Source organism: Sylvia atricapilla, chromosome 3, assembly GCF_009819655.1.
Source record: "Sylvia atricapilla isolate bSylAtr1 chromosome 3, bSylAtr1.pri, whole genome shotgun sequence".
Lineage (NCBI taxonomy): Eukaryota > Metazoa > Chordata > Aves > Passeriformes > Sylviidae > Sylvia > Sylvia atricapilla.
The window spans coordinates 109,448-221,711 of record NC_089142.1 but is presented as its reverse complement, the minus strand read 5'-3'; the positions used below and the strand labels follow the sequence as shown (position 1 = coordinate 221,711).

General features: G+C 52.1%; 5 protein-coding genes and 1 pseudogene across 17 annotated transcripts; 3 read left to right on the top strand and 3 right to left on the bottom strand.

Annotated features, from left to right (window-relative positions):
- Positions 1-739: 739 nt before the first annotated feature.
- On the bottom strand, positions 740-15,951 carry PPM1G (protein phosphatase, Mg2+/Mn2+ dependent 1G). Of its 5 annotated transcripts, none has more exons than XM_066314484.1 (10): positions 15,470-15,951; positions 11,346-11,415; positions 6,831-6,916; positions 6,380-6,512; positions 4,602-5,071; positions 4,051-4,188; positions 3,087-3,321; positions 1,950-2,079; positions 1,734-1,836; positions 740-1,412 (listed from the first exon to the last, which is right to left on the bottom strand). In XM_066314484.1, the coding sequence occupies exons 1-10, from the start codon at positions 15,587-15,589 to the stop codon at positions 1,221-1,223; spliced, it is 1,677 nt and encodes a 558-aa protein (XP_066170581.1). In that variant the 5' UTR covers positions 15,590-15,951; the 3' UTR covers positions 740-1,220. The 5 variants fall into 5 exon arrangements, with proteins under 5 accessions (XP_066170581.1, XP_066170583.1, XP_066170584.1 ...); XM_066314486.1 differs by having other exon boundaries at positions 15,785-15,948; XM_066314487.1 differs by lacking the exon at positions 15,470-15,951 and adding an exon at positions 14,969-15,447.
- A 210-nt stretch (positions 15,952-16,161) lies between these two features.
- Positions 16,162-48,485, top strand: NRBP1 (nuclear receptor binding protein 1). 2 transcript variants are annotated; one of them, XM_066314492.1, is made up of 18 exons: positions 16,162-16,271; positions 16,466-16,685; positions 28,953-29,075; positions 29,467-29,568; positions 29,658-29,747; positions 30,213-30,253; positions 31,278-31,372; positions 42,745-42,828; positions 43,072-43,130; positions 44,220-44,318; positions 44,392-44,524; positions 44,811-44,913; positions 46,513-46,563; positions 46,658-46,793; positions 46,875-46,928; positions 47,220-47,283; positions 47,390-47,445; positions 47,645-48,485. In XM_066314492.1, exons 2-18 carry the CDS (start codon positions 16,482-16,484, stop codon positions 47,741-47,743), a joined length of 1,593 nt encoding a protein of 530 aa, XP_066170589.1. In that variant the 5' UTR covers positions 16,162-16,271; positions 16,466-16,481; the 3' UTR covers positions 47,744-48,485. The 2 variants fall into 2 exon arrangements, with proteins under 2 accessions (XP_066170589.1, XP_066170590.1); XM_066314493.1 differs by lacking the exon at positions 46,875-46,928.
- Positions 48,486-48,521: 36 nt separating this feature from the next.
- On the top strand, positions 48,522-50,907 carry KRTCAP3 (keratinocyte associated protein 3). 5 transcript variants are annotated; one of them, XR_010743146.1, is made up of 6 exons: positions 48,522-48,788; positions 48,873-48,932; positions 49,419-49,623; positions 49,757-49,954; positions 50,234-50,325; positions 50,502-50,907. XR_010743146.1 is itself a non-coding variant. In XM_066314504.1 (6 exons), the coding sequence occupies exons 1-5, from the start codon at positions 48,579-48,581 to the stop codon at positions 50,315-50,317; spliced, it is 690 nt and encodes a 229-aa protein (XP_066170601.1). In that variant the 5' UTR covers positions 48,522-48,578; the 3' UTR covers positions 50,318-50,325; positions 50,502-50,907. The 5 variants fall into 5 exon arrangements, 4 of the variants coding, with proteins under 4 accessions (XP_066170601.1, XP_066170600.1, XP_066170599.1 ...); XM_066314504.1 differs by having other exon boundaries at positions 49,419-49,619; positions 49,820-49,954; XM_066314503.1 differs by having other exon boundaries at positions 49,419-49,619; positions 49,820-49,954; positions 50,234-50,907.
- Positions 50,908-51,187: 280 nt separating this feature from the next.
- Positions 51,188-87,109, bottom strand: IFT172 (intraflagellar transport 172). Of its 2 annotated transcripts, XM_066314481.1 has the most exons (47): positions 86,972-87,109; positions 86,783-86,895; positions 86,259-86,298; positions 83,644-83,709; positions 83,194-83,273; positions 81,940-82,027; positions 80,903-81,117; positions 80,684-80,807; positions 78,805-78,900; positions 78,040-78,201; positions 76,298-76,351; positions 75,678-75,781; positions 74,962-75,047; positions 74,354-74,466; positions 72,381-72,548; positions 71,922-72,058; positions 71,018-71,125; positions 70,412-70,496; positions 69,996-70,088; positions 69,588-69,665; positions 68,957-69,205; positions 67,354-67,432; positions 66,862-66,982; positions 66,347-66,491; positions 66,183-66,272; positions 65,691-65,788; positions 65,428-65,563; positions 63,980-64,096; positions 63,279-63,421; positions 62,840-62,933; positions 62,527-62,591; positions 62,228-62,408; positions 61,615-61,724; positions 61,042-61,171; positions 60,024-60,122; positions 59,563-59,672; positions 59,011-59,074; positions 58,316-58,402; positions 56,395-56,511; positions 55,868-55,978; positions 54,995-55,114; positions 54,637-54,732; positions 53,897-53,956; positions 53,056-53,154; positions 52,329-52,482; positions 51,538-51,626; positions 51,188-51,328 (listed from the first exon to the last, which is right to left on the bottom strand). In XM_066314481.1, exons 1-47 carry the CDS (start codon positions 87,089-87,091, stop codon positions 51,239-51,241), a joined length of 5,184 nt encoding a protein of 1,727 aa, XP_066170578.1. In that variant the 5' UTR covers positions 87,092-87,109; the 3' UTR covers positions 51,188-51,238. The 2 variants fall into 2 exon arrangements, with proteins under 2 accessions (XP_066170578.1, XP_066170579.1); XM_066314482.1 differs by lacking the exons at positions 83,644-83,709; positions 86,259-86,298; positions 86,783-86,895; positions 86,972-87,109 and having other exon boundaries at positions 80,903-81,061; positions 83,194-83,323.
- A 366-nt stretch (positions 87,110-87,475) lies between these two features.
- LOC136358605 (protein numb homolog) lies at positions 87,476-94,634 on the top strand (annotated as a pseudogene).
- A 2,634-nt stretch (positions 94,635-97,268) lies between these two features.
- Positions 97,269-107,318, bottom strand: FNDC4 (fibronectin type III domain containing 4). 3 transcript variants are annotated; one of them, XM_066314479.1, is made up of 6 exons: positions 107,150-107,295; positions 101,353-101,468; positions 100,650-100,854; positions 99,837-99,926; positions 98,449-98,582; positions 97,269-97,488 (listed from the first exon to the last, which is right to left on the bottom strand). In XM_066314479.1, the coding sequence occupies exons 1-6, from the start codon at positions 107,220-107,222 to the stop codon at positions 97,456-97,458; spliced, it is 651 nt and encodes a 216-aa protein (XP_066170576.1). In that variant the 5' UTR covers positions 107,223-107,295; the 3' UTR covers positions 97,269-97,455. The 3 variants fall into 3 exon arrangements, with proteins under 3 accessions (XP_066170576.1, XP_066170575.1, XP_066170577.1); XM_066314478.1 differs by having other exon boundaries at positions 97,269-97,491; positions 107,150-107,294; XM_066314480.1 differs by lacking the exon at positions 97,269-97,488 and adding an exon at positions 97,596-97,734 and having other exon boundaries at positions 107,150-107,318.
- Positions 107,319-112,264: the final 4,946 nt, after the last annotated feature.

Sequence of the window (112,264 nt, the reverse complement as noted above, 5' to 3'; positions counted from 1 at the left end):
AGGAACATAAAGGAGCACAGGATTCCAGAGGCCTTGCAGGGAAAGATCCTGGTCACCTCTGCAGAGCCAGTGGCAGCTCTGGCCTGGCTGTCACAGGGACCCGAGGATGTGAGGAGGGGTGCCAGAGGTCCAGGGGGAGACCCCCCAGCAGCAATGGGGTCTGCTGCTCCCAGAGCTTGAGGGTCCCAGGGAATCCTGGGGCAGGGGGGACAGCTCCAGGCTGTGGGGGAAGGAGGGACTGGGGGAAAGAACAAACGTGGGAAATGGACATAAAAGGGGCCACTTGTGTGTAAAAAGAAATAATGGATCACCAGAGTGCTCTTCTTTTCCAGTGGTTTGCTGGGTGCATAGGGAGAGCTCACCTGTATAGCCCATCCTTCCATCAGTGTTTTACAGCCCATGGGCTTGGCTCCTGCTGGAGCAGCCACAGGCACTGACAGCCCTTCTCCCAGCAGTGCATCAGGAAGGACACCCCCTGAGAGAAGGTGCAGCTCTGTGGGTGCTATAGGCAGGTGAGCTCAGGGACATGACTGCTACCCCTATCCCTTGAGCAGTCACAGGTCACAGACTTTCTCCAGAGATCATTTTTAGTCTATGAGACTCCCCAGAAAAGGCATCCTGGGGAAACTGGGAGCCACAGGCCAAAACCCTGCAGTGAACCAAGACCACAGGAACAAATGTTCTCCTCCCCACCCCACCTTCCTCTCCAGGAAAGAACCAAGGACCAAGACCACACCTGTATTTTCCAGTCTTTTAGTTTGAAAAAAGTATTGATTGAAAGTGTACAACCGAACACGGCGTGGCTGCAGCACCACCGCCAGATTGTTTCACAAATAAAAACAGAAAGGGCCTTAAATAATCGGGTGCAGATTAAAAAAACCTCAACAGTGAAAAAGTTCTTCCCTCCGAACAGAAATTCACAGGCACAGAAATGGCAACAACCACATGGAGACAATGGGGGGACATCCTCCTCCTCCTCAGCACGGCCTGTGCGGCGCAGCGCCCCCGGGCGCGGCTCCGGCCCGGCTCCCTCTGGAATGGTTACGGATGAACAGTGCGACATGCCCTTGCTAACCACACCCGCCCCACCCCCCGACCAGGACACGGACAGACAAGGCCTCTGCTAAGGCTAAAAAAAGGACAAGACTTGGAGTCTTGAGTTCAGCATGGGTAAGAAACGAGAGTCTGCTGAGCACGGCCCAGTCCCCAGGTGGGCCCTGCTACTCGAGTTTGGCCTTCTTGGTGTTGTCCCCACCGTTCTCCTCCGCTGGTGCTGCCTCCCCCAGTTTCCTCTTCCCGCTCTCAGCAGGTGGGTGTGTGTTCCGGGGTTTGAAGCTGATGATGATGCAGGTCATGTTATCGCAGCCCGTGCCGTCCCCTGAGGTGTCCGGAGCCAAGCACTGGTCCAGCAGCTTGGGAGAGACAGGGTGAGTCAGCAGAGAGCAAAGATACACACCGGGACCACCCCGGGGCGCTGGGGCCATTCCAGCACCTGACAATGGCCCAGTGGCTGCCAGGCAGACCTGTCCAGGAGGAGTCAAATCTGTTCCCAGTAGACACGGGGCAGAAATGGCCTCAGCAGCCCCAGGTTTCTGAATGAGCAGAAACTCCTCTGGCTGGACAGCACCCCAGAGCTCAGACACTGGCTGGAGTGCCCAGGGAACCCATCTGAGGGAGGGCAGAGGCAGGCACGCAGCTGGGACATGGGGGAACAGCAGAGCTCCTGATCTTACCTCTTCTACAATGGAGGAGAGTGGCCGCAGGACTCCGTTCTCATCCTTTTGGGTGATCTTCGACTGGATGAAATCCACCACTTCCTGGCTGCTCATCACATTCCTGTGCAGCAGACAGGTCAGAAAGGCAGGCAAAGGGAACACACATCATAGTGTCCAACAGGCCTTCCTCAGGCCCAGCCTCTGAGGGAGCAGAACAGCTCCCACCCTACTCACCAGATTCCATCACAGGCAATGACCATGAAGTCGTGGTCATCGTTTATTGTCAGCACTTTGATGTCAGGCAAGGCAGAGATCATCTGCTCTTCTGGAGGGAGGTTCTTGTTCCGCTTGTAGAAGTGATCCCCTGCGGTGGGGAGGAAGATGTGTGGGCACAGGCAGTGCTGCCTGCCGTGGACAGGGAGCAGCACTGGCCTGCCACAGGGCATTCCCAGTGGGGTCAGGCTGTGGGCCACGAAGCAGAGGAACCATTGCAGGTTCCACGTGTAAGCTCTGGCAAGCCCAGGGAAGAGGGATCTTGGCCAGCTCAGCCTCTTTCTACTCCCAAGTGCACCTTCCCCACCTCCTGGGGCAACCAACACCAGGCCAATAGCACACAGCACCTGTCACCTCTGAAGAGGGCTGTGGCTACCCCAGCCCTGGAAGTGTTCAAGGCCAGGCTGGATGGGCCCTGGAACAACCTGGTCTAATGAAGGTGTCCCTGCCCATGGCTGGGGATGGAATTGTTTGAGCTTTAAAGTGCCTTCCCACCCAAACCACTCCAGGGTTCATTTTATGATTCAAAGTTCACTTGAGAAAATGCCCTCAGCTGTGGCTAGCAGTTTATCAGGAATCATCCTATGAATGGACTTCCAGGGCCACCACAAAATAGCAGGTGGGAATGCCAGTGTCTCCCTAGACAAACTCCTTATTTCCATCCTAGAGATGTTTTTATATCTTTACACTAAGATAATGATTTCAGTGGTTTGGGTTCTTCTGTACACACTCAGATAAAGAAATGGGCCCAAACTGCCATGAGACCAGGTCTCCAGGAAGCAACATACCAAGATTCATCAATAACTCAGTAAGCAGGGAAAGTCCTGTTCCAAAGGCAGCACTCTGGTTTTGCGGACATTTATATGAGGTGGTTTCTGAGAACCCAGCTGCTGGCACAACAGCCAGGGCTGTGTCAGGTGCTGCTTTCCACTGCTGTCCACCTGTTTCACAGCCGTTTTCTCCAATTAGCCCAAAATCTCCCATCAAACACTGAAGAGGTTTCACTCCTCCCGTTCAGAACTGCTCCATCACCTCAGTAGCTGTCAGCAGCACTCTCTCCTGAGGCACCAGGCCTCCAGCATCCCCCCTCCTGCTCACCGATGGCCCTGGAGAGGTTGAGGCCGCCGTTCACCCTCCCGTCCATGGTGACCTTGCCCCCAGCGTTCTTTATCCTGGCCAGCTCCACCTCGTCCTCCGGCTTGTGGTCGTAGGACATGTCCACGGCCTTGCCGCCCTCGGACACAACGCAGCGCGAGTCGCCGGCGTTGGCCACGATCAGCTGCTTGCCGCGGATGAGCGCCACCACCGCCGTGGTCCCGCTGTCCGAGCCGGGCTGAGGAGACACTTCTGGTCAGAGTTCTGCCTCCCTGTCCCGTCAGTAAGGGAACCAGCACCAGCTGCACGGCCCCAGCAGTGTCCCAGATCCCAAAGCACCCCATAAGCACCCGTGGAACAACGGAGAAAGGCTGAGGGAAGTGGGAAACACCAGGAGTGTGTTCACTGAGGGGCAGCGTTAGGCTACACCTCCATCCCAGTGTGGTAGATCAGGATTCTCTAGTGTGCCGTAGGTCTGTACCTCTGCTCTAATGTGCTAATTCCAACCCCAGCCCGGCTTGAGCACATCCTCACTTCAGGTCAGGACACTTCCCCAAAGGGAGGAATTTGCACCTTGGAAGCCACCTCCCTTCACCTGACCTCCTGGTGCCTGGCCTGCCTCACTACGTTCTCACGGGCTGAAGAGCCACAGCCCCGGCCCAGGGAGGAGTCATGCTGTGCTCTGGAGCACTGGTGCCCTCCTGTTCTTGCCCCATGCTCTCCCTCCACACTGCTTTGAGCACCTGCTGTCCAGCAACAGGATCAGCCTCTTTGATCCCAACCTGCCATCCAGACCTAGGCCCATCCCTCAGCTTTTGCACAAACCCAGCCTGTCAGCAGCTCCCTCAGCCCCAGGAGAGTGCACAGGGTGTTCTATCCCCAACTGAACAGGAACAACCCCCAGGTGAGTCTCCCAAGCGCCCCTGGCTCCACACTAAGCTGCCGAACACAAAACCAGGGTGTGCACCTCTTCTTTCCCCTCCATGCCCGGTAACAACATTTCCTCCTCTTCATCCTCATCCTCCTCCGCTTCTTCAGTGTCATCTTCATCATCTTCATTCTCTGCCTCTTCACTGCTGTAACCGTCCTCATCCTCACTACATTCCTACAAGAAAGGAGAGAGCACAGGAGTGACACAGGGCACTTGGTGCAGTCCCCCCGCTGGCCCCTCCATCCTGGGGACCAATGGTCAGTTCCCCCAGAGGTGTGAGGTGACCTGCCACGTGTCCCCCACACGTGAGGGCTACAGCCAGAGCAGCTGGTGTCATTGAGGCAGTGGATGAAGGGATGGTGCATGCAGCAGGACCAAGGGCTATCAGCTATGGCCGCTGCAGGATGAGGGTGTGTCCTTAGCTCAACAATCCCAAACATTCCCATGGGATGGCCTCAAAGGATCAGCCTGAAACACCTGCTCCTAGGAACACACCCAGGATGAGCCAGAGGCTTGTCTCAAGTACCACCATAAACAATGCATTCTGCCCAGCCAGAAGGCCACTCTGTTCCAGTGCTGTTTCCTACCTCACTGTCTTCCTCCTCTTCCTCAACCTCATCTGACTCATCCTCACTGTCCTCAAAAAATTTGGATTTGGTTGTGCGCTGGGGCTTTCCCGTGGAGGAGCAGGAGGGCCCGGCCTCCCCAGTAGAAGAGGTGACGGCCTCGTCACCTTTGCCTAGTTCAGGCTTCTGCAGAGCAGGGCTGTTGCCTCCAGCGCTGGCTTTGTCTGAGGTGGAGGAAATACCCGTGATTTCTTCGTCTGGCTTCCCGTTCTTCCTCTCCTTGTGGTCGGGAAGCTCCCCTGGGTCAGCCTCTCCATTCATATTTGACTCCCCATCATGCTGCTTGCCTGTCCCCTCCACAGCGCTATCCCCAGCTGCAGCTACAGACTTGGCTTTGAGGTTCTTGGTGCAGTTCTGTCCGTAACGTGTGAGAAGCTCCTCGATGGTCATTGTGGCTTCTTCGTGCAGAAGAGCAGCTTCCTCATTATCCACTGCAGACGGAAGAGGGAGGGGACAAGGACAGAGAGGGTGAGAGGGCAGGATACCCACCACGCTGGGTGCTGTGGTCAGCTGCCCCAGCTGAGGCTGCTGCTGGCAGAGTGAACTGAGTGACTCTGAGCACACAGCCAGGCCTGTGCCCTCCCACAGCTCCCAGATGCTGCAGGTGAGCAGGATGGGGACAGCAAGGCCACAGTTCTGGCCACAGCACAGCCTGCCCCAGACCCAGTGCTCCCTGGCCGACTGACAGCACCACAGTGTTTACATCAGGCCTAAGGGCTGCTGGTAACACAGTGTTCACATTAGGTGTGCTTCCCAAGGCCAAGCTCCTTGGGAGCTGCAGGGAAGCAGAGGCACCATTTCCCTGTGCAGGTTTGGTCATTCATGCTGGGGCTGGGAACAAGAGAACAGCTGCTCCACCTGGGCTTGAAACACCCCAGGGATCCCCACCAGCTGTCATCTGGACAGGTACAACAGGTGAGAGGACAGCTTTGGCCTTCTCCCACGTGGGACTAGACAGAAAGTGGGATGACTTTCCCCAGTGACCATGGGCCAAAGACCACTGCTACTGACATCCTGACATCCCTACTGACATCCCTTTGCATATAGGTTGCTTTGCTATTTAATCCCATAAGGAATACAAACACAGAGAGCCCAAATGCTCCTGAAAATACGGAACAAAAAGAAAGAAAACCCAACCAACTACCCACACACTTCATCCCTGTCCGTCAGGGAAAAAGAAGCAACAAATTCAGCGTTTCCAGACTGACATATTGTTCAAGGTGACAGGATCACCTTGCATCTCCCTCAAGGCTGGTCACAAGGCACTCAGCCAGAGCAGCACAGGATTCCACCCCAGGAAACACCTCCTGGGCTGGCAAACACTTGCTTCTTTGTGGGAAGAACTGCTGAAGAGACCAGGATCTGCTTCAATCCTATCTGCAGCTGGTGGCTGCTACCAGCCAGGGAGAGCTAAGCACTGCACACCACATCATTCCCCTTCCACAACTGAGCCCAGAGCTCCTGACATACCCTGGAACCCTGCAACCCAAGGAGGAAGCTCTGTACAAAATGGTGACAAGGCTGTTTTGTTATCCACAGCATTAAGCTCACAAATGAATAAGGTTCCCCTAGCACCAACCCAAAGCATGGACAATGCTAAGGGGCAGGAGCTCAACTCAGCCAAAATTAAACTGAGAAACTGGGACAGATTTTGTGCCCAAGGAGACTTGACCCTGCTGCTCTACATCCCTGTCCTGGAGCTGCAGCCTTGTCTGCATGTTTGGTGGCATCTGACTTACCATCATCTTCATCAGCAACTTTCTCTTTCTCATCTTCATCGTCCTGTGGCCGCCCAGCCATTTGAGAGAGCTCCTTAATCACCTCCTCTGTGGTGAGCTTGGCATCAATGGCCAAGAATGCATCTTCCAGGGCCTGTGTGTGAACACAGACATGAGTGGACAGCTGCCCTTTCCCCAGAGGATGTCCTCCTGCCATTCTGGGCAATCCAGTCTCCTCCAGCCTGCTCACTGTAACTGCTCACAGCATGGCTGCAGTTGGCAGGGATGTACAGGGGTCTCCTGCTCCAGCAGGGAAACCCAGAGTCAGGATTATGCCCAGACAGGTTCTGGACAGCTCCAAGGATGGAGACTCCATCACCTCTCTGGACAACTAACACCCACCTGGGTGCTGACACAAGGGCTTTCATCTGTGTTGTCACTCACTCAATCCAGGGCAGAGTTGGCTCCTCACCTTTTGCAATTTGCCTTCCTTGTAGGCCTTCTGGTCTTTGATGATCTCAGGGAGGTACTTGGCACAGTACAGGGCAACTTCTTCCCCTGGAAAAGAGCAGAAACTATTTAAAGGGGCTGATCCTTCCAGACAGAACCTGCTCTTGAGCAGCTGAATTCCTGAGGTAAATCCTGGGACACAAGCCAGGGCTGCTCCAGACACAGAACAGTGACACAGCAGCTAAATGAGGGGATCCTGCTCACACCTTCCCAGTAGGATGTGGAGACAGCCCTGGCAAACCTCAGAGCTCCAAGCCACCAGGTCTAGCCAATGCTGTGAACTTCCTGAGAGGGAGCTGAGGCCCACAGGGACATTTAGGCCGAGTCTTTAGGTCCAGCCCACCTGGAAATCTTTAATTTCACATGTCAGTGAAAGCAGAAGGGAAGCTTTTGCTCACTGCAGGTTCTATTGGAGCATTACCAACAGTGCAGTGAGCACACAGAAAGTGTTCTGCCCTCTAGTGTGTGCTCCAGACCAATGGCAATGAGATCTGAGATGAACCTCTCAGGAGACAGGGCAGTCACTTGGTACAGGAAAGAGCACAGCAAGATAAAGAGCAGCCAGAACATGGTGCTGAGAGCACAGGGAATGAGCAGTACTGAGAGACAGCTCAAGTCAAGTGCTTGTCCTAGAGCAGCTGAGATATTTTTAAAAGCCAGAAACTCTCACAGCTTGGTAGGTAATGGTATCAGGTATGGGATAGGGCATGGGAGGCATTGGTTTGGATCCTGAAGGTGTTATTGAGAGAGAAGGAAGAGTAAACATTGAGGGATGATGAATTTCTGTAGTTTATCTTGAACAGAGCAAGAAAGTAGTGTGAGTTGTAACAGATCAGTCTAGTCACTGAGGTTTTTATATGAACAAAGAACAGTGTAGGACATGGGATCGTGGCTCACATCTCACAAAGAAGAAAAAATTATGAGAAACAAGTGAAATGACTGCACAGAAAGGGGGAGAGGAGCAGGGCAAGCTGCAGGCAGGTCCTACTGCAGGGTCCAGGAACATCTTGAGGCTGTGCTGGACCAGTCATTCCCTGTCACAGGACAAAGAAGTAGCAGTGTGGGTGGGTTGGGCACAGCATGACAGACTCCCTGCACCAGGGGCTGTAGGTACAGCCAGAGCCACGGGGCTCCTTTGCTTTGGGCTACAGGACCATTTTCACACAGGAGGGACCAGCCACACAACTCCTGATCTTCCTGCTGCACATCCCAACTCCCCTGCCCTTCTCTGAGCCCAGCAGAGACTGTGCAGCAGCAGCAAAGCTCTGTGAGGGAATGGGGAGGAAATGGAAAAAGGGAAGAAAAGAGGAGAGCAGCAGCCAGCTGTGAGTCCAGCAAAGGGAACACAGTGGGAAGCAGAGAAGTGGGGAGATCTGGGAGGACAGACAAAGGCTTTTTCCAGTGCACCTGCAGAGAAGGGATCTGGCCATTGACAGAGAACAGAAACAGCTGCTGCTACACAGTGCTGCAAAGCATTCCATGGTACAGATCCAGGGAAAAGGCTGGGTCTGACCTGGGAACACTGGACAGGACCTCTGACAAGGGCCTAGAGTGACAGGACAAGGAGGAATGGCTCCACACTGACAGAGGGCAGTGTCAGACGGGATATTAGGAAGAATGTCTTGCCTGTGAGGGTTGTGAGGCCATGGCCATTCTGTGTTTTCTTAAAAAAAAAAAACAACTCTTGGAGGAAGGTGAAAAATTGTTAGTTGTCTCCATGAGATGGAACCTGAAGGACAGGGATGGTCTCAGAGCAGAGCACAAATGCCAGATGAGGCTCAAGGTCAGTGTTTGAATAACAGATCTCTCAGCCAAACACCACTAATCACTGCAGAAGCTGCAAACAGCAGCCTCTAACAGGGACAGCACAGAAAAGAGGATGGTGTGGGTCAGGTAAAGTGATCTTGAACACCTGAACCAGCACTGTGACCTGCTAACACAAATCCCCTCTGACCTGCTCTGGTCTATCCATTACCAGCCCCATCGTGGGGGCCAAGAAAGGGCCGTTGTGGTTTAACTCCAACTAAGCACCACCCAGCCACTTGCCCACCTCTTGTGGAACTGGGGAATGGACTGGAAAAGTAAAAGGCAGGAAACCCTTGAGTCGACAGAAGTCTAAAACAGTAACAGCAGTAATAACTTTTTCACAATAGTGAAAAGGCAAATAGCAAAGAGAGATAAATAAACCTCAAGACAGATGAGCAATGCAAGATACATGTCAATGAAGACATATTATTAAAAGAAAAGCTATAGCACAAGTAGACAGAAATAGAGATTGATCAAACACTCCCTGACCCCACTCAAGGGGCAGAATGCCCAGATATCATCCTCCAGAATCTGGAGGGGCAGAGAGGCCAGAGCACATGAAAAAGAAGCTGGGGAAGGCAAAAAACTGGCCCAGGAGCATCTTTCGAACACTGGAAGGCTTGTCCACAAGAGGGAAACAAGAGAAAATCTGATTAATGGAATGGTAAATGCAAATATTTAAAAAACTCCCCAAACTCACCCTTTTCAAAATAAGACAGTTATGAAAACTTTTCCCAACCTATCTGGAGGAGGAAGCTTACTGGAGAGTTTCAGGCTGAGAGATGAGCAAGGTATGTAAGAGAAGCTAAACTCAGTTTTTGCACTGCCAGCTAATAAAGCTTAGCAAAGTTCCCACCCAAAAACTTGCTCTTATATGGGAGAGACCTGAGAAAATGCTTCAAACTGAAGAACTAATGCATCAATAAAATCACACAATAGTAGGGGATGGGCAAAAGCTGTTCTTATAAGTCAGACTCAACCCTATTCATATCCTTCCTGATAAGGTTTGTCTGGGAAGAGCTGTAGAGATTCAGTCACTAGAAATCTGAAAGAGGAGTTAGAAACTCATACAGTGGAATAGCCATGGCTTTGCCATTATTCCATGCCTTTCCCTAATGCCTATCTTGAATCCTCCCTACTGTATTTAATAACCCCAAACACAATATTTAATGGCCTGTACTAAAAGGAATGTCATGAGTGCCCAAAGTCTCTCTAAAACTCAGCACATGGAATAAGACCTTGGCAGCTGAGAAACCAACACACTGAGCTCAGAGGAGAACAGATGGTTTGATACTATTCATTCTTGACCCATTTTTGGTAGATATTCCTTATCTTTATTTTTTGCCTGACACACAAACAGTTTCTGAGGTGAGTCACTCCTGATCCCTACATCCCATTTCCTTGTTGTTCTCTGCTCTCAGCACCAACCCATCACCCCCAGGTTTTCAGAGATGCCCTCAGGAAATCAGTGACTGCTCCACGTGGGTCTCTGCACACTCTAAGATGAAGTTTAGGGAAAAAGGAATTTCAGGACATGAAACACATTCCTCAGACTGAGATGACACCTCTGGAAGAGCTGCTTGCTCTGTGTGCAGCAGTGACGGTCACAAACTGGACACTGTTACAGAGACAATGAACAGGAAGAAACAGGCAGCTTAGTTCATCTACTGCACACAGATTTTCAAAAGTTTTCAAATAAATCATCAAATGTTTTCTGTACTAAGCTGCCACAAGAGAAGCAGGGAGGTTTAAATAGGAGCAGTTTTCAGAATGGAGGATGGCCACTGGGAGAGCTTAAAATGTAGGTTGTTCAACATCTACATAAATTAGCAGGAAAAGAGATCAGTAAAACATGATGGATCACTCAGGATGATCAAAATTAAAATAATTTGCAAGATTTAACAGCAGAATCTTGGGCTCTTAAATTATATTGGGAGAAGAAATTCTACAATAATATTAGCAATAATATTTAATAGCAATATCCAGTCATACAAGCAGAGACAAGCCTAGGACTCCTCTGACTGGAATAAGAGACATGGACTCCAAAACAGTAAAAGTGAAAGGTACTACCAGAGTGACTCTCCACTCATTCCTTGTGTTGGGGATACTGCAGTGAAATTATCAGGAAGCACATTTAACCATATCTTTTTCAAATAACGATTCTATGCAAAATGCACAGTGCAAACAATCCCCAAACATAGAAGCCTTCTTAAAATGCAGTTAGACAAATTTGTGAAGAGTTAGTTCATCCAGAAGACTCCAGCACGTCTCCAGGATGGAATGGCTGCATTCTCCAGTTTAAGGAACCCTTAGAGGGAGTGGATCTGCCTGTTCTGATTTTCACTCTTTCCTTAGGTAACCACTAGAACACACTGCCTACAGTCCACCTCAGGTGACTTTTCTTACCACTTTTTCTTCTGTGACTCTCCTGCCCAGCTTATCCACCACAAAAAGGGCCATTCTCAAAGGTATAAAAGATGGAATACAAACCTGATTTCAATTCCAGATCAAACCCTGACCTTCCCTCTAGAACCCCACAGAGGTTCAGAACCTCCATTGATGGTATCTATCAAAGAAAACGCCTCCCATCCAGGAGCAGAATTGCTAACAACAGCAGGATGCCCCAGCAGCCACACTGAAGGGCAGCCCAGAGCAAGGCAGGGGCAGTTACCTCCGTGTCCATCGTAGACAGAGAACATGGCTGTCTCACTGTCCAGCTCGGGAATGCAGTTGTGGGCATCCTGAAAGAGAGAGCAAAGGTCTGGAATGACAGGCATTGCATTAGACACACAGAAAATCAGAGAAACACAAATCTGTTTGGGTTGGAAAAGCCCTCTGAGACCACTGAGCCCAACCATTGCCCCAGCACTCCCAGTGCAAAGTGCTGTCCCATGCCCCCAAGTGCCACATCCACAGGGCTTTTAAACCCCTCTAGGGCTGAGGACTCCACCTCTGCCCTGGCCAGCCTGTGCCAGGGCTGGACAAACCTTTCCATCAAGGAATTGCTCACAACAGTCAACCTGAACCTGCCCTGGCACACCTTGAGACTGTTTCCTCTTCTCCTGTCCATTGTTCCCTGGGAGACAACTGTGACCTCCACGCAGCTGCACCCTCCTGTCAAGGAGCTGTAGAGACTGAGAAGGTCCCTCTGATCCTCCTTTCCTCCAGGCTGAACCCTCCCCAACTCCCTCAGCCACTCCTCATTAGACTTTTGCTCCAGACCCTTCCCCAGCTCCACTCCCATCTCTGGACAAAGCACAGGGGTGAGCAGCACAAGCCTTGCGCAGTGCACAGACCTTCCCTCCATGAGCTCTCCAGCTCTGAGGAAGGCAGCCCTGTCATTTTACAGCCAAGTGCCTGAAATCCTTCCCCTGTGGGCAAAAAACCCACCTTGGCTATGTCAAGGCAGAGCCTGGAGCTGAGGCTGAACCTTCTCCTCAGCCCTTCCCTGCCCAGCTAACCTGACACTCCTCCAGGCCCAGCCTTCACCCCTCACCCCCTGACACATCCCACACACTGGTGGTCATGTTCTTCCTGACCGCATCCATCCTGTGATATGTTCAACAATGGGATCTTTTCTGTGGTTCATCTTAAAGCTGCTACAATTGCCCCAAAACACTGTGCTTACTCCAAGACAGCAGTCTCAGATATCTGGATGTGTCCATGCAATATTCCAAAGTTTACACACACACACACAACTAGATCACAGCCCAGCAATCACTGAGCTCTGCTGCTGCTTTATGTATGACACCTCAGATAAGGTCTCTTCACTCTTCAGAGTTCCAGAGTCTTGTAAAAAGAGAACTTGGTTCCTTGCTCAGGAAACAGGAACAGTGAGGGTCTGGGTTTATATAGCACTCCTTGCAATGGGGCTGCTGGCACTGGGATGGAAAGAGCTTCTGAACAGGCAAGTGACCATTTGAGTTCAAAATGAGCCACGACTGAATGGTAATGCAGAAAATCTCCCCAGCCCTCACTGGAGAGAGCAAATGAAAATGGGGATAAACCAAGCAGCAGCATTTTAGCGCTCACTTTTCTGAGCATTCACAGACGCCAGTGAGACAGTGAGCCCGCAACACAACAACTGGGATAAGTCCCAGGTGACCAAACAGCAGTGAAATTAAAGAGATGCAAATGCTGCTGGGGAAGAAACCAAGCACTGGCACTAAAAATAGTCTGTGCTGCCCTTGCTGAGCCCCTGCTGCAGCCTGTCCTGATCTGTCCTGTCACTGATCCCCTAAACCAAGGGGACAGATGGGCAGGGCTGGCACATGGGCAGGAGGGCTCAGTTCCCACAGGGCACATGGGGCTTGCTCTGCCCTGCTCCAAGTGCTGCTGGCTCTGCACACAGGGCAAAGCCAGGCCCTGGCACTGCCAAGGCCACAGCACAGCAGCCAAACCTCCATGTGCTGCCAGCTGGGAGCATCCAGCCCAGCCCCCAGCCCTGCTCAGGGAGCTGAGTGACTGTCATCTTGTGTTGCTGAAAGAGTTCACAAAGCTTCCATAAGTCTGCTCCCTGCCATCCAGCCTTTGGGATCCCCCCAACTCTCCCCAGTCACCTGAGTGGTTAGTACAACAGGGCTGGAAAAACTGTGTCTGAAGCATCAAACACTCAATTCAGCTGAAACGTGTAAGCAAATGAATAAATTAACCCAAGAGTTCACTTAACAAATCTCCACATTTTGAACCAAAGCCTTGCAGTTGTTGAAGCAAGGGCTTTTGTTCTAAGCCTGGGAGAAGAATGAAGCTGCAGAGTTGGTGCCTCACTGTGGGGGTACAGTCAAAACAGCAGCAAAGAGTTTGGAGAAGCCCCATCCAACCACATCCTGTGCCTCCCACTATATCCCAGAACACTCCTCTGGACCGTAAAACTGACTGCAGCCCTTTTCTTTGTTGCTTCTAGTACCTAATTAAAAAAAAAAAAATGTATCTTTGTCCTTGGGGTTCCTAATCTGCCCCAAACATTTCCCTACTCCCAAAGTAACCTCTCTGGACTAAGTTACAGTATTTCTTCAGAGCCCTGTACACCCCACCTCACTTGAAGGCTCCTAAAACCCAAGTACAAGCTGACAAAAAGCTCTTTACACCCAAAATACCTGAGTCTCACCAGGTGCACACTCTGACTGGCTTCACCAACACACACAGAACCACAGCATTAAGCACAAACATTCGCTCAGGACTCCCCAAGTCTTGCAGAAGAGCAAAAGTGCAACTGAACATGAAGAAAATGAAGAAACAAACCAAGGTAAGGCAGAGAGCAGAAGACAGAGTGCTGGAATGCAAGAAAATAGACTGCTCAGCTCTGTGCAAAACACACATTTCTCTCCCATCAGGCTCAGAAAGCAATCTGCAGCAAGTTCAACTCCTGCCACCTATTTGTTTCTTGGGAGAACTCAACTAAATCCCATCCACACTGATGTCCTCAGTGCTGCCTCTGCCAGCACAGATAAACCAGAGGCAAGGCAGTGCAAAGCCACATCTGCAGCCTGGGGCCTCGCCCAGCCTCTGCAAACGACCAGTGACAGCCCCCAGGTGAGGGAGGCCACAGCCATGTCCCAGCTGTGGAGGGCTGAGGGGGCTCACCCTGAAATCAGCCCCATTCTGCTCTCCTCCATCCCAGCTCTGTGCAAAGAGCCATGCCTGCTTTTAGCTGCTTACACACACGTTAATCACCTCTGAGATTACAGCCAGAGCCCCAGCAATGTCCCTGTGCCAGCAGCTCCCCCTCCATGGCCAGGGCCAGCTCAGACACTCTCAGCCAGCCCCACACAGACCCTGAGTGAATCTCAGCACCAATTCTGCACCTTCTGCCCCGAGAACCAGAGGTCAGGGTTCATACACACAGGAAGGAGGAAACACCTCTGGTCACTGATTTGTCACCTGTACAGTTGCTGTCCCACTCCAAGAAGTGGTGGAGTGTCTGACAAAATGGCTTGTGAGCCTATAACAGCAAAAATTCAACGTCTGACAGCCTGAATGGGACATCCTCTCCAAACCAGCCACGGGCTACAAACCAAACATAGAGATATACCTGGGGTGGCTGCAGGGACCAGGATTCACCCTTACCGAATTCAGCTGTTTACTGGCTGCCCAGAAGGGAAAACAACCCAGCACATTACTGCTATTCACAGAGGGTCTGAGGTCCCCAGAGCTGCAGGACCAGCAGCCCCACACCGCCCTCACACCAACCAAGAGCTTTAAGAGCAGCTCCTGCAGCCTCCTGCCCTGGGGGAACTCGGGCAAACACCCGGGTCCTCAGCCACGTGTGGCTCTGCTGGGAGCTCATCTACTCACAATGAGCCCAGCAAAGCCAGGACTGGCAACGGGAGACCGAGAGTAGCCAGGAGAATCCGTCCTACAGATTCTCCTATAAATAAATAAAAAGAGGGAGGAGGCGCAGCAAGACCCCGACACTTCATTTCAGGGGAGAACACCAGGCATCTCCCCTGAGAATTTCCCACTTTCTTTCACTCAGCCCTTCACCCCAAGCACCAAACGCTCCTTCCCGTCGTTTTCTACCCCGAATTCCTCATCTCTCGCCGGGATTTATTCAGTCGCACGTGTCCCCGACAACACGGGGGGACTCTCCCCGCCGGAGCCGGAACACGCGGTTGCCGTGTGGAATTCGGGAAAGGCTGGGGCGGCACCGGGCGAGGAAAAACGCCCCTCCCGGCCTCGGGAGGGAGGGGGTAACCGGGAACTCCGGACCCCCTCGCCGTTCGGCGCCGCCGGGGCCTGTGGGCGCGGGACCCCGCGGAGTGCCGGCGGTGGATGCCGCCAGCCTCAGCCCCTCACCTCCATGGAGACGCGCCATCCCTGCATGGCGCTGAACCCGAAGTGCAGCGGGCGCGGCCCGAGCCCGGCGCCGTCCCCGGAGCTCTTCACCGTGTTGGGCTGCGACAAGTAGGCGCCCATTGCGGCCGCGGCGGCCTCGGTCGGCGACGACCGGACCGGACCGGGGGGCGCGGGCGGACTGCGGGGGCGGCGGGACCTCGCACCGGCGGGCGGCGACCGGAAGTCGCGCGGCCGGAAGCTCGGCGACCGGAAGCGCCGACCATAGAGGCGCGGCTAGAGCGGCACCGCGGCCCGCTCCGCCCCGGGACTACGTACACGGCCCGCCGGTGGCTTCGACCTGCCCCGAGGCTCCTCCTAAGGAACAGCGGATTTGGGACCGGTGATGCCGCTGCCAGCCGGTGCCGCGGGTGGCCACCCGTACAAATAAAGCCGCGCACGCTCAAAACCACCACAATTATCGCCCTGCCCCTCTACACGAGGGGCCCTGGCGCATCCAGCAGTTTATATAGGCTGAGTCACGCCCACCGACCAATCAGCGACCCTGAGGGCTCCTTCTCGCTATCTCATTGGCTAGTGCACGGAGTTGCCCCGCCCCATTCCCCATCCTTTATGGCCCTTCGCGCAGGGCGCCCCCTTGTTGTGTGACGCACCGCGGAGCCCCGCCCACCGGCCATTGGCGGGTGCTGACGCGCCGCTGGCGGCGCTGATTGGCCGCGGTAGAGGCCCCGCCCCGCACGGCGCGTGACGCAGCGCGGCGGTTGCGGCGGGTACGTGCTCGGGACCGGGAGGTGCCGCGGGACCGGTAAGTGCGTGGCTCCCATCCCTCGGCCCCCGCCTCGCCCCGGGACCGCCTAGGTGGGGAGCCGCTGGCAGGCCCGGGGCGCTGCCCCGGCTGACAGGCCCGGCGGGCGCGGCCAGGTCCGGCCCGGCCCGGCCCGGCGGGCCCGGCCTGGCCTGGCGCCCCACCGCCCCTCACGGACCGCGCCTCTCCCGCAGGGTGTGCGACCGCAGCATGTCGGAGGGCGAGTCCAAGCAGGTGCCCAGCAGCGGCTCCGACCCCAAGCCGGAGCCCGCTTCGACTGGCCCGGGGATGACCTCGGTGTCTGCGCCGGTGACTTCCGCGGCGCCCCCAGAGGAGGAAGAGGAGGAGAGCGAGGACGAGTCCGAGATCCTGGAGGAGTCGCCGTGCGGCCGCTGGCAGAAGCGGCGCGAGGAGGTCAGTGCCGGGGCTGGTTCTCGGAGCTGGACTGCGGGGGAGCCCGGGCGGGGCCGCTTGTCCCGCCTTCCCCCCGCCTTCCCCCCCTTCATCCCCGGTCTTGCTGCCACCTGTCCCCGGCACAGCTCGGCCCCGCAGTGGGGGTCCGCCGCGCTCCCGGGAGGCGGGGAGATGGGTGGCCCTTCGCCAGGCGCAGGGCTGCCGCTGCTCGGGCCCGGAGCGTTTCGGCTGGAGCGCTGCCAGTGCTGTCTTCCCCTGCCGCAGGCCGGTGTGACGGCCAGCTGTTGCTGCTGTGGAGAAGGGAGTGGCTCCGGCACTCCTGGTGTGCGTCGCATTTCACAGATCTTTCTCTCTGGGAATGGGAAGAGAGGTGGCCGGATGGTTGTTGGTGCTCACTGAGGGGAGTGGATGATACCTGCTGCCGAGGTGGCCAGTTACCTGAGCCAGTTACCCGGGCTCATCAGCTTTTGAATCCTTGCTTTGGCTTTGCTTTGTCATCTGCGATCAGGATAAAGCAGTCAGCTCACACAGGCTTGTTTCTTGGCCCGTCCTACCCGTGCCCACTGCTCGGTGCATGTGCTGGCAGTGTCCTGTGTAAAGGCACAAGGAGATTAGATCGCGTTGTTTGGGACGTATCCTTTCTTTCCGCTCATTGCTGGGCTCTGTTTTTCTTCCTGGGAGCTGTCTGCACAAACTGGTTTCTGTTGTGTGCTGGCACGCTGCCCCTGCCCGAGCTGGGCAGGCTGTGCAGCCCTGGCAGGTGCTGACAGCCAGACAACGCTGCTGCAGCACAAGTGCTGATGGGGCTTTTCTCAGCCAAGCCAGGGGCTGAGCACAGGGGTTTGTCTGCTTTGTCCACCACTGCGAAAAGAAAAGGGCAGTGGAGAGAGAGTAATTTGTTCTGATGTAAATGTGGAGGTCAAAGTAAGGTCAGGGATTCCCTGAAGTTCTTCACCTTTGCTTGCTGAGAGCTGTCATGGTTTGGTTTAATGTGAGCCAAACGCTGGCATGGTGTTATCAGAATGTGCCTTTCTGGTGGGGCTTTGCGAATTGGTTACAAATGTAGCTTTAGCATTATATTTAAAAAAAAAAGTTTCCTATTTTCCTTTTTTTAAAGAAGTGTGAAGCTCTGACTCTGTCCTTCACAATGTATTCCATACCTGAAGTGCTTTATCTCTTGCTCTGCACTGAAGGGGCACATGCCCGAGGACAAAGCTGGTTTGTTTGTGTCGTCTTTTCAATGTGTTTTATTTAGTACTGATCCTTTTGGCACAGGGAGACACAGGGTTGTCTGTGTTCTCCTACAGGACAAGAAAGATTTGGGAGGTTCTGGTGTTTTCTTTGGATTTCAGTTCCCCCTCAGCAGACAAATGAAATTAATTGAAATTTTGGCGTGGCTAAATGATAGTGCTGTGGCTTTAGGTTGCCTCTGTAGAGGTCAGAGCTCTGCTCTGCCACCACGGGTCGAGGGATGGGCCACAGAATCCATTGTTGAGTGATGTGGGTGAGCTCGGGGCTGCTGCTGCTGAGGCCTTCACTCATCGAGGCTGCTGAGACTTGTGCCTGCCTGACTGGGAGCTGCCTCAGCTGCAGCTGACCCTGAGGGAAATCCTGGTGTGTCTCTGGATTTCACCTGTGAATTTGTGGCTTAATTAGCCCCCAGCTCGTGGAGAGGCTTTTGTTCCCTGGACTGCATGACATCAGACTCCCTTTGCTGCCGTAATCATTTGGGCTGATCTGCTCTCCGGAGTGAACTCTTGCACTGCAGATGTCCTAACCTGCAATTTATTTGGGATAAAGCTCTGCTTTCTGAGCAGAGTGCCCTTTTCCCCCGGGAGGTGTGACAGCTCAGTCCACACTGGTTATTCCTGTCAGTGCAGCCTGCAAACAGGCTCTCACCTGCTACCCCTCGCGGGGAGGTGTTACTGTGTGGAAAAAACATTTGCCCACCTTTTCCCATTGATGCAGTCCCGATCTTTTATTAGCTGCTGGGTGTTGGGTGAGATGGCACCGTGGAGGCAATGAGACATGATAATCTGGAGAGGAATGGGTGCACACACATGGCTGCGGAGTGAGACAGTGTGTGCTGCCTGTGCTCTGCTACTTCCTGTGTGTGACATTCTTTCCTGCTTGCTCCGGTGCCGTGCTCCGGGGTAGGTTTTCAAATGGAACGGCATAGATTTTTTTTTAATATATTGTTTTACCATCCGTGAGTGGTGCACTCGCTGCAGCAGAGGTGGGGCTGTGCAGACGGTGCAGAGGGCCCGCGAGCAGGGAGGAGCGGGCTGGCTGTGAGCCGGGATGTCGGTGCCTGCTCACCGGAGCGAGCAGGTTTCGGCGGGACGGTGCCCGCGCCGCCGGTCCCGGGGCGGTCGTGGGGCGGCAGGACGGCCCGTGCCGGCCGTTCCGTCCCCGCACGCCCCGGCCGCCTGCTCCCGATTCGGGAAGCGGCCTGAGGCGCTCCCTAGCGCCCCGCGGCCCGTCCGGGACCGGCACCGGGACCGGGACAAGAACGGGGCCAGAACCGGGGCCGGTCCCGGGGCACCGCGGGGCGGGGCCGGGCGGCCAGGGCGGGGCCCGCGGGTCGGCCTCGCCAACCAATGGCAGGCGGTGCGGAAGCGTTACATCACCGCGAGCGGCTTCCATTGGCTGCGGCCCGCTGAGGCCACGCCCCGAGGCGGCCGCACCCGCGGGGCTGCGCCGGGCCGGGCCGAAGCGGGCCCGGTGCTTTGGCATCAGCCGCCTGCGCGGAGCCACATCCGCTGATGAAAGTACCCGGCTCACAGGGGGAAGTGATGCTGGGAGCGAGGCTGAGCCGAGAGGAGCGGGTTCAGCGCAGCAGAAAGGGACCAAAGGGACCCGGGCGCTGGTCGGCAGCGTCTCGGCTGGAGCGAGCATGTGCCCTGGCATCGAGAGGGCAAACCTCGTCCAAGTGGGAGCAGGATGGGACGGCACAGAAACCCATCCTGGGGCTATTGCACACAGCAGAATAAGATGTTTGTGAGAGGAGATGGTCCTGCTCTAGGTCTTCTCCCTGGGATCTAGGGCCAGGACACCAGGGAACAGCTCCAAGCTGCATTTGGGGGCCTCAGGCTGGGCAAGAGGGAGCATTTCCTTATCGAGAGGGTCATACCTGCCCCAGGCTTCCTGGAGAGGAGGCCAGTGCCCCAGGCTTGTATGTGTTTGAGGCATTTGGACAATGCCCAACGTGCTGTGACATGGGCCAGCCCTGACTGGGTTGAGCAGTGGAACCAGGGAATCTGTGGAGGTCCCTTCCAGCTGGCTGTTCTGTATTCTGTATTCTATTCCTGCTTAAAATTCAGATGTAAAAGAGGATTGAGTGTTGTGTTTATTGATTGTAGTTTTTTCTATAAATAGGGAGCTTCTGTAGAGCAAAGAGTGTCATTCCTGTGAAAGTTCAGAGTAGGTTTATTAAAAAAAAATGCTTCTGTGACATTTTTAACTAAGAACCCTTTTAACAAGATAGAAAATGCTTATGTTCCCCAAATTCCGCTTTTTGTGGAGTGTGGAGCAGTACCTGTGGTTCCTGCAGTGTTGTGGGCTGTGCTGCTTTCCTCCCAGAGCTGAATGTGGCTCTGGAATTGTGTCCACATCCCTGGTTGCTCTCCCGAGCAGTGCCCAGCTGAGGCTTCACAGGATATCTTGTCCCGTGGCTGAAGCACAGGGTAAGGCCCCAGAGCTGAGGGCAGGGTGGTCACTGGGCTGGTCCCAGCCTGTGCTCACCTGGCTGCTTGCTCTCCCTGAAAACCAACCCCTCTGTTTCTGCTGTCCTGCTGTAACACTCCACTTCCTTCTTGCAGGTGACATGCATGCATAACTTCATTTTCTAGGGTTGTCCAAGTATCTCGAGAATTGTCTGCTGTGCCTGCTAGGAACAGAAACTTCCTGGTGCAGCAGGATTGCAGCACCACATCAGCAGGTCAGTTTTAGCCTCCTGAGGCTGGCCACTGGTGAACTGACACTGAGAGCTTCGTGCCTGCTGTCCCTGGAAGCTGCATGGATGACACACAACTGTAGGAAAAGCTGTGCACTGCTGCAGCAGAATCTTGTATTTACAGCCCCGTGTTAGGGTGTTTGGCTTGGCAAGCTCCTCTGAGCAGGAAAGTCTCAGCCCTTCCTAGATGACTGTGTCCTTGGGTCTGCTGTGTGTGATGGCTGTCTGCTGACCAAGGTTCTCTCTGTACCTTTTCTGGGGGTGGGAAACTCTGTCACTGTGTAAGCCAAGACTTCATAAGAAGTACTTTGTATACATCTTTGTAGTATATATATCCTTCAGCAAGAGGGAATCTGTGTCCTGCCTGTGTGGGCACAAGCAAGTCCCCTTTTGGGGGGGTGTGTGAGTGTGTCTGTCAGGGTGAAGAGAGCCTCTGTCACCAGGTACAGCTGGGGTGGTGCTGCTGTCACTGGATGCTGCTGTGCCCTGCAGTGCCCCAGCCTGGGACTCAGAGCAGGACGGGGAGAAAAGGGGAGGGTGAGCACTGGTCTCTGCCTGAATACCTTTACCCTTTCCCAGAGAAAATGCCAGGCTACTCAAGAGCAGTGGGAGAACACTTCTGTTCTTGCAGCTCTGCTGGTGTCCTGTCCATCACCTGGAAACTTGTCCCAGTGCTGATCCTGCTGTCCTGCACCAACAGCAGGCACAGGCCTTGTGCATCTGTCCCACAGATTCTCAAGTGCTGAAGAGGATTTTTAGGGTGGCTGCAGGTGACATTTCAGTTCCTGGTAGCCATCAGTGACCTTGTGGTTGATTGTTGCTCTGTGGCTCATGTTTTACCAGCCCATTTGTGACTCAGCTGCTGGACTTTCCCCTGCTGCACTTTCTGTGTTCTGCCCCACTTCAGTGACTGCTGAGATCGAGATATTAATTTCTGCCTTATCTCTGGGCACCTGCCTCATCTGTCAGTGTGGCTGTGCATGCAGTGGTTGCCACGTTGAAAAATTCTTGGTTTTCGGTCTGGGATTTTTCACTGTTTGATAGCTAGATGAAAGCTGCAGCCCTTCACAGCTTCCTTTACAAGGGTGTGCAGACTATGGCAGTGTGATGGGTGGAGTTCCCCATGGTCCTGGGTGTCAGGTCAGGAGCAGAACTCAGGGAGCAGAGTTTGAGACACTGCACCTGTGTGTGAGTCCAGTCTTGCTGTTCTTCATTGGATACTGGAAGTTCAGAAAATTAAATTAGGCAGCACACTGCCGTTGGTTTGCTTCTCTTTTTTCTATGAAAGATTTGTCTGTCGTTTGCATTGGCACGTCTCAGCTGTTGATGGCTGGGCATTACAGCTGGATTTCAGTGCTCAGGCTTACAGATGCTCTCAGTCTATGCTGGAAGCACCAAATGTTAAGAAAAGAGCTGTGATTTATGAGGACCTGAACTCAGACAGACAGGAAGTGAAACACTGGGTCTGCTGCATCTTTATCTCCTTGTTGTTTTCTCACTTCTAGGGGGAGTCTCAGTTGCTTGGATAATTTTTCATTTGAAGGCAGTTGGTGACTTTTATACCAAAAGATATTTACATTTCTTCAAGGGGACGGAGCGCAGGATTCTTGGAGAAAAAATGCCAACAGACTGAGTGTTTGCGTTCTGGGATACAGGAACCTGGCTTTTCTCAGCCTCTATTGTGACTGGAAAGAAACTTGCTGAGGTAGTAAAAGATAAGCACCAGTCCTCCAAGCAGGCTGGCACTCCGAGGGCTGCCAGCCCCCTGACAGGCTTTGACAATGGATCTGGTTTTTTTCCAGGTGGTGGAGAAAACGAATGCCATGCTGCAGTTTTTATAGCATTCCTTGAACACAGAGAAGGTATTAAGAAGGGAGTGTGTGAAGTCTTAACATTTTTATTGGCTCACACAGGGCTTCCTGAAAGAAATGAGCCCTTGGCATGTGCCAGAGTGAGCTGAGGGGCACCTGAGGGTGCAGAGGGGATTGAGCTTTTGTCACAGCCCTGTTCTGTCCTTGCTCACAGGCTGTGACAGGCAGCTGGCACTCACTCCTAGAAGGGGTGGCTGGCTGCTGCTGTCACCCTCTGGCTGCCTGTGACTGAGGGATGGAGTTCTCTCTGCACTCCTTACAGAAGTGCTCTAGGCACACCATGCACCAAAGCCTTCCCTTGTCAGCCCTGGGGAGCCCAGGCAGCGATGGTGTGTCCTGGCAGCTGCCACAGGTTTGCTGGAGCCTGGGGAGAGGCTTTGTGCTGGGCCAGCAGACGGGAGAGGCTGTGTGCTGCCTCTGCCTCCAGATCCTGCCTCAGGGAGCCTGACAGAGCACAGCCAGATGTAGGTTAGCCATCTAACACCATTAGGAAGCATGGTGATTTTTCAAGCATCCCATGGTGACATGGATGACAGGAATCGCTGTGTCCTGTTTATCAGTGCTCAGGAAAAATCCCATTTCAGGTGTCTAGTGCATGTCTCCCAGGCTCTCTGTCCCTGCAAAGTCTCATCCCAAAACCTCTTGTCCTAACTCTCTGGCTAATCTGGCATGAAGTTTATTTACAGATTTGTCTGCTAGTCTGTGCACATACACAGAGATTGAGGCACAGAAAACAATTTGAAAAATAGTTTAACAAAAGACGGTACAGGTGATGGTGACAAGGCTCAGGGCCTGGCTTGAGACTTGCCTTGATCATTCTTGTTCCACACTCGTGGAGCTTCCTCAGACATTCCATGAATAGTGTACCCAAATACTCTTCTTCCATTTCAGAATTACCCATCATCCCACATAGCAGCCGTTTTTACTGCTGACATCTTGTGGCAGTCAGTCAGCTTTGCAGTTTATAGATGTGTGTCAAGATCAGATGTTCATCATCCTCTTTAAAATATGATGTTTGCTCACCTCTTTGCTTTCTCCAGTATTATCAGAAAACATGAAATAATTACTTTTCATTAGTGTTTCATGTGGCCTCAGGGATTGTTTCCAAGACTGGAACTTGCACAGTACACCAGTTTTTATGGCATTTTCTGTTAAGTGTAATGGTCCTTCAACCCTTCCTGTGCGATTGATGTTGTTCAGAGTTACCTGGAGTGATCTGAAGATCTCTCTGCCAAGTGAAAATATCACAGAAGAACAGGATGGCCTATAGCAGAGTGGGAATAGCTCACATGGGGTTTATCCTGTCTGGTTTTCCCTCTCTCCTTGGAGTTTCACACTGCTGGCACTCACCTGAACTTGCTGCCCCAGTGCTGAGCCTTCCTGATGAACTGTCTGAATGGGCTTACTTATAGATACTGGGTTTTCTTCCACACTCCCCTGCCTTCCTTATTTTGCTGTGCTGTTTCTGTTTCCCTTTGGGAGTTGGGGATGAAGAATAATTGCCTGCCTCTTCCTCCTTGCACAGAGCAGCTCAGTGTGACTGAGCTCTTGGACTCCACTGGGTTGCTTGTTTGTTCTGAAGCACCGAGTGAAACTGAGCACTCATCCCTTTGGTCTTGCGTTAGACAATTTGTATTAATTTCTGGTATCCATTAAACAGATGGAGTGATGCCTGTCTCCCTGTGGGATTCTTGGCACTGGGGGCAGCTCTGGGCCCCTCCTGACAATAGGGATATTGAGGGGCTGGAGCCCCAGGAGAGGCTGAGGAGCTGGAAAGGGGCTGAGCCTGGAGAAAAGGAGCTCAGGGGGGACCTTGTGGCTCTGCACAACTCCCTGCCAGGAGGGGACAGCCAGGGGGGCTCGGGCTCTGCTCCCAGGGCACAGGGACAGGACAAGGGGAAACGGCTTCAAGATGGGCAGTGGAGGTTCAGGTTGGGTATTAGGGAAAATTCCTTCCTTAAAGATTTGTCCAGCCTTGGCATGGGAGTGCAGTGCCATTCCTGGAGGAATTTCAAAGCTGTATGGATGTGGCACTTTGTGACATGGGTTAGTGGTGGCCTTGGTAGTGCTGGGGGAGTGGCTGGACTCGATGATCTGGGAGGGCTTTTCCAGTCTCATTGACTGTATCCAGAGGAGTGCTGCTTCTATTCAAAGTATCCTGACTCCTGTCAGACTTCTGTGTTTTTATAAACTGCTGATCTGCTGCCTGGGGAGTTCCCTGGTGGGGATTTGTAGTTAGGTGTGTCCTGCAGTGTGAATTGTCAGAGTGCCTTTGGAGGGGCTGTAGAATGGTGTGACACGGGCGGTGTGACACCGTGCAGTGGTTCAGGACTTGCTGCTTTCCTGTAGAGCTGACAGGAGGGCCCTGGGCTGCACAGGGTGTCCTGCCTCCCCGTGGGCTCAGCTGTGTGCAGGACCCACGGGAGGTGACAGGGCCACACGCTGTTGGTGCCTACAGGATGTGTCACCTCCTGCCTCGGGTCTCAGCACAGCATCTCCTGCACTGGCTCAGGGAACTCACGAGTGGGGGAGAACTTCAACACATGGAGGACTTTTAACCTGTCTTTAAATGGCCCTGATGTGTCCCTTGGGTTAACAGACTAACTTCTTGCTGATGTGTTTGGTCTTGTTTCTTGTTGTCACGTGTCTGGAAGAACCAATTATTATATTGCTGATGGTCAGATTGTGTCTTCCATACAGTTGAGTTGCTGCATGAGGTGGTCTGTACAGCCGTGGTAATAATCAATACTTTCCTTTCCTGGCCACTGTTAAATTACACTGGTTATTTCCATTTTCTTGTTGAATTAAAGCCTTTCAAGCATTTTACTACCATGACTGTAATTGCCAATGTGTCCAATGTGTCAGTTTAATTAAAACATGAAGTCGAATTGTTTCTTCACTTTGTTGGATTATTTTCCCTTTGCCTGCAGTGGACCTGGCATTCTTCTTTGTGTTACATTCTGGACTAGCCTCAGATCCCAGAGAGCACTTTTTGTTCAGTTTCTGTTGGTAAATTTGCTGGTTTTGTTTCTCCACAGCTCGAGGAAAAGTTGAGTTCCTCCTGGCCCAGCTGCTGGCTCTGGGGGTCTCTTATCTCTAGTCCCAATCATTTGCCAGGTGGCTGGGCAGAGCTTTCAGCTTTCTGTGGCTTAAACAAGTGGCCAGGGAAACTGGTTAACATGTTCATGCTGCTCTGAACCACATCTGGGGCTTCTTGTGAAGGTCTGGCCTGGTGTGCTGCCACTCCCCAGCTCTTTCTCAGTGTGCAAGTCCACTCTGTGCTATACTCTAGTTATTGTGGACTTTTTCTTGGTTTTTATACTTTCTTTCCCTAGATTGTAAATCATCACTGTCAGCTGTGATTTAGGCTGGTTTTATTATTTGTTTAATTGACAGATCATGTACACTACAGAGTGTCTCTCCAAAAGTCTGTGTTCTTCCAGCAACAGATACACAAATGTTTGAGAGCTATAGAAAAAACTATCCATTGGACAGTGGAATAACCTTCCAAAGGGAAGTTTAGCTTCCAGACTTTTTTCCTCTTAGAGCTGTTGTGCCACTCCACCCATACTCCTTTAAGTAATTCACTTGAAGTTCTGTGCGAGTTTCCTTGTCTCCTGCTTACATGGACTCAGAGCTGTGTTCTGAGTTCTGTAGCGTGGAGCTGCTTTGCTGCAGGAATTCTGCTGCTGTGCTGCAGAAATTCAGGCTAAGCTGGGCTCAGGCCACTTCCTCCCTCAGAGTGTCAAAGCTGCCTGGTCTGGGGGCTGTCTGGGACAAACACCAGAGCAACACATTATCTCAGTGCTTCCATGAGGCTTTAGGATTCTGCTTTGCTGAGCATGGAAAGGGGTGTGCAGTAGGGATTTGGCAAACAGGAGGGATCTGCTGTTGCCTTTCAGTTGTCTGTCTGCATTTTTCCTCTTTTACTCTTCTCCCCAAGCTGTCGAATCTCCTGAGAAACAGAACTGCCTTTGGTGATGTCAGCTGGGTTTGGTGTCTTGAGTCATATCTGGTGCTCTGGAATATTGCCTATGAGTCATGGAAATCATTTACGCTTGTGGAGCTTGGCCAGAAGTGGGAGATGTGAGGAGTCCACAGTCCCAGCTGCATTATTGAGGCAGGTTTTCAGTAGCTCCTAGTTCTTGAGGATTTAATCCAGTAAAGCTGGAGGCCTTTCAGCAGAGGGCCTTTAGCTGTTGGACTCCATGTCCTTTGCAACCTTGATGTTTGTGTGAACAGGCAGCAAGTGGGATGAAGAAGGAGAATCCAGAGGGATGCAGGGACACTGGGTGTCAGTGTGGTGGCTCTTACCTTGTCCTTGCACAGCCCACACACACCTGCCTTTCTGCTGCCTTGGGCTTCTTTAAACTTACCTGAAATTAGAGCCTTTTGCCATTCAGCTTTAGTAATTGTACTGGGTGACTTTATGCTGCTGTCATCCCTAAGATATTGCTTATTCTAAAATTTAGAGGAATAAATGTTCTATCTTTTATTATTTTTATCCCTTCCTTCATTTTTTAATGATGAAACATAACAGGCCCAGCCTGTTGGTATCAGTATGTTTATATATATATATAAAATCAAGTTTTTAAGAACAATGCAAATGTCTTCCTAAACCAAATCCCAATCCTTTCACCCCTCAGTTATGTAGGTGGTAAAGTGGATGGAGGTGGGGTGGTTCATACCTGGCTATCACCTCCTGAGAGGATTTTCCATGGCTGTCCTCTGTAGCTCAGGCTCTGTGTGTAATTGTGGCCTGTACCCCTTATTCCTCCTGCCCCACACCTTGCAGCCAGCTGCTTGCGTCATACTCCTTTAGTGCTGTGTTGCCAGAGAAGTCTGTGTCACTCAGGTTTTACTGTGCTTGGCATCACTTGCCACTGCAGGGTGGCACCTGCAGTGTCAGGGTATTAAATGTCATGGGACCTGTTCAGATTCCCTTGGGGGGTCATAAAGAGTCCCACCTGAACTGGTGGCCTGTCACTCTGTGTTGCCAGGCTACAGAAAGAGTAGAATGGGATACAGTAACTCGGCTGGAATGGTGAAATCTGGTAAATCTGATCATGTGGAAGTGGCTGCCAAGGGAGAAGAGATTTTTGAGGGAGCTCATATATAAGATGTTTCCAGCAATAGAATGCTGATGGGGTCCCTAGTGAGGGAAGAGAAGGTGACACAATATGAGAAGGAGGAGCTGTGAAATGGCCAGGTTTTGGAGGTGATAGAAGCAGAAGATGAGTCTGGATTTGCCAGGCAAATCTGTGTTAACAGTTACCTCAGGGCAAAAATTGGATCAGCTGAAAGCTGCCAAGCCTGGTAATCAGCACCAGCCCTGTCTGAATTCAGAGAGTGTTTGGACAGTGCTCTTAGACACAGGGTGGGATTTTGGGGTTTTCCTGTGCAGGGCCAGAAGCTGGATTCAGTGATCCTTGTGAGTCTCTTCCAACTCAGGTTATCCTGTGAATCTCTAAAGTGATTCTTGGTGTGTGCTCAGCGGATGGGAATAGTAATGATGGCTGGTTGACAATTAAAAGGGGAAGTCTACCTCCTTGTCCTCTCTAAGTGCTTTGAATCCAGTTCTATCACTGCACATTGCCTGGGGCAGTGGGATGTCCACCCTGAGTGCTGTGTGCCTGTGAAATTGCCTGGCAAAGGCATTACAGTACATGCCATGGATGTTGGATAAGAGACCCTGTTCATCTTTGAATGCTGCCACATATTTGAAGAAAAACAGTGCTATGGAATACTCTGCTGCCAGGAGTGGGGTTCACCTCTGATCTCTGTCTGTCTTTCAGCCGTTTGTCCTCCCACAGGCCTTGCCATTCTCATGCTGGGCTCTAAACTCTCAATCCCCTTCCCTTCCCTTTCTGAGTGCTCACCTGTGTCTTTAATATTCTGTGTGGATGTCCTTGTGCTGGGGCAGTGTTTACAATTATCAACTAAAGAAGTTACTGAGATGCTTTCCCTTGTGTCATTGGTTCCCACATCTGAAGCCTCAGCTTTCCCCTTATTCCTCCCTGCTTTGAGTGAGTTTCAGGTGTCATCATCTTTCAGAGGATTCCGCCACAAAGTTGGATCTGAGTTCTTGAGACATTTCTGTATCCCTTTTGTATTGTTGGAGCTTTATTTTTTTGTGGTGGAATGAACTACAGGCATCCTGCACCACGACAATCTAGTATCTCGCTGACAGAAGGCAGTTTTGCAACAGCACAGTGTTTGTGCACAGGAGATTTTCCCCCCTGTATGCTCAGGCATTGCTGCTCACATGGTCTACAGCAGCTCATGTTTTGGATGTGCACTGCTCCAAGACACATGTGCAAATCCTGTCCTGGAATTCTCATTGAATTAAAAGTTAATAAGCAGAGTTCTCCCGTGAGTGCTGCGTGGCAGTGATGTGGTCCTGCTGGCTTGGAGCTCAAGGTGTCTCTGCCCTTCCTGCAGGTGAACCAGCGCAATGTTCCAGGCATTGACAGTGCCTACCTGGCCATGGACACGGAGGAAGGTGTGGAAGTCGTTTGGAATGAAGTTCAGTTCTCTGAGCGGAAGAACTTTAAGCTTCAGGAAGTAAGTTGATGTGTTTCCCAGCAGGATGTGAGGAACATACCTTGCCCTGGGGTGGGATTATGGATGCTGGGGACTTTTTGTGTGGGTTCTTGGCTGGGTTTGGAGTGCTGTGCTGTCCGAATGTCACAAATTTGCCTTGAGCCTGGCCTGTATAGGAAATGTCCTGGGAAACTGTTGTGCTGTTTCCATGAGCCCTTGTGTTCGTTTAGACTTGGCAATCAGACCATGCTCTGCTGAGATGCAGTGCAGAAGAAAATGGGATGCTGTCTGTTATTAGCGTAGGGGCTTGACATGTATGTTGGTGTTTGAGGGGACCAAGACCCCAGAAGAAAGAAGAATATAGGTTGGTGTGGTCTCTGATGTGACATGTCTTTATCTTTCCAATGTTAAGGAAAAAGTTAAAGCAGTGTTTGACAACTTAATTCAGCTGGATCATCTCAACATTGTGAAGTTCCACAAATACTGGGCTGATGTGAAAGAGAACAAGGCCAGGGTAAGTGTAGCCATTAGGCTGTTGGGTTATCATTGTGTGTTGTTAGGTAATTAGCAGGGTGGAGGGTAATGTGTCATACTGCCCTACAGGTGATCTTCATCACTGAGTACATGTCATCAGGGAGCTTGAAACAGTTCCTGAAGAAGACTAAGAAAAACCACAAAACGATGAATGAAAAGGTAACTCTTTTTTCCTGTATGCCATAATTCTTTAGAGCCATCAGCCCCTGGAAAGCCCTTTCAGCAGAGGATCCCAGTGAGAACTGGTGAAAACACATTGCTGCAGTTCCCCTGTGTCTCTGTAACTAGTTCAGCTGCAGGTTCTCTGGGGCAGCAGTTCTGTGCTGGTTGCTTTTCTGCCAGCAGCTCTGCACACACAGGGCTGGTGTGACAGGCGTCTCCCTCTCCAGGGGCCCTCACAGGACAGGGGGAAGGTGTCTGTGCAAGGGAGACTCTGGAGGACAGCTGTGTTTCTGGAGCCATGGGAATATGTAGAAACAAGCTGTCCATAAGAGTACTGATTCTTTACACCTGCACTCAGTGAGAACTGGAGTGTGTATTGCTTCCTACAAGTGGGCTGTGCATCACAGAACTACACATTAGCTCTTTGTGGATGATTTTATCCTTTTCCTCTTGTGTTTGCAGGCATGGAAGCGATGGTGTACCCAGATCCTCTCTGCTCTCAGGTGCGTGGGGCTCTGACCTTGAGATCCCAGCAACTGGGACTGATGTGCCAGTGAGTGTGGCAGTTAAGTGTTAGGGAGCTCTCCAGAGTATCCAGCTTTATGACCAGGTTTGTCCAGAGTCTGGAGGATGTTGCCAAGATGAAATCAAGTTCCATGTGAGAGGACTGAGAAAAACTTCCACAGCATTGGCAGGCTGCAGCCCTGTCCAGGCAGTGGATTCATGGATATTGAGATGTGTTGGTAGATGTGTGTGTATATTTCTTGATGATGCAGCTCTTCTGCAGCCATCTTAGTGCAATACAGCTGAGTAGAATGTGTTTTGGGTTTTAAAAACTCTTTTCCACCTGAATTAGAGTTGGTTAGTAGCTAATTAGAACCTTAGAAAGGCAGTGGCCTGGATGACAGGGCATGGCTTGCGCTCCATAGAGAAAACTCTGGTGCCACTTGGCTGAATTACAGCTATTGGTGGATAGTTTGGGTTCAGATAAGCTTCCAGGAGCTGACTGCCCTCATTTGTGCCAGCTGCTAACATAAACCCAAGCAGAGTGAGATGCAGAAACAGAGTGTAGCTGGGACCCAGCACTGAACAGCTGTATTTGTGCCTGCTGGCAAACATGCCCAGTTGGGTGTGTATAGTATTAAGTGCCTCTTTGGTCCCCTTTGAGTAGGGACCAAGGCTCTGGTATTTTTGGTATAAAACTAACCCTTCTAGAATCCATTTAGCAGTACTGGGTGGGATGAAATTGTGTCCTTACCTCTGGTACCCTGAGTTTCCTAGGAGCTGATAGGAGAAAGCTTTCTCTTCCCCTGCCCATGTTCTGGAGACTCATTAGAGACAATTCCTATTTGTTCCTGGCTCTCAGCTAAAGGCTAATGTACAGTCACTGGATTGTCTCTCCCAGCTACTGTAAACCCCTGCATAGCCTTTGGCTCTCCTGTTCTCTTCTGACATTGCTTGACATGGGGAGGGAGGGGTAAAGGGAGGGTTCAAGGCCTTGACCAGTGCTCTGTTCTGCATCTCCAGCTACCTCCACTCGTGTGATCCCCCCATCATCCATGGCAACCTGACCTGTGACACCATCTTCATCCAGCACAACGGACTGATCAAAATCGGCTCAGGTAATGCTTGCTGGGGGTGCCCCTGCCCATCAGACAGACTGCCCAAACACAAAAAGGCACCTACTCCTTTCCAGCTTCCCTGGCATGATAGGTGTGTGTGTACATGTGCTGCTCCACCTCCACATCAGATGTGCCAGAGACTGGGAGCAGAATTCATTGGTGGTTGGACCCTTGTCAGGTGCAGGAAAGACTGATACTGAGAACTGTTTGCCTTTTAGCCTCTTCTTTAGCTTTTTTGTCTCAAGGAGATGACACAGGAAATGATGTGAAACTTGAAAGTTGTGTAGGCACATCATCTGTGAGTTCATCTGCTCTGCAGATTTTCGTGTTAATACACAGAGAATTCTCCTCCCAGCACTGTGGAGCTTTGGGAGCTGCCTGGGGAGCTGTGTCCATGCAGCCACAAGAGTGCTGCTTGTAGAACCCATGTTTATAATAAAATGGACAGGCTCTGACTGCAGCAAGTGGCTTATCCTGACATCCTTATGCAGCATCCCTCAAATGGGCCTGCCCTCAGGCTGCTGAGCTGCCCCAGGCCTGTGTGGCACAGGCATGCCCTGCTTGGGCAGGCACCCTGTGCCAAAACAGTTTATTCCATAAGTAAGCAGTGATGTTCCTGGCAGTGCAGAACATCCTTGCATGCTCTGGTTTTTCCTGCTATTCCCATGTCTCTAAAAATCTGTCTGCAGTCAGGATACATTGTGTCACGCCTTGACATGACCTTTCAAGGGACACCTTTGCTGCCTGTTGTTCAACTTCTGCAAGTATTCTCCATCTAGGAATAGGTCTTTGCTTTCCTGGAGCTATTGTCTGTGTGAGTTCTGCTTTGATGTGCAGTGTACAGGGAAGATGCTCTGCATCACCTGTCATCCAAAAATAGCCTCTCCATCAGCTGCAGGCCTGTGACTTTTCTTCCCATCAAAGAACTCCTATGTTGTTGTTTTGTTCCAGAACTGGGTAGCAGATTTGTGCTGGTACCAGGGAGACAGGGTCATGGCAGAAGGAGCACTCTGCTCCTGACCTGCCTGTAAACCTGGGGACTTGCTCTGCACACGAGCTGTCGTCATGTCATCACACAGACTTTGTTGTGCTTTCCTGGCTTTGTCCAAGTGAGAGAGATTTCCAAGAGTCAGTACATCTAGTACCTGTATGCTGGCAAACTCCCTGGCATTCAGTTCAGACTTGGGAAGACTTGAGTACTCAGGAAATTCCCTTTTTCAGTTGAGTTTCAAGGTGTCATGCAGCTGCCATCTTTCTGCAGGGCAGCCAGTGCTGTCTGTAAATCCAACCCCATGGAGCTGGCATTGCAGCCATGGCTTTCCCCAGAGGGAGATCCTGCGGGTTAGCAGGATCATGCTGGAGCATGCAGCTGCAGTGGTGCTGTTCAGGGGCTGTGTAGAAGGAAGGTGACTCTTCAGGTGGGGGTACAAATGGTGACCTCAGCAGTTGCACCTTTGTTCCCTTCAGTTTGAGGAAGCCTTGCTTCTGTCAGGTGCAGCAGGAGGGACATGGCAGTCACATACATGTGCACATGCCAGGAGAAGTGGCTGTGCTGTTACAGCTGCAGGATGTGCTGCAGTGTGACTGCAGCTGCAGTGCTCATGTGCAGTTGTTCCTGAGCAGACCCTTCTGCTCCACAGCTGTGGGCTGCCTGGCTCACCTCATGTTCAGAAATGGAATAATTGATCTAAAAGATCTTGATCCTTTCCTAAAGAAAAAAGGAAGTGAGTGCAAAGTGGGCTTGTGGTCAGAAGAAGAATGCTCCAGATGGGAAAGCTGTGGCAGCAGTGCAGGCTGGAATTAGAGTTGGCAGTGTTGCAGGATGTATTCCTATTCCTGCAGAGCCCACCCAACCAGAAAAGGTAAAGTCCTACATCCTCAGGACTGCTGGTTGTGTTGGAGCTTGGTAGCCTTTCTCCCTGGCTGCCTTTGCCTTTCTCACTGCTGCCTTTGCAGTGCCAGATGGGCTGGGTTTGAGTTTTGGGCCCTGGAACAACAGTTGTTCCAGGGTCACTGACAATGGCAGGCTCATGTTTGCTGCTTCCCATCCTTGTTCTGCACAGCTAGCTGCTATCTGAGCACTTCCCTGTGGTTACTTAAAGGCAGCAGGACAGCAATTTCCGTGGATTTATGGGGAACAAGGATTCAGTGCACTGTGAGCTGTGCTTTGGTGCTGTCTCTCCCCAGTTCTGTGCTGAGTGCTGCTCCAGAAGTTGCTCTCCCTGTGGCTTTGGCAGAGAGAATACTTGCTGAATGTGGGGCAGAAGCCTGGCTAAGGTGTGCACTGCAGGACATCCTGCTGTCTGCTGTGGGAGGGTGTGCCAGGAGAGCAGTGTCACATTGGAAATGTCTGATAGGGGTTCCTGTGACACATGTTCAGGTGTGGGAACAGCCCTTTGCTCCTTGCTGCTCCCTCAGATGCAGGAGCACTGGCTGGACTGACCACTGTTTCTCTGTTCAGTGTGTAAATCTGTGTGCTGGGGGTCAGCTGTGGAAGAAAAAGGGAGTGGGAAGGAAGAAAGATTTTGCATACTGCTTAAATGCAAAAGCCATCCATAATCTATTCATTCACTGACTTTTTTTTTCCAGTGCCATAAAGTGCAGAGTTAATAGATTTGAGGAGAATAAGTTTCAAATGAGTGGAGAGCTTTGGAGAACTTGTGATGAGGATAGGAAAGACACTTACAGCTCTTAAACTTGCCAGTGATAGTCCCAGAGACTGGAGTGTTCCAGCTGCCTTGTGGGGCTGTGGTCAGATGAAAGCATTCCTTGTGACAATCCAGGTTGTGCCCTGTGTACTCCTCCCAGGGCCCATGCACAACACAGTGGTGCCTCCGTGGGTGTCTGTGCTGTGTGACAAGGGGCTGTGCTGCCAGGTGTGTTCCTGGGACAGGCTACAGCTGCTCTGAGTGTGGCAAGAACAGTGTGTACAGACAGGCTGCCTGCTGCTGCTGCCTGCTTGTGTTGGCATTGTTGGGAGCTGTTCCTGGAATTCTCACTGGCAGTGTAAGAACCATTCACACGTGGAAAGAAGTGATGTGTTTGAATTAAAAATCCTTTTGGGCAGCTCTTGGAGTGCCCCAGCAGAAGGGAAGCCTCGAGCTGGAGGGTCTCAGTGTCCTCTGGTGCCCCTGAGACATGGCAATGTCTCTGCATATGCTGAGTGAGATGTTGATGGGGCAGAGGGGAAGCTCGGTGTAGTGCAGTGCAGATTTCCCACTTGTGCCTGCAGGCATGGCTGCTGTGTGTCTCTCCTGTCTGCATCACTCCTGGCCTTAGACTCAGTCTGTATTTAGTTGTGTCTGCTCAGAGTGTACCCTCAATTCCAGGCCGTGGGGCCAGGACTCTTATGGGTGTTAGCTCTACTGTGGCATCATGTGGCCAGTGTGAGTGTGGGCTGCCCTGCTGAGATCTGTGGCCAGAAGCTGCTGGGATGTAGAGAAAGGGAATTCTCTGCTGAGGGGATGGGGTGGGTGGGACTGCAGGGCACTCACGGAAGAACAGAATTTCCAGCTTCTTGCTCTCAGAGTCAGCCATAATCTTCTGCTTGGTCAGAGATGCCTCGTCTGCCCTGCCCTGGTTCTGAGGTAGAAACCCTGATGTTCCTTAGGCACATTTCTTTTGAAGAGGTGGCTGGAGGCAGGGCCCGGTGCTCAGTCCTGTCCCTGTGTGCCCTGACTCTGACCCAGCTGTCTCTATGGATGTAAGTGCTTTGCTGTTCACCAACTCATTGACTTTATCTCGTTTTACTTCCCGCTCACGGGCTGCTCTGTTACAACAGTCTTTCATAGGATATTTGCTAATGGTGAGCAAACTTCTCCGCTCCTGTGATGTGACTCCACTTATGTCATGTACATGATTTTATCTCTGTGTGTATCTGTATATATATATTTATATATATATGTGTGTGTATCTATATTTGTAACACACAGACATACACACTGATCAACTTACAGTGTTCCCTTGCTATAAGGCTGTGTGTAAAACTGTTTGGCTTAGGTGCATCCTGCTTGGAGAGCTGGTGTTCTGTGCTGGGATGCAAACAGTTCCTTGTGCTCTTGGCCAGAGCCTTACAGAGAGGGAGCACTGCCCTTTGTGAAGTCTCCTGGTTGTTAGTTTTCTCCCTCTCCATGTTCTTAGCGTGTGCTAGTCCCCGGGCCCTGTGCATGCCGGCTCCTGCATGTCAACGAGCCATGCCTTGTTCTGAGCTCTTCCCAGCTGAATTCCCACGTCCATTAGGCTCTTCCCTGCTGCTGCTCTGCTGCCCTTGGCTGGGACCCAGCCCTGGACTAGCCCCACTGTGTGCTTGGCTATCCAAATTGCTTGCTTGTAGTTTGAACTCCTTAGATGTGTTGGTTTTAAGATGAATGTTTCAGTGAATGTGTCTGGCTCCTGATGGCCAGATCCCTCCTGCCCCAAGTGGGTCCCTGGATTGAAGTAAGCGTGGCTATTGATGTTTCCCCAGATGAATCTCTGGTTTTGGGGAGATCTGTGCATCTGAGGAGGGCGTTGGGCTGGTGGGAGCCAGAGAAGGATTCGAGTGCTGCAGTTTGTAACCCTGTTGCACAGAACACCATGTTTACATTTAAAATAATGATTTATTTTATTTTTTGCCATCAGGATTATTCTCAATGGTTAGAGTTTGTTTCTACTGAGTTGGGAACCTACCAGCCATCTGCTGAAGTGGTGGAAAGGGCAAGGGCCTGACCAGATGGGCTCTGTGCCTCCAGGAGTTGGCAGGAGGATGTGCTGTGCCACTCTGCATCGCCAGCGGAGCAGAGGCTCCTGGAAAGCTCCAGCTGGGATCTGGTGTAGCTCAGGGGCATGGTGATGTAGTCAGGGCTGGAGTCCTGAGGAGGGCAGGTGTCCCTGGGGGTGGCTGCAGGGTGGCAGAGTGGTCCAGGAACAAACCCACAGAATGGGAACCTGACTGAGCCTGGGCTCGGCCACGCTGAGGGCTGGCCAGCCATTTCTCCAAAATCAAGTCATCCCCGTGAGCAGAACCAAAGGCCCTGGTTCTAGAAGGACGGGAGAAGCCTGAGCCAGCACTCTGCAGGCTGGAACAGCACCAGATGGCCTTGGAATACTGAGCTTTCCTGGATGTTTAGTTGTGAACTTGTCCTAATGGTCTGTTGTACCGGGAGGTACTCTTGGTATGAGAGCTGGGGATTGTTTAAGCCTTAGATCTTGAACAGGGATTTGGGTTTGAAAACACTAAATCTAGGGTGTAAGGCTCCTGTTTTGCTTGAGCATTGAGCTAATGAGGCTGTGAGTGACATGCTTTCATAACTAATCTTATTTTAGTCATCACTTCACTCCCTTGGATTTTGATGCCTGATCTTTAAGTGTCATGCTGGTTTCCACATTCTTAACAGACACCTGAGGTGATGTAGAAATAAGAAGTTAGTAGGATATCTTGGGTTTGTCTTTTTTATTTTTTTCAACTATGGCAGGTGTGGTTTTAAAGGGAAAATAATGTATAATTGAAGTCATCAGACATAGAAAAATCTGCCATAAAAATGGCATGTTGGCATTGGTTTAGGAAGATGTAACAGGAATTGATGCAGTTTAGCTTTTCTAACTGTACAGTTTTATGTGTTAAGCACATTGTCTACCAAGCCAAACATTCTTGGCTCCTTAGAAACTTGGCAAAACTAAGGCAGATATTCCTAAGGTTTGTCTGTGACTGCAGGTGCTGCTGGGAATGAGATTGGGCAAGGAAATAGTTTTGAGTGGAACTGCTGGTCTAGCAGACTTCAGAAAGTCCAGGTTTGGATCCAGGCTACTTTTTTGGGGGGACTGGCTATTTTTTTTTTAAAGCTTTCTCTGCCATGGGTCTGTGCTGGCTGTGAAACTCTGGATGTAAAGCCTGTCTCCAAGTGAAGGTGCTTCTCATTTGGGTTGTTCTTGAGAAACTGTTGAACAAATTGGGTTGAATAGCATGAAGTTGATTTTAATTGTGATGGTACAGTGCTGTAATTGTAATGCTGTCACTGCTGCTGTGATTACTAGGGTGGCAGAAACAATTCCAGAGACCTGCTCTGGGTTTTTGTCTAAGCACAGAGCTTAAAGTAGGAGGAGCAGCCATGAGAGAGCAGCAGTCTGTGGGTTTTGTCCGTGTTGGAAGTTCCAGCTGCCTTCTGCTGACCACGTTTGCTGTGTGTGTGTCTGGGGGAGAGTGATGGGATTTTTAAGGTCCAGTTTAATGGTAAGAACTGGTGACCTTGGTGGCCTTGTTGCAAAGATTTTGCTCTTCTATGCTGTCATAGTAGTAAACTCACTTTTGTTTTGCAGAAGGTTTAAAAGCCAACTCCTGCTATAGTACTTATTTCCCTAGCTCAATGTACCCTCTGTGTGCTGCTGTGATTCACCTCATTCATGAAAACACCAGATGATCATCTAAACTGGTTGTTGTTTTCAGTTAAATAAGATATTTTAAAAGGTTTAAATGTCTCTGTTTAGTGCTCCAGGTTATGGAACATCCATTTTCTGAGGTCAGTGTTGTTTCTGTGTTGCACTGAAGGCATTGCTGCTCAGTTTTGTTCAGCTCTGGTTTTTCTCTGCTTTTATGTGGCTTTCCCAAGGGATATGAGGATGTGGATTACAGTCGTCCAGGTTTTCATTCACCCATTCTATATTAGCACAGCAGTTACAGGTGTCTCCTACTTTCAAGGCCCTTTGATTGGAGGCTTTGGAAGCTCCTTTGTGCCAGTTCTGAAAAGATGACTTAAACACAAACAAGCAAGGGCAGTTAGCTGTGTGTTGCCAGTACCACTGATTGTGCTGCAGCAGTGTTTTCTCTGGAGAGATCCATGGCAGTGTTTTAGCAGGAGCTGGTTTCCTGCTGGGCAGCCATGGCAGGTGTGGCAGGAGTGCACACACGTGTGCAGGCACATGGGGAGCTCTACCTGGCACCAGGAACAGTGGGTAGTGAACTTTGCATACGCTGCATCTATTTGCCCCTTCAGCTAATGATACTCAACTGTTAAAAATAATAAAATCCTGTTCCTTCTGGTGACTCACTGTTGCAAACATTCTGCAATCCCTGATACAGATCTCAGGGCTGTAGGAAGCTTTTATTCTGTGATCAGCATAAATCTGACACTTCTTCCTGTTTGACTCCTTGTTTAATGGCTGTGTGCTTCTTTTTATGCCAGATAACTTCCTTGTTCCTTATTTTCTGGGCCTTGCTCTCCCTAACAAAAGAGCTTTTGTCATCACTGTGTGCAGAGAAAGCAAACTGTGTAACACTGTGGGTTTGTGCAGTCTTGTACCGTTTTGTAGGAGTGAAAGTGTCTGGGGCATTGGAGTGCAGGGGATAAGTGTCCTTACACCTCTCCTGGCCCTGTGGTCACCCCTCTGTAGCTGCAGAGGTGGTCCTGGGTTCAGTTGATCATTTTTGGGTCCCTGTGGTACAGCAGTTCGTTGTCCCATTGCTGGGATGCACAGGAAGCCTGGGACAGTCTTGGAGGGCAGTTTGTTGATCCTCCTCAGTGGCACCTGGTGTCCTCCTGCTGTCTGTTGGACAGGCACTGAGCCCTTTGCCGAGGAGGGGAGGCACCTTGTGCTCTGCAGGGGCCTGGGCAGAGCCACAGGGCAGGGCAGTGGGACAGGCCATCTGTCCTGCCCACAAAGGAGGAAGTTCTGAGTGCAGAATAAAGGAGGGTGTGAGATGGGCACCACACAAGAGCGAAATGTCCTCTGCAGCACAGAGTGTTCCAGAGCTGGGGGCTCCTTGTCCAGGCAACTCTGCTAAACCTGCTCTGGGGACAAGGAGGAAGGAATGCCACTGCTGCCTCCTTGGCTGGCACTGCTAGCAATCAGTGGGTGCACAGGCTGTCCACTTGCTCTGGCCCAACTCTTTCTGCTTGTTCTTGAGGGTTTGAGAAGTCTCACCAGCTACAGCATGTTCCTGTAGGAATGACAGTTATCTCTTTTTATGCTTTTGTTGTCAGATTGAGTTCAGCTTGTCAAAGACAAGGTTGCTTGTCCTACCCTCTGCTGGGCTTCACATCTCTTCCTATCACCTGCCCTGCTCAGAAACTGAACCTTTTTCTAAAATTCACCTCTGCTAATTGCCCACCTGACTCGTCAATCCCATGGGGCTGCATCTTGTAATCTGCCCCTTGTAGCCACCTTCTTGTGGCTGACAAAGACACATTGTTATTGTTGGTGATCCGACTTTCCTTTGTGGTCTTCATCATTTATCTCACTTAATAGTTGTCCTCAGCCTTCATCCATCCAAGCATGCCCAGCGTGGAGCAGTTTGAGAATACACAAATGGGTGTATAAGTGACAGATGGCAGCCATGTGTGAGTCAGGCAGGAGAGCATGTGTCAGAGATAACTTTAGGTGTGTGTTCTTACCTTGTACAGTCAGGAGGTTGGTGTAAAATGTAGGCTCAGGTGAAGCCCTCAAGCCCTTGTCAGTGCTAAGTGCCCCATGCATCAAGATGAGCTGCAACAGTGACCAGACCAAACCTAGAGTTTCTTGTCTTACCATCTAAACTCCTGTCACAACTGTAACAGCACTTGTGCCTGCTGTGTTGAGCACACGTGCAGGAAGCTTTTCAGAGCTGACCTCAGAAGCATGTTGTGCTGTCAGTGATGCACAGAGCAGCGCTGTGTCTGGCAGGGCTGTCCCTGCTTAGGTCTGAGACACACAGGAGATTCTGGGGGCCTGATGTCGTTGACCCTGTGCTGCCTCAGCTCTGCAGTAACAGAGTGAGGTGATTCCTGTCATCTCAGCTGAGCTGCACACGAGCTGGGATATAAATGGCTGGAACAGCCAGATTCCCTGCCAAGTGTGGCTGACCAGAGCCAGCTGCAGAGCCAGTCTCTGCAACAGTGATGGAAAAGGACTCCAGTGGGACTCAGCAAGTTAGGAAGCACAAGGACCAGAGTACCAGAGGGGACAGGTCCCTGGCTGACCCACAGCAGCAGATTCAGAGCTGCCTGTGTGTCAGTTCTGTGTATCTGAGTTGGAGGATCCCACAGGCAGTGTGAAGCTGGTTGTTTCCAGAAATGCTGGTGCTACTGCAGGTCTGTAGGACCTGGGTGCAGAGGAGCTGATTATCAAGGCTGGCTGGACCTCATGAAGGGACTTTAGTTGGAGGCTGGGCTAGACTTCCACTCTACCTGCCTGTCTGGTATGGAAGTGTGTCAGCCACCACTGCTGAGGTTTCTGTTGGTAATATGCTCTGTGATTGATGACTGCCTCATCCTTGTCCTTAAATGGGCACAGGAGCCAAGAACAGAGTGCCTGGAAAGCGAACTGGCCCTTGCCATCCAACCTGTGCTCATAACAGGATTTAAAGGCACTGGAAAACAAAGCTGATCACAGCATTATGTGGAGGGTGATTTCCCTTGGCTCATTCTGCTCCGTATTTGGCAGAACTTGGGTTGTTGAGCTTTTGGTCCCTGTTTCCTCTTACAATGATACTTACTGATAAGAAAAGGCAGAACAAATAGAAGAGTTAAAAAATAAGTTCTTTTCTATCCTCAGATTGTCTAGTTTGCCACAGGGAGTCCCTCTGACGTGCCTGCAGTAGCTGCAGGTTTAACAAGTATCACAAATATGTGTGTGATAGTTCCTGTACACTGCATTAGGCACAGAGACATCCAGGATCCCAGAAACAGCAATATAAATCTGATGTTGGAACAGAAGGGTTTCTGAAGCCTTAAATGCTCTCTTTAGAGAGCCTAGTGTGAGAACCCAGTGTGCTGGACAAGCCACAAGTGCTTTATGTGCCAAGTCCAGCACTGGACAGATGTGTGGTGACAGGGTTGGGGCTGAGGGGTTGGCTGCAGCAGGACAGGAACACATCCAGTCCAGTGCAGAGGACTGGGCAAACTCCAGTTGTAAGTGACTCAGGAGTACAAAATGCTGAGGTAAATAGAAGTCCAGAGCTCATCATTTGGGTGCTGATGAGGATCAGGTGTTTGCTGGCTCCTCGAGGGAGGCTTTGAGCTGCTTGTCGTGTGGAGGATGTTGGGATCCTTTGGGGCAGAGCCCCAGTAGAGAGAACTGGTGTCATGGTGCATGGCCCTGGCCAGAACTCGTCTAAAGCAGTCAGTGTCACTGGGAAAACAGAACAGGTCTTAGGAAAAAGACAAAGAATGTAGCTTATGCTGCTTGGTGATGTGAAGGTGAGAGGATCTGGTGACGTCTGGGAACAGGTGAGCACTAGGAATGAAGTCATCTTGCTGGACTCCTGGGATCAGAGCTAACACAGGGAACAGAAAGCAGTTACTTGGGAGTGGTTGGTTGGTAAAGAAGTTCCTAGCTATTGGAGCAAGCTCTGTTTCCAGTGCTCACTTTGGGTAATATGATTTGGTATGTGCTGTGCAGCAAGGCTGAGCTGAGTTACCAAGAGAGGTCCTTCTTGTGTGACTAGAGCCCGGAGAACATCTCTCTGAACTGGTAACTTGTCACTCAGCTGGGAATTCTCTTTGGTGTGGAAAAGTGCAAGTGGTTTGGCACATCCTGTGTCAGCCCACGTTGTGGCAGTACAGAATGATTGTGATTGTGATTGTGATTGTGATTGTGATTGTGATTGTGATTGTCCAAGGGGGTGACCAGGTGGGACATGAGCCTGAGACTCTGGGACTGGGCACATTCCAGTGTGACAGTAGAGCTTCAAATGGGTGGTTGCTCAGTGCTCCCTGCCCACCTCTGTGTTCATCCCTGGCAGAGACAGCTGCTTAGTTTTGGAGAGTTGTTTGCAATCTCTGCAGAGGTGGCTGTCCCAAAGGCTTATCTTCCATGGGGGTCCATACTTGTGCTCTGCTCACAGTTCTTGTGGCTACAAGTTATTTCCTCCCCATAGCTCCCCACAGTTTGGGGAGGTGCTGGCTGCTGGGAGGTTCTGTTGTCTGGGTGGTCACCTCCCTTCCTTCAGCAGCTTGGCTTGGTTCTTGTCTGGAGGTGCTTTGGCACCAGCATGGTCCTGGAACATGGAAGAGTTTTCTGATAGGTCCATCCTCCCAGAACTTGGAGGTGGTGACCAGTTGCAGTGACCTTGGCATCTCTGGCTGTTCCTCAGGCTGCTGTTCTGAACGAGTTGCTTGTGTCAAATACTGTAGATCTGACTGAAGTTGAGCATTTCAACGGGGAGTTGTTCCCACCTTGTCTTCCCAGGAGGCAGAAGTTGTGGTCTCCAGGTTTGCCCTTGGAGAGTGATGCCAAGGAAACAGTGCAGTAATGTATCAGGTCGGGGCAGGTGACAAGAGATGAAGGCTGTGAAGACTCACCTTAAGCCACCATTCTGCCCCTTTGGGCACCAAGGGCCTGGAGTTGCAGGTGTTCCTGGGATTTCATCAGGGATGGGCTGTGGTTTCCTGTATCCTAAACATTCCTGTTTTTTTTTCTAGTGGCACCAGACACAATTAACAACCATGTGAAGACCTGTCGTGAGGAGCAGAAGAACCTGCACTTCTTTGCCCCAGAATATGGAGGTATGCTGTGGCTGTGGCTGCAGGCCTGGGGGGGTTTTTTGCCTTTCTGGTACTTCCAAGCTATCCTGCACCTTGTTCTCAGTTCCAGGCACCTGAAAGATGCCACATTAACAGTTCTGAGCCATTTGCCTGCTGAAGTGCTTCAGCTCCTCTGCTCTTTGGTAGCAGAGGAGGGAGAAGCTGCAGGACTGTCCTGGCCTGGTGCAGAGTGGTGCTGATAACAATGCTGTTTTCGTGTTACAGAAGTTGCCAATGTCACCACAGCTGTGGACATCTACTCCTTTGGGATGTGTGCACTGGAGGTAAGTGTTGAACATAGACTGTGGACAGAGATGGTGAATCTGAGGACAGATAGCTCTGGAAAGGCTGTGGCTGTGGGTGGGTTTGCTCGGTGACAAGTGTGTTTTGTTCTCAGAGCCAAGTGCACTTTGCCTTGGGGAGATCCCTATGGAGGTTCCCCCAAGTGCCTCACTAAGAAGTAAATGGCTCAGCGATTTGCAGTTCTTCCCAAAATTCCTATTGGGTAATGAATTAGCAGGTCTTGGCCAGTCCTGAAGTCAGACTCGCTGGCTGGAGGGAATAGTCACTGCTGCAAACTGTTATGTGATGTCTGTGACCAGTGCCCAGGGGGTTTGGAGCAGAGGACAGCTGTAGCCTATCACTTCTTCTGGGCCAGCCTATGCCCATCTGATACAGGTTCTGGTTGGAGTTGGTGTGAGTCTGACCTGGTTGTAGCAGCTTCGTGCTCCCTCTGTCCTTGCAGTCAGTAGGTCCAAGCCCAGGTAATGGGAGTTGTTGTTAGGAGTATTTTCTGAGAAGAATTGTCAGAAAGAGCCAGTGCAAAGAACCCTCAACCTGTGCTGCATATTCCATTAGTGAAGCAGGAAGAGAACTCTGTAAAGATGCAACTTTTAGGAAACAAAACTTAAGCTGAATGCAGAGACATTCTCTGCAATTTTTTCCAGTCTTCTCTAGCTGGGAATTAGTGTCTGTGTAGTTGGCTGGAGCCCCTTCTTGATGTGTTGTGTGCTTGCTCTTGTTCTGCGATGCAGAGCTAGGAGGGACACTGTCAGATCCTGGAAAGGATCCAGTCACTGCTTCATTATGGAATTATCAAACAGAATAACAGGCCAGTGGATCATGAGGCTCAAAATGGAGACACTTGCTGTCCAGGATGTTGCTGGCAGGGCTCCCAGGGCTCCCTGGCAGTCTTGGGGTGCTAGGAGCAAGCTGTTGTAATGAGGCAGCCATTCTCTCTGTGTCTCCAAATGTGACCTTAAGTACCCCTAGCTTGGCTGTGGTGATGTCATGCTTGGCAGTGGTCTCCTTGAGCCTGTCTCCCATGCAGTCTGCCATTCCCAGTGCAGTCTGATGCTCTGCTCTGTTTGCAGATGGCAGTGCTGGAGATCCAGGGCAACGGGGAGTCATCCTATGTGCCACAGGAGGCCATCAACAGTGCCATCCAGCTGCTGGAGGACCCCCTGCAGCGGGTGAGCCGGGGGGCTGCTGCCCCGAATCCCTCTGCTGCCACTGCTTGTTGTCTCACTCAGGTGTTGTCCCCAGGAGTTCATCCAGAAGTGTCTGGAGCAGGACCCTGGCAGGCGCCCCACGGCCCGGGAGCTGCTGTTCCACCAGGCGCTGTTCGAGGTGCCGTCGCTGAAGCTCTTGGCTGCTCACTGCATTGTTGGGCACCAGCGTGAGTACAGAGCCCTGGGAGCCACGTCCCCACGTGGGGCAGTGCTCTGCAGGCCTTTGCTGAGCTGTCAGTGCTCACCCCAGTGAGCTGGCACCCTGGGAACACCCCTCCCCATCCCCTGCTGCTCTGCAGGTACCTGGCTCTCAGACACAGCCAGGAGGGCCATGGTGCCCCACCTGCCGCAAGAGCATCAGAGAGCAAAAGACCTCTGCAATTTTCATTGCTTTTCTAAGGCTGGAGAGGATCTGCAATTGCTCTAAGTTACTCCTTTTTTTTTTTTTAATAGATATGATTCCTGAAAATGCTTTAGAAGAAATGACCAAAAACCTCGACATGAACGCAGTGTTGGCAGAGATCAATCACGAGGACAGGGAAGGAGTCAAGATGATGTGAGTCCCCATGGTGTGCTCAGGGGGCTGCTCAGGGGAGCAGCGCTGGGGCACTGGTGTGAGCACTGGGACTCTGCCCATCACCTCACTGTTGGTCTTTCCCCACTGACTGGGTGCCAGTGGGAGCTGCTGGAGCTGGAGGTGTCACTGTCTGGGCAAACACACATCTGAGGAGGGTTATTCCTGGGTGGAAGGAGACCTTGCACCTGTTCCCTGGGAGCAGATTCTGTGCAGCTGAGGTGGATTGTTTCCCAGATGGACAGATGAAATGAACACCCTGTAGCTGGAGCAGTCCCCAGCAAAACCTGGCTGAAGTTTTGGGAGGTGCTCTGACCAATCACAGACTAGCCAGATGGGAGTCCAGCTCTTCAGAGAAAGGGTTCCTCAACGTTTTCCTAATGGAGCATTTTATTCCACACTATGCACAGGCAAAGGTAGTTGAGGCAGCTGTCAGTGCACTACTTACACTGTAGGAGTGGCTTCCTAAGGGAGTGACTGTAATATCTATGGAGCAAGCAGAGTGCCAAAGAAGTGATTGCATTTTGGATAACAAAGCCTTGGCTAATCAAGGGATTAGCTGAAGAAACTTAAGATGTGAATACTGTATTCCCAGGGAAGCCTAGGGTGCTTCCAGGGAAGCCCAGAGTTCTGGGATGCTCAGGCTGCTGAACAAGAGTAACCAAGATGACAAAGAAGAACAGCTCTGTCCATATAAGCAGCTCTCTGAGCCATAGAGGCCCTTCCAAAAGCTGACATTCCAGTTGTCATAGTGCTGGGAAATAGTAGTATGAAATTCCCTTTGGAATGTTTCTGATACAGTTTCAAAATGGAGGACAAGAAGTGAACAGCCAAAGCTGTGTTAGGGAGATCCTTACAGACGTGGGATGTCAGTCTCTGCAGGCTTGGCTGGCTGTGGGTGCCAGCCTGGAACTCGCTTTTTGGGAGTGCCATACCTCAGGTGTGCTGGAAAAGGAGAAGAAAGCAGCACTAACTTGAAATGTCAGCATCATTTCTGGGTGGTTCATCAGACTGCCATGCAAACCAAGCTGCTAGGAAAAAATTGTAAATTTTTCTTGATAACTACTGCTGTGTTAGAGGATGGGATGATCCCAGCTGCTGGGAGTGTGGGAGGGGCTGGAGAATGATCTTGGAGCTGAGGCAGGTGTGCAGCCCATACAGCACTTGGGGATATGCTGTCAGGCTTCCAGCAGTTTTGCAGTCCTTACCTCATCTCTGGAGTGCCTCAGAGCAGCGTTCAGACAGGTATTTGGCTGTTCCAAGTGCCTGTTGCAACCAGGGACCTGGTATGGCAGGTATTTGTGAAACAGCTCACCAGGAACATTGGGCCACCCTCCAAATAACTGTGCATTGCACAGTTCTGAGGGCTGTGAGACTTGTTCTGCCACAACTGCTGCCCCATCCTTAGCTCCAGTAGGTAATTATGTCCTTAAGGGAAATAAGGGCTTGTCACTCCTCTGTCCACACCTGTCCTGCCTGTGGGCACAGCCCAGGACATGGGGATGTGAAACTGCATCCCAAGAGAACCAAGTGGATGGTACTGTGAGACTATTTCTCATCTCAGGACATTTTGCTTTCCAGCTTCTCACAATCTCCAGCACTGGAGCTGGACAAATTCCTGGAGGATGTGAGGTAAGGGGGATTTTTTAAAAGACACCTTCCACTGCGTGTGAGACGGGAAAAATTTTGGAGAGTTACAAGCTGAGATGCTGGTCCTTCCTTGCAGGAATGGGATCTATCCCCTCACGGCCTTTGGGATGCCACGGCCCCAGCAGCCCCAGCAGGTGGTGGTGAAATCTCCCATTGCTCCCCCATCGGTGAAAACCCCAACTCCAGAGCCCGCTGAGGTGGAGACCCGCAAGGTAAATGCTGGGGGCTCTGCCTCACGCCCCCCTTGGCAGGGCCCTGGGGCAGCTGCTCACGGGTCTGTGCCTCTGCTGCAGGTGGTGCTGATGCAGTGCAACATCGAGTCCGTGGAGGAGGGCGTCAAGCACCACGTATGTTGTCTGCCTGAGCTGGGGGAGGTCGGGGTGGCTGTGCAGGGCTCTGATGTGCTGCTGCTGCCTGGGGTAACCCTGCAGGGCTGCAGCTGCCAGGACCCAGAGCCCACCCCCAGGCCCTGGCTTCCAGCTGCAGTTCAGGATGGAACTGGCTGTGGCTGTTCTTTCAGAGCCTGTGGGGCTCTGGAGGGGTGGTTCCCGTCCCAGGGGGCATTTCTAGGGCTGCTTTGGGCTTGCCATGGCAGCCTGCAGGACTGCAATCCCTCATGAGATTTCTTTGCCCTGCAGCTGACACTGCTGCTGAAACTGGAAGACAAGTTGAATCGACACTTGAGCTGTGACCTGCAGCCCAGTAAGTACCACCTTCAGAGCAGTAAGTGCCCTTCTGTCCCTGCTGAGGTGACCTGGGGCCAGCAGCATGCTTGGACCAAGAACTGACATCTTTCCTTGCTTTGCAGATGACAACATCCAGGAGCTGGCAGCTGAACTGGTCCAGCTTGGATTCATCAGCGAGGTAAGCAGGGGCTCAGGTAGGGCTCTAGGCCTGTGTTCCTTTGTCAGAGTTCAGTGGTTTATGCCACCTCAGCCCTGTTTGGGAGGAGGAGGAGGCAGGAGGAGTAAGCCAGGAGGAGTAAGCCCTGGGGAACTCCAGCCATGCTCTCAGCTTTGAGTGGATGGGGCTTATTACCCCTCACTATCCTCCTTCTCCCCAGGCTGACCAGAGCAGACTCACCTGTTTACTTGAAGAGGCATTTAGCAAGTTCTACTACACTCGGAATGGAGCCCTGACAGCCGTGACTGTGTCATCTTAGCCCCAGGGCTCCTGGGCAGCCAGCGTGGCCTCGCTGCCTGCGGCCCATCTGTGTCTGCCCACTGCTGTCGGGCATCCACAAGACCCCAGCTGCAGTGCTTGGAAGCTCATCCTGCATGTGCCGTGGCTGGGCTCATCGACAGTCCTCCCTGCCCGCCTCTAAAGGGGACTTTGCGCATCAGTATTATTTCCAGCCCTGTTTTTGTTGGGATTTGCCAGGTTGTGCTGCGGAGCTGACACCTGGCTTGGGGTCTTCTGCAGCCCCACTCATGTGCATGGAGTTTGTTCTGTTTGAATTGTTCAAAGTGTCTTTTGCACAGCACAGAAATGGGTTTTTCCTTTTTTTTTTTTTTTCCTCCCCCCCCCCCTTTTTTTTGTTTTTGGTTTTGGTTTTGTTTTGTTTTGTTTAATTTAAAGGTAAGCAGGGGTGAGCCCCTGAGCCCTGCACCCCCGGTCACTCCCCCCCTATTCCCGCGCCTCGGGCCCAGGGGTGGCGGAGCTCGTCCCCTCTCCCCGCCCGGCGCTTCGCTCCCGCCGCCGGCTGCACTTTGTTTACTGGTTCTCCGCCGCCCGGGGCCGCGGCGTGTGCTGGCTCCGGGCTGCGGCCCCGCGGCCCCGCGGCAGCCCCCGTCCCTCCCGCGGACTCCCGGGGCCCGGTGTCGTCCCGGCGCGCGGCGGGGCCGAGCCGCGGCTCCCGCATCTCATTTCTATCATTTCCTATTTTTAATAAACTGTTTTGTAAATCCGCGAGTGCGGCCTGTGGCGGGGCGGGGCGGAGGGGCCGGGCCGGGGCTGTCCTGCCCTTGCCCGGGGCGGGGCGCGGCGGCGGCGCAGCCATGGCCGGGGGCCGGCGGGGGCCCGGGGCGCTGGCGGAGCCGCGGCGGCTGATGCGCTCCGGCCTGGGGCTGATCGTGCTGGGCCACGGCAGCCTGGTGCTGGGCGCCATCGTGCACGGCTCGGTGCTGCGGCACGTGGCCGGCGCCCGCCGCGCCGTCACCCCGGAGTACGCGGTGGCCAACGTGGTGTCGGTGTGCTCGGGGCTGCTGGTGAGCGCGGCCGGGGGCCGGGCGGGGGGCGGCGGGCCCTGCCCTGCCCTGCCCGGGCCCTGCTGAGCGCGGCTCTCCCCGCAGAGCATCGCCGCGGGCATCGTCGCCATCCTGGTGTCGCACAACCTGTCGCGGGCGGTCCTGGTGAGTGGGGGGCACGGCGGGCAGGGGGGAGCTCTGCGCGGGCCTCGCCCCGCCGGCAGCCGCTCCCCTGGACCTTGGCCCCGCGGGCTCTTTCCGCCTCGGCGGCGGCTGCGGGAGCCGCCTGTGCCCGGCCCGGCCCCGCCGCCTGCTCCGGGAGGGTGGGAGCGCCGTCCTCGGGCAGAGGCGCTGCGGTGTGGGTCGGGGGTCCCGCGGGGGCTCGCGGGTGGGCAGACACGGGGCGGGGGCTGCGCTGCGGCCAAGCCTCCGTGCGACCTGCGAGGACGGGTCGTTTTCCGCGGAGCCCGAGACAAGGGGCGTCCAGCGGGGCCGAGCTCACGGGGGCGAAGGATGCGAAAGGTGCGAGAGCCTCATCCGAGGGCAAGGCTGAGCCGTCCTGGAAGAGGCGAGAGGTGGTGTGTGCTCCCTCGGGTGCCCCGCCCGAGCGTTCCCCCGTGCTCGTGTCAGCCCCGCTCTTGCCGCCCGCAGCACTGGACCATGCTGGGCGTCTCTCTGCTGAACTGCCTCCTGTCCACCGCCTGCAGCGTGGGGCTGGCGCTGGCCTTCGCCCTCACGGTGCACAGCCGCGGCACGCACCTGGTCAGGGGCTGCAACAGCTCCGCGCTGCCGCTGGACGCCCGCGCGGCCATTGCCACCAACGACTGTCCCTTCAACACCACCCGCATCTACGTGAGTCTGCGGGGTCACTGCACGCCCCACTCCGCCCAGCAGCCTCTTCCTCTCTCTGCTTCCTCTTGTCTTTCTTTTCACTCTCCTTCCTGCTTCCCTTCTCTCTCTCCCCCTTCTTTGCCCTGCTGTCCACGCAGTCTCTGGTGTTTCCAGACGGCTCTGGTGCAGTGCCCACGTTCCTCTGACCCCGTGCTCCATAGGACACAGCCCTGGCGCTCTGGTTCCCCTCCCTGCTGCTGGCAGCCGCCGAAGCCGTGCTCTCGGGCAGGTGCTGTTTGGTGGCTCTCGTCTTCCAGGGCATCGGGCCTTGTGCACGCAGCTATGGCAAAGAGCAGGTAGGGCCCTGGAGCTGGACACATCTCCCTGGGTCTCCCCCAGACTGCTGCCTTTGCTGCATTTGGGAGGTGCTGGGTTCTGCTGGGAACGAGGAGGCTGTGCAGTAGTAGTGGGGATGTTGAGTTGGAACCCCTTCTAGCCAGCCTAAGTGCCAGAGCAGCACCCCTTCATGGGGATTTGCAGAGGATCCCCCTGGTGGCCAGGCCTGTTCTTTTCCTGTGAGAACACTGCCCCATCCCTTGTCCTTGCCCTTCTTGTCTTTTTTTTTTTTCCTCTAGCTGGCCAGGCCAAGTTCAGCAATGGAGAAGCCCCTCCGTGAGAGGCAGCAGCTCCTGGCAGGACTTGCAGAGTCTCCTGCGTAGCTGGAGGGGTGAGTGCCCCATGTGGGCCATGCTTGGGATGGGGCTGGAGGCTCTGCCATCAGGAGGGAGCATCCCCACACCAGCCCCCCAAAACACCTCTTCCTAAGAACATGGCCAGAGCAGTCAGTGTGATGCTGGGCCCTGCAGCACAGCGTGGCACTGGCTCGTGCTCCTTTGCTCCCAGGTGGTGCTGCAGGAGCGCTGTGATCCAACAAGGTCGGGGGCAAGGTGCTGTCACACCTTTGCAGGGTCGGTGTGTGTCAGGTGGGCTGCAGGGGTGAGGGGTGTGCCTTGCCCCCGCCCCCAGCTCCCCCAGCCCACCCGGGACAGACCCTGCAGGCAGCAGGGACTCTGGGCCCCAGGGGCTCTCCCATCCTCTCCTCAAGCTGCCAGGCCCTTCCTGGTGTGCCGAAGGCTCCTGGCTCTGTCAGCAGTGATGGTTTGGGCAGAGGTGCTGGGGCCCAAGTCCTGGTGCCACTGCAGGCAGCTGGCTGTGCCTGTGCCCAGACATGGCAGGGAACAGAAGGGGAAGAATCCCTGGCGTGTGGATCTCTAGTTTTCTTGAATAAATAAACTTTTCCTTTCTACAATGGCTGTTCTGAGTGGCTCTGCCAGGTGAGTGCTGGCTGGGAGCAAGGCCTGCCAAGGGAAGGAAGGTGCAGCTACTCTGTGAGCCCATCTCTGTGATTGCCACAAGCTCCCCAAGCACAGGGATGTTGACAGAGCCGTGCCCTCAGGGTGAAAGCCACCCGTGGATGTGGGGCTTGAGGCACAGGTACAGGGTTTACAGCCCAGTGCTCAGCAGCTGCAGCTGTTCTGGGCTCAGCATTCCCCACAAACAGGAGCAGGGCTCAGATAACACGTTTTATTGGATGTGGAAGGTGCTGAGGAAGGAACAGGCCTGAAAGCTGCCAGTCCTGCTCACTGGAATGAGAAGCTGGTGCTTGGGAGTCCCCCACACCACCGTCGGAGGAACTCGATGACGTCCTGGCCCGCGGGGCTGTGGGATGTCTGCAGAAAGAGAGAGGCCTTGGCACTGGGAGGGGGCACCCCGTGGGCTGGCAGGACTGGGTCTGTTAGTCCCCACCAAGCAGCTCTGTCAGGAGAGTGCAGTAAACTGCCCCAGGACAATGACTCACCCAGAAGGATGCTGTATGGTCAGCATGAGGGGCTGAACCCCACCCACAGCCTGTCTCCCTGCCTGTGGGGTTCTGGCTCACCTTGACAGCCATCACGAATTTGTACCAGACATCCTTCTTCACTTCTCGGCCTGGCTTCAACTCAATCTTGTTTCTTAGCACTGGGTACCCTGGGCACAAAGTGACACATTCAGAACAAGCTGAGCCCCCACTTGTTGCACTGCACCCTGTGCTGTAGCTGGGCCTGCCCCAACAGAACACTGTGCTGGGGGTAATCGTGCTGCCTTGGTCTCTAGGAAAGCAAAATGAACAAGGGGTGTCCAAGGTGATGGGATCAAATGAAGATTAAGGCTGAACTGCCCTTGGGCAATGACACCCAAGTGAATAGGTCCAGTAATAGCCCCCAGCTTCTGACTTTAGGAGCCAGAGCCCTGTTCCTAGTGGCCCACTCCTGCTCCCCCTCCTCTGACCCTTTTTAAATCCTGCACCGAAGAGCAGGGCCAGGTGCTGTCCATTCTCAGCTGTCTGTGCTGACGGCCTGGAGTCCCTAAGCAGAGCTGTGCCAGCCTGAGCCATCACAGAATCACAGGGTGGCAGAGGTCAGAACTGCTCTGGGGTCTGTGTGGTTCAACTCCCTGCTCAGGCAAGGCCACCCCAGCCCAGGGCTGTGTCCAGATAGCTTTTGACCGTCCCTAAGGATAGCAACTTCACAACTTCTGTGCAACCTGTTCCAGTGCTCACTCACCCCCGGAGTATAAAAGAGCCCTATCTCCTCCAACAGAGCTGGTTCCCCACAGCCCAGCCCCACCCTGCAGCACGTTCCCTGCACGGCCCCGTGTCACCTCCCGTGCCAGGGGCTGGCTGGAGCTCACCTGTCAGCAGGCAGGGCAGGGAGGGCACCCCGCTACCCGCGGCCACCAGAGAGGCCTCGTAGGTGTCGCGCTCGTCCTGCGGCAGCGCCTGCTCCAGCCGCTGGTCCATGGACATGGTCAGCACCCAGTCCCTCACCTCCTCCCGCTGCTCCTCCTGCGGGAAAGGGACAGGGCGAGGCCTGGAACTGCAGCCCCACAGCGGCAGCAGGGAGCACACGGGAGAGCGGGACACGGGCTGCACCATGTGCACACAACACACGTGGGCACGGTGCACAGCGGTGCTTGTGTGTATGTAGGGGAGCATGAGAGAGTGTGTGTGTGTTTGTGTACACAGGTGTTTGCACGTGTGTCTGTGTACACAGGTATGTGAAAGTGTGTGTGTGTGCATGTGTGTGTGTGCACAGGTATGTGCATGTGTGTGTAAACAGGTATGTGCACATGTGTATGTGTATAGACAGGTATGTGCACATGTTTGTGTACACAGGTGTGCACGTGTGTGTGTGCGCAGGTGTGTGCATGTTTGTGTGTGTGTTTGTACACAGGTGTGTGCACACGTCGGTGCATATGTGTGCATGCCTGCAGTGGGGGGACAGGCAGAAGGGTGCAGTTCTGGGTTCATTTCCATCCCCTGCAGTCTCTGCAATCCCGGCCTCACCCCAGTCCCTGTTCAGAGGGCCCTGGAGCAGCATCACTGCTCCAGGAGCTGAAGAAGACAGGTGACACTCACAGGCACATGCTGATGGGCTGGAAGTGGCACTTCACAGGGAATGTCTGTCCTCTGAAAATCAGAATGGTCCAGGGAATCCAGGTTCCCTTCTTCAATGGCCTGGGAAAGAAGGGGTAGAGCACTGGGCAGTGCCAGCCAAAGAGCCCACAGTACAATTCGTGGTGAGGATGCCCCTGCCTGTTGGTGCTGTGGTGACCAGACCCTCCTGTGATCCAGCACCACACTGCAGTCTCTGACACTGCCACATTCAGGTGGCCCCAAAGAAGGGAAAGGTGTAACTGGGTGCTTTCATTTTCCCCCAGCTGCTGCTGACAGCACTTGGGAGTCTGGGACAGTGAGGTCTGTCAGCTCCCTTGGATTTGGTGTTTCTGAGGGCCAACCCGCTGGGCAAGGAAGGGACTGAGGGGACTCTTGAGTCTCATATAACAGTGACCAAAGCACTGGATCATGGCCTCCACCTCCCAGATAGTTTTTCTTCTCTTGGAACAACTTGAGTGAGATCACCCTGAAAGCTGTAATGGCATCTGCAGTCATGAGGAATTCAGGCCTCAGCTGTCAGGTCAATGTGCTCTTTGCTGCCACGTGCACTGTGGCAATGGCACCCCCAGGGTGACTTGGCCAGGGCTGTGCAGGTGCCCTGCATGGCAGGTCCTCCCCCAGGGAGTGTGAGGGTGCCCACTGCTCTCCAGGCACAAACTGAGGGGGGTCTGGGGGCTCTCTCCATCAGTACAAGCCTCAGTGCCATGCAGGAGCCCCAGGAGTGCCCTGGCCAGGCTGGGGGTCTATGGTGGCCCCAGAGCCATTTCAGAGAGACAGCCCTCCCCTCAGAGACCACACTCACATCTGAGAGGTCCAGGAAGCGGTTCAGGAAGACAAATGCCATGTTCTCCCAGTTGACTGCCTGGTATGGAGAGGAACCCTGAGTGAGACTGGGCAGCTCATCCTCTCAGCCACTTCTCCCAGAGCCATGGCTGGGCAGGATGTGGCTCTGTTTGTGCCACAGTGTCCTGCCTGCAGCCTGCAGCCCAGGAAAGGGAAAGGAGACTGCACATTGCAGCTCGTCATCCCCAAAGACTGAATCCCTTGGGCAACCAGCTCACTGCCCCAGGCTGTCCCACAGAATGGAGCCAGCCATTATGACCAGGCTGGATGGGGCTTGGAGCAGCCTGGTCTAATTGACAATGTCCTTGCCCTTGGCAGGGAATGGAACAAGATGAGCTTTAAAGTCCCTTCCCACATAAACCATTCCATTATTGTATTACTGCACAGCCAGGTCCAGGCAGTGAGGACATGCTGCTGTCCCTGGCATGTGTCACTGCTCCCAGGCAGTCTGTCAGACGCAGGGGATGCAGAGCAGAGCTGAGCAGTCTCTCATCCACACTGATAAAGCCGTAACACGGCCTCTGTCCAGCCCTGATGGTCTCTAAGTCCCATCTGCTCACTGGCTCAGGTCTGGCCAGCTGCTTGAGGAACAGCCTACAGTGGCAGAGTCCAGCAGCCAAGGGAGCACTTGGGAAGATAAAGCTGAGACTCCCTGAGGCCAGGGTGTCCTCCTCTGGCCCAGTGGCAGGAGTCTCTTACCTTGGCAGCCATCCCAGCCTCGTAGAAAGCCTTGTCTGCAGGGAGCAGGTCCGTGTGGCGCAGCAGGGAAATGGACAGCTGGGCAGCCATGGTGTCCTGGGGACACAGGACAGCAAAGCCACAATTCAGCAAAGGAAAAACAGGTTGGAAGGGATCTCATGAGATTACCCCAGACTCACAGTAAGGACTCTGCACCCATACATGCCCTACAAGTGAAAAAGGTCAAAAATCTCAGTCCAGACCCTGAGTTCCCTCACTAAAGAACACACAGGACTATCATCCTATATGCCCTGAACCTGCAGATCCCCATGGGGCTCCCCACTCTGAGGGGTGACTTTGAGGAACTCCAAAGCCTCACCAGCTGCTTCAGGCCCTGCATGGCAGAGCGGGTGGCGCAGTAATGGGAGATCAGCAGCATCCTCTCAAACTCCTCCTGGGCTGCAGTGTTTGCCTCGCTGGACTTCACTATGTTTTCACACTGAGAAGAGAAAACGAGAAGAGCTGAGAGCAGAAGAGCACGAGGGCACTTTTCATCCACGTGAGACAGAGAAGTCAGGAGACAGAAGGATCTGAAATATCCAGACACCTCTGGGACTGAACAAGGGCTGGGCCTTGGGTGGCTCTGGGTCCAAAGGCATGCTGAAGGAAGGAGCTGTGGGAGCCAGGGAGAGTCACCAGTACTCCAACAACAACCAGCACTGGAAGCAGAAGTGAGTCTGGATGGACAAAGGGAGGATTTTTTGATTTTGCTTATGCTCGAAGTAGGTATTTGTGGGACAGAAACAGAGATAAGGCAATCATGGGCTTTGGCTGAGGTGCTCTGGACAGTAATAAGGAGCAGAAGGCTCTAAGCATCCATGGGGAGATGGGGAGGACTCATATTTTCCAGGCTCAGTAGCTCTGTGCTTTCCCCATGCCAGCTGCTGAATGTGGGTGTAGGCTGAGAAGAGGATGTCACGACAGCTCCCATGTCACAGTGACACACGGAGCTCTGCAAGGGCCCACAGCCAGACCCACTCCTGGGATTTGGCCTGGAGCATAGGGACTCCTTCTCTGCCTCCTCCTGCTCAGCCAAATCCACTTCACAGGATCTTGTTTTCCTGCTGTCCAGCTCTTTACCCTTAGCTTGTGTTCTACAAACACTGCCCATGTCCCCTGGGCAGAGAAAGACTGGTTCTTCCTGCTCAGCCAAGAGCCCTGGGAGCAGGCAGCTGAACACGGGCACACTCACCAGAGTGAGGAGCATGTCCCTCAGGTCAGCCCAGCTGGAGTATGCCTCAGCACAGTTCATGCCAGACGCGTTCACCATCTCCACAAAGAGACGCTTATAAATGTTGAAATTCTGCAACGAGAAGGAGAGAAGTGTGGAAGGAGACAGGTGGGGAGTCAGCAGACTCTAGAGCTCTCCTGCTGCCAAGCACAGGTCAAGAAAACGGCTCCCAGAGTGGCAGTGCTGCAGGTTGTTGGCTGGAAGGGTGCTGGGGAAAAGGCAGGGAAACATGAGAGGATGGAAGGATGCTTCCTGCAGCCAGTGCTCTCAGAGAGGCAAATGGTTCTTTTGTTCTGCACTTGGTGCTCAAGCTGCTCAAAACAAACCCAAACTCAACTCCCCCTGTCCCTTCCCCGTGGAGAATATGCCAGGAGATTTCCTTCAGCCTCTGGAAGAGCCCACTGCAGGGCTGGACATGCAGAACACGAGGCATTCCCAGTTCATGCAGCAGACCCCAGCACCCTGGGGTGCTGTGCTGCCCTCGTTACCTGTGGGCTGGCAGGTGCCCCGTGGTGGACGTACAGGCGCAAGGCTTTGTCCCAGCTGCCCTCACAGATCAGCTGTGTGGCATACAGAGCAATGTACTTGTGCAGGACTTTATAGCCCTGGAAGAGACACACAGAAAGCAGCAGCATGAGACTCCTGCACTGAAGGCTTGTCACTTGCTGGGGATGGATTCAGCCGTGTGTGCACAATCCCACACACCCAAGTCCCAAAGGGTGACACAGGTAATCAGAGCCAGGCTGCCCTAAGCACACCCAGGTTTTGCTTTGGGCCCCTACTGACACCTTTACCTAGGTTAGCTGATCCTCCACACATGCTAATGCAGCTGTTTTCCAGCTGTTCACCACTTGCCAAACATCTGAAGGATGCAGCACCTCTACTATGTGTCAACAAGGCTTCCCTTGTAAAGCAGCCCTTAGTCTAACAAAGAAAGTAACTAAACCCTGGGTGAAGATGTTTATAATTTACAAAGCTGCTCTAGTCCATTATCCATATGCTGTCACAGCTCCAGGACTGCAGACTTTCAGAGTGCTGCTCAGACCTGTGCTGACCCCCCAGACACTGCTGAGGACTGCTATTGTCCTCACAGAAATTCAAGTGAGGAAAGAACTGCTTCACACATGCATAAATATAGTAACAAGAGGAAGAAAATGGCATAAAATGTGCAATCCTGTTAAAAACTGAGCAATGGAAGCAGGTTTATTATGCAGAAAAATGACCAGTGTCCCAGCAGATGTCCAGAAATTGAACATCCAGATGGGGTGCTGGTGAAGCACCATGTTCAGTATAGCTTGGGATAAAGATTAAATCTTTATGTGACCTGTTTTGATAAATGTCCTGTTTTTGCTGTATAATCACTGTGGAGCAGCTGGGTCAAAGTGATTCTATTCTGCACTGGTGACTGAAGAGGGTCATGCTAATGCTCCCTCAGAGGCCTGAGCAGACACCGAGATCTTAGACTCAATGTGGCCCTGTGGTGCCCAATACAATAGACTGACTGAGTCTTTCCCATTAAATGGAGTGTGCAGTTATTCTCTGTGGCTCCTGATAAGCAGAGTATCAATAGGGGAGCCTCCCAAGAGAACAAGAACTACAGGAGAGACCACCTGTATCACAGAGAAACTCAGGTCTAAGAAACATCAAGTTCACTCTAGTAGAAGCCAAACTTAGGTTATTGGACTCAAAGTTATAAACCCACAGTCCCAGACATTCCAATTGGTTTTCCAAGGCTTCAGTGCTGGCTTGAATGACAAGCTGTGATGACCTCACTAACTGCAGACACTGTTGCCCTGTTATTCAGCCTGAACCAACACCTCACTCCAAAGAACTACCTGCCCTTTGTTACCTCCATTATCAACAACCATTTAACCAATAACTGTTCAATAACCAATCACCAATCAATACCCACTGAATACAAACCATCCCTCCAAGTGCATTCTGGTAATCGAGAGCTGTCTTCTCCTGTTACAGCCTTGAAAGAGCACTGTAAAGTGGTTCCATTTTGCTTTTCTCCATTTTATTACTCTGCTGAGGCAATTCTGTTAGTTTCAGGTCAGTAAAACTGAAAAAATGTCAGATTTGCTTTCCTGACTAGGATGTCTCATCCTGACTGACACCACTGCTCTCAAGAACATAGAAGGCTTTCTTCTACAAATCCCTGTTTCCATGGTACCAATTACTTCCAGCCCAAACAACTCATTTAGCTTCTTCCAATGCTCCATTAATCACCAAATTTAAATACAATATGCTTCAAGGTTCTAGCACTTCCCCACTCAGCCTGACTGGCCACGATGGGGACAGTGGTGTGGTGCTTCCTGAGCCCCTGCAGTGGCTCTGCACGCTGCCCACCAACTCCAGGGTTCCAGGACCCCAGGCCTGTCCCTCAGGGCTCACACAAGCACTCACCTGCTTAGCTGCGACCTCCAGGCACTTTTCCCACTGCTCCTGCTTTGCATAGATATCCAGAGCTGCCATGACATCAATTCCCACCAGCTGAGGATGGAAACAGCCATAAATTCACTCCGCAGACCATGCTACCTACTCCCATCCATGCAGGCATCAGGTCACCCATGTCCTTTTTCCCCAGACACAGAGTCCTCCCCTCCACAGCACTAAATCACAGAGCCTGTGTGACCCATCTTCCACTGAGAGGGACCTGCTCAGGCTGAAGATGGTGGCCCATGTGAACCATATGAAGGTCAACAAGGCCAAGTGACAGGTGCTGCACCTGGGTCACAGCAACTCCATGCACAGATGCAGCCTGGGTGGAGAATGATGGAGAGCAGGCCAGAGGAGAAGGACTTGGGGCTGTTGGACAACAAATTGGAATCACCTAGCAGTGTGTGCTTGGAGCAACCCAGTCTAGTGCAAGGTGTCCCTGACCAAAGCAGGAGATGGAATGAGGTGAGCTTGAGATAAGCTTTAGAGTCCTTTCCCACCCAAACCATTCTATGATTCTGTGGTCTGGCATGCAGTAGCCATGGCTCACAGGCACATACAGACTTCTCACCCATACTCATAGTCAGGCAAAAGGCCCATGAGAAAGGCCCCAAGGGTGTGCACAGCCCCTGACATCACCCCCTACCTGCCCAAATACATACCGAGTCCACCTTTCCTTGCTTTTTTAAATACTCCTTATAACGCTGGTCCACGTACTCCTCTGACCTGTGGGTAGAAAGAATCCCAAAAGGCAGCAAGATTCATGTCTGGCATCCGTGCAGAGGCTGGATTCAGCCTTGGAACTAGCTGACTTCCAGCTGTGCCAGGTGTTGTTAGCAGGCTGCAGGTGCACAGATGGGTGGGGAAGGAAAGGGTCTAAGCAGCTCCTCACAGTGTAATGTGCGAGGAGAACAACAGGTCACGGGGCTTTCAGAAGGAAGTGCATGCACAGAATTATGGCAAGGGAGACAGGGAAAGGGGTGAAACAGAAGGAGATAACAGTTTCTGTGGGATGCGTGGCAATAGAGAAGTGTCAGAATGTTAAATGGCTTGGGAAGGGCAGCTGTGGAGAATGAACCCTGCCGAGCCCGAGAAGGCCACTGTGGGGAGAATCCAGGAAACCCAGGGGCAACAGGACAGTACAAGACAGGACAAGGGATCAGCTGGGGGAGGGATGATCAAGAAGGAAATAGTCTGCAAAGTTCAGGGCATACCTGGGGTCAAACTCCTTGGCCATGTGCTTGGCCTTGCTCCACTCCTCCCCTTCAATGAAGGCATCGATAGCTTCTCGGATCAGGTCCACGTTTAGGTAGAGCTCAGCTGCCTGCAGGGCCAAGAGACAGTCCCATGGGACACAAAACTCCAAGGGTTTCCTGGATCCCAGGCTGACGCTGGTGCTGGGCCACCACAGACACAACAGAAAGTCTCTTCCCAAAATAAAGCCTCTCCTCTGCTTCATGCCTCCTCCCAGGGCCTGGCTCCCTCACACTATTCCAGGACTTGAGTCATTCCCCTCTCTCATCCTCCCTGAAGACTCTGCATGGCCTCCCTCTAGGTAAGGCCATCCATTCACCCATCACCCCAGGATGTGACTTGACCTCCTTCCCATGGTTAGAGCTGTCCCTGCCAATGTCACTGCTTCTCCAGCAGTCTGGGGGCAGGGGCCAGACCTCACCATGCTGTATTTCTTCATGGCCACCAGCTGAGGAGCCACAGCCCGTGTCACTTCCATGCTCTGTGACTGATCCAAGAATTTCACGGCCAACTCAGCAGCCTGGGAAGAGAAATTGTCAGCAGCTCAATTGATTAAAAAGGTGGGCGAGTGGGATGAAGCTGGGAAGTGCTCAGTCCCAGCTAAAAGACTGACAGTTGGAAGCACTCAAAGGATGGAGGAAAGGGAGAAATTGCAGGTGGTTTTGACAAGTCAGAGGAGCAAAGCCCAGCTACTTTCACACACAGCAGATCAGACAAGGATATCATTGTTGTTGAAGTTGGTACAAGGACAAGGGTGTGAGTGACAAGTATGAGCAAGAATGCAGCACAAAGGCTGGTGGCATAGAGCACAGGAAGGTGCTCCTCTAGCAAGGGCTGAATCATAAAGTGCAGCTCTTCAGTGCAAGGAGCCGTGGGCACACAGACAGGGTGTGTGGTGCCAGAGCAGGGGAGGCAGCACCATGCAGGATAAGCTGCTCAAGAGAACAGCTCAGGTTGTGGAAGAGTTCCTCTTGGAGTCCTAGAAACTTAGAATCTTGGGGTTTTAGTGTACAGTAATACATATGAGTCAAGATGGAGGATTTGGGGTGTTGTCTTTGTCCTTCTTCACCTTCTTCCTTCTTCTTCACGGGTTTAGGTGGTTTTCTGTAACTGGGTGAAAAAGGTCTGCATTGTGGGTGGTCATTACTGGGCCAGAAACATAAATAATAGAGGTGTCACCTTGGCATTGAGTAATTATCGCTTAAAAGACCTTGGGAAGAGTTAGAAGCTCTCCATTTTACCTCCTTTCCCTAGCTTGCTAGTTAAGCTCATGCCTTGTGAGCCTGTAAATACTGTAAATAGAGAAGATATAATAAACATTCCAAGTCCCAACTCGACATCTACATTTCCTGACCCTGGCAGAGGAAAAACAGAAACCAAACTGTACAAGCTTCCAGGCAGAAGAGCAGGTGGAGGGAATCACAGCCCCAGCCCTTTACCTTCAGTAAACACTTCTCCACCAGGACGCTGTTGCTGGGATCCCGCACCTTCAGGTAGCAGTCCACTGCCCTGGAGTATTCCCCAGACTGCTCCCACTGCCGGGCCTGCTCCAGCAGCCCTTCACTGCCACTGCAGGGAGGAACACAGGCTGGAGCAGGACTGGCATGCTGCCAGGGACCCTGCAGACAGTGTGCAGGGTGTGGGCAGGGAGGTGCACACTACAGGAAAGCAGGGACCTCAGACAGAGCTGAGCATGTGACAGAGAACATGAAACAGTGCTGAGGAGAGAACTGACCAAAGAGAGTAGGGAGACACATCGGGAGTATGGGAGACCATGGAGATTTGTGTGTGGCAAGATGCCATCTGGGAGATCTTGGATGACAGAAATAAGCCTCCCAGAGCAAAAAGGAAGGATGATAGGAAACCTATGCAGTAAGAAGTCCGCAGTCCTCAAGAAGGAAACAAGTGGATGTCAGGGATCCCATCAGGCTGTCTCTGTAAGGCATCAGCAAAATGGCCATGGGGAAGAGTTTCTAGGCTATTTCCTGCAGCCTGACCACAGCACTCCTTACCTGGAGCCTTTCTTGCCAGCCTCTCTGCCACACTCCTCTTGGAGCTCTGCCAGTCGACCAGGCATGTATTCCTTGCAGATCCGCAGGGCCTCGCTCCACATGCCAGCCTCCTGCACAGGCACAGTGGGGAGTTTTCAGCAGTTCACAGGACCCCCACACTCCTGCTATCATGTAACACATCTGTCCCCTCATGCCATCTTGCCAGAGAACCGACTACAACCACAGTAGCCCAGCCAATTCTTTCCTCACCCAAAATGGCCCCTCTGTCTATCCACTTGTCCTAACTACCTCAGGAACATGCTCATCCATCCCAGCTGCCCCAGTGGAATGAATGGGCACTTAAGCCTCCAAATGCACCCACTTGTGCTACCCCAAAGACCACCCCCATTCTGGCAGGATACGTCTCCAGAACTGAGAGAGCACAAAGCTGTGATGTGAAATCCACTGGTTCAGTCTTCAGGCCAGAGTTAAGTTCCTCTAGAAACCCTGAGCAAATGGTTTTTCTTTGGCTGCTAAGCTAACAGGGGGAGCTGGGAAGTGAATTTCTCTCCTCCATCTAAATCAGGTTCTTGTCCATGAGGAAGGCAATGATATTGCTACAGGCTGCACTCACCTTGTAGTACTTGATGGCCAGCTCAGGTCTCTGTGCTCGCAGGAGGAAGGCCTCTGCCTTCTGGAACTCTCTCTGCTCAAAGGCAACCTGTGCCTGTCCCACAAGCACGTCAGCCACGCTGTCTGGGTCGTGAGCCTCAGCCACACGCTGGGCAGCATCCCAGTTCTGGTTATGCACAAACCTGCGCCATAGGATGGAACAGGGACAGCACATGTAACAACAGGGGTGACATGGAGCACCCCAGTGCTGGAGAGGTGACCAGGCTGCCATTGCATGGCAAGGATGTGGAGGACACATACATCAGCACAGCTTCCTTGGGCTTCCCAGCTTTAATGAATTCTCCTTCAGCCTCTTCAAATTTGCCCTAGGGGAGAAGAAGTGATTTGTTTGCAAATCACTGTTCTGATGTCATCACATAACCTCCTCTACCTCACTAACCTCCTCCTACCAGAAGGCAGGGAGGATTTATGAAACAAAGGTGTGTGGTCACCATGGAGCCCTTTGAAGATGCAGTGACTGCAGCCAGAACTGTGACTGCTGCAGCAGCCCAGGGACAACTGCTCAGTTACCTGAAGGACTAGAGAACTTGCACCTGTGCCAGGGGAAAATTACCTCATCTTCTAGGAACATGGCATACTTTAAGTGGATGTCTGGCATCTTCTGCTTCATGGAGAGGCGGGCCAGCTCAAAAGCAAATTCAAAGACCCTGCAATGAAAGAGAGAAAAACTCTGTGCTGTGAGGCAGTTTCTTATGCTGACATGAGGAGTACTTCTTCTCATGCTCAGAGGCTCTCACAAGCCTTCCCCTGCAAAGGATAAGGGACAAACTGCATTTGCCTGCCCAGCTCAGAGTTTGCATTGGCAGACTGACACAAAAGATAAAAAGTGGGATGTGTCAAGGACATGGAAGGCCTGTGTGAAGCATGGTGGGGTGGGAAGATGTCATTTTCTGGACCTGCAGCTACCATGTGCACAGAGTTATCTTGGCCCACATGTTTTTTTCCTGGTAAGGCAGAGGGGAGAGAAGTGTTGGGTGGAGGCACCTGCGTACCCACTGTCTGTGGCATGGTCAATGGCCATCTCCAGAAGCCCAAATTTGCTGAGGAGTTTCACAGCTGCCTCTCCACCCAGGCTCTTTGCCCACAGATAGGCCACATGCTTATGGGAGTTTGCACCCCCGTGGGCCTTGGCCACCTGTCCAAAGAAAAGAAAGTGGAAGAACCCAGTGTTTCACTTTCAGCACCTCTCACGTGCTGCCTGCTGGCACGAGAGAGCACCAAAACCATCTGTTCCCTCCCGAGGAAGCCTTCTGTGACCCCAGCTGTTCTGGTGAGTGGGAGGGCAAGACAAAGGCATGCATGGTGCAGCAGAACAGCTGCTGCCTCAGCACAGCCACATCACTGAGGAGCAGGAGTGACCCCAATGCTCCATGGCCACACTGAGGAGAGCAGTGCTGGGGAGGCTGTGGCCAGAGCAACACCTCTGAGGGACAACAGGATGCAGTGATCAAGGGCAGAGCAGTGCCTGGAGGAAGATAGCACAGCAGAAAGGCCAGGGTCAAACCCTGCTTTTGGATTACAGTGCTGCAGACTGAGAGGCCCAGAGGCCTCCAGGGCTGGGGCAGCTCTGAGGCTGGTTGATGCACACCAGATGTTCTGATCTTGCAGTGAACAGAGACAAGGCAGTTCCCACCAGGATCCCACAGCCAGAACCCAAGCCCTGCACAGGTGGGGAGCTGAGAATGATTATTACCCTGTATGCCTCTTCCCACATGTCATTCACTCTGTACATGTTCACTGTGGTCTTCCAGTCTTTGGCTTCCAGGTAGTGGTACTCAGCCTCCTGCAAGCGCCCCTCTGCCTCCAGCTCCTGCAGTGAGAGCCAAGGAGATTGTGACACTTCTGGTGGTGCATTCCCCCTCTTCCCTTCCAGGCTGCAGAGTGTGACTGAGAAATGCTTGTTAGGCCTTGAGAACAGCACCCGGGTTCAGCTCCTCCTGAGCTTAGCAGAAACACTGTCTGCTCCCAGGAACCACTGCTGTCTAATGAGCTTCTGTTTTCCTTATGACCAGCCTTGGAAAATATTCCTCTTGCTTGAATGGCATAAAATTCCTGTTCTCACACTTTTAGAGAAAGTGCCAACCCAAACTCTGGCCAGGAAGAAACATTGTTATGAATAAAGCCAGCTCTCTTGTGACCCTATAAACAGCAGTCCAAAATGAGACCCTTTTGAGCTCTCCTGGGACCACAGTGGGCTGTGAGCAGCAGTCTTCCTCTGGGGGAGGAACACTTCTCAGAGCCAGCAAACCCTCAGTATTGCTATTCTTGGAGGATCACCAAAACACAACGTGTCCTGGGCCAATACCCTCACTCCTCCAGGCCTGATCCTTCACCCACTGGGAGATGCAAAGGCCTCCAAAGTCAGGATTTCACTGACCTCTGGGGGAGTTTTTCACTGGTACCTTGTAGGCACTGACTTTCTGTCTGGGTGCATAAAGATGCACATATGCTCTAGCAAATCTGGGAGCAATGTGCCTTTCTCAGATGTTTAAATACCTTGGATATCTGTAAGTTAGGCCTGTAAGTAAGGTAAAGTTATAAACCTTCTTAAATGCTGATAAGTGTTGTTCTTTTGCTAAATTGTTAAACATAAGGTATAAGGTAAGTGTTGCCAAGTGTTACTCTTCTGCTGAGTTGCCAAGTATAACTTGGAAGTTGTAAATTAGGCTAAATGCTGTTAAGTGTTATTCCTCTGTTACATTGTTAAGGTTAAGTTATAAATTAAGTCAGGTGTAAGTTAAATGTTTTCCTATGTTAAACTGTTACGGTTGAGGTATAAGTTAAGTACTCTCACGTTTAAGTGCTGTTAAGTTTTCGGCTGTTCTTTTTTATCCTTGCTCACACTGTCTTTTGTCTCACACACCCTTCCCCCTACCCCCACCCAGTTCTCAGTTCATTTCTGTTTTGATTGCCTGGATTTTGTTTGGTTTTGTTGTTGCTTGTTTTCCCTTGTTGTGTCTTAGCTGTCCTGTAACTAGTAAAGTGAATCTTGACAACAAATTTGTTGTGTTTTGATGCTTAATATTAAGCCTGAGTTTTGCTCATATCCTTGCCACTGATTTTTAAGCAGTCTCAAACACTCTTGTAACAAGTCTTGCCCCTGCTTGGTCTAGCTGATCCCCTGCCATGAGATACACTCACCTTGCCCAGGTGCAGGTGAGTATCTCCAAGTAAGTCCTTGTGGTACTTGGCCACCAGGCAAACCATCTCATCATACATTTTACACTTCTTGTACATGGTGATGGCCATATCAGGTTCATTCACAGTGATGTACAGCCTGGGAACACGAGCACACACAGCTCAGCCAAGGATTTCAGACGAGTCCCTGAAATCTCTCTGCATCCTGAAATACCAGCTTTAGTTCTCCATGTTGGAGAAAGTTCCTCTGACTATTAGAAACTCACCTCTCTGCTTCTTTGTACTTGCCCTGTCTCTCCATCTCCTGGGCCTGGGTTATGTACAGCACAGTCACCTCCTCCTGGCTCATACACTTGAGTGCCAGCTGCCAAAAGGAGCACACAGGGGAGAAAAGAACAGCAATTTCCTGAGACAAGACAGTGAAAAAGAAGGGGAAAACACATTTCCTTCCCATCTGACAAACAGGTATCTGTGCTATATGCTCTGCAAAGAATGGGCAGCCATTGCTGCAGTCACAAAGCACATAGAACCAGTTCTGGGAGAGGGCCATTTGTGCCAGAGGTGCACCCACATGGAGCTGTGAGAGAGAGGCCACGGCCAGGATGGGAATGTTGGGAACAGATTTCTTGCTGGCTACTGGATGTCCCTGCATGTGTATTTGGGAAGAGAACTGGGTGATCAGGTATTGGTGCATAAGGCACTGCCACCTCCTGATGGAAGACACATCTCACCAAAGCAGCTTTGCCTTCTGACTCTACCTTGTGAGCCTGTTCCCAGAGCCCAGCCTGTGTGTACATGTCAATGGCATCCTTGGTCTGGCCTCCTTTGATGTACAGCTCCTCTGCAACCTGCCAGGAGAAGACCACACTCAATACATCCAAAGGAGACACAGAGCAGTGGTGACTGTGGTCCGTGGTCTCACCTGATACTCCTGTAAAGCTGCATAATGCTGGGCAATCTTGAGGTAATATTTGGCTGCAGTCTGTTTGTCCTGCAAGTCCAAAATGTAGATGGCCTTCTTCCACTGGCGGGCTCCCAAAGCTGCCTCAATGGCCTTCACTGAGCACCTGGCACCAAACCCACCAGGCTTTAGAGCCAGGCAGCAGGCACCTCCTCTAGCTACAATATGCCAGGGAGACTAGAGTGCTCTGCTGCTTGGTTCAGCTTCCTGAGATAGAGCAGCATAAAGCAGCTGAGTCATTGGCAGTGCTAAGGGGGATGAAAGAACTGGGACAGCAGGGAAGAGCAATCAGCACTCCAAGACTCTGGGAGTGATGTGGGAAGGCATTGTTGTGGCTGCTGCACACAAGCAAGAGGGGCACAGCTCAGCGGGGTAGTGGGGTGCCCTCAGGCAAACCCCCAGCTGATAGAGGCAAAGGTATCTACTCTATGCCCTGCCAGTACCCTGCTGTGTATACAGCCTTCTCCTGCTCCCACCTGGCTTCGATGTAATGGTTAATAGCAGCATCCAGCTGTTTCTGCTGCACCAGATGGTCCCCCCAGGCCTCCTCCAGCTTCACAACTTCTGCAGGAAACGATAGGCGAGCCAGCTCCACGGCTGTAAGGGGACACAAGAGCTGTCAGGCTGAGGGAGCAGGGAAACTGGGGCAAACATGGACCTCGGATCTGGCACAGAAGGAGGGCAATGGGGACTGTCTAAAGCATTCCAGCTCCAATGGGAGCAACCTGGACCCTGTGGAGAGCTGGGTCAAATCCATGCTGGTGCTGTCAGCATGGTCAAGGGCTTGGGAACAAGACACTCCCTTGGGACTGCATGTGCAAGTACAGTTTTGTGAAAATAGGGTAGGTGAAAGCTGCAGAGCATCCAGGCATCTCCAGGCTCCAGGGCAATATTTCACATTGCCACTAGGCCAGAGTAACCCAGGCTCCTGCTGGAGATGAAGGGGAGGAACATACTGAGCACAGTACCTTTCAGGAAGGCACTGCCTTTGCCATAGCACTCCAAAGCCCTTCGTGGGTTCCCAACCTTCTCAAACAGGTCTCCAGCCTAATGACAGATAGAAGCTGTCAGTTTCCAGAGCCATCATCCCCCCACATCATCATACCCTACCAGTTCCATGCACACTCCTGCATCAGCTCTGCCCTCCCAACTAACCAAGTGTACAGGGATTAAGGAACTTCTAGGAAAGACAGCATGTGCCAAGGTCACTGTCCTCTCTGCTCATCAACCCCAGCACAGCCATGCTGGGAGACCAAAGGCTCATTCCCTTCAGTATCTGAATGGACCACACATCTGAAGAAGAACTGTAATAACAGAGCAAGTGTATACCAGCCTTTCCTCTATTTGCCCATCTCTGACAACCTGCACAGTAGAAGCTGCCTGAGTTTGTTGTGATGCCCTCACATCATCACATCTAATGGCTTTTGGCAGACTCTACCTCCACAATTTGTCTAATCATTTTTGGACTATTTATACTTTTGGTAACAACATCCAGTAGCTGGGAGCTCCACTTTTTCAACTGAAAGCTTACGAAAAGATGACAGGTTTGAAAAAGGACAAAGTTCTCTTGTGTTGAAATGAAATGGCCAGAAAATGCTGACGATAAATTGAGACTAGAGAAACATAATTTATAAAGGAGACATAAAACAAGCTAAAAAAAACCCAGTTTTTTTTTTTTTTTTTTTTTTTTTTTTTTTCCACAAAACATCTAACTGAACTGGGTAACTCATAGCCAAAACTGTAGCTAAAAATCTATGTGTCGTTCAAGCAATAATTTAACAAACTCATGGAAGTAAAATCCATTAAGAGCTCTTAAACATGGAAGGGGAGCTGTTCAGGTATGTTACAAACTGGCCGCAAACTGGACCCCATGAAAACACACTAGCGGAAGTACCACCCTGTATTTGCCTGACTGTTCTTTATTTTCCTTTCTTAAGCACCTGGCAGAGGCCACTCTTGGCCAGGATACTGAGCAGTGGGCAGACTCAGCACTGCTTTCTTACATTAACATGATTATGTGCTGTGGAAAAAACACCCTTTGGTTTTAGAACTGTCTCCTAACAATAAGTTATCAATTTTTGGTGTTAATAGACACAGAGAATAATCACATTCCTTCTTTACAATATTCATGGCTCTACAGTCTTCAACTCCTTTGTTTTGCTTCCTTAACTTTTCCATTTAGACTACCCTTACATCATCTTTTATTCTGATGTGAGGAAGCACTGACATTTCCACAGTGACATCAAGGTTTCAGTTTGACTCATGATGCTGTTCCTGTTGATTCCCATCCTCCTAGGGGCCTCCTGACTATCACTGACACTATATTCTGGAGACATGTTGCCCATCAGATGTGATTGTTTTTCTGATTAATAACAGTAGTTCTAGACTTCACCCATGCACAATGAATACAGTGAGGATTTCCTCATAAATGTTAACTGCAAATTTATCAGCACAGAATTACATCTGCTACCTTCCAGCTCAGCCCCCCCATGTCCCACAGGTGCAGAGGATGGGGTTAGGGCCCTGATGCCCCTAAGCTGAAAGCCCAGTGGGTAAGGGCCATTCATTCACCTGCTCATAGAGTTCCCCTCTGATCAGTGCCACGGAGATCCTGTCGATGACATCTGCATTGGTGAGCAGCTCCTCCCTGCTCATGGCCAGCCGTGCTGCTTTGGCTGGCAGCCCTGCCCTCAGGTACAGGCTGATGGCTGCCAGGTGGTCCCCCTGTCCCTCCTGGACCTCCCCAGCCTTCTCCTCTTGCTGGGTATCCAGCAGCCACTGGTAGTAACCCCGACGCAGCTTCTCCAGCATGGGGTGTCCCTGTGGAGAAACACAGACCTGGCTGACCTGTGTAAGATGAGATATTGTGCAGCTCATCCTGCAGGCCCTGAACACCTGGTCATAGCATCAGGCCTCTTGTCCAGTTATCCGAAACTGCAATGCCAGCCCTGTGTACCATGGCACCACCTTTTTTTTTTTTTTTTTTTGAAGCCACAGATAGTCTTAAACCAATTTCAGCAGCTTTTCTCCCTGATTATCCAGGTCTGTACTTACACCAGTGCAACCTTCCCTTCTACTTGGAGCCCTTCTAAGCAGAAGCAAGGTAAAGCAGGTGAAAAAACCACAGATCCTGAATGGACTCCCAACCAGAAGATTTACCAAGCAAGACCAGCCTACAGCCCAGTGCAGCAATATTCTGTACCTTGGCCTTGGCCACCACAATGCATTCATCCCACATGTGCAGCTCCTGGTACATGTCCATGGCCTCCTCTGTAGCATTCTGTGCAGGAAAGCAAAGCAGCAACCCAAAGACTCCAGGTTAGGACCAGACACACTGCCATGGAGCTCTCACAGCAGGCAGGGTCACATGTGCAGAAAACACTTGAAAATGTGTACTGTCTCCACCACTTAGATATACATCCTCCCCCACACTCTCCATGCATCTCTGGGTAATCCTACACCTCAGAACAAGGAACACCTTTTCTACCCCATAGAGAAAACTCTTCTCCTAGGAACAAGCAATATCTTCCTTTCCTCTTACAACATAGGGCACACACCTCCCCACCTAAAAATAAACAGGACCTTTTCCGCTCCTTGTTCCTTTACTCACTTGTTCCAGAAAGATCATCTCTGCCAGCTTGTAGTTTTTGTCCAGCATGGCCAAGCGGGCCCGCACCAGGTAATGGTCTGTGCCATCCCCACCCTGCTGGTAACAGCAGCAAGCTCAGTTTGCTGAGGGAAAGAACAGCCTCTAGAATGGAATGTGGAGGGGGCTGCAGCTGGAGGCTGGGTCATTACAGAAAACAAAACACAGTTGGGAACCATAGCAGTGACAAGCCAGAACAGTATAACATGGCCAGCCTGGAGAGAGACCTGGCAGCTGTGGATGAAACAGTGTCAGTGATTTCTACATGAAGAGGGACTCATCTACAGCATAACACTGGTGAGCAAGGACACAGAAGATAATGTGCATGCGAGTGTTTAAAGGAAAACTACTGCCCTGAGAGCAGGAAAGGTTTGACTTACGTGCTCCTGAGCTGCCTGGTCAGCAATGACATTGGTTTCATGCAGAAATCGAGCCTTTGCCATGTTTCCCAGAGCTGCAAAGCACCTGGAAAATGCAAAGCAGTTAGTCAATAATCAGGTTTTGTCACCCACTTTTGGTCCAAGATAAGAAAATCAGAAATGAGGCAGCAGACTCAGCTCAGCAATAGCAGAAGTGAGGTAGCCCTACTTCCAGAGAAGGATTTTGCCAAGACCTATGTTCAGATGTGCCCTCTAGCCCCGCTCCAGGGGAGAATGCAGGAGCATGACCAAGGCTCATGTTTCACCTTCCCAGGCTTCAGCAATGCCTCAAGCTCGTTCATGTCTGTCAGCTCTCTCAGTCCTTACTGTACACAGCTTTGTGCTACCATCAACAAAAATTTATGCTGCAGAGAGAGGTCTTCCCACCCCTGGTTCTGGCATTACCAGCTGGGATGAAAAGGCCAAGTCATGGCCTGGCAGAGAGAACACATAAGTCTGCAATGCAGTGAATATTACAGACCACACACAGAGCCATATCTTCAGCTGGACCCTGGTTTCCGGATTCAGCAAAGAGCATGGTGAAGCCCTGAAGAGGATGTGAGGTACCTCTCTGCAATGTGCAGCTGTCTCGCTTCCAAAGCCAGTCTGCTGAGGGTCTTCCACATGGCTTCAGTCTCTGTGGACATTTCCAGTGTCTCCAAAAATGCAGTAGCCCTTGAGACAGACAGATTTGCAGACTTTGAGTGACAGAAGAGCTCTCTGAGGAAAATCCCAGACTGTGAGACAGGAGCTTCCTAACCAGAGCAGTGCTGAAAACAAAGCCAGCTCTGAAGAGAAGTGTCACACAGAGCCTGACAGAGCAGAGGAATTTAGAGATCTACGTTATTCCTACCTGGGCTAAGATACTTAGAGGCAGATGATCAGCAGAAGGCTGTAGCAATGTGGGACAAACCTAAAGCATTCTGTCTGATACAAGTCCCTGTTAAGAAAGTCTCTGAAGACACAACAGGGCTATAAACATGTGAAGTTTTCTCCCCATGTCACTCCTAAAAGCCCTCTAAGAATGTCAGCAGTACCCAAGGGGCCATGACCACTTCAGGCAGTCAATTTTTTACTCTGTACAACTCCTGGATGTTTCCAGAATACTGCTACCATCCCTGGAGGGGCAGCAGTAAAAGCACCCAAGCACCACTCCACATCTGGCTGCTCTGGGGACACTTTTATTCTGCAAGTAGCTGACAACTACCTTCAGCAAAGCCCTGCTGGTGTCTGTGGGACCAGACTGGCCAGTGTCTCCCTGACTTTGAAACCACAAAGCTGCAAGGAGGCAAAAGCTGAAAAATCTCTCCTGAAGGACTCTGATGTTCATTATAGTCAGACCTGGCACCAACATCATGCTGAGAGTCTGAAGTTCAGCTCTGGAGAGCTGTGCTGGTGTTCATGGATCACTGATTCCCAGGTGTCTGGCATGTGATATGAGCTACCTGCCATCCCCACAGCCAGCACTTACCTGTGATAATCCCCATCATCAACAGCAGTTCCAAACTCTATGAGGCCTTCATCCAGGGTGTAGGACACAGTGTTCACCCCTTCAGATACTATCACTTCCGTCTTTCCATCGTTCCTTTCCAAGCCTACGATATCCCCCTGGGAAGAGTACCAGCTGTCAATACTGCCCTGTTCACCTGAAGGATGTGGGGTTTCAGGGACGTGAGGGCAGCACTGCACCAGCTCTGCCAGTCAGGGCTCTTCCAAACGAGCTCACACTGAGCAGACTGAGCCAGCTCCTTGCTCCATCCTCTGCCAGCAATGTCTGCCACAAAATTGACAAATGAGCTGCTATTTTGTCCATAAGAAACTAACAGGTCCCTTCAGTCTCCTTTCTGCTATACCACCCTTGCTACTCCCACACACATGAAGAAGAAGAAAAAGAAACTGCAAGAGGCAATCAAAGTCTCCCGAGTTTTACCTTGAGAGGAAACATGGTGACTCGTTCTGGAGCATCGATGTTGTACCAAATGCAGAGACTGTTTCTGTTCTGAGCAACCACCACATCACTGCCTGGCACCCACTGCACGTAGGAGCAATAGTTCAGAATGGTTGTCTTGGTGCTGCTTTCAATGTCATAAAGTTGCAGCTGGAGGTGGGAGAGGAGAACAGGCTCAGCTGGACTTGTGGCTGGGCTGGTAGCTCACACAAACATGGCAGGAACATCTGAGCAGGCATCTTGCAAACAGACATTTCCCATCAGGAAACAGACTTTTTCCAAGACACACATCCTGAAATCTCATGCTTATTTACACATTGCTCTAAGGCCTTTTTAAACCCTTGCAGCACCTTAAGCTGCTCTTGCCTCCCTTAGAGCCTGGCATAGACATATATAAACCACAATATACCTCGTGCTACTTCAGCTCCCCCTCAGCTGCAGAGCTGGAACAGGAAAATGGGTTCTAAAGTCCCTCATGGAAACAAACTAAGGAGCCAAAAAGGGCCTTCCTCTGCAATTTTGGGCTTAACTCTCCATCCCAGGCACAGTCTATTGCAATGACTCCTACCAACAAGGTGATAGGTCAGTTGTTTGTAGAACACACTGCCCAAAACCAAACACAATGGTTTGGAAGGTGTAACCTGACATATGGCATAACTTTGCTGTATATATGATGTCTTGTGACTGAAAACTCCTAGACTGTCTCTATTCCTTGTCCTCACCTAGAAAACACGAGAAAAAGAAGAGAGAACTGTGCTAGCCTCATGACACACCTATCAAAAGAGAAGAAAGTCCTTGTTTCAGTATGTACCAAAATGGCTGGAGAAATCATAGAATCCCAGAATGGTTTGGGTTGGAAGGAACCTTAAAAATCATCTTGTTCCAATCCCCTGCCATAGGCAGAGACATCTTTCACTAGACCAGGTTGCTCTAAGTCCTGTCCAACCTGGTCTTGAACACTTCCAGGGATGGGGCAGCCATAGCTTCCCTGAGCAACCTGTGCCAGGTCCTCAGCACCCCCACAGGTCCCTGTGGATGGCCCTGTCCTTCAGGTGTCAGTCCACCCTCAGCTTGGTGTCATCTGCACACTGAGGGTGTACTCAATCCCTTAATCTGTATCATTAATGGAAATATAAAATAACACTGTCCCAATACAGATCCCCGAGGGCACCGCTGGTCACTCATGTCCACCAGGACTCTGAGCCACTGACCACTTCCCTCTGGATGCAAACGTTCCCAATTCCTTACACAGCAAACAGTCCACCATCAGATCCATCTCTCTCCTGTTTGGAGAGAAGGATGTTGTGGGGGACTGTGTGAAAGGCTTTACAGACATCTAGATAAATGACATGCATGGCCCTTCCCTTGTTCACTGACAGAGTCTGTCCACCAGAGAAGGCCACGGGGCTGCTCAGGCAGGACTCACACCTGGTGAGGTCATGCTGGCTGTCCTGGATGACCTCTCCTGCTTGTCCTGAATCACCTTCCTGTTCCCCATCTGCCTTAGCACTGCTTCTAGGGGGATCTGTTCCATGATCTCCCAAGCCCCAGAGGTGAGGCTACCAGATCAGTAGTTCCCAGGGTCTTCCTTCCTACTCTTTTTGAAGATGGGTACAATGTTTTCCTTTTTCCAGTCACTGGGGCTTCACCTGACTGACATGGCATTTTGAATACCACAGACATACGTACTGCAGAAGAACCTATGACTTTCATTTTCAGGTGTGATGAGATGAAGCAAGATAATAACTAAGTTCAGCATTAGCTGTGACTCAAGAACACAACACTGCCAGCTCATGCAATCTGGACACAGTTGCACTTCCTCGAGGGAGCAGTAAGCAAAACATCAGGAGTATTTCAGATGTGTTTCTCACCTCCCTCCCTCCATTCAGGCATGTCCCTCTCTAGCTCTCCCCACACACACCATCCTGCCACATGGCCTGAGCTGCATGCCTCACCCTCATCTTCTTGTCTCTGAAGAGCAGTTTGTGGCCTGTTTCATTCAGCTCCAGCCAGTCAATCTTGCTGTCGTGACTGATTGTGCCAACGTTGTAGCCACCAACAAGGTCCACTTAGGATGGAAAGAAAGGAAACAGTGTAAGTGCCTGATGTACCTCAAAGTGCTCAACATTCAGAGCTGTGGCAGGGGAATCAGATGCCTGGGACCTATTTAAGACAAGACCCTCATCAAAGCCCCTGTGACATGAACACCAAACAGCAGTGACATTTTATTTTGATGCCTTCTCAGCAGCAGCAGCTCTCTCCCACTGTCTATGAGCATGCACCGCTCACAGGCAGTGCAGGCAACACAGAGTCTGGGTCCAGGACAGTCACAGACACCCATGGCTGTGTCCATGACAGGCAGCATCCTGTAAAAAGCTGGACAGCCTGGTGTCCAGTGCGCTGCTGCTAGGCAGAGGGAATGCAAAGGGGAGCTTCAAGAATCTGCTGCTTGGTAGAGGGAATGCACAGAGGACCTTCAGGGATGTGCTGCCTGGCACAAAAAATGAGAAGAAAGAAGGAAGGCAGGCAAAACACAGGGAAGGGGAAGGAGGGTTACAGTCACCTGTTGCTATAGTCTTGATGTCTACCAGGTAAGCCAGTCTCTTGTTCTCATCCACACCTCGCTGCTGTCTCTCATTGATACGGACACTGAGATTTGAAGGGAATGACTGTTACCTTCACTACTCTCAAAATCCACATTTGAATCACATAGTCACTCTTTGACTTCCCTGCAGTTTCCCTGAGTATACAGAACCTCTGGCAATTCTCTGACCTGTGACACTTTCCCAGTACCTATAGCTGCCTTGAGTGAGAACAAACCTTTCTGATCCATGAATTCTCCCCAGAAGCTACCCCTCTGGAGCAGGGGTCCTCAATAACACATTAGTTCATTGCTCTGAGCAGCCCATGATCCTCCCTTCTCCTGAATCAGAATATGGCGTATAGAATTTTAGAGGGGCAGAGGAGGTCCTCCTGGCAACTGAGTCCCTAATGATTCTGTACCAGGACCAGCTGGATGCAGAGTTGCCTGAGAACATGCACAGGAGGTCCTTCTTCAGCAACAGCAATGGCAGGCTGCGCCAAGATCAGAGGAAAAGAGGCTCTTGTGCTTCTAAAATTTGACAGCCGGTAACCTGGCAGCTAAACCCATCACTGGTTACTGTCAGAAGTAGATGTATGGGGGCTACCTTCTACACTGTGGGACACTTCCAGAGTGTCACAGCTGAGCTCATTTTACTAAATGCCTGTGCTGGTTACAAAGGCAGATGTAACCATTACCTGACCAGATGAGGGTTCATAAACTCTGTGCGGACAGATCCCAGAATGTCATTGCTTCCATATTCCACTAGTGTCAGCTCTCCAGCATTAAAAATCATGCAGACCTGATGGTGAGAGGGGAATACACTTTTAGAGTAAAGCGACAGAAACACTCACACCTGCCAGTAAGGAAAGAACTCTGCTGTACACAAATCTAAATTTTAATACTCTGGGATGACTAAGGAGCTGTTCTTGTCTTCTTATTGTGACTGACAACTTTTCTTCAAGGCTGGGGATTTTACTGTGGGCCTATCAGACCAGCAGGAGTCAAGCTGTACCCACGACAACTGTTTTCTGTATCTCTAACACCCTCTCAGGCCACTGCTCTTTAATTGCTTCTCTCTCCTTCAGGATTATGACTTATGTAACTTGTCAGCCCACACACTGAATTTTGTTCTGTGCCTAGCATGTGGAAAAGGCAAGTACAGGGAAGAAGCAGATTAGGATCTGCATGAAGAGGCTAAATTCAGGAAACTGCTGAGAAACAGGGTTTTCCAAAAACACAGGTGACACTTTTCTTGCTGGTGCACATGCAGCTTTACACACCACTCAAGGGGAGCATTCTGTCCCATCCTACTTACGTTCTCATTGTCGAAGAAGAACTTCTCATTCCCCCCAGATCCTTGCCAGGCCACCTGCAAAGCAATGGCACAGGGTGAGGCTGACAGGCTGACAGCTCCAGCAGGACCTGATGGATATGGTGGGGTCCACTGTCCAGCTTTCAGCTCTCACAACAGACAGCAAGACTTACACTGCACAAGGGATTGTGTTCCACCACTTTGGCTGCCAACACTGTTTTTCAGTCATTCCCAGCTTGCAAATTCCACAGGTTCCTCTCCTTTCTTTAGACTCAAGACTTCAGCTCTCTTTGTATAGTATATTATTGCCTTCTGAACAAGAGGCCTTTATGTGACCAAGGTACTCCCTCTATCCCACCCTTCACAGGCCCTTCTCCACCTTCCCCAGACAAGCCTTAGTACAAAAAGCACCCAAACAGCTCCTTTGCCTCTGTTATACATGGCCACAGAATCACTGCTACCACTGGTGGGAGCAGAATCTCCTCACCACATATAGCTGACACCCCCTTTTTAAGGGTCATACTAGCAGTGGCTGATGAGCATAGCACCAGTGGGGGAACAACTGATTGGAAATTCGAGTAGAGCACTGGATAATACAATAGCTACTGTGGTAACAACAGACAAGTGGCCAGAGAAGCAGAAAACTGAAAGCCAAGGCTAGAGCAGTCCTCTTCCCTCATGGAGTACAACTCCAACTCACTGCTTCCAAGGAACTCCAGTGAGACAGCAAGAGAGCAAATGGACATATCAAAGCCTTCATTCTTTCTGAGAAGTGTAGCTGTGCAATTGAAAGGAAAACTCTGTGCAGTAAGATGCAGAGAAACCTGGGAGTTTTATTCTGGCCAAATTCTCAGTTATGTTACCAAGTATCCACATTTTCCAATGCAAATCTCCAGTCAGAGCTCCTGCTCCAAGAGAGATTGCTTAGCTCACCACCAGTCTGATTAAGGTATGTGACACCTTTGTGAACAAAGCAAATACGTCCTTGAAGCCTGTTTAATACTTTTATCAGACATTAGCCTATTGCCCACATTCTCCAGGCTCAGCACTCAGTGCACTGTGAGGCTCAAGTGATGGATAATTTTGTGTGAATTGTCTGGTAGCAGAAATGGCACTGGCATAAACTGTGGGATGCAGTCACCAAATCTTTTCTCACAATTTTTTATTTTGTTTCTTTTAAGCACACTAAGATTTGTACATTCCCATCTAGAATGTATATATGTAAAACACTCAGATTTGGGCCCCCAAGGACAAGAAAGACTGACAAGCTGGAGCAAGTTCAGCACACTGCCATCAAGATGGTTGGAAGTGAAGCACTTACACAGTGAAGAGAGGCTGAAGGAATTTGGCTTCTTCAGCCTGGAGAAGGGAAAGCTCAGGAAACCTCTAATACAGTGATGCTAGCCTTTTTATGGGCAGATGCAGAAGTGAAAGGATGAAAAGTGCTTATAAAACAGCAGTCGAAATACCAAGAAGACTTAGGAAAAAGACTTTCCTCCATGAGTACAGTAAAGCATTGGAACAGAGGACCAGAAAATATGTGGGACCTGAGCAACAACATCTGAATTTAATTTGACCTTCCTCTGGGCAGTATGTTTGATACGAGACCTCCCAAGGCCCCTTCCAACCTGAATTATTCTATGAATCTTTGAAAATAGAGCTGCTGCTCCCATGCAGAAGTCATATCCTCTGTGTTATGAAGTTAAGCATTTGATACTCCAGAAATGCCCCTGATTTTCCAGTACCTCACTGAGCTTGTTGGAGCTGACGTCACCCAGCAGTAACGTGTCTGAGGTATAGGCCACCAGGTACCTGTCCTTCCCTAATATCTTCACCTCATCAATCTCATAACCATACCGGGATTTCAACACAACTCGAGTTCCTGTTGAGAGGTTCTTCACAATGACCTAGAGAAAGTGAGAAAAAGCAATGGGAGGTCATGCACAGAGGAACAGTGTAGACCTCTTGCCCCATGGAAGATTAGGCAACAGGTGATACTATATTTAAATATCCCCTCACATCATTTCCCTCAGCTTTTTTAAAAAACCTTACATTCCTTTTGCATGGGAGGACAGCTACAGCAGACATGTGGAATTCTTGCTTTTGCCATTTACAAGTTACTGGCCTAACTGGAGACCCACTCAGGCCCCAGCCCTTTCAGGATCCTGTACTCTCTCCCCTGACTACAGAGGGGTGCCCAGGCTGCCAGCTCACCCTTAGTGCCACATTCTGAACAAGGTAAATTTGGCTGAAATTAAATCACTTCAGTACCTTGACATGGAAGGACCTCCCAAAAATTCACAAGGTAGGAAATTAACTCCATGGTCTTTAATCCCAGCCAATTCCCACCCAACCTTAGCCCTGTCCCTGGCATATCCCCTACGTCTTTTTCAACAAGTTGGTATGAACAAACCATAGAACACGTTTGGTGTAGAACTCCAAACATGTCTAGTTCTGGCAAGCATCCCATTCTCACCAGGAATTTCATACCTCATTAGATATTCTCTTACCTGGCTTGGTCCTACATATGTCATTTCAAATTTATTTTTGTAAATGGTTTTGCGAAGGCAGCAGTCAAACTGTTCAACTCCTCCACACAGTGTACCCTGGGGACAAAGACACACCATGTGGTGAGTGAACTCTGTTAGGAAGAGATATTCCAGACCCTGCTTACATGAAGAGGATCAGAGGTCAGACAAACACAATGGTTTCAGCTGTTCTGGAAAACAAGGTTCAAGCACCCACATGCAGGAGGACCAGGCCTATTTTGGCTTTCTTTAGACAACAAAAAGATTGAGCCATTCTCAGAAAAATGAAGATTACCAAATGCTGGCATGGATCTAGGAACAAGAGGTGGCAGGGTTAAAAACCACCTTTGTCCTCATCTTTCCCATTATTCTTCTCAGTTTCTTACTTCTCCCTCTCCCAGCCTCCTAATCCCCTCTCCCTTCAAGAAGTTACCTTTCACCTTTATTTCTAATATCCCCATTCATTCCACTGATCTCCTGTCCCTTAGCCCCTTCCCCTTTTCTGAAAATATTTGTTCACATGTTCAGTCTGAAAATATTTCAAGGATTCTTCATTGCTGAACACAGAAATATACAAAAACTATTAAAGAAAAGTTGTAAATAACATCTTCCATAAATTAGTGTTTTGAGTTAGTCAACTTACTACAAAAAATATGCAGAAAGATCAATTTAAAGAGATTTAAAGAATTAGCTGACTTCAGAGAAAGATAGATTAAGGCTTGATGGCTGAAGGTATGTCTTAGGTTCAATGCAAGATGTATTCTATTTCCCATCTGTTAAAACCAGTTAGAAAGGTGCTTCTCTCATAGCTCCAGAGAGAAGAGGTGAGTGTCTTCTGTTAATGGGCCAGCTGTGAAAACCAAGTAAGGCAGTGTTCTTCTCTCTTTCACAACCCATCCTCCCTCCAGGGGAATAGCTGCTATTAATGGGCCATCCCATTGGGATGCTCCATCCAGGGGGAGGAGCCAAGCATCCCTACCTGGAGGAAAACTGAAAATCAGAACACCAGGAAAACCTGCTTTCCACTGGATTCCCAGAAGAAGACCAGACCCATCTCACCACCACTAGACCCTTCTACAAGATCATCTTTACTCCAACAAAACCATATCTGTGACTCTAAGAAAACTTAATTAGACTGCTCCCAACATCCTGACCAACAAGGTCTCGTGTCATACTCTGACTCTGTCAGTGTTGCTAAGTGGTTTTTTCTTCTTTATTTTGCTTGGGATTTTTTTGTACTACTACATTTATGTTTTTAATATTCCTAGTAAAGAACTATTATTCCTATTCCCATATCTTTACCTGAAAGCCCCTTAATTACAAAATTAGAATAATTTAAAAGGAGGAGGTGTACATTCTCCATTCCAAAAGAAGTTCCAGCTTTCCCTAGCAAACCCATCTTTCCAAGCCAAGACAAGACAGAAGAAAGAGAACGTTGAGTTGAATACACAGCACAGAAACACAGAGTGTAATTAGCAAGTCAGTCTGTATACTGCTTCTCACGGGTGCCCAGAGGAAAGAATGCTCCTGAGACTGCTCTGGAGAAGCAATGCTGACTTTATCACGCTTCTGAGAAAAGAGAAGGGCTGCTGCAACCAGTGAGCCATCACACCAACAGCCACAAGGTTTTCCAGCCTCACACTCACACACCCAAGTGCAGCACTCCTGCCTGAGCAGAAGGTCCTGGCCTCAGCACCTGCACTGCACTGCTGGGTGATGGTGTGACCACATCAGTGTGACCACATCAGTGTGACCAGTGTGTGTCCACAGCCCTCCCCTGAGCACACCACTCTGCTCCCACGCACAAACACCCCCGTGGGGTGGGACCTGAGGGCTCAGGCCTCCTGACTGAGATACACACCGCACAGATCCGTGAGCCATCCCTCTTCCAGGCCAAAGCTGTGATGGTGTACAGGTGAGCTATCTCTTTGGGCTTGCCTTCCTCCCAGGCACTGCGCCGTGGGCTCCAGTTCAGAACCCGTAACCTGCGAGAGGGGAGGTAACAGAGACATTACAAACTGTGTATGGCTGACAAAGAAAGGGCTATAAAGAGGAGAATTCTCCATCAGGTGCATGGTACCTGTCATAGCTGCCAATAACAACGGACTGGCCGCTGGGACTGGTGGCTGCTGTGGTGAATTCCTTCTCTGACGAGTCCCGGCTGTAGTCAAAGGTTTGGATCACACTGCCTTCCTTCCCATAAGCAACAATCTTCTTGTCACAGCCTGCAGCCACAATACTGTTGGAAGCCCAGGCGAGGGCGTACGGAGGGCAGGGATGCACTGCCAACTTACCCTACAACGGCCAAGAACACCCTGAACACATGAATGGCCCCAGGTCCCAGCTGGCTTCTGTGTCAGCTACCCCACTGGGACCAGTATGGGACCTTCTGAAAAGACCAGTTCATTGGGGCAGCTTTGTCTGCCTGCCTAGTCTGTAGGAAGACAGAAACCAGAACTGAGAGATGTATCAATTATTATATTCATTTAACTGTGTGAGAAGAACTCTAATGCCAGTAAGAAGACTGATATCATTAAATAGACTGAGATTGAACTCCCAGCACAGTAGAGTATAGATGGACCTTCCCGACATCATGGCAGAGAGCAGTCATGCTCCAACTGCTTCAGCTGGAGACAAAAGCTCTGAGAACAGAAACCCCTCCACCACAAGCTGAAGCACAGAGAGACTCCTGGCACAGAGGAGCAGGAGGCTCAAGAGAAAGGCTGGATGTCTAAGGACAAAATGTGAGCCTAAGATTCAACATTAACTGTGACAACTACACACTGATTAGTCTGGAGACAACAGTAGCCTCTCCACGGAGCCCTACCTCTTGGAGCAGCATTCTCCTGGACACTTGAACATCAGATCTTTCCAGACACCTGAACAGCCTTATGCCTCATACACAAAACATGGATTCTCCCCCTACCATCGCCCTCAGTGTATTCCAAACCATCTGCTCACCGTTCTATCTCCACTGATGCTCCCCAAAAACCTCTGCTAGCAAGCACGGCCTGCAGCCCCTCTCCCTCCACAGCCCAATCCCTTTCCAGAGCTCTGGAGCTGGGAAGAAGGCTGTGCAAATAGGAATTTTTCTCACTTAAGAAGGATCTTGGATACCTGTGATTCACCTGAACCCTCATCATCAAAGAAGAAGCGTACTATGGTTCCATCTGCATGGCCAGACAGGATTCCCCTCCCCGACACACTGCAGGAAAACACAGACAGGGTGGTGCAATGTTACAGTAAGACTTCACATTTATACTCATATCCCTGCCCAGAGCAGCCATTCCCACCGTCATGGTTGATGTTCCTCATCAAAGGAAAACCCCAAAACCAAGAAAAATATCAAGAACCTGTGCCAGTGTCTGTAAAAAGCAACCAGACAAAAGAAACCAGAGTGGAAAGGAGAGTGACCAGTTATGTATCTTCATCATGTAAAATCACAATAAACAACTTTCTGCACTACTAAAACCCAAAAGCTAAGTTTTCTTCAGTGGAATAATGACTCTGCTCTCAAGTGCTTGCAGCAATGTGTATCAAACAGCTCTTGCACTGGAATTGTTCCAGAAGTGAGGCTGGATATTATGATACTGGGAATCCCTAGAAGAAACACAAGGTAGGCAAAAAAACACCTGGGCAAAAACTCCAGGCCTAAGTCCATTTTTTATAGCATTGCTGTCTTGTACTTCTGGACACAAGCAGGGAGAAGAGAGCAAAGATAAAGAAACATGCTGAAGATCATGTTCCCTTAGAAACATTTTTAATGAAGATCAGAAGATTCAAGAACAGAATACAAATTCTGAGCACACTATAGCAATCCAGCAATCATGTATCTGTCAAAAAATGACAGCACTTAGTGAAAATTCCACTCCTAAGACCGTGACACATTTCAATTTTTAGGTGAAAAATACTAAAGTAGTTAAAATGAAATCTTACTGATAAAAAGTAATTTTAAATTGCCCTTTATGATTATTTTCCTAATTACAGCCTTGTCAAAGGCTTTATCTGGCAGAATATTCATACTTTTTTTAGCCTTAAACATGATTAATATTAGTTATTAGTTAGATGAAGCTTACAAATGTAATTCTTAAAAAGTCGCAGATTCAAATACATCAATGTGTATGAGTAAGCTCGTGGAGACTTTCATCCTTAACTGTATCTGAAGAACAACCAGACTCCCCATGTGGCACAGCCAGGTACCAGATTTTAGGAAGGAATTCCTTCTGGAGGGCACAGTCTGTTACTATCTTGACAAGTAAGCGACAGCAAAAGGACACTGGCAACCTCCCCCACTGGTCCCTGTCATGCCAGGCCAGCAGCAGGTGTGAGCCTGAGCCAAGGCAGGGCAGGCCAAAGCAATGCCATACTCACTTAGAAGTCAGTGAGACCACGTAGGAATCTGTCCCGTAAATGGTGGAAGACTTGTTGGTTTTCGTATTTGCTAAACGAACCTGAGAAAGAGAAAATGATCAGGATGGCTTTTGTCTGTAGGATGTGGATCTCCCCCAGTGTAAGTAACATTCCCAGAGGTTTCCCAGTTCACTACCAGGGAAAGAACTCACAGGAAGCTCATTGCCTTCCAGTATGTTATACAAGCCCAAAGGTTGGAGTCACATTTCCACATTTCCAGAAAGGTTTGAAAAAAGATCCAGTAGAACCTCCAGGGACTAACTGGGAACCAGAAAATTCAAGTCCATGGTGTATTCCCTCTGTTGCTGTGACTGTGGCACCCAGTGATGGCTCTTACTCCTCAGCCCAGCCAGCTGCACACCTAGGCAGGCCCAGCAAGGGAAATAAAGTCACACAAACAAGTTTCTCTACCTTTCCTTCAGCAAGACCAAAGACAATGACATTCTCTGCTGGCCACAATAAGCAGGTCACAGCACTCTGCAAGGGAGGAGGTAAAAAAAGATGTAAGAGCTCCACCCTACTCAGCTTTCTGCCCCACTGCCACCTAAAATAGTTAATGAACAGACACTACTCAGGCATGAGAGATGACACATTTGGCCTTTCAGTAGCTGAAGATACTGGACAAACCTTACTCCATGCTGAAGCTTAAACTAGATAATACTGAGCTGGTGCAAAGTAATTGAGCTCAGGAGGACTATGGGAGGATAACAAAGTTATATGGATGTGTTCAGTTTGGAGCTCTTTTGAGAGTATTACTTACTGAGCAGGTGCTTGGCTTGCCACATGCTGTTGGTGAATGTATAAAATCATGGCTGTTTTAAAAGGTTTTTGCAACAAGTATAAAATATAATTTCACTGTGACAACTTCTGTAATAGCTGTGAGAATATTTGTCCATTGGATCTTTATTTGATGAATAAGAAATAGTCTTTATTTTTTCATTCACAAGTAAGATGGCTATTAGATGCTACCAAGTAGGTCAGGTAGAAACAGGCTCATTAAATCCAAACCAAAGGTATTCTCTAAATCCGAGGTGAGGTCAGATATGAGTAATGCTGACCACAAAACCCAACAGTAAGAGAGTGCCAAGAAAGTTTATGAAAGCCCTTCACACCTACCCTGAAGAACTCTAGTCAGTAAGAAGGCTGGCGTTTGGCCCTGTGCACCAGCACCAGCCTCACTGGCTCTCTGTCCCATTTTAAGAATGTGGGACTGCTTAAGATACACCCTCATTTATTAATCCCATCTTTCATCCCTGCTCTGATCATTCATTTCAGCAAACACAGCTACAATCAGACAACAAAATGTCTCAAGGAAACCACTGTTCATATTATAAATGTCCAACCAATGACCAAGACCCATTTTCATTACCTGTTTCCCAGGAATTTGTGTGCTTCCCTGTCAAATTCTTGTTTTCCACTCTAAAACAACAAAAGCTTGGGAACAAGCCTCACACAGTGGTGATGTGCTCATTTTTTGTCCTTCTGGTCCTCAGCAGGAGGCTTGGCTTGCCAGTGTGATCACACACTGTGATCACACACTGTGATCACTGTGTGTTAGAGAGCCCAGTGACAGGAGAGGGAAAGGAGACCAATAAATGATCTCTCATACTCACTGAACATTTCAAAAAGTTGTAAATAACAATATTTAGTTACAGGAGAAATCTGGACACAGTGGTAAAACCCCAGACACACAGCACCAGAAAAAAATAAAGGATTTATTGTGTTACAAATGGTAGAAAAGGTATGGGGAAATGAGTTAATGAGAGAGAAAAAAATCACCTTGAATTTCTACATTAAAAATACGAAAACCTGTACATGTGCCATGCACAGCACCTGAGCCTGTGAGAGGTGAGCAGAGCCCACTGGGCTGGCAGCTGAGGGGCAGGCAGCAAGCAGTACACAAGGAAAAAGCCCTCCAGGAGGCTAAAACTGCCCACACCTGGGATAACCACCCTGCTCAGGAAAGGGACAAATGGACACCAAACCCCTGTTGCTTTCTTTTCCTCATGACACTCTTCTCATGACCACTCAGTACAGCAGCTCAAACGACAGAGAAGCAGAGGCTGACCAGCAGCTTTCCAGTCACCAGATGTACAGAATTCCCTGGGCTCCCTGGAGCAGTCAGAGCAGCCACCACGGGAGCCAGGACCCAACTCTGAGATGTAAGTTTGCCAGCCAGAGGCTGAGGCTGCCCCTCAGCTGACAGACTGCTCGAGAAAGCCTGGCACAGAGACTCCAGCAACTCCATCAGGAGCAGCTCTGTCTGTATCTTCTGAGGATTTGGACATGAAGAATGATTCCTCCTACCCTGCAGAGAACTTCCTTGGTGACACAGAGAACACGGGGTGATGGCACTTGCCTGGAAAGCCTGGGCCAGCTGCTGGACTTTTGCCTCTGAGGTACAAGTAGTCAGTGCAGTGTATTTTGTTGCTCTGATGGCTTTCTGTGCAAGGAATTCATAACAGCTTTGCCTTTTCCAGACAGATCTCAGGGCAAGCCCTGGCAAACACCTACTGGGCAGATTGCTATCTGACACAGGCAGGCAGAGCCAGAGCAGCAGAACACAAAGGTGGCCAAGGAGCAAACCTGGCACAAACCACAAACCTGAGGCAACTGAGCATGTGGAAATTGCACAGTTTGAATTCTGCACACTTTTACGCTTTATTAATAAGGCATCTTGGAGTTTAGAGTTGAAAACCTGTGAAAAATAGTTGGGCTTTGAGTGAATGTTGTTTCCCTTTCAACTCCCTTAAAACAGTCTGTCCATTGATGCCTGAAGTAGTCCCCAACATTTTGTAACTGATTGCATTGATCGTTTTACAACAATTTACTGTTGTACCCAGGCATTTGGACACCTCTGAAGCTTAATGAACAATACGTGCCCTAGAATTTAGAGATTCTCTTAGGATCTTTAAAGGTCAAGTACAGTTTGGCCAAGTACACCTGTGAATATGAGCAGAGACCTCTCACTGTCTTTTCCTATATATGCTGGAGGAAATGGAGTCAAACAGAATTCTGGGTCTCACCGTTTGGATGAACTTGTTGCATATCACTTTCTTGTCACCCCTGCAGAAAAAGATAAACAAAAGTTACTATCAGCAACACTACACATTCTGGTCACCTTACTGTTTATATGCAGTCTGGTTTGACATCACCAAACACAGTCTACTGAAGTTTTGTGTGCTGCTAGTCTATCACAACTTTAGGCAAAAAAAAAAAAAAGAAAAAAAAATCAAAAAGCCCTCCAGCCTCTGAGCTTCCAAAATTCTGGTGAACTGCCTTTCTGAGTCCTTAGCACAACTCCTGCCAGCACATGAGGCTGCAGTGGGGCAGGTGTGCGCCGTGGCTCCCCGGCGGTGACACACGATGGCAACACAGGCTCCTGCACAGCCCGGGCTCCTGCCGAGATCATCTCACTCGCTGCTCCCCGCAGACGGCTGTATGAATGACCCCCCTGAGGGTCAGGGCACTGCAGAGCGCGTCAGGGGAGGATCAGGCCAAGGGAGCCCACGGCAGGAATGGAGCCTGCTGGAGCCCACCCCACACTCACCACTCCTCGCCGATCCTGTACACGTAGACGATGTTGTCCGTCTGCCCGATGGCCAGTTTGGTGGAGTCTGGGGAGAAGGCCATGCCTTTGACCACGTAGCTCTTCCTGCCGTACTGCGGAGAGGGGGGATGTGACCGTGGGCAGGTGAGCTGCCCCAGCCCCGCCCGGCCCCGGCCCGGCCCCGCTCACCTTGGCATCCGCGGGTTTGGTGGAGAACTTGTCCCGCCGCTCGCCCTGCTCGTCGTAGAGCAGCACCACGCGCTCCGCGGTGCACACGGCGAACCGGGCGCTGCTGGCGGACCAGGCCATGCAGGTCACCCGCGCCGTCCCGTCCTGCGGGGACACGGGCACACACGGCTCAGCACTCACACTGCAGCCCCAGAGGCGCCGCGGCGCGCTCCGGACCGCTCAGGGCCGCTCTCCCCAGCCCGGCCCGGCTCAGCCTCCTCCCCGCGGCCCGACCCCCGAACCCGGCCCGACCTGCGGGGCCAGCAGCGTCCGCACGTGCCGCAGCTGCATCGCGCCCAACGCCGGGCCCGGGCCCGGGCCGGTCCCACGGGCTGGTCCCACGGGCCGCTCCGCCGCCGCCGCTCCCGGGCCCGCCTCGGCCCGCCCCCGTTGCCGCGGCGACCCCGCCGCCTCCGCCGCGCTGACGCGAGCGCGTCGAGCCCGCGGGGAGCGCTCCCCCCGCCCGCCGCAGCGGCACGGCACGGCTCGGCTGGCGTCGGCTGCATCCCGGCGCCGCTATGGAGGTGCTGCGGGCGGCGGGGCGCGCCGTGCTGCGGAGCCCGCGCCTCGCCCGGCACGGCCTGGGGCTCCGCCGGCGGCGCAGTGAGTGCGGGCGGGTGCGGGGTTCGGGGCCGGCCATCGCTCCGGGCGGGGAGCCCGCAGCTCGGGGCTCGGAACACGGCGGCTGCCTGCTGCAGGGCGGTCTGAGGGGCCTGGAGCAGTGGAGCGGGCAGGGAGCGGCCGTAGGGGTAGCCGGGTTAGGGGAGGCGAGGGGCTCGGGCCGAAGGGGCAGGGGCACTGCCGGCCGCGGGGCACCGCAGCGCTGCGGCTCCTCCCGAGCCCTCCGTGCCCCGCTCCCCGGGCTGTTCACCTGCCCCGCTGGTGAACGGAGGCTGCCCTCGCCGCGGGGCTGACGGGCCGTTCCAGGCGCTGGAACACGCCGGACTGCAGCGGGGACTCCCCGGCCTCCGCGGCCTTGGGCTATGGGGCCGCCGCGCCTGGCTCTCCGCGGGTGCCCAGGCCAGCCCGTGGTGTCTGCGGCCCGGCAGGACCGAGAGCCACCCATGGACACGTCCTTGGAGTGTTCAAGGCTAGGCTGGACGGGGCTTGGAGCAGCCTGGTCTAGTGGAAGGTGTTCTTGCCTGTGGGAGTGAAACTGGATGAGTGTTGAGGTCCTTTACCACCCAAACCGCTCCACGATTCCATGACCCCCCGAAGGCACCCTGTGGCACAGGAGAGCCGTGTCTGGATGTTGCCAGTGAGCTGCCCAAGGCTTTGCTGGAGTAGCAGCACTTGCCCTGGCAGCCCTGGTATACATGGACCTCAGTTTGGAGTGACACAGGGTTCCACTGCCCGGGGTGAAGGTTACTGGTGCCTGCATGGCACCAGGCAACCTCCCTGATAGTTGTCACTTGTGCAAGAGTATGCTATGCAAATAAGGTCTCCTGATTTCCCTGTGGGTTCAGATTATTCCAATTATGAGTTGGACCCTTCTGCAAGTGTGCCAGTATTGCTCAGGGAGCAAATCCCAGGGAAGAGGTGAAAATAACCCTGAAAAGTATTAGCTTAGTGTGAACAGTGCGTACCTTGGCAATTCCCATCTCTTTCTTAACAAAGCATCTCTGTGGTGCAGTTGCTTCCCAGTCACCCCATCTTGCATCACAAGTGCTGACTAAGCCCCTGCCCTGGCAGCCTGCTGCTGCAGATGAGATGTCAAGGGGTTTGGCTTTGCTTACACTGGGCCAGTCTGGGGATTTTGATCTGAGGTGGCAGTGAATGCTACTGCTCTTCAGGTGTGCCAGCAGCTCAGGCTGAGATGAATGCACTACATTTTGTTTATAATGAAACAGATGAGATCCAGGAACGCAAGGTTTTTGCACGCAGCAGTGAGGGCTGCAGCATCCTCAGTCCTGTGCAGATAGGCAGGAGCTGTCTGTCTGTGCTGACAGAGCTTGGACTTCCAGGGCTAGAGGACTAAAGCTTCAAGGGTGAACTGCCCACTTTTTCTACTCCTCTTATGAGAGTGTCCTGCTGGGGGCAGGGAGCAACACTGCTGCTGGGAGCCATGGGTGGGGTGGCTCTGACAGGACTAACTGTGGGGCTGCAGGAACATGGCTTCTAAGGGCTTCTGTCTTTGCAGAGCTTCCTGAGACCTGGGCCGATATGCAGGAGCCACTGCTTGAGGGGATGTGCTTCACCCTCAAGTACCTGGGCATGACACTGGTAGAAAAACCTAAAGGAGAAGACATGGCTGCTGCTGCCATCCGCAGGATCGTGGCCACGGTGAGACCCAGCCCTGGGGCCCTGCTGTGCCGGGGTCAGAGCCCAGCCCCTGCACTTGGGAAGTGCCTGTGTCCTAGCCCTGAACTCCAGTGAGGGACTGTAGCCTTCCCAAGAGGAGGGTGGTGTGCAGGAGGCTCCTGGTGTCTGCCTGTGTGCTGTGGAAAGCTGTCTTCCTGCACGACAGCCCCAGCCACTTGCTCCCCCACCTGGCCCTGGCTGGGAGCAGAGCTGTGCCTGCCACAGCACAGAGAAGAGGGTGAAGTGCTGGGAGAGGTGGGCTCTGTCCCTGCATGTGTGTGTGGCAGTAGTGTGAACACATTTGAAGAGTGTTATGTGCAGGGCATGCCTGCTTGCCATATTGTGCTGTCCCATCCCTACAGCAGGAGCCTTTGCAGTAAGTATCCAAATGAGTGATACTGTACAGAGTCTGTGAGGCTCCTTCCAGCAAGGGGGTGAGGTGAAGACCTTTGCCAGGTTTGCAGAGATTGCTGGTGTTTTTCCACTGCCAGGCACGAGTCGGAGCTCGCAAGTTTCAGAAGGTGATTCTGACAGTGTCTCCAAGGGGCATCTCACTGCAGGATGCAGACACTAAGGAGATGGTGGAGAACATCTCCATCTACAGGTGGGCATGTCATGGGTTTGGGCTGGGTGTTCCCCAGCAGCCAGTTGAAGACTGACTGGAATTTGAGCAGCCAGGGAGGGCTGGGTCTTCTGTCAGTAGTACCTTCAAGCTTAGGTCTTTCCTTGGCTCCTTGAGGCCTGTGCCCTCTCTCTGCTGTGCTCCCAGCACTGCCTGAGGCTGAGTGTAGGCAGGATCCTGGATGGCCTTGAGTTCATCAGCCCATCCATCATCTCCCTATGCCCTGCTTGTCTCTTCTGGCAGTCAGCAGGATTTTGAGGCTCATGATTGGAAAGCCCCACAGTTAGGACAGGATTGCATGTCTGTCTCCACTGCAGTGGGACCACCCTTCTAGCTGCAGGATGCCAGAAATTGCAGCTTACTTGGGCAGGCTAAAGGCAGTTGCTGTGAGAGCTGATGCTGATTTCTCCTGCTGCCACTTGTCCTTTGGGTGGGTTGGGTGTCTGTGGGTGCTGGGTGTGAGGGCAGTAAGTGTGCAGTCTGGTGGCTAGATGGGAAGCAGAGACAGGACATCTCTTTGCTGCAAAATGTAGATCTCAGCGCCAGAGTTGATGTGCCAGCTCAGACCATCCCTCTGCCTGGCCTCCAGCTGTGTTCTTGGAGCCAATCACCCACCCTTCTGTGCTCCCCTTGTCTCACTACTTGAGTTCACACACTGGGTTGAGTTTGCCATCATAAAACTACAGGGCACTCTGGGATGGCACAGGAAGGAATGCCTGTGGATGCAGAAATCTCTTACCTGCTGCAGGTACCAGGAAGCCTCTGTCCCTTGCTGGGGGTTTGTGCTGCCTGGTCAGCTCAGGCAGGTGAAAGCCTCAGGTTGTCAGCAATGCTTGTTGATGTGCTGGGAGTGCAGCAGAAGTCCCATGCCGGGGTCCTGGATTGTCCTGACAGCTCCTCTCTGCCCACAGGATCTCCTACTGCACAACAGACAAGCTGCAGAACAAAGTCTTTGCTTATGTTGCCCAGAGCCAGGAGAGCGGGGCACTGGAGTGCCATGCCTTCCTCTCCCCCAAGAAGAAGATTGTAAGCACTTGCCCTCTGCTCTTGGCTCTGTCAGGTGTGGGTGGGAGCAAGGGTCTCTTTTCTTTCCCTTCAGCAAGAGAAGGCCGTTAAATCTGTGAACCTCAGCTAGATTTGGAGCCAGGGAGAAGGTGTGCTCATGTGCTGCAGAGGCATGGAGTGAGCAAAGGGGGATTTCCTGTCCCAGCTCCTGAGGGTCTGCTCTTGGGGGTGGCTGGCCCCCAGGGGCAGATAGACACAGAACTGAGCTCTGGCCTTCCATCTGTGTGTTCTGCAGAGAAAGGCAGGAGGGGATGCTGGGGGCTCTGAGATTTCATGGCAGTGGGGTTATCCTGGATTGAGGCCCCAGGTGGAAGCAGGCATTCCCTCTCTTTCATGTACACAGGCCCAGGCTGTGACTCTGACTGTCGCCCAGGCTTTTCAGATGGCACTGGATCTCTGGGAAGCAACACATGCAGGTAGGAGGAATTTCTCCCATGTATCTCTCTGCTTGGCCCTGGAATCAGTGTCTCTGGTGTGGGAAGCTGTCCTGGGCTGTTGTGGTGGGGAGATGACTTGCTGACTGGCTGGTGAAACACACCAGGCAGGGAGAGTGTTGTCCTTATGGTTGTGTTCTCTGCCACTGCCCCATCTCTGGCTGGAGTGGGAGGTGTACCTGCTCTCTGTGCTGAACTGCTGTGCATTGCCTGAGCTGTAGCCCAGCTCAGGGCCTGGTGGCCCCTCTCCCTTGTTTGCACCCTCCTGCCAGCACAGCAGGGATTCCCTGTTCCTCACCCACAGTCTTGCCTGTACATTCCCAGCTGAGCTTTCTGCAGGCTGCAGGCACTAACTCTGCTACTTTTGCCCTGTCCCAGGCTCTAGGCAGGATCAACCCCTTCACCCTTCATGTGTCTTGGAGAGCAGTGAGCCCAGCAGACCCCGTGAGCCAGCCCCCCCAGAGGGTGCTCCCTTCAGACACCAGGTTGGGGTACAGTATGTGCAAGTCAGGCCCATGCCCAGGGCTGTCTGGAATTAGGGCAGGGACAGAGTGACCTCTCTGCAGCTCCCTGCTCCTGCCTTCCCACAACCCTGTTGATACCTGCACAGCCCCCATTGCACATGGCAGTCTGATGTGAGGAGGTGCACTGTGCAGTGTGGCTCTCACAGCAGGTGCAGTTTCTTGGTGTCTGTGCTCCAGGAGCTCTGCTTTCAGGCCCAGACTCAGCTGCAGACTCAGCACTGCTCTGCTGGCCATGTCACACAGGGACCTGGAACCTGGGCTGCACACCTGGTTTCATGGCTGGGGTGAGAGCTGCCTCTGAAGGAGAGGACCATTGGATCGTCATCCTGCCAGCCTGGGCTAAGGCTCAGCCCAGCCCATCTGCAGTGCACTTCCTGCATGGCCACAGCAATTGGAGCATTGTCATACTGGTCTCACAGTGTCCCTGTCTGGGAGCTTCTGGATGCTTGGTCCTTGGCCTCATGCTTCCAGTGTGAGTCCAGCCTGGCAGTGCTTGGGGTTGTACCTATGTGCAGCCTGCTGCTGGTAGTCTCTGCCTGCCCCTCCAGCTGCAGGGTGTGCCCACCCACCACTGTCCCTGGGCAGAGGTGCACTGTGTCAGCAGCTCTGTCAGCATGGTCCATGCTCACTGCTTGCCTTTGGGGCTTTGCACCTGGAGGGGACATGGGATGAGCTATGGCCTGTCTGTCACTGTCCAAGCCCAGAGGGTTCTGGCAGCTCAGCACTCCAGTCTTTCCCGCACTGCTTGTGGGAAATCTTTGTACTGGGCCTGAGGAGTGACTGTGTTGTGAAGGGGCCAGATGGGGTCTGAGCAGCCCAGCCTCGCTCCTGGCGGAGACCTGGCCATGCAGTGAGATGTCATGGTGGGCTTTTGTTTGTTTGCTTGCCAGGAGGAGGAGGAGGAGGAGGAGGAGGAGGAGGATTAGGAGGAAGATGATGATAATATCAGTGAAACCTTATCTGGGTAGGTGGTGAGCTGCTGCTTGTATTCAGGGATCTCTCTGGTGATCCCCGTCTTGTTTCCTTCTCTGTGCCTCATGAAAGGGGAGCTGCTTGAGCATGGTGGGATCATGGAGGAGAGCTGCATGGAATCAAGGGGGAAGCCTCCTGGTCTTTCTCTGCTTCTATCAGCTGAGAGCTCAAGTGAACAGAGGGTTGAGTGGTGGAGGAACAGACCATGCAGTCCAGCTTTTGCAGCAGAGATGTGGGGTACAGATACTGACCCCCAGGATGTACCCAGAGATGTTTATTACTCTGTTTCTGCCAATCTTTGCTGAGGCCAGCCTGTCCAGACATGCCTCTCACATGGGACTCAGTTGTCCCTCTTCTCCCACTGATTTCCCTGGGGTTTGGACCAGGATGGAGGCCTGGTCATGCTGACTTCTGTGTGGACTGGGGCTGTGGGCTGAGCCACACACAACTGATGGTGTGTGTCCTGTGCTGGGGAGGAGCTGATGGAGCAGTCCAGCAGCAGAGGATGAACCTGCAGAAGTGCAGGTGGGGCCTGTTAGGCCCATTCCATCATGGCTGTTCTCATGCATACAGCAGCAGGCACCCAGCTGGGGTCTGGCAGGTCTGAGCTTGGCTTGAGCCTATGTCACCTTGGAAACTGTGTGCATAGACTGGAGCTGTGTGTGTAGCCCAGTGAAGCACAACCCCTTTGGACATGGGGCTCCTGATGGGAAGGAGATACAGCTTTGCAGTCTCGGGAAGAGAGGCTGGTAGCAAGGGGGCTTAGGGCCTTCTGCACGCCCAGTCCCTGCTGCTGCTGTGCCATTCCTGCATCAGGGTCACGAGCATGCCGTGTCTCTCAGGAGGCCATGCTTGGGATGTGATGGATGCTGTGTTCTCTTCCAAAGCAGCATGGAGGAGCTGGGGAGGGGAGCCCACAGCCCAGCAGGTAAGTTTCTTCAGTGCTGCATTGGCTCATCCCCCAGCATGTCCTCTGTAAGGCAAGGGAGAGGGTGATGCTCACCTGGGAACATCTGCTTCCCCTTGCAGTCTGTGCTGGGCTCCCAGCCATACACCTTATGGTCCATGTCTTCCTTGCTCTCACTTTCCAGAATTAATACCTCTTGTGCCTCCATCGAGCTCTCCTACAGCACAGCTACTGTGCTACCGCCTGGGGCCACCCCCGGACAGCTGGACGGTGCTGGGAGGGGTTGAGGACTCCCCCAGCACTGGCCCCAGGACTGCTGGCCCCAAGACTCCCCTGGGCTAAGCCAAATCTCTGCAACAACAGACCAGCCACTCAGGATTCACCCTGTGCCTGCACCTGGGCCAGCCAGTGCCTGCCACTGCCCTGGCACTGCCCTCCCGGCGCAGGGGCTGCTGGCACTGCTGCCATGGAGTGCACAGGGCTGCAACGCCTGCTCCTCGTCCTGTGCTGCCTGCATGAACCTCCTCGAGCTTCAGCTGCTCCCAGCTTGGGCTGGGGGACCCGTGCTCCTCGCTCTGCTCACTCCCAGGCCGTGCAGGACCACCCTGCGTGCTCTGAGCCTGCCTGATGTAGGCAGTGTACACCCTCAGGGAGCAACAACAGCTCTTGGCCTGGAGCAACGTGTGATGAAGGCCCTGCCCCTGTAGTTCAACCCCATACCCTCTCACAAGTGAAATGACCCTGGTTTTTAAAGGAAAGCTCTGCCTTTATAGAGAAATAAACTGAGTTTTTTACTGTTGTCATTTGGGTTGGACTCCTGGATGGTCACTGTGCATAAGCACAGAGGTATTGTGTCTCCATGTAGTGAGGGTTGCTGTGCCCCAAGCTCATGGAGCCTGAAACTCCCACATCTTCCTTGCCTGCAAGCCTTGAGCGAGCAGTTCCTCCTTGTGCTGAAGGCTGCCAGGGCCCAGGGTACCTTTTTGACTTGGGAGAAGCAGGTTCAGGCTGTGCTGTACAGGTGTCTTGAGCACCTGTGAAAGCCATCTGCACTGATAGAAGCTGATACCATGCTGAGGCCAGGGCAGACACAAGCCCTTGTGTGTCAGCTGCTCTGAAGTGTCTGCCCTGCTACATCCCCAGCTATGCTCTACAGAGGCAAGCCATGCACTTGGTTTCCTTCCCCACATGGAGCAGGGGAGGCTGCAGCCTGGTTTCCTTGTCTGGTTTCCTTGGCAAGTGACAGCTTGCAGCTGTGTTCTGGCCAAGCCCCTCACTGCTGCGTTCCTGTCATGTCTGCACACAGCTGTCTCTCCCAGGCTGGTGGCACTGACAGCCCCACTGACGATTGCTTCTTGCAGCTGGGGTGGCAGGGCCAGTCTCCCAGCAAGTGCTGTAGGCACTGGGGAGGCCTGGGGTGCCATGGATCAGTCAGGAGCTGTGCACAGCTTTTTTTCACTTGAGGTTTTGCATATTGAATATGGTTTCATGCCTTTTCTCCCTTTAGCTGGGAGTACAGAGAAACCTGTAACTTGTTAGGGTGAGCAGGTCATTACCAGGCTGCAGCTTCCAGTACTCATCTCTGCACTTCCCTGTCCTCCTGACCACCATAGTCTGAGAAGAAGTGGTGACTTAGGGTTGGGTTTGGTTTGGTTTGTTTCTTCCAAAAGGAAAGGGCTTTTTCCTCAACAACACACACCGATTCTACATTAAATGTCAGACTTGTGTTCCTTTTTTTATTTGGTCAAAACCTCTGAATTTTGAAAATTTTTTGTGCCTTTCCTAGTTCCTCACCTCTGCTACACAGTCTGATCCTTTGATTCTTTGTGTGTGCCTCTGGCCTGGCTAAAAGTCTCATGGCAGCAGGCATGTCTGCTATGACATTCCAAGACAGAACTTCTAAACATTTTCCAGGGCACTAGAACATCCTTAAAACTCTTGTGTTTCCCTGACAGCCCTAGTTTTTCTAGTGTAGCTCCTTAAAAAGAGCTAGCAGGCAAAACAAGGTGTTTGTGTCTCTGGAGCTGTGGCTGTGCTCCCTGCAGCCCAGGGTACAGCCCAGCAGCAGTTGCATCCCCCTGCCATGATGCTGTTGCTCCTCAGGTACTCCTCTCCTCACCTGAGCAGGGAGCAGCACAGGCCCCTCCAGCCTGTCAGGGTTAGGTCTTGACCCCCTTCTTGGCCCTGCTGCTGGGATGTCTCTGCTCTGCAGAGAAGAGCCATGATGTCACCCTCCGGGAGACAGCCTGCAGCTGGTCCAGCAGCACCACATGGCCCAGATTGCAGCAGCAGCAGTTTTCCCTCAAGGGCCAGGGGGATGTGCGGTGACAGCAGAGGACCTCCAGCTCTTGTACAGCACACAGGAACAGATTAATGGGCCAGGACATATGCATTCAAGAACTTGTACATGTGTGCATGCATGGACACACACGGAGACGTGCAGCTCTGATGCTGCCTTTGAGCCAGGATGCTTTTATTGAAAAGACCCTGCCACAGGAGTTGCTTATCCTGTCCCTTCCCCGCCTAGTCTTGCAGCAGGAGCTGAGCAGCACCTGGAAGGAAAAGTCCTGAAAGTGCTTTTACTGGGAGATTTATTCCTGGAAGACGCTGGATCCTGTGATGCTTGAGTCCAGAGCTGCAGAGCCTGTGTGTGGCCAGCTGCAGAGCAGAGCATGGAGGGAGAGCAGCAGCCAGGGCAGCAGGGAGCCTCCTCGTTTCACCCCATTCCCTCCAACTGAGACCTTGCAGGCCTCACCACATTGTCTCCTCCAGGCAGCACAGCCACTGCTCTGCTCAAGAAGCGCTTGGCAGCTCCCCTCCAACAGCCTGAATGGCCAGCACTCAGCCCTGCGGGGGACACAGCACAGCCACAGCCGTGCCCTGGCACTGCCCACTCCGCACCAGCCCTCCTGCCCCAGCTGCAGGCTCTGCGGGCTGCCCAGGCACTGTGACAGACCCAGCTCCTCATCGTCCCTCGTGTCCTTGTCCTCTGCAGCAGACAGAATGTGAGGCCCCCTCAGGCCCGTGACAGGCTGCAGTGGAGCCCAGCAGCAATGCACTCACCGCCGTGCTGGCCGGCCCAGCCCCACAGACAAACCCTCCTGCCAGCTGGCCACAGCTCTCCTGCCAGTGCCAGGGCAGAGCCTGTTTCCTCAGCCCCGGGGCCCTGAGGGGAGCAGCTCCTGCTCTCTGCAGGTGACCCCCAAGGCCAGAGAGGCAGCTGAGAGCAAGGTCTGTCCCCCGAGGCTGGGCAGGTGCCACAGCTGCCCCCAGGGCCAAGGTGCACAAGAACACGGCCTCCCCTCAGGCCGGCGCCATCAGCCCACGGGCTCCCCTGGCTGCCTCCGGCCCTGGCCACTCATCCTGAGCCTCGTGCTTCCCGGCGGGAGGGGAGGAGGGCCCGCTGTGCGGGGTGTGCAGGGCCATGCTCGGCATGCCGCCGTGGGGGCTGGCTCCAGGCACATCCCCCGCCGGCTGCCCTCAGGAAAGCGGGAGTTCGGAGACGTGGATCTTCGCATGCTGAGTGCCAGGCTGCGCGCCTGAGGCTGCCTCTTCTTCCAAGGCCTGCTTTGCCTCTGGCAGGACACCCAAGATCCCAGACGGCAGGGCTAGTGTTGCACTTACACCTCGATGATATTGACCGAGGGAGATTTCTTCTATGAGAGAAAAATCTGCTTTAAGACCCTGCATTGCTGCACCCCTGGGATCAGACCCGATGTCAGAGCCCCTCAGCCTGTGGCAGGCACCAAGACCCGCAGACCTCAGCAGAGCAGGGTCAGTTTGGAGCAGGGATCCAAGAGGAGGGATCTCTTAGGCAAGGAGTAATCAGCAAGCTGAAAAATCTGGAGGAAGGGAACTGGGGACTTGAAGTCCAAACAGGAAGTTTCTGCTCCTGACATCTGCTGGAAACCAAGGTGTGGAATCAATTGGCAGTCAGGCAACACACTGAGGGGAGCTTCCATCCTTGGGGCAGCAGATGAGACACAAGCAAAACGCTAACATTTGGTCCCATTACAGCTTCAGGGTTATAAATCACTCTTTGGCAGGTAACAAAGGGAGAAATGTCAGGGGCTGAGGGAACAGCCAGATGAAGGTACTGCTCCCTACCCATCCGCAGCTTGGCACAGCACTTCCATCAGGGTGAGGAAGGGCCTCTGGAATGACTTGTGTGGTGATGACCCAGAGCCAGCTGGAGTGAAGGCAGAAAATGAGCAGTGACACACCAGTGCAGGAAGCATGAGAACAGGTGCCTACCAAGTCCACTCCTGCCTGGACAGGCAGGAGCCAGACCTGTCCATCAGTGCAGGAGAGGTGCAGCCTTGGAGGGGCACGATGAAGGGTCTATTACAGTCAGGGGTCAGGTACGACCTTGCAATGCAAGAGCTACCCCAGCTGTTGTATCTTCTTGTCTCTTCCAATGTTTCTCCTACAGTCACCCATGGGGCACACACACTGCCCCACAGACCAGAGCTCACTGAACCCTAAAAGCCCTCAGTCTGTGGGGTGAGAGCACAAGCCAGGGTGTTTTGATTTCTGGAGAGGGGCAGACTGTCCAGGCTGCCAGCCCCTGCAGACACCACAAGCCATCCCCCCTGCCAGCCCTCCCCACTCACCTTGCTCCTCAGCAGCCCTCCGCTTGGTCGCTCTGGTGTGCTGTGCTCTGAGGACGGCTTTGTCTTCTCCTTGTTGTTGTTGGAGTCGTTATCCTTGATGATGTCATATTGTCTGCAGAACAGGGCGATCACCGCTGCCCAAAGACACACTGCCTGAAGGACTTCCTCACAGTGCCTGCCTCTGTCTCCCCTCCCCACAGCATCCCTGCTGCATGGGGCAGGTGTGCCCAGGGCTCCTTGGGGTGCTGCAAACCCAGGGCCCCACCTGCATCAGCCTGCACCACCCCAGGGACCTCTGCATGTGTGGCCAGGCCAGTTTCCTTGGGCACATGGGCATGGAAGTGGCCAAGGCCATTGGGCCACGTGAGGTGCTCAGCACTCACCAAAGGCAGATGCTGATGCACTCGAACAGGGACAGCGAGGTCAGTGGGCAGCTGCATGGGTTTTGGAGTGCCTCCAGTGAGTCATTAAAGTTACTGAGCTGGTGCTTGTGACCCTCACAAAAACCAGCCGTTGTCTTTGTGCAAACTGGCTGCAGGGTCAGTCACTCTGTCATGCTTTCACAGCATGCATCTCATACAGCATGCATCTCATGCAGCATGTCCCACACCTGGGAACCCTGGACACAGGAGTCTGGAGCAATGCCCTCAGGTGTGACCATGCTGGACTCACTCAACCCCAGTGAGTGTGTGATAACACACAGGCACACACAGACTGGGCATGACTCCTCCCGGCTGGCATCCTGACACATCAACCTGTGCCAGGTGTAAACTACCAGCAGTCATCTTGTATTTTTTTTTTCCAGTGCCTTAGAAAAGTGTCAAGGCCAGGGCAAGGAGAAATTTCTGCAAGATGCCACTATAAAATCCACATTTACTGGGAAGGGAGCAGGGGATCAGTGACTTCCCACTCACAGTGGCTGCATGTGATCAGTCAGGAGCTGACTTAATGCCTAGGCTCCGATGCTCCCAGGGCAGCCCGCTGCCTGCATTGGCTTTAATTGAGATGTACAGGAGCAAATCACACACTTAACAGTTTAGCAGACTAAGGCACAGCCTCTACAGCTAGTGCAGTAGTGTTATCAGTCATAACATCTAAGGCCAAGCAACACAATCATCACTGTCAGCTGGGATGCTCCCACCTGTAATTCCAGGTCCCATTCTGTCTCCTGCTCTTTGACATACTCCAGGCCATTACTGCTGAGCAGTGGCTGTAGTTGCTCCTTTTACCCCACTGGCTCCAGCACCTACAGAGACTCAATGGCCTTACTAGAAAGGGTGCCAGACCCTCGCCAATGTGCCTCTGCACTGTCTTGAGCCACATCCCCTTTGTGAACCATGGACTGCACCTTTGCTTCAGCCTGCCAGAACACTGCCAGTGGCACTCACCTGCCCACATGAGCAGCACAGCCACAATGATAATGATCTCGCCTGTCTGCAGCTGCCGGTCTTTGTCCAGCCCTTCCATGGTGATGTCACCTGCAGAGAAGAGACCCCAGGCAGGGCTGGCAGCAAATACCCTCCCACTACAGCTACAAAGCCAGTCGGAGATTCTAACAGCTTGTTTGAGTTCATGTAGGGACTGCACAACGCATGCCAGTAATCACTAAGGTCTCTCTCTACACAGTGACCAGGGTGGGTCAGGTTAGTTTAATACAGAAGTTCTGAGGAAAGTCAGCCATCTGCTTGCCCTGTCATACTCAAGACCCCTCTCATGGTCTGTCTGTTGCTGGAGACAAAACTCCCATGCCCTCTATGGGCATCATCTCTCTTAGATTCCTGGATTCTCTCTCATGGACCAGTATGTAGGCAACGCCAAGGCAACACAGATATGAGTAGTAAAGTAGACCATGGTGCTCTGTCTTTTGTCCTTTGGTAGCCTACAGACTGGGAGATCTGAAAGTCTGTTCAGTACTGGCTTCCTACAGGCAGCAGCTGGGCAGGCCCCAGCAGCTGTCCTGGCCAGTCTGCCCAGCTGAATAGATGCCAGGACCTGGGATAGGAGGGCTGCGAACCACAGCTTGGGGACATTGTCATGGACACATGGTGGACAAAACAGCAGCCTGTCCAACCCTGTGTGTCCCCAGCAGCCTGCTGCTCAGGCCAGCACATTGCTCACTGGAATCCCTGCCTGTCTGCTGTACAGGCCTCCAGGTGTGGCCCCACCAGCAGCACCTGGCTGAGCTGAGGGAGGTGCCTCACCTTGGTTGGAGCTGTTGGAAGGTAGGCGGTCGGTCTCCTTCAGGGTGCGAAAGTGGACACGCTTGCTGGCCTGGCTCTCCCCGTAGAGGCCAATGCTCTGCACCTGGATGATGTAGTCAGCATCCTCTGCCAGGTCCCACAGCACACAGGCACGGTTGGTGGTGTTCACCTCCCGGATGAAGCGCTGCATCTGCCCATCCTGCCTCTGCCAGAGGGATGAGCTGTCACCCCTGGGAGCTGCTTCCAGCTGCACCAGGCACAGGCCCCCAGCTGCAGGGCTATGCCCTCACTCCTCCCTTCTCAATCAACCATTCACCCCAGGGTGGGCCAGACGGCCAGCACTGCCTATTCAGCATGCCTGCATGGCCTGAGAGTCAGGCCCCTCCCTGGAGAAGACACCATCACCCAGGGCTGCACAGGTGGAGCAAGACAAGCAAAGGAGGGTTATGCCACGGCTGAAACACCATCCTTACCTGGAGAAATCCCAGGGAAGCTATTGGAGGGACTACCCTCAGTGCAGCCCACAGTCTTTTGCCTCCCACCAGGATGGACGGCTCAGACAGGGCACCCTGGCAAGGACTGCTCAGCAGCAGAGATGTCCTCAGGCAGATGCCAGAGGAGCCCCAGACTGTGGCAAAGGGATTGACACAGGAGCATGCTGGTAATCAGTGTCCCCAGTCCCCTGGGGACAGACCCCGGATACCTGCTGTAGAATGGCATAGCCAATGACCACGTCTCCTTCTGGCACATCCCAGGACACTGTGGCAGAGTTGGCCTTCAGCTGTGTCACAGTCACGTTGACAGGGGACGGGGGCCTGTCTGGGTGAGCCAGGCACGGACCGCGGCGAGGCACAGGAAAGAGGCAAAAGAAGATATCTCAGAACAGGCACTCCGCCCTGCACATCACCATGGGGCCTCTCCAACACCTGCCAGTGGCAGCATGTTGGCCAGGCTACAGGGAGCACCTTCCCTGGTGAACCCATCCCCAGGAGATGAGTGGCACAGCAGATGGAGAACCCTGAGCCCTGCCAGCAGCATGGCACAGCGCTTCCTGGGCTGGCAGGCAGCTGCCCACTCTGTGCATGGGGAGTGTGCAGGTGCAGAGCTCTGGGCTTGCCCCGTGGATGGGCACGCCACAAATGCCTGGCACACCACCCAGAACTGCATAGGAAGCAGCCTAGACACAGCAATGATATATTGATTATGACAGAAAAATGGGGCACCTTGGGATAAACACACTCTATGACTCGAGCTGCCCATCTCCTCTGCCTGGAGTTACTCCTTGCTCCGGGGCATGGGGAAAGGCCAATGCTGAAGGCAGGGCTGGCTGTTCCAGTAAAGCCTGGAAAATAGAATGGATCTTCCCAACAACATTAAGACTGAATATATAAGCAGACCTTTACTTGAAAGCTTTCAGGTACATAATGTGGCAAAGATTGTATGTGGTACAGTAAAGCTACAATTTTTATAAGGTTAGCTGATTAGTATACTTATTATATGCTGTCCAATTAAAAGGTTAGTTGGTTAGGTTATGATTCCTGGGGTCCTGCCTCACTAGAAGCAGTCCAGAAGTTTTTCTTGCCCCATTGTTGTTATGCCTGGTCCAGACTGCAGTTGGAAAACAGAACATCCTTGTAGCTGGTTCTCTTGTTGGAATAAGACTAAACAGTATTTTTAGGAATGTGTTTATAAAGTTAGCTTATTGTTCCTAAGAGCAAGGAAGAAAGATAGGAAAAGTACTAGAAGCTACAACCATGCATTAACAATCTACACAGCCACAAATATATGAAAACTATAAAACGCTAAAACTCTTGGGCATCACCAGCAGTGCAGTGCCATTGGCTGCAAAGCTGGCAGCGATGCTTGGCCATTGCTGTTCTATGGAAAGCTGACCTGACTGACCCATGGTCTGCACCATTGCCACTTTGAGATTTCACAGCACTAAGGGCACAACAGGATCCCACACAATCCTGCACACAAAGCCAAATTTTGTCTGGAAGTTAGACAGAGGAGCACATGAAAGACATTGAACCTGCTGTTTGTGTGTTCTCATTCCCCACACACAAGTCAGTGCCCTTCTACAAGCTGCCTGTGTAGCAGCTAGGGCTACAGGATCAGTGCCGTGATTTATATAGAAAAACAATTCCAGGGGGCACCTGAGAACAAGAGAAAGGACAACCAAGACACCAACAACAACCCCAGTCAGAGTGACTGCAAAAAAAGTGATTTTTGCAGGCCAGCTGTTTAAGTGAATTCATTCGCATCTGAATATATCCAGCTTCAGATCAAACCAGAGGAAGGCTGTGGTTTCCACTCTGAAAAATTCAGGTTTGTGGTCTGCCAAGGCCAATTAAAGCAGAGAGGAGAGCCCAGGAAGCAAGCTCTAAGAGATACCCTGGGACTGAGTGTGTTTCCAGAAGTTTGACACACCACCAGGAGAGAGGGTCACCAGAGACAAGGCCACCACAGGATTCTGTTTTCCTCCTTCAGAGGAGGAGTCTGGAGAACTGGAAAGGATTCAAAGGCACACTCAAACATTCTTTGTCCCACAAAGAGTGTGTCTCTGTAGAGTTTTGCCCGTGGAGATCTGGTTCATCACTAACCTCTAAGAGGGAGGGGGTCTCTGAGCCTTGTCTGCATGCACACCCTGCTCACCTACAAGCCAACAGCAAAACAGGCTGAACAAAGATGCAGGCCCAGCCTTGTCCATTGCCTGGGGTGCATGTACTCTGTCAGCACAGGAGCTGAGCTTCCTGTCATTAAATTATAGAATCATTGTGGTTGGAAAAGATCTCCAAGATCATCAACCTTTGACCAAATAACCCCCTGCCCATATTGCAAAGTGCTATGTCCAGCCATTTCTTGAACACTTCCAGGGGAAGTGAATCCACCACTGTCCTGGGCAGCCTGTCCAGTGCTTAACCACTCTTTCAGTGAAGAAATTGTTTCTAATATCCAACCTGAACCTCTACTGGTGCAGCTTGAGGCCATTTCCCCTTGTTCTGTCACCTGGTCCCTGGAAGCAGAGCCTGACCCCACCTGGCTCCACCATCCTGTCAAGGAGTTGTAGAGAGTGAGGAGGTCTCCCCTGAGCCTCCTTTTATCCAGTCCGAGTTCCCCTAGCTCCCTCAGCCACCCACCAGCCTTGTGCTTCAGTCCCTGCCCCAGCTCTGCTCCCTTCCCTGGACATGCTCCAGCCCCTCAATGTCCTTCTTGTTGTGAGTGGGCAGGATTCAAGGTGCCTCAGCAGTGTCCAGCACAGGGGGAAATCACTGTCCTGGTCCTGCTGCCACACTATTGTTGACACAAGCCAGGATGTTCTTAGCTTTCTTGGCCAGATCATGTTTAACTGCTGTCAACCAGTACCCCCAGGTTCTTTTCCACTGGGCCATTTTCCATCCTTGTTGGGTTTTCCACCCCAGCCACGGCTGGTGTTAGGTCAGCTGCTCAGCCAACAGCCAAGTGCAGGCAGCATCCTGTCAGCCAGCAAACAACTGCTCCCTTGCACTGGCCCAGACACAGGCATTTCAAAGTGTGGGTGTATGGGGGGGGCCACATGTTTCTGCTTGTCTTCAAGCATAACAGCAGTTGTCCTAGGTTACCACTAGCCAGGTTTGTGCTAGCAAACATAATGGGGTCAGAACAGCCCAAGAATCCAGTGGTGAAGACTTCTCCAAGATCTCATTTGGTCTGCACCAGCCAATATATGCCCAACCCACTCTTGGGCACGGCTTGGAAGATAGGACAAGTCAGAAAACCATTCCTCACAGGTAGTAGCACTGATGTGTCTCCCTCTTTGGAACTCATGAGTTTAATAGTATGGATATGAGCAGGCCCTGCTAGCTGGCCTCGGGACAAGAACAGGATATGGTGCTTCACAGGATATATCAACAGTAATTAATTAGGTGGGGCTTTTTTACATCTAACAGAATTTAAAAAGTCCTGAGTATGCGTGATAGGGGCAGTTTGACTGCCACCTTTAAGTGTACATGAAATTAAAGACAGGGTCTCACCTCTCGGCAACACAGAAGTTTGTGGGTGGAGTTTGTAGCAGCTGTCCAGCTCTGCTCGAGAATTTTCTAGGCTTTTGCAAGGCATCCAGCCTGTCCCAGCTGAGGTTTTCAGGCTGAGGATGCTGAGACAGCCCTGGGACCAAGTTACTTGATGATTTGAGAACAAAGGCACTGCACCAATTGACAAGCCATGCTGCTGAGCCCACATAGGTCTGTTCCAGCTGTATTTAGCCAGGGCTTGCCCAGGCCCTGTGCAGGGACTGTCACTCACTGGCAGTAGAAGGGTGAGAGGACATGGGGCCATAGCGGAGCCCCACAATGCACTGGCTTGTCAGTGCACCCTAAGCACAGTGGGGCACACCCCAGGCCAACAGCCCTAAGCCTGTGTGACAGCAGACGTGGTGTCCAGGCCACACTTCTGCATTAGAAGAACCAGTGTTCCTTGAGTTTCCTGTTCATTTCCTGCTGAATGAACTGCAGAAAACACATTTCTGACCATGCGGGATTTGTGCATCCATCAGGAAGAGCCAAGAAGCCTCTGAAGTCAAAACTTGAGAAGTTCCCCCTAGATACACAGGGCAATGTTCAATCCCAATCATCCCTGGCTCTGGAGCCAGGCTGGGAGAGCTGAGGTTTTTCACCCTGAAGAGAATGCTCTGGTAAGATACTGGAGCCCTTTCCAGTGCCTAAAGGGGCTCCAAGAGAGCTGAAGAGTGACTTTGCACAAAGTGACAGGACAAAGAGGAGATGGCTTTTCACTGACAGAGCCCAGAGTTAGATGGGATATTGGGAAGAAACTTCCCTGCCACAGCAGTGGGGCCCTGGCACAGGTTGTCCAGAGAAGCTGTGGCTGCCCGTGGATCCCTGGAAGCATCCAAGGCCAGGATGGACAAGGCTTGGAGCAACCTGGGACAGTGGAAGGTGTCACTGCCCATACCAGGGGGATGGGCTGAGATGGGCTTTAAGGTCCCTTCCAAAGCACACCGTTCCAGGATTCTATGAAATTCAGGATGAAACCTCAAAGTTGTTACAAGACCTCCAAAGGACAAAGCTTTGTGTATAATACCCACATTGCATCTAATACTGTTCAGCCTGCTCGGCAGCTGAGATCAGAGCAGTTTTGTGCCAGAGCTGTTGCCATAAAGGTCTGTGAATGCAAGGGCTCCAAAAACCATGCTCCCTGAAGCCAACACATTCTGGCTATACAGTCAAGATGCTGCTGGGCTCTCTGAGAAAAGTGTGCCACCATTTAGCTCAGTGCATTAACTGCTAATGATTCTACATTACTTATAAATGATCCAGCTTCACTTTTTATTAAAGCCATATTACGGAAGGGGCATCCCCCCACAGAAAGCACAGTCAATTAAACTTAAGGCCTGGCACAGGTTTTGTCCTGTCTGTACAGCAGTGTGCTCCTCTGGGGCCTGATTTAGGGGTGGGAAGAGCTGGGCTGTGTACAGGAGCTAGCAGCACTGCAGCCTGTGGCTGGACACTGGGAGGGATGAGCAGTGAGCAGCTGAAGGGATGTCCGGAGGGCACTGGGAGGGATGAGCAGTGAGTAGTAGGAGAGATGGGTGGTGGCCAGTGGGAGGGGTGGCTGCTGGGTGAAGAGCTGGACATGGGACTAGATATGCCATGCATCCCTTTGCTCCAGCAAAGGGGCCAGACACATACCCTTCGGGAGGGATGCTGGCACGTGTGGTGCTGCAGAGGGCCAAGGAACAAAGCGCAGCTCCACCGGTGCCCTCCCCATCCTGCTGAGATCCGGAGAGTGGACCACCCCTGCCCCCTGGCCCATGCCCTTGGGGACGCTGCTCAAGGGCACCCAGATGTTTGCCCAACTTACTGCTGCAGCAGGGAGTAAGCACCAGACTTCACATCTAAAAATAAGTGGCCCCTTTTTAACACCCCTGATTGCATCTCTTCCCGAATCCGTCAGTACGTGTTTTGCAACAGAATGGAGCAGAACACGTCTGGTAGTCGCAATTCGATTTGATCTCTCAGTTGAGCAGCCGAGGGGCAAACAGACAGCGGGATGGCTGCTGACAGCGGGCCATTCCCCTGAGGCAAAGGACACAAGGACAGCGGTGCCTCGGGTCCAGTGAGCTCCATATTCCAGCGAACACCGGCAGAAGGGACAGCATCCCCACCGGCCCCGGCCCTGGGTGTCCCTGCCCGGGCCAGGACGGGACGCGGCGGCCGCGCTCCGCAGAGCGCCCCGGCAGCCCCCGGGAAGGGCAGCGCGCCCGCCGCCGAGCCCCGGGGATGGACGCCACACGGCCGAAGGCACAGGGGACTCGGAGGCCGCGGCGTCCCGGGGCTGCCCGGGGAGTCCTCGGGGATGGAGGCAAAGGCCACGCCGGGGATGCAGCGAGGGTATCCGGCCGGGAGCGCAGCCCGCGGCAGGGACGGGCGGCCGGCAGGGCGTCCCCGCCCGGCAAGGTGTCCCTGCCAGCCCCGGTGCCCTCCCGGCCCCGCCGCACTTACTGGCTCGCACGAAACACAGGTCGCAGCCGAAGAGCACCAGGACCGGGCTGATCATCGCCGAGACTCGGGCCATGGCGGCGGGGGCTGCGGCCCGGCCGGGCGGCGGCCCTGGCACCGGCCCGGCTCCCTGCACGGCGGGACGGAGCGGGGCCGAGCCCCGGCCGCAGCGCGGGGGGACGGAACGGCCGCCGGGCCCGGCCCGCCCCCGAGCGGCACCGCAGCGGCTCCGGCGCCGCCTCCCCGCCGTGCCCCGAGCGGCCGGCGCCGCCCCCGGCCCCCCGAGCCGTGTCCCGGGACCGCCCGTGCGGCCGCCACGCCGGGACCGGACCCCTGGAATCGGCCCCCATACGGTTCTCTAGTAACCCGCAACGCCCCGGCGCAGGCTGCGCCTCCAGCAACCCCCGGTGTGCTCTCTCCCCGTGCTGCGCCCCAGGGACACCCAGTGTCGGCTGTTTCCATGCTGCACCCTAGGGACACCCAGTGCCAGCTATTTCCCTGCTGCACTCCAGGGACAGACACAGTGCCGGCTGTTTCCATGCTGCACCCCAGGGACACAGTGCCAGCTATTTCCCTGCTGCACTCCAGGGACAGACACAGTGCCGGCTGTTTCCATGCTGCACCCCAGGGACACCCAGTGCCAGCTATTTCCATGCTGCGCCCCAGGGACACCCAGTGCCGGCTGTTTCCATGCTGCGCCCCAGGGACACTCAGTGCCAGCTATTTCCACCCTGCACCCCCAGTGCCGGCTGTTTCCATGCTGCACCCTCAGTAACCCCCGGCGCCCCCTCTCGCCACACGCAGGCTCCAGTCCCGGGCCGTGGGCACATGGTCACGCGCGTGGCAGCGAGCAGCGCTGGTGTCACCACCACTGGGTCACTGACAGACGCCGACATTTGGGCTGGGGCACAGTCCCACGACTCCTCTGCACCTGGGGGTGCTCTGACCCTCCAGGCTGCACCTCCCAGTGTGCCTGAAGACACATGCGTGGGGTCTGCCCCATCCCCAGGAAAGGCAGCCCTGGGTGTGCCTAATGAGGTAGAGAGAAATAAGGACATGAACCCAAATCATCCTCCATTATCTTACAGCAGTAAGCTACTGCTTTATGTGGGCAATGCAGGCTGAAGGGAGGAATCAAGCCAAGATGGAATCTGTGGTTCCAAGGGGTTGCTAAGGTGGCCCAGCCTAACTGTGGTTTTGGGCAGACTTGGGAACTCCTGAGGCTCCTCTCTGCCCAGCTGATGTCCTTAGCTGCAGCCCATGTTGTCCTGCTGTGTAGCACAGCTGGACCCAAATGTCAGCTTAGACCATGCCCTGGATAAGGTCAGCCCACAGCAAAAGTACATGGGTGTGTGCACATGTGCAGATGTGGGCACAGACATCCGTGGTTCAGTGCCCTAGGGCCCCTAAAAGTCTTTACTTGGTCATTTCAAAAGGCCTTTCCTAGTTATATGAGAATTGGTCTGTGCTTTGGGGAGAGTTGTGGGAGACCAGTGTAGTCATGTTGCCATGTGAAGGATTTAATCTGCAGTGCCTGTGTGCAAAAGGCAAGTTCCAGCTAAGTGAAACCTGAAGCTTGTCAGTATTTATGTTAACTCTGCAGCTGCATGGATGCTGAGGTGATCAAAATGGTCCCATCTGGGTTGTTCAGTGCTGCTTTTCAGATGCTCTTGGCAGATCAGGACTGCCTCTTTCCTGTGCTGAGCTTCATTGCTGCTGCAGTCTCCATAGTGGTGAGGAGGAGGGTGAGCGTGATATTGCTTTCCCAGCAGAGTCCTGTTTCAAAGCTCCTTCTCCCTCTATCTGCATTATGGGGATGGAACTTCAGGAAAGCCAAAGGTAGAGCTGGCAAGTGTAAAACTGTGACTGGAAGAGGTTTTACAGGAACAATTTGCCAGTTGTGTCTTCTCTGCAAGCTCCATTCTCACTCGGTCGCTGTGAGAACCACTTGGTTATTGCAGATCTAGCTGTTGGTGTTAATGCTGACTGCTCCAGAGGCTATGTTTGCCACCAGGCAAGGATCCCAGGCCCAGCACTGCTCTGGCCTGCACAGGAGTGCTCAGACGCCTTATTTGAAAAGCTCAGCACCGTCAGTGTTAGGTATCAGTGAGTAATGCCATTTTTTTAAATACCAGAAACAGGTGGCCGTTAGCACTGCGAAGTTTATTCTGCATCCTTCCCCCAAACTGCTCAAAAGTGGTTCAGGCTCTATGTCCTTTCCCTGGGCTCCGGGGTGCAGCCCTAGTGCATGTGCAGGGTGAGAAGTATGCTGTGACTGGGGAAATTTGTGTCTGATCACCCTGGGCATCACAGTTGGCTGGCTGGCATTCCCAGGCTTCACACACCTGCCAGATCAGTGCTGGGCATGGGAAAGGACATGCTGTGCCACTTAACACAATCCTGGGAATTCAGTGGTTGTGCACTGGGTGCATGGTGTGCTTTTGGAGCAGGTGATGGCATTTGTGTTTGTGGCTTCAGTCTATAAATAATAAATACTGAGAGTGCAAACTCTCCGCACACATTTAATTATCGTTTTAGTATTTGGGATTTTGGCCAGGCAAAATTCAATTTGCAATTGCAAATCAGGCACTAATGCATCTAAATTGTATTATATGCCTTGCAGTGCCTTGTACTTAGAATTCAGTGGGGAAATCCAGCTGCAGCCTCCAGATCCCAGCCTCACCTCTGCAGCCTGGCCTGCAGGCTCCAAAGTCCCAGCCTGTTCTTAGAAAAAATGAGGTTTTGGGAGACGTGCTGGCAGCAAGAGAACGTCCTGCCCATGATGCAGGAGCCTCCTGTACTTGCATCACATCACCCTGCTGTCATCTTCCTCTGCCCATCAGAGGAATACACCAGCAAGGACTCCCAGCACATCAGGAATTGACCTCTGCAACTGGGAAAGGTTTGGATTGATGGCATCCCTGTGCAGAATCTGCCTCATACTTCGTAGTGCATAAATGTTATTGATTAAATGGAGCCCACAAACCATGCTTGGATTTCATGGCCCTAATCTAAACTTTAGTTAGCTGATAACTAGGGCAAGGTGAGTGTGAAAAACAAGATTCACTTTTTTTGTGAATTTTAAGAAATAGGTTTAATAAAAGATAAGACAATTAGGAGATAAAAAAGCAAAGTATAGCTGGCAGGGTGACTTGGCATTTAGCCAAGTCCACAACCTGCTATTTCAGAGACTTTCTTTAAATACCCTTCCTATTGTATCAATCTGTTGAATATTCATATTTTTCCATAAACTAGTTTCCATATTCCAGGGACTGTTTTGTATGGCCCCTCCTTGGGTCCGCCTTTTTAGAGCTGCGTGTTTCTTGGCTGTGTCTTCATCATCACCTCTAGATTGGGCCTTGGTCCATGCTTTCTTCAGATGGGAGATGCTGATAGTTGGTGTATCAATAACAGAGTCTTCTTTACATGTTCACTGGAGGTTATCCCAGCCAAACAGACAGTTTAAGCACAGACTCTATCACTACTACCACTATGCCTAATTTTCTGTACTAACAGCAGAAATAAAAACTTGTATCCTTACCACAAAGTTATTAATCATATAGCACACATCTTGTGAAAAGCCAGCTTTATAATAGGCATTTATAACAGTGAGCCTTCACAAATTTATGAAAGCATGACATGAACTGCAATAGCTGGGTCCTGACCTGGGGGTTATGGAGCTCTGTGACTGTTCCCCTCCTGGGCCACAACACTGATGCAATTCTTTCCCCTCTATTCTCCTTTTCCACCTGCAGAGCCTCCCACGGCCAGCTGTGACCCAGCTGTGCCTATGGAAGCTGTGACTCAGGTGGTTTGTTCCTTCAAACAGCTGCTGGCTGGCCTAGAGGAGGGCTGGGCAGGGGGTGAGTGCCAGACCTGCCCCTCCACCCCCAGACCCTGTCTCCCAACCAGCCCCATGCCTGCCTGGTGTATTCAGGGCACCTGCCCACCGTTTTCTCTCTCCTTCCTGGCTGCTGCTTCACTTTAGCTGTCTCCATGCTCACTGAAAGGAAACGTCCAAAGCTGTTGTGAGCGTTCATTCTCATCCACGTAGTCATGTCTGTGTGGTGGTGCTGTATCCTCTGTTTCTCTCCCATGGAAGTGGGAATTAGCACACTGATTCCCTGTGATGATAATAATGGAGGGCAAAGGTGCAGCAAACCACAGACATTTTCTATAAAGCCACTACAGGGAAAGTCCCCTGTTGTCCCCAGCCAAGGAACAGGCTCAGACCTGTCACCAGTCTATGGATATCAGCACTTTATCAACACTTCATGAATTTTATTATATGTGGAAAGTCAATCTGCTAATCATTAATATGCACTAATCATTAATATCTCCTGGTCCTCCTTTTATTTAAGTTTATTTATTTATTTTTTGATGGCATCTTTTTACCATTTGCTGCATAACTGGATTGGGGGAATTCAGTGCTGCCCAAGAACAGACATTTATACTTGCTATTGTCACAGGGTATTGTGAAGTCAAGAGTTTTGCTGTGTAATTATGTGCATTGTGAAAAGTAATTTATTCTGTTGAATTTAGACCAGATGCCCAATTACTACTTCTGGTGCTTCCTAGCTTCTATTGTAAGAAAAAGTAATAACAGTTTGCTATCTATCTGCACTGCACCATCTGCAACACAGCAGACCCTGGCCATCTTTCAGAGCTGATTATTTCTTTTTTACCCTTTTAACATGGGACAACTAGACAGCATATGGTGTTTGAGATGTGGGTTTCCAGTGTGTCAATATATTCATAATAGTGTTCCCACTCAGCCATTTCCCAGATCATTTATACCACATGAAGCCACCAAAGCCAGGAGCCTGGTAAAGCTGAAAAGTGATCTGACAGGTCTGTCAACAGCAAAAATATCCAGCACTGTCATGGTCAGTGAACACAGCTGATGGAAGGTGATGAGCAGCTCTATCAGAGCCCACCCCTGGGAAAGAAGTTGATTTGTTATTGCTCAGATAAAAGCACAAATGTGAGGCAGGAAAGCTTAACCTTCTTCATCAAGAGAATGGGAGCACTGGGCAAACACTGCACCCAAGGCAGACACTGTCCTGTGGTGACCATACAAAAAGGGGTGTCGTGCCCCTCTGGAATGGGCATCCAGCC

Coding starts and splice junctions, on each gene's coding strand:
- NRBP1 (XM_066314492.1), top strand. CDS start 16,482: ATGTCGGAGGGCGAGTCCAAGCAGGTGCCCAGCAGCGGCTCCGACCCC. Junction 29,076..29,466: donor AGAACTTTAAGCTTCAGGAA/GTAAGTTGATGT, acceptor TCCAATGTTAAG/GAAAAAGTTAAAGCAGTGTT. Junction 42,829..43,071: donor CTTTGCCCCAGAATATGGAG/GTATGCTGTGGC, acceptor TTCGTGTTACAG/AAGTTGCCAATGTCACCACA.
- KRTCAP3 (XM_066314501.1), top strand. CDS start 48,579: ATGGCCGGGGGCCGGCGGGGGCCCGGGGCGCTGGCGGAGCCGCGGCGG. Junction 48,933..49,418: donor ACCTGTCGCGGGCGGTCCTG/GTGAGTGGGGGG, acceptor TGCCGCCCGCAG/CACTGGACCATGCTGGGCGT. Junction 49,955..50,233: donor GCAGCTATGGCAAAGAGCAG/GTAGGGCCCTGG, acceptor TTTTTCCTCTAG/CTGGCCAGGCCAAGTTCAGC.
- PPM1G (XM_066314484.1), bottom strand. CDS start 15,589: ATGGGCGCCTACTTGTCGCAGCCCAACACGGTGAAGAGCTCCGGGGAC. Junction 4,189..4,601: donor AAGAGGAGGAAGACAGTGAG/GTAGGAAACAGC, acceptor CCTTTCTTGTAG/GAATGTAGTGAGGATGAGGA. Junction 2,080..3,086: donor CAACCTCTCCAGGGCCATCG/GTGAGCAGGAGG, acceptor TCCCCACCGCAG/GGGATCACTTCTACAAGCGG.
- FNDC4 (XM_066314480.1), bottom strand. CDS start 107,222: ATGGCCCGAGTCTCGGCGATGATCAGCCCGGTCCTGGTGCTCTTCGGC. Junction 100,855..101,352: donor GCTATGCCATTCTACAGCAG/GTATCCGGGGTC, acceptor TCCCTCTGGCAG/AGGCAGGATGGGCAGATGCA. Junction 98,583..99,836: donor TGTGCTGCTCATGTGGGCAG/GTGAGTGCCACT, acceptor GTCTTTGGGCAG/CGGTGATCGCCCTGTTCTGC.
- IFT172 (XM_066314481.1), bottom strand. CDS start 87,091: ATGGCCTGGTCCGCCAGCAGCGCCCGGTTCGCCGTGTGCACCGCGGAG. Junction 67,433..68,956: donor GAGGGGAACTCTATGAGCAG/GTGAATGAATGG, acceptor ATCTGTCATTAG/GCTGGAGACCTGTTTGAGAA. Junction 62,409..62,526: donor CCCAAGGAAGCTGTGCTGAT/GTATGTGTCCTC, acceptor CCTATGGCGCAG/GTTTGTGCATAACCAGAACT.